The sequence below is a fragment of the Callionymus lyra genome, chromosome 3 (assembly GCF_982586985.1).
Source record: "Callionymus lyra chromosome 3, fCalLyr1.hap1.1, whole genome shotgun sequence".
NCBI classification, from domain to species: Eukaryota; Metazoa; Chordata; class Actinopteri; order Syngnathiformes; family Callionymidae; genus Callionymus; species Callionymus lyra.
Genome location: NC_141820.1, coordinates 18,654,896 through 18,797,259, shown reverse-complemented (window position 1 = coordinate 18,797,259; position 142,364 = coordinate 18,654,896). Strand labels below are relative to the sequence as shown.

The 142,364-nt window shown below is 38.6% G+C and overlaps 11 protein-coding genes across 21 annotated transcripts in view; 5 read left to right on the top strand and 6 right to left on the bottom strand.

Moving 5' to 3' along the window:
• Nucleotides 1-4,273: 4,273 nt before the first annotated feature.
• LOC148083690 (NXPE family member 3-like) lies at nt 4,274-9,445 on the bottom strand. Its single transcript, XM_087786830.1, has 8 exons — nt 9,406-9,445; nt 8,806-8,832; nt 8,484-8,599; nt 7,350-7,808; nt 6,989-7,281; nt 5,441-5,511; nt 5,146-5,340; nt 4,274-5,049 (listed from the first exon to the last, which is right to left on the bottom strand). Exons 3-8 carry the CDS (start codon nt 8,583-8,585, stop codon nt 4,496-4,498), a joined length of 1,674 nt encoding a protein of 557 aa, XP_087642956.1. The 5' UTR covers nt 8,586-8,599; nt 8,806-8,832; nt 9,406-9,445; the 3' UTR covers nt 4,274-4,495.
• Nucleotides 9,446-10,999: 1,554 nt separating this feature from the next.
• LOC148083689 (NXPE family member 3-like) lies at nt 11,000-15,490 on the bottom strand. Its single transcript, XM_087785788.1, has 7 exons — nt 15,477-15,490; nt 15,155-15,270; nt 13,877-14,335; nt 13,518-13,810; nt 11,945-12,015; nt 11,650-11,844; nt 11,000-11,553 (listed from the first exon to the last, which is right to left on the bottom strand). The coding sequence occupies exons 2-7, from the start codon at nt 15,254-15,256 to the stop codon at nt 11,000-11,002; spliced, it is 1,674 nt and encodes a 557-aa protein (XP_087641914.1). The 5' UTR covers nt 15,257-15,270; nt 15,477-15,490.
• Nucleotides 15,491-22,237: 6,747 nt separating this feature from the next.
• On the bottom strand, nt 22,238-36,790 carry tm7sf3 (transmembrane 7 superfamily member 3). Its single transcript, XM_087786801.1, has 12 exons — nt 36,570-36,790; nt 33,216-33,370; nt 28,512-28,662; nt 28,258-28,378; nt 26,402-26,573; nt 26,161-26,338; nt 25,702-25,788; nt 24,514-24,594; nt 23,503-23,655; nt 23,310-23,410; nt 23,072-23,234; nt 22,238-22,997 (listed from the first exon to the last, which is right to left on the bottom strand). The coding sequence occupies exons 1-12, from the start codon at nt 36,652-36,654 to the stop codon at nt 22,744-22,746; spliced, it is 1,701 nt and encodes a 566-aa protein (XP_087642927.1). The 5' UTR covers nt 36,655-36,790; the 3' UTR covers nt 22,238-22,743.
• Nucleotides 36,791-38,868: 2,078 nt separating this feature from the next.
• On the bottom strand, nt 38,869-42,655 carry fgfr1op2 (FGFR1 oncogene partner 2). 2 transcript variants are annotated; one of them, XM_087786798.1, is made up of 6 exons: nt 42,603-42,655; nt 40,182-40,318; nt 39,978-40,095; nt 39,585-39,727; nt 39,384-39,497; nt 38,869-39,276 (listed from the first exon to the last, which is right to left on the bottom strand). In XM_087786798.1, exons 2-6 carry the CDS (start codon nt 40,314-40,316, stop codon nt 39,139-39,141), a joined length of 648 nt encoding a protein of 215 aa, XP_087642924.1. In that variant the 5' UTR covers nt 40,317-40,318; nt 42,603-42,655; the 3' UTR covers nt 38,869-39,138. The 2 variants fall into 2 exon arrangements, with proteins under 2 accessions (XP_087642924.1, XP_087642923.1); XM_087786797.1 differs by lacking the exon at nt 42,603-42,655 and adding an exon at nt 41,131-41,394.
• med21 (mediator complex subunit 21) lies at nt 41,652-43,688 on the top strand. Its single transcript, XM_087786800.1, has 4 exons — nt 41,652-41,704; nt 41,923-42,037; nt 42,293-42,393; nt 43,351-43,688. The coding sequence occupies exons 1-4, from the start codon at nt 41,663-41,665 to the stop codon at nt 43,528-43,530; spliced, it is 438 nt and encodes a 145-aa protein (XP_087642926.1). The 5' UTR covers nt 41,652-41,662; the 3' UTR covers nt 43,531-43,688.
• A 1,728-nt stretch (nt 43,689-45,416) lies between these two features.
• On the top strand, nt 45,417-59,001 carry LOC148083685 (serine/threonine-protein kinase 38-like). Its single transcript, XM_087786796.1, has 14 exons — nt 45,417-45,765; nt 49,725-49,864; nt 50,165-50,216; nt 50,294-50,416; nt 50,484-50,567; nt 51,838-51,961; nt 52,036-52,190; nt 52,640-52,742; nt 52,820-52,881; nt 53,889-54,006; nt 55,344-55,467; nt 55,542-55,637; nt 55,708-55,799; nt 56,752-59,001. Exons 2-14 carry the CDS (start codon nt 49,737-49,739, stop codon nt 56,874-56,876), a joined length of 1,386 nt encoding a protein of 461 aa, XP_087642922.1. The 5' UTR covers nt 45,417-45,765; nt 49,725-49,736; the 3' UTR covers nt 56,877-59,001.
• Nucleotides 59,002-63,274: 4,273 nt separating this feature from the next.
• LOC148083684 (basic helix-loop-helix ARNT-like protein 2) lies at nt 63,275-77,950 on the top strand. Its single transcript, XM_087785787.1, has 17 exons — nt 63,275-63,364; nt 69,603-69,714; nt 69,798-69,839; nt 69,911-69,952; nt 70,547-70,704; nt 70,795-70,880; nt 70,960-71,052; nt 72,230-72,344; nt 72,428-72,577; nt 73,391-73,625; nt 73,730-73,836; nt 75,117-75,267; nt 75,337-75,389; nt 75,462-75,561; nt 75,789-75,879; nt 76,005-76,098; nt 76,958-77,950. Exons 1-17 carry the CDS (start codon nt 63,319-63,321, stop codon nt 77,113-77,115), a joined length of 1,833 nt encoding a protein of 610 aa, XP_087641913.1. The 5' UTR covers nt 63,275-63,318; the 3' UTR covers nt 77,116-77,950.
• A 9,193-nt stretch (nt 77,951-87,143) lies between these two features.
• On the bottom strand, nt 87,144-112,086 carry LOC148083683 (uncharacterized). Its single transcript, XM_087785786.1, has 6 exons — nt 111,997-112,086; nt 102,244-102,550; nt 90,985-91,176; nt 90,736-90,889; nt 90,490-90,672; nt 87,144-88,215 (listed from the first exon to the last, which is right to left on the bottom strand). Exons 2-6 carry the CDS (start codon nt 102,443-102,445, stop codon nt 87,894-87,896), a joined length of 1,053 nt encoding a protein of 350 aa, XP_087641912.1. The 5' UTR covers nt 102,446-102,550; nt 111,997-112,086; the 3' UTR covers nt 87,144-87,893.
• A 2,405-nt stretch (nt 112,087-114,491) lies between these two features.
• On the top strand, nt 114,492-129,547 carry slc13a4 (solute carrier family 13 member 4). The gene is made up of 16 exons (XM_087785785.1): nt 114,492-114,797; nt 119,090-119,218; nt 121,854-121,990; nt 122,059-122,234; nt 122,398-122,452; nt 123,359-123,386; nt 123,463-123,549; nt 123,653-123,837; nt 125,416-125,535; nt 125,615-125,716; nt 125,783-125,884; nt 125,952-126,064; nt 127,403-127,518; nt 127,642-127,803; nt 127,898-128,035; nt 128,361-129,547. Exons 1-16 carry the CDS (start codon nt 114,675-114,677, stop codon nt 128,496-128,498), a joined length of 1,911 nt encoding a protein of 636 aa, XP_087641911.1. The 5' UTR covers nt 114,492-114,674; the 3' UTR covers nt 128,499-129,547.
• A 1,205-nt stretch (nt 129,548-130,752) lies between these two features.
• coa6 (cytochrome c oxidase assembly factor 6) lies at nt 130,753-131,671 on the bottom strand. Of its 2 annotated transcripts, none has more exons than XM_087785783.1 (3): nt 131,528-131,671; nt 131,159-131,307; nt 130,753-131,070 (listed from the first exon to the last, which is right to left on the bottom strand). In XM_087785783.1, exons 2-3 carry the CDS (start codon nt 131,300-131,302, stop codon nt 130,972-130,974), a joined length of 243 nt encoding a protein of 80 aa, XP_087641909.1. In that variant the 5' UTR covers nt 131,303-131,307; nt 131,528-131,671; the 3' UTR covers nt 130,753-130,971. The 2 variants fall into 2 exon arrangements, with proteins under 2 accessions (XP_087641909.1, XP_087641910.1); XM_087785784.1 differs by having other exon boundaries at nt 131,538-131,658.
• A 7,752-nt stretch (nt 131,672-139,423) lies between these two features.
• ptprz1b (protein tyrosine phosphatase receptor type Z1b) overlaps nt 139,424-142,364 on the top strand; it is a 50,847-nt gene continuing 47,906 nt past the window's right edge. For all 9 annotated transcript variants that reach the window (XM_087786785.1, XM_087786793.1, XM_087786789.1 and 6 more), the window contains exon 1: nt 139,424-139,651. In XM_087786785.1, coding sequence (XP_087642911.1) covers nt 139,588-139,651 — 64 coding nt within the window. In that variant the 5' untranslated portion in view covers nt 139,424-139,587. The remainder of the gene's footprint in view (nt 139,652-142,364) is intronic.

The following is a 142,364-nucleotide window of genomic DNA, read 5'->3' as shown; positions in this document are numbered from 1 at the left end:
AATAAAATTTATGAATTCGACTTATGTGATGTGATCCCATGCACAGGCAACAAGGCAGCCTATCGGGGTTATGACGCATACATGTGTATCCAAAGTAACTCAGACGTCTCCACATATTGTCCCTGGAATAGCCTCCTGTGGACTACTCAGCCAGGGGGGTGGACAAACACTAAGAGTAAATGTTCTTCCCCGGCTAACAGTAACATTACCCTTGTCCGAGGATCCCTAACTGGTACATCCCTTAATCCACTCCTATTGCATCTTAACGGTCTATACAGAGATCTGCACTGTAAGACGCCCCCACCCAGCATTGGTTTTGTTGTCTCCAGAGCAGAATTCTGGACATATCCCTCATGTGCATGGTCTGGCGTTCCGTACGAACAAGGTTTTGGTAACGTTACTTATCTGCCCCTGGGATTATCAGTATCAGGCACAGATCCTGTGGGACTGTTAAAAATCATCTTCGTAGATCCCCCTGTAATCAACAACTCACCGCATGTCAAACCTTCCGTAGTTGACACCAAACCCCACAACCCAGGACCAAAACGACCCAACAAAGTCACGGCATTCGAGGCTGATGACGTAACTGTTCCGGACGACACAATCCCAATTTCAATGCCTGGATTCAAACGGCGGTGGCAGCCCGTGAATCAGCCCAAGTCGCCTCATGTTTGGTGTGCATGGGCCCCCACATGATGCTATCGATGACACTTTCCATTTTTGATTCCTACACCAATTATTCCGAATGCCATTTTTATGTTATGACCAACTCCATTCTTCGTCCTAATTGCACCATAGCAGACATGGCTTACCCCATGACCACCAGAATGGACCCTCCTGTGTTCAACTCTAGGCTGTACGTGTCCAACTTCACCTGTCTTGAAAGAAACCGCACTGAGAGACCCATGACCCCTGTAGGATGGATACTTCCCATACACTGCCTAACTATACGTACCATCTCGGTCAGTGAATCAGTTAAGTTCGTGGCCAGATCAGACATTTGGTTGTTCTGTGGAGGAACTATCATACGACAGACACTTCCACTGGGGTGGAGAGGAAGATGTGCCCTGGTGAATCTTATTTTCCCTGCCAATATCGTCAGCATGTCAGAAGACGACATATTACAGTATCGGCCCTCCCACAACCACCTAACTAAACGATCCACTGATGCCCTGTCTGGCACCCCTGTATACATTGACTCCATTGGTATCCCCCGTGGGGTACCAGATGAATTCAAATTGGCTGACCAGATTTCAGCAGGATTTGAAAACATTCCCATTGTAGCAGCTATATTTCCCATCACCCCAAATAAGAATGTGGATCGCATCAACTACCTTTATTACAACCAACAACGTTTAGTTAACTTCACACGTGATGGTTTTGCCGCGGTTCATGACCAGCTAGCCGCCACATCCCTTATAGTGGTACAGAACCGCATGACAGTGGACATGCTTCTGGCTGAAAAAGGTGGTGTATGTGCCATGTTTGGTGAACAATGTTGCACCTTCATCCCAAATAACACTGCACCGGATGGAAAATTGACGCTCACCCTAGCCAAGTTGAATGCCATGTCTAACGAACTCAAGGCTAATGCAGGTGTAGATACCTCCACATATGACATATTTGGTGAAATGTTTGGGAAATATCGCTCACTCGTTCTCTCTGCCCTAACCTCTATAGCTGTCTTCTGTGCCATCCTTGTATTGTGTGGGTGCTGTTGCATCCCCTGTGCCAGATCTCTTTGCAACCGAGTTATTACCTCCGCTATAGAGAAAAGAGACCTTGCCCAACCTCCTGCCTACCAGTTACTTTCTACTGTGGAACCAACTGCCCCCGTTTATCAGGACATCCCATTAAATCTGTTATCAACTGCATCTGTCCCTCTCCAAACCCCTGTTCCTGAATACCTGACAAGTCAATTGTCAGTAGTTTTCCATCCATCACCACCCCAGGAGTCAGACATAACACCAACTGAATGTTACCTTATAAGGACTTGTGTGCAACAGTAGACAACGACCTTGTAAGAATATATGCGCATGTTTTCACACTCGTAACTCAGAGCTCTGTACACCTCTCGTTGTTACGCGTCTTGTGTAACATCTTTAATAAATCTTTTTGCCAGACTATATTGGACCGGACTTTGTCTCTCACTAACTCAAGGATCCAACGAATCTTCAAGACTACTTCAATTTGGATTATCTTTTAGCATTAATTTAAGTATGGCGTATACCAGGGGTGTCAAACTGGTTTTCATCAGGGGCCACATCATCATAATGGCTGCCCTCAAAGGGCCAGATGTAACTTATAAATTTAACTAAATGTAAGCTAATGTAAAATAAATGTAACTACTCCTTAATGTTAAATGACTTTGAATGTATTACTTGAGGTCATAACTACTGTAAAACCGACAATTTTGAGCTGCTAACAACATGTGTGGTGTAGAATTTTACAATAAAATAAAAATGGCTGCACACAGCCTTGCATGTGGTACTAAATACATTGCTACACATAAAAATAAGTCAAAACTTACAGCTCAAGACTAATAAGTTGCAACTGAAATAAGTCTGACAAACAACTTTTCCTGTTGATGCACATGTGTAAGGTAAGGCAAGGTAAGGTAGTAAGTTAAAACTTTATTGTCATCACACTTGTCATCTCAAGCAGAGAAAAAATAAATAAATAGCAGGAAAATCAGATTGGTGAGTCTTGAGATATGTCCCAACAAGAAAGAAAGTCTCACAACCAGTTATTGGTCACGTTTTTAGGTTCCCCAGCTTATATATTGGCTGTGTCAATCCTTTTTGATGAGTAGATGCCTGAACACACCAAGTGGATCCTCTCCACCAGGGCCGGGTCTAGACAGGCATGTATGAGGGGGCAGCCACAAATCTTGAGGGGGCATTGTGCCAGGCCCCCTCTTGCCCCTGCCTAGACCCGGCCCTGCTCTCCACCATCCATTGGTCATGTTATGAAAATAAGTAAATGTGGCATACTTAGCTCCGTGTTTGGTGTCAAAATGCCGGCGTAGATGTTACTCTTTGACAACCGACACTGCCTCATAACACAAAAGACATACAGGTCTTTCTCCTTGAAGCACAAACATGTATTCGCCTTCACACCTTTCTTGAAATATCCTTCCCTCCGCATAAACTCTTCTCTTCTTGGACATTTTGCGAGGATGTATTTGTATTTCTCAATTCCACCTGTTGGCATTGATTTGGAGACGCTGCAGCCTAGTGATGCGTAAATCGTGGGAAACATAATACCGGTAGGCATGCATTGTGGGTAAATGTAGGTTTCTTTACAAGCCAGCAGCCAGCAACTTGTGCGACACTTTTTCCTGCTGAAATCGGTCATGTGACAGGGAGCGATTGACAGGCCAGGGACTGTGTGTGTGCGTGTGTGTGCATGCGTGCCGCGATGAGAGCGGGTGCTGCTCACATCAAAGGCTCGCGGCCGGTTTTCCCAAAGCAGCGGCGCTAATGCTAACACGTAGCGTGGATGACAATCTCGGGTGGGATGATGTTGTTGGTTCGAGACAGACAGACAGACAGACTGTATGGCCCATCGCCCCTCGGCTGGGAAATGAGAACCCGCCGCTGCGCCATGGATTGCGTGCGTGCGTGCCTGCGCTTGTGAAAACCTGATCGAAATCGTGGCCTGGTCGGCCACATAAAATCACATGGCGGGCCACATTTGGCCCGCGGGCCTTGAGTTTGACACATATGACGTATACGTATAGTGTATAATAATTTTTAATCTAAAAGTTTCAAGACAAGCTTGAAACAGAATTAGAGATACGACACCGGTTATTTAAAACATCTGTTTTGTCTGCACTTTCACACCTTGGGTCGTGGATCAAAGAACGAAGTGGGACACATCCGGGAGGGGGGGGTGTAAGACGGAGGCCCCCACCGAGAGCATTTGAATGATAGATTGCAAGAGGGCAAGTTAGGATGTCTTCTCTGCAGGTGATCGGGACACAAGGAACTTGAAAGAACCTATTTGGCCGGAAATTTGCCTTAAATATCGCAATGTTTCTATAGTTCGGGACCTTTACTGCCCGAGGCTATTGACCTGTACAGTCGCCGGGAGAAACTGTCCGATCGATCATAAAAGCTTGTATTTTTTTTGACTTGAAGGGGCGAATAAGCGACCCATGACACACTCTCAATTGACCATCCTTCTCCACGATGCGAAGCATAAGAACCGGTTATGGAACGACGGAACAGACTCCTGTTTTGAACGTTTTACTTGAATTTATTTTACTTGGAAGTGGTAAATAAACGACAGGAACATACTCTGGATTGTTCATCTTTCTCCACAAAGAAGGATAAGTTATATGTTAATTTTCATTACAAAACTGTCAAAAGATAGTGAAAATACACAGTTAAATCACACTCAATATGCACAGTAACATGAATCAAATATTCTCAGTAAGACAGATGTAGTAGATTCCTTTTCATTCCCGTTTTACTGGGAATGAAAAGGAAATTTAGCTGATTCTTTGAGGGCAAATGTAGGACAAGAGGACATCGATCATATTCTTGATGATTGGAGGTTTGGGATGAATATCATGAGGAAGAGAGTGAGCCAGAACCATCTCCCAGGCATCCACCCAGCGCACGTTAACATCTTTGAACACCGCTCTGAGGATCTTGTCTCGCTCATATGAGTAAAAGTCGCTGTTAGTCCATGCAACAGCTTGTGTTAAATGTCTGAGGGTGGCTGTCCGAATAATAACCAGAGTCTCTGGAGATCTATTCTGGAGTCGGATCACAGCGCTACGGATGCTCTGGAGTCTTCGGATGTAGATTTCATTGGGAAATGTGCTGAAGTGAGCCCACACACCAAAAATCACAACAGTGGTTGATCCTCCAATCAGGTTGTCCAGTTCGTTGGCGACATAGCGAAACTCAGCAACAGGGAGTGGGGTGAAGCGCAGAGGAGGGCCATGAACCCGAAACCTCAGTATAATTCTTTTCCTGTAATCAACCTTCATAAAAGGGCCGACTTTTGCCAAACTGTTTAAGTTAGTAGACACAAGGTCTACAAAAAAAAGAGATGATAAAGTCATTGATAATGTTATGTTCGCCAACACAAAGACATACATACATTATTGAGAAATGGTATCGTGATCTTTACCTGGCAAACTTCTTTCCATGAATTCAAACCATTGCCTGATAGTGGAGTCTCCGTAGAAGTACAGCATTTTGTTCTGCAGACATTCACCGATGGATGTGGAAGACTTGAAATGCTGAATTGGGGCGCCGGTCAATGTTTGCCACACACCCTTGAAGTAGTAACCAGGCTTGCTAAACTCTTGACTGCTATTCACTCCTTTTTTGACAAAGAGAGAAAGTAAAATACTCAGACACAATAATATAAAAGTGGTTTCTTCTTAAATAATGTACATTTTCAAGACATGTAAAAGTGTCACCTTTCATTTTTGGTAAGACATCCACACTTGCTATTCCAGAGGGAGGAATAGGAACTTTCATGTTGATTTTCCTGTGAAGGAAAAGGCAGTTAGGAAAGAAAAAAAAAAAACCGGCCAAACTGTGTTGCAAATAAATCAGTGGTAAAAAAAAAAAAGAAATGTGTGTTCTATAACTATAATTGCAGCTGTCAAATATTTAACAAAAAGGTCAAATTATTTAATTGATAATTGTTTTTTCTTTTGGAAGTCACACCTCAATTACAGTAACATGAGAAAATATTTAATTCAAAGTGATAGTTCACCCAAAATTCCAACTTCAAACTTATTTTATACACTTAATGTGGACTAAGGGTTGGATTCATTTCAGTGTAATTTGTTCCTTGTAAGAGTTATAATAAGTGAAAATTCTTCTCCTGTTGATGCTTCAATATAAGATTGACGTTATAGATGAGCAATATGAAGGTTACAGGATGTTTTTTGTCAATAACTCGCCGGATTTCTCTTTGTAACTGTAGTTACTGTAGTTCACCCAACCCTTTAAAATTGTAAACCTGGTTTCCCTTTGCTGAGAGTTTCATTATTATTTTGTGAACAATTGTTTGAGGGGATATAAATGTGTATAATCTTCATTGACAAACTTAATCACGTTTATACTTTTCACATGTCAATACAATTAGAAAGCAACATTCAAGTACATCCGATTAACTTTGCCTTACATTTGATAAAGAAACTGGTCATCAGTAGTCATGGCATGAAATTAAATTCACGAATACTCAAAGCAAAAACATGTATTTAGATTAATTTTCATTTATTTAGCTTCATAAGCAAACACTTATTTGTTATTCCACGTCAATAAACAGCCGAGTCGTGCATGCTACGCTCATTCAATAGGTTCCTGCATAATATTAATTGTAAATATCCCCATTTGTGATGTTATCTTGGGATTGTTGTTTTTTTTGTTATGCCTTTGATCCTGATTTACTTCAGTCATAAATGTATGTTTCTTCTTCTTCCATTTTCTATCCTCTCTCAAGAAAAGCCTTTCTTTTTGCTCTTTTTTAAAACCAATGTGAAGCTTCGTAGGAAAGCCCTGAGCTAAAGTAAGGTCATCATGTATTTAACAACATAACTCTCTCACTGAGTGGATGTTTTCATAGCTGCTGGTGTGGGAAAGGAATGTGAGAGTACTTTTAAGTAAGTAATTAGTATTGATAGAGCGCTTTTCTAGACCAGGGTCACAAAGCGATTAAACAATCAAAAAATACCCAATAAAATAAAATAGATGTGCCACGATCTTTGCAGGATCGAACGCTAACCCAGACCATGAGCGATGATAACTCACTTAGGATCTTGTTTGGTCTAAACCTTTGGAGCAAGATAATTAACGACTTGTAACACTGCAATGATATAACAGCGACCTAACAGCTACTGAAATAATTCGGACAGGCACTCAAGACTCTGTGTTGTGTTCATGTGTCTTTAAACCAGATCTGATTTATTCTTTGTTCTAGTGAAAGCATTAAGTCATATTCCTAACCTGACACTTACCTTTGAAAAAGACTAGAATAAGGCCCAAAGTTCACCCTGAAGTTTGTCCTGGAGTGGGTCACTCTGCTGTCACAGTCCAGCTTCTTCGGCTTGTAGCAGAACCACGGTTCTTTGGTCGTGATATCAGTAAAGTCACATATGGGTTCCTTCGTCGGACGCAGACAAACGTTGCAGACGGTTTTTTCAGTTTCTTTGCCCTTTTTGAACATGCTAACAAACTGTACTCTGTCAGGATGTTCTTTAGATAGTCTTCTCAGGAATGTGATAGCCTCGCTGGAATGAACTAGTGTAACCTGGGAAAGAGAAAATTATTGTTAGAACACATTGAACCTGTTTTACTTTTTTTTTTTTCCAGCCTAACCGCAATGTCTGCTCTCCCAGTCCACAGTAAAGGAAACACAGCAGAGTAAGATCCGTTGAGATGATCCTCAACTTGTCCAGTCACACCAGCATGAAGAAGTGGGTTGTGCAGTCGGGCAACTATGAAATCTCCTCCAGTCTTTTTAGGATTTCCCTGGAAGTCTTTCATTTGAATCCTAACTTTAAGTTGATCACCGACGTGCCACTGCTGCTCCCCCTCTTTTGGTAAAATAATGAAGTAACTTCCCCGGGGATTGCTTGTTTTGATTAAACTAAAACTAGCTGTTACTGGTGGAGTTTCAGGCCAAGTGTTGGATTCCAGAAGGAGGTGCTCTTCCAAAGCGTTTTCAGGTGAAATGGGCTCAAATCTGCAGAAATCCAGATTTTTGGGTGAATTTATTTGAACAGGTTCAACTACTTTGTTCTGGACCCTGATCGGCATTGGGTGCTTCTTCTGAACCTAGAGAAGAAAGATAAAGAAACATTAAGTAAAAGTGAAATAATGTCAAAATTATCTTCTCTACAACAACAATATATCTGGATAAGTGCAACGCTGGATTAAATGTATTAGCATCTATAGAATTAATTCACAACAAACTAATAATTAACCGATACTTTCCTCAATGAATAGTTTGTGCATGTTTTAATTGAGGGACAGGTTCCGGGACATTTGAGGGTTATTAATAGTGTGTAAGAGGCTTGACAAGGTGTGATGTCACATGAAACTGTGAATTTGTACTAAACAAAAGTTGATTCCTCACTGCTTAGCAGGTGATTTTGTTTTTATAAGCAGCAGGGATACTCATACTCGATGGGACAGTTTTTTCAGTGTAGAAAGGAGCCACATTCATATATATATATATATATATATATATATATATATATATATATATATATATATACATAACCTGCACTGCTTTCTCTACAGCAGAGGTGTTCAACTAAATAAAGGGGTTAAAAATGTAAGCCACGTCAACTCATTTAATTAACAAAACATATGTTTTTGTTTCCCTTTAACAGAAAGAAGGAATGCTTCTCTGAAAGATCTCTGCTTGCTAGAATATGACCTCTGGAACAGCAACGTTTGACCATATTAATGAATATGGTCGAATTGATGTCCCGAAAATAATCTCACCTTGAAGTTGAAGTCCAAGTAATATGCCAGGAGAACTATGACTAAAATGACCAAAAAAACAGCAACGATGGAACATCTTTGAAAGCTGGATTTCCTCTCCATGATCAGACAAAAAGCTGAATGAAATTAAAAATATGTTTACTCATTCATCCAAACACATATTCAAACATTTTAAATGTATACATAATCAATGGTAAGTTGTCGCTTCTGAATGTACACATTATAAGGCACTAAAGAAATTGATGTAAATGAATGTAACTGTTTAAAATTAACTCATTTAAAGATGCTTCTTTCTGACAAATCAACCAGTATACATACGTACCAATATACTCTCGGAGTGTTGTGCATTCTGTAATAAAAACAAAGACAATAAAAGTAGAACAATGGATAAACTCACATGTATTAATTCCGCACTGATAGGCAAAACCAGCTTGTTAACTACCTGAGAATAGACACTAAGATAGAACAGAAATCCTATAAAATAATTATAGATACAGATATAAAAGACATGATAAGAAATTCTATAATTCTATAATTGACAATAAGTCAATAAAGTTAATAAGTTTTCCTTTTATTTTAATTGATATAAATCGTAATATACTGACACAAAATATCCCTTCTACATAGAGTTACTCCTTTGCCAAAATGGAGACAACATGTAGTATTAATAGATTGCAAGAAGTGTAATTAATATTTCGAATAAAAAAACATATTTATAAAAAGGCAATACGCGTGAAAGGAGATTTGGTGATTGTAATATTTAACGAGTGAAGATTAGGTGAATGAAATGTTTTTGTTTTTTGCATGGAAATCTGCATGGCTGTTCCTCTTAAACCATTTTATTTTAAATCATTAATGAGTATATAATTATTAAATATTTCAATTTAATGTAACGTGAAAACAGTGTAATTCTCTGACTTACCGTGTTTTCCTTCATGCTGTGGCTGTGAAAGATTGTGGATGTTCTCTGGGTAATTTGTAAAGAATCTTCAATCAAGTTCTGCTTGTTTGCCCAGTCTGTGGGTGTGGACCGTGTCACCACCTTAAGGCGTGGTTTAGAAGTGGTGGATAGTTCTCTGTTGTATGAAGGACGATAAATGACTTATGCATACAGTAAATAAATGTATACATTAATGTTTGGATGAATATAAATATGTCAAAATAAATAAATGACTTATGATTTAATTTTTGTCAAAGAATGGAGCTATTTTACGTATAATTAAGAATTTTGTCATTTATACATTTTGACATTTATACATAAGTCATTTATCGTCCTTCTTACTGGCGGTTCTACTTCTTGGTGGTACACTATGATGGACGATAAATGACTTATGTGTAAATAAATGTATAAATAAATGTTTAAATATGTAACAAAATGTATAAATACATAACAAAATGTAATTCTGTGTCACGATCTCCTGTGGAGAATTCTTCCTACTTTGTTTATCATTCAAATGTTCTTCGGTGGAAGTTCCTGTCCCCCCCCCTTAACAGATGTGTCCCTGCCCGTTCTTTTGATCCACGACCCAAGGTGTGAAAAGGCAAAAAAACACGTTTGAATAACTGTTGTCATGACTCTACGTCTGTTCCAAGCTTGCCTTGAGAACAGTGGGTCAGTCTGGAGTGAAATTTTGATTGTGAATGTGTCAAACGTTTAAGCTCTTAGATGAAGCTAGTAATTTATACTTTATATTTGGATTATCTTTTAGCATTAATTTAAGTATGGCGTATACGTATAGTGTATAATAATTTTTAATCTAACAGTTTCAAGACAAGCTTGAAACAGAATTAGAGATACGACACCGGTTATTTAAAACATCTGTTTTGTCTGCACTTTCACACCTTGGGTCGTGGATCAAAGAACGAAGTGGGACACATCCGGGAGGGGGGGGTGTAAGACGGAGGCCCCCACCCGAGAACATTTGAATGATAGATTGCAAGAGGGCAAGTTAGGATGTCTTCTCTGCAGGTGATCGGGACACAAGGAACTTGAAAGAACCTATTTGGCCGGAAAGGGAAGACCTCCCGGCCCGGAAATTTGCCTTAAATATCGCAATGTTTCTATAGTTCGGGACCTTTACTGCCCGAGGTTATTGACCTGTACAGTCGCCGGGAGAAACTGTCCGATCGATCATAAAAGCTTGTATTTTTTTTGACTTGAAGGGGCGAATAAGCGACCCATGACACACTCTCAATTGACCATCCTTCTCCACGATGCGAAGCATAAGAACCGGTTATGGAACGACGGAACAGACTCCTGTTTTGAACGTTTTACTTGTATTTCTTTTACTTGGAAGTGGTAAATAAACGACAGGAACATACTCTGGATTGTTCATCTTTCTCCACAAAGAAGGATAAGTTATATGTTAATTTTCATTACAAAACTGTCAAAAGATAGTGAAAATACACAGTTAAATCACACTCAATATGCACAGTAACATGAATCAAATATTCTTAGTAAGACAGATGTAGTAGATTCCTTTTCATTCCCAGTAAAACGGGAATGAAAAGGAAATTTAGCTGATTCTTTGAGGGCAAATGTAGGACAAGAGGACATCGATCATATTCTTGATGATTGGAGGTTTGGGATGAATATCATGAGGAAGAGAGTGAGCCAAAACCATCTCCCAGGCATCCACCAAGTGCACGTTAACATCTTTGAACACCGCTCTGAGGATCTTGTCTCGCTCATATGAGTAAAAGTCGCTGTTAGTCCATGCAACAGCTCGTGTTAAATGTCTGAGGGTGGCTGTCCGAATAATAACCAGAGTCTCTGGAGCTCTATTCTGGAGTCGGATCACAGCGCTACGGATGCTCTGGAGTCTTCGGATGTAGATTTCATTGGGAAATGTGCTGAAGTGAGCCCACACACCAAAAATCACAACAGTGGTTGATCCTCCAATCAGGTTGTCCAGTTCGTTGGCGACATAGCGAAACTCAGCAACAGGGAGTGGGGTGAAGCGCAGAGGAGGGCCATGAACCCGAAACCTCAGTATAATTCTTTTCCTGTAATCAACCTTCATAAAAGGGCCGACTTTTGCCAAACTGTTAAAGTTAGCAGACACAAGGTCTACAAAAAAAAGAGATGATAAAGTGATTGATAATGTTATGTTCGCCAACACAAAGACATACATACATTATTGAGAAATGGTATCGTGATCTTTACCTGGCAAACTTCTTTCCATGAATTCAAACCATTGCCTGATAGTGGAGTCTCCGTAGAAGTACAGCATTTTGTTCTTCAGACATTCACCGATGGATGTGGAAGACTTGAAATGCTGAATTGGGGCGCCGGTCAATGTTTGCCACACACCCTTGAAGTAGTAACCAGGCTTGCTAAACTCTTGACTGCTATTCACTCCTTTTTTGACAAAGAGAGAAAGTAAAATACTCAGACACAATAATATAAAAGTGGTTTCTTCTCAAATAATGTACATTTTCAAGACATGTAAAAGTGTCACCTTTCATTTTTGGTAAGACATCCACACTTGCTATTCCAGAGGGAGGAATAGGAACTTTCATGTTGATTTTACTGTGAAGGAAAAGGCAGTTAGGAAATAAAAAAACATAACCGGCCAAACTACGTTGCAAAGAAATCAGTGGTAAAAAAAAAAAAAGAAATGTGCGTTCTATAACTATATATTGCAGCTGTCAAATATTTAACAAAAAGGTCAAATTATTAAATTGATAATTGTTTTTTCTTTTGGTAGTCACACCTCAATTACAGTAACATGAGAAAATATTTAATTCAAAGTGATAGTTCACCCAAAATTCCAACTTCAAACTTATTTTCTACACATAATGTGGACTAAGGGTTGGATTCATTTCAGTGTAATTTGTTCCTTGTAAGAGTTATAATAAGTGAAAATTCTTCTCCTGTTGATGCTTCAATATAAGATTGACGTTATAGATGAGCAATATGAAGGTTACTGGATGTTTTTTGTCAATAACTCGCCGGATTTCTCTTTGTAACTGTAGTTACTGTAGTTCACCCAACCCTTTAAAATTGTAAACCTGGTTTCCCTTTGTTGAGAGTTTCATTATTATTTTGTGAACAATTGTTTGAGGGGATATAAATGTGTATAATCTTCATTGACAAACTTAATCACGTTTATACTTTTCACATGTCAATACAATTAGAAAGCAACATTCAAGTACATCCGATTAACTTTGCCTTACATTTGATAAAGAAACTGGTCATCAGTAGTCATGGCATGAAATTAAATTCACGATTACTCAAAGCAAAAACATGTATTTAGATTCATTTTCATTTATTTAGCTTCGTAAGAAAACACTTATTTGTTATTCCACGTCAATAAACAGCCGAGTCGTGCATGCTACGCTCATTCAATAGGTTCCTGCATAATATTAATTGTAAATATCCCCATTTGTGATGTTATCTTGGGATTGTTGTTTTTTTGTTATGCCTTTGATCCTGATTTACTTCAGTCATAAATGTATGTTTCTTCTTCTTCCATTTTCTATCCTCTCTCAAGAAAAGCCTTTCTTTTTGCTCTTTTTTAAAACCGATGTGAAGCTTCGTAGGAAAGCCCTGAGCTAAAGTAAGGTCATCACATGTATTTAACAACATAACTCTCTCACTGAGTGGATGTTTTCATAGCTGCTGGTGTGGGAAAGGAATGTGAGAGTACTTTTAAGTAAGTAATTAGTATTGATAGAGCGCTTTTCTAGACCAGGGTCACAAAGCGATTAAACAATCAAAAAATACCCAATAAAATAAAATAGATGTGCCACGATCTTTGCAGGATCGAACGCTAACCCAGACCATGAGCGATGATAACTCACTTAGGATCTTGTTTGGTCTAAACCTTTGGAGCAAGATAATTAACGACTTGTAACACTGCAATGATATAACAGCGACCTAACAGCTACTGAAATAATTCAGACAGGCACTCAAGACTCTGTGTTGTTCTTTTTTCACTTGCAAGGAAAACATGTGCCTTTAAACCAGATCTGATTTATATTATTTGTTCTAGTGAAAGCATAAAGTCATATTCCTAACCTGACACTTACCTTTGAAAAAGACTAGAATAAGGCCCAAAGTTCACCCTGAAGTTTGTCCTGGAGTGGGTCACTCTGCTGTCACAGTCCAGCTTCTTCGGCTTGTAGCAGAACCACGGTTCTTTGGTCGTGATATCAGTAAAGTCACATATGGGTTCCTTCGTCGGACGCAGACAAACGTTGCAGACGGTTTTTTCAGTTTCTTTGCCCTTTTTGAACATGCTAACAAACTGTACTCTGTCAGGATGTTCTTTAGATAGTCTTCTCAGGAATGTGATCGCCTCGCTGGAATGAACTAGTGTAACCTGGGAAAGAGAAAATTATTGTTAGAACACATTGAACCTGTTTTACTTATTTTTTTCCAGCCTAACCGCAATGTCTGCTCTCCCAGTCCACAGTAAAGGAAACACAGCAGAGTAAGATCCGTTGAGATGATCCTCAACTTGTCCAGTCACACCAGCATGAAGAAGTGGGTTGTGCAGTCGGGCAACTATGAAATCTCCTCCAGTCTTTTTAGGATTTCCCTGGAAGTCTTTCATTTGAATCCTAACTTTAAGTTGATCACCGACGTGCCACTGCTGCTCCCCCTCTTTTGGTAAAATAATGAAGTAACTTCCCAGGGGATTGCTTGTTTTGATTAAACTAAAACGAGCTGTTACTGGTGGAGTTTCAGGCCAAGTGATGGATTCCAGAAGGAGGTGCTCTTCCAAAGCGTTTTCAGGTGAAATGGGCTCAAATCTGCAGAAATCCAGATTTTTGGGTGAATTTATTTGAACAGGTTCAACTACTTTGTTCTGGACCCTGATCGGCATTGGGTGCTTCTTCTGAACCTAGAGAAGAATGATAAAGAAACATTAAGTAAAAGTGAAATAATGTCAAAATGATCTTCTCTACAACAATAATATATCTGGATAAGTGCAACGCTGGATTAAATGTATTAGCGTCTATAGAATTAATTCACAACAAACTAATAATTAACCGATACTGTCCTCAATTAATAGTTTGTGCATGTTTTAATTGAGGGACAGGTTCCGGGACATTTGAGGGTTATTAATAGTGTGTAAGAGGCTTGACAAGGTGTGATGTCACATGAAACTGTGAATTTGTACTAAACAAAAGTTGATTCCTCACTGCTTAGCAGGTGATTTTGTTTTTATAAGCAGCAGGGATACTCATCAGAATCAGAATCAGAATCAGAAAACCTTTATTAGTCCCGCGAGGGGAAATTCGGTTTAACAACAGCAAGAGAAATAAAAACACCCAGAAATAAAAACGAGAAAGAAAATCTAAATGGAATAAAAGATAAATCTGCGCTATATAATATATACACAATAATATTTACATAATATACTCCATACTCGATGGGACAGTTTTTTCAGTGTAGAAAGGAGCTACATTCATATATATATCTATATATATAACCTGCACTGCTTTCTCTACAGCAGAGGTGTTCAACTAAATAAAGGGGTTAAAAATTTAAGCCACGTCAACTCATTTAATTAACAAAACATATGTTTTTGTTTCCCTTTAACAGAAAGAAGGAATGCTTCTCTGAAAGATCTCTGCTTGCTAGAATATGACCTCTGGAACAGCAACGTTTGACCATATTAATGAATATGGTCGAATTGATGTCCCGAAAATAATCTCACCTTGAAGTTAAAGTCCAAGTAATATGCCAGGAGAACTATGACTAAAATGACCAAAAAAACAGCAACGATGGAACATCTTTGAAAGCTGGATTTCCTCTCCATGATCAGACAAAAAGCTGAATGAAATTAAAAATATGTTTACTCATTCATCCAAACACATATTCAAACATTTTAAATGTATACATAATCAATGGTAAGTTGTCGCTTCTGAATGTACACATTATAAGGCACTAAAGAAATTGATGTAAATGAATGTAACTGTTTAAAATTAACTCATTTAAAGATGCTTCTTTCTGACAAATTAACCAGTATACATACATACCAATATACTCTCGGAGTGTTTTGCATTCTGGAATAAAAACAAAGACAATAAAAGTAGAACAATGGATAAACTCACATGTATTAATTCCGCACTGACAGGCAAAACCAGCTTGTTAACTACCTGAGAATAGACACTAAGATAGAACGGAAATCCTATAAAATAATTATAGATACAGATATAAAAGACATGATAAGAAATTCTTAAGTTAATAAGTCAAAAAGTTAATAAGTTTTCCTTTTATTTTAATTGATATAAATCGTAATATACTGACACAAAATATCCCTTCTACATAGAGTTACTCCTTTGCCAAAATGGAGACAACATGTAGTATTAATAGATTGCAAGAACTGTAATTAATATTTCGAATAAAAAAACATATTTATAAAAAGGCAATACGCGTGAAAGGAGATTTGGTGATTGTAATATTTAACGAGTGAAGATTAGATTAATAGTGAAAAACTGTCAATCGTTCCTCTTAAACCATTTTATTTTAAATCATTAATGAGTATATAATTATTAAATATTTCAATTGAATGTAACGTGAAAACAGTGTAATTCTCTGACTTACCGTGTTTTCCTTCATGCTGTGGCTGTGAAAGATTGTGGATCTTCTCTGGGTAATTTCTAAAGAATCTTCAATCAAGTTCTGCTTGTTTGCCCACTGTGGATGTGGACCCTGTCTCCACCTTAGGGCGTGGTTTAGAAGTGGTGTTGTATGAAGGACGGTAAATGACTTATGTATAAATAAATGTATAAATACGTAACAAAATGTATAAATACGTAACAAAATGTATAAATGTATAAATTAATGTTTGGATAAATATCAATATGTCCAAATGTCAAAATAAATAAATGACTTCTGATTACATTTTTGTCAAAGAATGGAGCTATTTTATGTATAAATAAACATTTTGTCATTTATACATTGTGAAATTTATTTATACATTTATACATTTTGACATTTATTTAATCATTTTGACAATAATTAATACATAAGTCATTTATCGTCCTTCATATTGGCGGTTTTACTTCTTGGTGGTACACTATGAAGGACGATAAATGACTTATGTATAAATAAATGTATAAATACGTTAAAAAAAATGTATAAATATGTAACAAAATGTATAAATGTATAAATTAATGTTTGGATGAATATCAATATGTCAAAATGTCAAAGTAAATAAATGACTTATGATTTAATTTTTGTCAAAGAATGGAGCTATTTTACGTATAAATACGAATTTTGTCATTTATATATTTTGACATTTATTTATACATTTTGACATTTATTTATACATAAGTCATTTATCGTCCTTCATACTGGTGGTTCTACTTCTTGGTGGTACACTATGAAGGATGATAAATGACTTATGTATAAATAAATGTATAACTAAATGTTTAAATACGTAACAAAATGTATAAATAAGTAAAAAAAATTATAAATACTTAACAAAATGTATAAATGTATAAATGAATGTTTGGATGAATATCAATATGTCAAAATGAATAAATAAATAAATGACTTCTGATTTAATTTTTGTCAAGGAATGAAGCTATGTTACGTATTACCTTTTACCTTTTCGCTTCGTGCCTTGTGACACATAAGGCCTTCACAGAGCGCTTCCACTTCTCCCGGTCCTCACTTCAGACCATGAAGTTCATCCTGCTTCCTTTCTTTCTTTCTCGTCAGTACGCCTCCAGCTGGTCTTTGCTCTTCCTTTTCTTCTCTTCCCTTCTGGTGCACATGTCATTTCTATATTGCAATCGTGGTCGTGGTCCTGCCGCAGTATGTATCATTTTCCATCAACGCAGCTTCATCACTTCACTCAGTGGCTTCATCTCGGCTCTTTCTAGCAGGTCTTTAGTTCTGACATGATCTTGCCAATGTATACCCAGTATTTCGGCATAGGCATCTATTATGGAATACATCAACTACTTTGTTGTCTCCTTGTTTATTTTCCATGTTTCACATCCTATAGCAAGACTGGCACAACTAGCGTTTTGTAGAGTCTTAACTTTGTTCTTCTTGTGATGCTGTTGGAGCTCCAGATCTTCTTGAGTCTGATGAAGGCACCTCTTGATTTTGATAGTCTATTATCCACAAACTGTTGCTCCCAGGTAAAGGAACTGCTCTACCTCTTTGATGTCTTGGCCACTGATCTGAATTCTTTCCTGGTTTCTTGCGTTAATCCTCACTGTCTTTGTTTTTTGTGTGTTGATCTGAAGTCCTGCTCGTCTGGCTTCTTCATCCATCCTTGTGGTTTTATTCTCAATTTGTTGTTTTGTAGAGGAGAGTCTATGTCATCTGCGAAGTCCAAGTCGTCCAGTTTTTGTGTTCGCTTCCATTTAGTTCGACTTTCTCCCAGTCTAACTGTTCTTCTCATGATCCAATCCATCACAATCAAGAATAAGAATCCCGACATATTGCAACCTTGTTTCACACCGATTTTAATATCCAACCACTCACATGTTTCTCCCTGATCTTCTACTGCACAGTGGAAGTCTTCATCAAGCGTTCTGACCATTCAGATTATCTTGTCTGGGATAACATACTTTTCCTTGATTATCCACAGGCTTATGTGATGGACATAATCATAATAATAAGAAGACTTCCTGTATCGTTTCAATCCCGAAACAGATCCGAGTGTGCTGAACGATTACAGACCGGTGGCACTGACTTCGCAGCTGATGAAGTAACTTGAGCGGCTGGTCCTCAAACATCTCAGTCCACAAGTCCAGCACGCGCAAGACCCCCTGCAGTTTGCCTACCGGCCAGCAGTTGGTGTAGAAGATGCCATCCTTCACCTCCTGCATCGGACCTACTCCCACCTGGATAAAGGAAGCGGTTCAGTGAGGATCCTGTTCCTGGACTTTTCTAGTGCCTTCAACACCATCCAGCCCACTCTGCTGCAGGACAAATTGACAGTATTTGACAGTAATATCAAGTATTTGTTAAAACTAATTGAATTCATGAATATATTATTAGTGCACTATAGTTTGATTTAAAACACATTATTTATTCATGATTATGGTGCCTGGAAATTACCTTTTTCGTTTGATCCCTTTTGTATCCACACAATGATTAATCACGTACTTGTTTGCTTTATTTAATACAATTAATTGCACTACATTATGTAATGTATGCAGCTATTTGTACTGGACTTTTGAACGCTTTATTGATTGCTTGTATTGAAAATATTTTTGAATGTTTCTATTGAATGTTTAATTGGATGTTTAAATTGAATTTGAGATGGTATTTCATCTTGATTAGTTTAGATGATTCTGGGTATCTTGTATCTTATACATTGAATTTAGGTTAATAGTTAACACTTAAGAGCTATTTTTTACAACTAATCCTGATTTCCTTGAAATTCATTCGTCTTTTTGACCTCCTGATAGGTCCGGTTTTTGTTTTTGATGTCCTTCCTGTTCTGTTCTACTTCACTGAAATCCACATTTCTCCTTGCACTTTATTTTCTTCCAACTGCGCTGTTGTGAAAGTGTGTTTCCCCTCTGGGGATGAATAAAGCCTTTCTATTCTATTCTATTCTATTCTATTGACTCTACAATGTCTACATTTTTCACTGCCGTTGAGAACCTGTGACCCTGGTTGGATCCTGGTTTTTCACTGCCAATGAGAACCGGAGATCCTGGTTGGATCCTGGTTTTTCACTGCCAATGAGAACCGGAGATCCTGGTTGGATCCTGGTTTTTCACTGCCAATGAGAACCGGAGATCCTGGTCGGACAAGTTTTTGTTCAATTCATGATCACACACATGGTGAAAAGACACGTTACACGTCCCTGTTACAATCAACATGTCGGGTTTGTTTCTGCTGTCTAATTAATCCTGTTGTCTTGCATAGAACTCTGTCTATTTCTTGTTCTTCTGCATTCTTGTGGGCGTGTAGATATGCATGATTGTCAGCTTAATGTGTTGGGAGTGGTATCTGGCTTTAAGGATTCTCTCATTGACTGGAGTCCAATCAATCAGGGTTCTAGCTGCTGTTTTTGACATCAGTATGCCTACTGCTATGGTTGTCGTCGTCTTATAATAAAGATGTTTTTTTATTTCGAGATTTTGACATATTGATTTTTATCCACACATTTATTTATCCACTTATATATTTAGTTACATATTTATACATTTATCTATATATTTATTTATACATTTATTTATACCTAAGTAATTTATTGTCCTTCATGACTCCAGCTTACTCGCTTGTTTCCCGAATCTACGACTTTTCTCTCAGCACTTTTTGTTCCTCGGTCTCTTGGTAAGTTTTTCTTTTGTGTTTTAGCGGATCTTGCATCCTGTTTCCCCTCCTTGGCTACTATTTGTTTTTTTCTATGAACAAATATTTCATGATGGACTGAGAAAGTGAACTCCTTGTTATTTAGTGGACCTTTTTTGTTTTACACTTGTATTGTATTCAACCTTGGCTTGTGTGACTTTTGTTACCAATCCGCTTCTGGGTCACCTTGTTCATAAAATCATTCATGACACTGCACTTAGATCTCATTTCAAATTATCATAAATAATTGGACTATATTAACTTGTTTATTTTACATTTTTAGTACTCATATTATCTAAAATAATTGGACTATAGTTACCTGTTTATTTTAGGTTTGTATACAAAAATATTTTTAAAAATAGGAATATAGTAACTTTGTCGAGTGAATATTCGCAGCATTATTTGCTCTAGAACTACACAATAGAAACTACAACAGCAAATGTAAGAAATATCGTAAACCCAATATCTAATGGCAATGATGACCAGCAGCAGTACAGCAGAGGGCGCCAAATGTATCAAATCACATACGTTGCTCAACTTGATAAAATCCAAAAAGGACCGTATTTTGGTCCATTCCTTTAGAAAAAGAAGGTCAAGCATGGTTTGCTTTTACTTACGAAGGAGAAAAACTTAGTTGGACAAGATTACCACAAGAGTACACTGCAAGTCCAACCATTTTCGGTCAAAACATTCAGGCGTGTCTCAGTAACTTTACTCCAAAGGAAAGGAAGTCAAAATTTGGTTTATGTACATGACATCTTTTTGGTAAACGAAAATCAAGACAAATGCAAAAAAGGCATAAAAACAGGTAACAAACAAGTCCGATATTTGGGATATACTTTAACCAAACAAGGTAGAACAGCGAACCAAGAAAGAAAGGAGCCAAACTTGTAAATAAGTATACATAGGCCCTGAAGAAAAAACATGGTTACCAAAATTATTGTTTAAATGTGCTGCAGTATTGAGTCATGGGTTGACCCTTGTCTCAAACAGGAGGGATGGTGGACCAGATAAATAGGATTTATAACACACACAGGTTTAATTCCTTCTCAAATAATTTTTGTAAGCAGTGTTTAATCTGCATCAGCAATAACTTCCAAGGTCAATTGAGACCAAAACGTGGCTAATCCCCTGATCCAATTTATCCATTTGAGACCATTCACCTAGATTTTATTCAGTTATCTAAACAAAAGGGTGTTGAATATTGTCTGGTACTTATAGTCGCCTTCTCTAAGTGGGTTGAGATCTTTCCAAAGGCTAAACCAGATGCACTCACAGCAGCCATAGCATTATGTAAACACATACTGTAGTTCCTAAGTTTGGAATTCCGGAGATCATCAGAAGTGACAACGGATCACATTTTGTCAATGAAGTGATTGACAGCAACAGACAGTGCACATCGGTGACCAGGTCTTCATCAAGGTCATCAAGCGAAAGGCATGGAACAGTGATCGCTGGGAAGGACCGTTCTGGGTTCTCCTCACAATGTTCTGCATCAAGCTTGTCAGTTTCTGTCCCGTAGTTACTTTTTTGGACTTGAAAAGGGCTTCATAGAAGTGTCCTTCAAGATTTATACTGGCAATGCGATTAAACTCAGCAAAAACCTGAAAAATGAAGGGAATGGAGAAAGAGGCAACATAAGCTGACTGTCATTTACTGTAAGCAAGTTGAATACAAATAACATTAGCACACATATAGGTATCAAAAAACCTTTTAATGGTTTGCATATAGCTGAGCTACAGTCGCTACTTTAAAATGAAAAAAACTTTTGTCCATAACTCTAAAATAGAACCATTACTCTGAAAATAATCCCAAATAAAAGGTATCTGGGCTCACTTTGGTTCATTTCCTGATGAGGTTTTCCTGAGAAGACTGCAGTTGATCCGCAAGGCAGTTGTGCAATTGCTAAACAGGTCTCCAGACACACTGGTTATTATCCGGACTGGGAATATCAAAGACCTGTCAGGTTCTACGGCAGTTCATAACAGTGACTGGAGCACTTTGCAGCAAAATAAGATACTGAAAGCTATTCTTCATTTTCTAAACAGTGATGTTTCTGGTGTCTTTATTTGGGGACGATCTACAGCCACACAGGGTATGTAATTATAAAATCACTTCACATTGCTAATAGTGTAATAAATCCCTTCAGGTGGGTCAGATAGTCCAACCTGTCCTTCAGTTTAACAAGATATGCTCTATTCATGATTGATGGAAGTGTTTTTTTGTGTTTACAGACCATAATAATGGAAGTTAAAAGATTTAGATTAGATTAAGAGTTTAACGACTGAAGGAGTGCTGTAGTGGAACATAAATACCACTAGGGTGCGCTGTGCTATTGACGGTGATTGAGATTAAGAAGAAGAATAAAAGTTGTACGAACTCCGAATGGTTGTTTTCACACAGTTCCAAATGGTATAACCTTTCATAAAAATCGTATAACTTTAAGACAGTAATCTGTCAAAGCAACTCTTCAGATGTTGACATTTATTAAATAAGAGCAGACATTAAATTACAATCACACATTTGTCAGTATCTGGAGCGGACACGTCCAGCTCAGTGGTTTTAAAACAAGTTGTGAACAGACTTGGAGATCCTCCATGGTCTTAGTCAGTGCATTGAGTCCCAGAGACTAACCCTGAGAAAAGTAGTTTCCGTTCCTTACCTCATCATCATCACCCGTCAGACTCAATTAAAATGTTTAAATTAAAATCTGTTGAAGTGGAAGGTTTCGTTGCGTTTTCTGACCAGGAAATGTTAAATAAAGTTAAAACTAATTCAACTCTCAAGAATCGTCATATGTTAAAATGTCAGAAGCGATGATGAGTTGTTTCAGGACCATTAATGAACTGTTGCATTGTGGGAAAGGTGCAACGTCTTCTGGACACATGATGATCCTGTGAGCAAATAAAACGCTCTGTATTGTCTCCTTAGATCTTCAAGTGTGGACCTCTGGTGTTCTGTGTTGGGCGGGGGTCACAGGAGCAGAGGAGTGTGTTCTCCAGCGGGTTCCATCCTCCTCGTCAACTGCCTCGCTCGCGCCATCAGTCGGTTGTGAAGCGGAGGGAAGTGGTGACTCGGGTCCAGGACGTTGGTCTTGCGGCGCTCTCGCTCCTGCAGCCACATGAGGTACGGGCTCGGTGGGAAGAACGGCCGCGAGCGCTCGCGGTAGAGCTGCAGCACGATCCCGCTGACGCCGAGCACGACCCACAACGTCAACATGATGTAATCTACGCGGAGACAGACGACATCAGCGGGAAAAAAAACAACAAGAAAAGTCAACTCAATTGGCGAGGAGACTCACCGAAGGTCTGGAGCGGCACGTCGGTGAAGGCGGCGCTGTAGTTGGTGTTGATGAAGCGCTTGAGGATGTTGAGAGTGACGAAGGACAGGCTGGTGTAGTAGTAGGCGTTGACCGCCAGGAGAACCGCGTACGCTCCCACGACGCCGCACGTGGTGATGTTGCCCTGGCGACGACATGCACGTGAACATCTCGCGTCCAAAGTCCGCCAGAGTGACCCCCCCCTCAGGATGTCACTTACCTCTCGGGGCCAGCGAACGAAGAAGAGCGGAACGGCAAACATCACGCAGCAGAATGTGACCCAGAAGACGGTGCTGGACTGTCGGAAAATGTCCAGGTCGCCTGGGCGGAGAGAGAGAGAGAGACGGGACTTCAGGGGGATGTGGGGGGGGCGACAAGGTTTGAGGTGGAAGTCGGCGAGGCTGGTTTCTCACCAAGAGGAGTGAACATGAGGATGGAGGCCAGCATGAAGCCGAGCATGAGGCCCACCACCACGATGCAGGACATGACGGAGCCGAACCTCCACCAGCTCATCACCAGCAAGACTCCGCCCACCACACCGATCACCGCCGACAGGGTCAGAGCAACTGCAGGGAAGGATGAGGATGTCACATAAAAATGACTTCTTTTTTTTAAATACCTGTCCATATGAGATTCTGCCTCTTTGATTATCTAGTTTAATACTAACTTTAGACCCTACAGCATATTATCCTAGTTTTACAAGACACTTGCAAAATGATCGGATGACTTCTCTTGATTTTTTGAATGGCAAGAAATAAAAGGCTGAATCTGATTGGTTGTCCTACTGTATGATAGGAAAACCAGTATAATATGATTTCAGCAAAAAAATGTTTTGCTTAAATAATTCACATTTTTCAAACATCAGTGCAGTGAAAAGTTGCATGCACACATTGTATATACGTCAAGATGCGCTGTTAGATTACTTTCTGTTGCCATGGCAACGATAACACTGATGAAACCGGGGGGGGAATAAAAGTCAGCTTATAAAAGGACAGATGCATGTTTGCATGCCTGAACTTGACAGCAAATGTTCTGCTGAAATTAAAGCATGAAATGACCTACACAGATCATCGTTGTTAGCTCAGGGTCAAGTTGACCCAGAGGTCCAAAAACAAACATGTTCGTGGTATCCTTTGCGTTGCCTCCGGGTCAACGGGAAACAACCTCCACCACTGCATATGTATTTATGTTCTTCTTGACCCAGAGACAACACAAGAAATACCATTCACACGTTTTTTTTTGGGGCCTCCGGGTCACCTTGACCCTGAGATAACCCAAGAGTCAAAGAAGCTACAGCAACTTAAGTGAGTTAACAAAGTTTATTTGTTTTCACTGACTCACTTTTTCACTTCAAAAAGGTTTAATGGTTGGTACAGAGATTCTCAGAAGCAAACACAAGGGTGTTATCAAGGAGTCACACTCACTGTCGTAGTGCAGACTGTTGTACCGGATGATCAGCACGAAGAAGAAGAAGGCCGCGAAGCTGAAGCCCATACAGAACAACTCTGCGAACAAACATGGAGCAGTGCTTACATTTCCGGGCAGTGACTCGTGACAGTGGAGATCCGAGACTTTTTTGTGTGTTCGAACAAGAGAGTTTGCCAGCTGATCACAGTCATGGGTTCAGGTCGGAACAAACACATGACAAAGTAGAGCGCGTGAGATTCGTCGAATTCAACAAAGAGGAATGTTTCTTTTTGTTGAAAACAGCGGGATGTTCCTTTATTTAGAATGCGAGAAGTGAAACCACAGTGTGCGAGGGAAACCCGTCTTTTACTACCTGGCTTAACTTGATTTGAAGAAGAATTTCTTTTTAAAAGGTGCCATGAATGAATGCCTGTGTTTATTTCTCAAAGAAACACAGTCAGTATCTGCAGTTATTCAACATTTCTGTGAGTTGAACAGAAGTTCATAACAATAGATGTTTAAACTTTATAACTTGGTAAGTTCTAACAGGCAAATACATAAATAATCAAACAAGAGATGATTCATTTGTGACAAAAAGTCAAAATTACACTAAATTTCCCTCCTGGACTTATCGAATTTAATTTTCCTGAAAGGCAGTGTTGAGGTGTTTTTAGCTGCCGTGGTAAGACTAAAAACACTTTCTGAGCTCTATAACTGATTCCAAATGTTTGTAAAACATCGCCCTTGCATTCTTCTCACTACCTCTCATTGACCTCATCGCTTCTGCTGCAGATTTACCTTTAATTTAAACATTTTATCTTCTTTCAGAAACCATTTGAATTGTAACAATGACACTGGACATAACTGTTGACTCAGGTGAATCTGCTCTGTGTTTAGGTGGTTCCACAGCATCTTTCTCTTGATATAATAAACCTTCAAGCAGTAATGTTCGTTTGAAATGAGCAAGAGCTCGTTTTAGACAGTGAAAAGGAGAGAGTGATGGTCTAGATTTAGATGGATATAGGGTGCAGAGAGAGAGAGATGGAGACAGATTGTAACATGAATGGTGCTAGATTGAAGGCAGGAAGAGGGTGCAAAAGGGAGATAAAGAGAGCTAGAGAAAGGGAGTGTTGCTGTGGAGAGACTCGAGGACATGCTAACTTGTGTGTCGAGTGCCTGTGATGGCGGACATTAAAAGTACTGACCACATTTGAAGAATCTATGTCCACAGAAGCAGACCAGGAGTCCTGCCAGGCCAGTGATGGTGAAGAACACTTTAGTGGAAGGCTTTCCTGAAACAGAAGACGCTTGATTTTCAATAAATTCATTTGATTTCTTACTTCAAACCACTGTGAAACCTGACTCTCGGACACTTTTTTTGTGTTTGGCTTTCCTGAACACAGGTCACATGACCCACAGTGCTGCGACAGGAAGTCAGTTTGATCATCACTGATTTGAAATAACGACACATGTGGATTGCTCAATTAAACCACAACTAAAACTCACATGATCGACAATTCAGTTTATGATGAGGTTATGGAGTCCAAATAAAACAATATTATCGTATTAACTTCCTTGTTCGTTTACATTGATGTGAAAACTATTCCACACGTGTTTCGCTCTTTACCTTCTTTATCTAATACTATTCATTACTTTGAGCTCACCGACTGTCTGGCAGCTGTCCATCCTGGAGTTGAAGCTGCAGGCGTACGTGTGAACCGGGATGTAGGAGGCGGAGCTGTTGAGAACCGGGTCTCTGACGATCACGGAGTAGATGACCCCCTGCCCGGGGATGGAGTTAAACGTGGCCCTGGTGACCTCCACTGACGACAGCGTCTGGATCTGCAGGGAGTTTGGATGTTTTTGGAAGCGGTTCCTCCTCAACCCTTGAAGTTAGCTTCTCACCAATTTGCCTCTCAGCGTCATGCCGCGAGGGTCCGCGACGGCCTGGATGCCGCGGAACAGGCTCTGCTGCGACAGGTCGTTCTCGGGCAGGAAGTACTGGTAGACGTCGTACTGCAGTCGCCAGCGCGTGTTGGCCCCTGTAGCCGTGTCGCAGGATGGTGGAAAACGGCCCCTGATGACGGAGAAGACGTAGAAGTTGCTTTATCAAATTTTTAAGTCCATATGGCAAAATATAGCAATAGTCTTTCCTACAATACTATGTTATTTTGATATTTCACAGCACTGTATCGAATATATAGGATCATATTTTATGCGTTACCATTATTTTCTTATGGTTTATAGTTAATGTGTTCTTAATAAATCAAATATTCTTTTACATTATACATCCAAATATATACGCCGTTGTTCATTTTTGTGTTGCAATCAAACCTCCGGCCGCTAGATGGCGGCCAACCACCGTTATCCGCAGCAGAGATGACTGTGGATGAGAGGATACAGTAGACTCCAACAGCTTTTAAAGCTCATGTTTGGACATATTTTGTTTCAAAACAAATGAAAGCAGTTTACCTCAGAGTCAAGTACTCTTGTAATACTACGAGTATATCCGTGTTACTACAGTATCACAATATATCTTATCATTGTTCCTGTATTGTGAAACGTATCGTATCGCCAGATACATGCCAATAGACAACCCTAATAATTATTACTTATTCGAAAGCAAGATTCAACGTCATGGCCTCACATCCTGTGTAGACAAATATCACTTTCCGTTCAGGAAGTGTTTCTAGTTGTGCCACAGAAGCTTAAAACAACTGGACACTAGTCAAGTCACACAATTCTTGAAGTGAAAGTTTGTTATTATAAATATTTGAAATAGTTCAAATCCATCATCTCAGTTTGATTACTTGTGTCATTATAGAGTTATTGTCATGTAATTAAGTTAAAAGATACAGTTGTATTTTTCCATTTAAAACTGTCGAACAATCAAAAAAGTAATATTTAACAACTGCATTTAAAAATATACAAAGATTAGAAAAGGGTGAAAAAGCACTCATAGCACATTTTTTTAAATGACTCAACAGCAATCAAAAAATTAAATTTGTAGTTTGCCTAAAATAATGAATTGAGCTTCCTTCCCAGTTTAATGTCTGCAACTCGCCCATAGATTAGCTGATGCCAATACTAACAATAATAAAATAAAACAATTCTGAATTTTGATTTGAATTGATGTTTAATTAGGGAACCAGACAATATTGCACCTTAGGGGGAACAACAGACCTTTATCCTTTATTCATGAAATAAATAAATAAATCCCAGTTTATTCACACATACAATTTAGGACAGGGATTTTCCTAGTATTCTGGAGTGACCCATTTACACGACATAAACATGACTATTGTAAAAGTTAATATTTTTCTTACGTGCCTACACAAGTCACTAAAGTCTGCGTCAAGCAAACCTTGATCCAAATCCAAGGGAATCTTCACCAGTCATTGTGATTCTGTGTTGGAATCACAACATTCTTGCCTTAAACTGGTGAACATGTAAGACTCCAGACCACTTAATTTAACTTTACTAAAAATGCGATGGTTGTGTGTTCGGTATTAATAAGGTCAGTTAGTTCCACATGCAGAAAATATGAAATATGATTTAAAATATAACATTTTATTCACTATTTGTTCAACTGTATTTATTTTTTCTTATAGGAAAGGATTTCCTTTTCATTGTTTATGTTATTATTTATATTCTCAATTGTCCTCTTTGTGAGTTTTTAATTGCCTCACATAATTAATGGAAATAAAATTGAAATGTAAATAACAAGAAAAATCACATTTACACCTGCTGAGTTCTGTTACCTCATGTATCCCAAATTTGCAGGAGCAAAACTGATGGTGGTCTCGTATAGGTTGTAGTGAAGGTGGACATTTGGATCGACTTCCAAGTTAAACTCCAGGTTACAAGCTCCAGGAACTGGGTCTGGAAGACAAACAATGCATCACTTCTTAAGGGAAAACAAAAGGGTTTTTCCAGAAGTGTTTTGCTCATAAACAAACTCCTTTTGTTTGCGAGAGCAGAAGAGCGGGACAAGAATGTTGGAGTGCGGCCCTACCCATGCTGGAGTAAGGCAGAATCACCCCGGTGCTGGCAAAGCTGTCTCCAGATGGAGAAGACAGGAACAGAGTCAGCGACACTTGTCCGGGCAGCAGAGGAGACAGCAGACCCACGTCCGCCGCATTCATGAACAGACCAACACCTGGGAACTAGAAAAAATATATATAATTTGTAGATTTAGCTACAAATGAGATCAAAATATTTCCTTATAGAAATTTAGAGCGAGACTCATAAATGTGACCCGACGTTGCCAAACCGAATCAACTACAGTTGAGTCGCTTTCTACCTCAATAAACACTCTTGGACACATACTCAAACTGTTTAAATGCCTCACTTCCTATTACTGTCAAGTGTGAAGTAATACTGTGTGTAAAACCGTTTCTGCATCAGTTTCAACATTGTGAAGACGGAAACAACTATGCAAATAAAGACTGGAAAATAACAAATTATTATCCTATTACTAAATCAACAAACCACTGCATAGCAATGGCACGATAAATGACCAGCAACTTGCTGACCTGGAGTTTTATGATAGCTGTCCTGTGAGCAACAAATGTGCTGCATTCAAATACATCTTGCAAACAGAAAACACATTTGCGAATCGCGCACACGACACACGACAGGTTGCTAGTCTTTTTCACTTAATGTGATGTATTGTCTACTTCAGCCTAGCCGGTCTTTTTTTTTTTTTTTTCCTTCCACTCTTGAGAACCACTGAAATTTTTGTGTTTTTTTTTAATTTTCGTGAGTATAAAATGTTGAGGATTTCTGGTCATTTGGAACAAACTCGTATAGTTTCAGCGTGACAGGAACATGATGAAAAAGCTAAGATAGATAGATAGATAGATAAACTTTATTGATCCCTGCGGACGTCTTCTTCTTGAAACTTTTTTTCCCACATAAACGGACGATAGATTCATGAAACAAGAACAAGATTAACACAGAATAGAATAAACTTGTGTTACCACTCCTGCCCCCAAACTCAGAATTAAACAATCTAATAGCATGAGGAATGAATGAGTCCCTGAGTCTATTAGTGTTGCATCATGGGAGGAGCATTCGTGCTTCATCTTCTTCTCTACTCACTGATGACAGTGTTCAGAGGATGACTGTCATCATCCATGATGGACAGTAGTAAGTAGATAAAGAAGTATATACTTTATTGAATATTGTTTTGATTGTTTAAGCGCTTTGTGACCTGGAAACACTATACAAATAACAATTACTTACTTACTTACTTACTAATTTTAACAGAAATAGGGTTGCAAAAGTCATTATAAGGGCTTGATTCATGCGTTTGCTGCTGAAAGTATATTGGAAAAGATAAGCAGGACATGTAGAGAGGGTCCGTAACAGAATCTCCTTCCTCCTGAAATCAATGTGTCAAATGATAGTGTCGTGCGACACTTGCCATAGTTATCTAGTCCGACACTTACCTCGTGAGGGACGTGTATAGATGACAGAAAACAACAAGCTCCCACCTCATGACTTAGTGTATTCAAATTTAAACATTTCCGTTGGACCTCTTGAATCCGTCTGTGTCAGCTACAGTCTGGGGAATGAAATCCTTTGATCATATCAGACGACAGATAGGGTGAGTGGTTGAGCCAAACATCTGACTGATCTCCCTTCATCGTCTGCGAGCGTTTGTCTCTGAAGACTGGATCCCGTCTGAACAAATCAATTTGCCTGTTTTCCACTGTCAAATTGAATTTTCCAACTGGAAGCATTTGAGGTCATTTATTCATCTGAAGCTACTGATCAAAAGACGGATCGCAGATTTATAGACTCGGTATCCCAAACCCATCTCTAGGTCATGGCCTGGACAGCCTTTCAAGGTGAACAGTGGATGTTAGAACAGCTCTACACAGAGCGTGGATGAACTTTCCCTTTCCCATATGTTATTATATACATATATGAACCACCTGTTAACTGGTTACACGTAGTTACAACATATAACCACCATGTCTCTATCCTAACATCTCCTAATCCCATTACAGCAAAGCCCTTTCACTAGTCATCAGACAAACAAAAAAAGAAGTTTTCTCCTAAATAGGTAGTAATTTACAGCATAACAGACAAATAATGTAACTTCATGCCATATTTATCAGACTTTAAGGCACACCTTAAATGGCACTATATTTATTTTCTAATTGAGGAACATTTTAAACCATGTATGAGTACAATAAACACGTTTTATAAACAAAATTGCGGCAATTGTATCTTTTAAAAATCGTTCACAAAGGCTTGTGAGTACTCACTGTCAAAGTTAAAAAACTTTATCGACACCACATTCTTCCATCCCGCATCACATGACCAAAAGCAACACGCCTTATTGGTCAACTGCAGGTTTTGAGGGCATGTTTATACTGGTGATAAATGAACGTTGAAGAGGAGGAGAAAAAAATACGTGTTTAGATTTTTCAAAATGTTTTTGATTTGACATCTGTGTAACCGTTTACACATGTAGACGTTTATACCCTTTATTTAAACTAATATATATATAGTTTTCAAGTTATTTAGCAAAATCCTTGTTAATATTGTCAAATTGAAAGTAGATGATTTCTAAAGATCTAAAAATAACGTTTACCGAGTACATGAGGAAAACCAATCAACTGAAGTGTCGAACATTGAAGAAAGACTTGGATAAATAGTCTAATTTTTTTTATAGGTGAATCAATAATCCCCAACATTTCTTTTTGAATTCCGGGTCATTGCGTGAGTAAACTACAACAAACAGTTTAGCTACTTACTTGTTAAAGACAATAAATAGCAAGAAGTATTACACTTTCTCCGATTTATATAGGCTTCTCTCAAGCACTTTGTATCGACTTTAGTTTGTACATGCAATCTTAGTAAATCAGCCACAATCTGTGGACCAGCCCTCAGTACAAACTTTTGGAGGACAAAGAGATCTCAGCAAATAAAGCCCTCTAATACATACATCATAACCCTAACCCTATATATATCAGTTGTCAACAGCATTTATGACCATCTCTAAGCCCCAAATGATGAGTTAGACATGAGTAGGCACGAGGTCACATCCTCACATATTCCCACACAAACATTCCTGTTTGGCATCTATGCAGAACGACTCACATAATGCATCAAGTTAATACCCATAAAAATGAGCATCAAGTGAGTGAGAGTTTAACATTAATATAGTCATGAAAGTGCTCTCACTAATTGTATATCTTGTTGATGAAAAAGTGGAAACAGAACATGTGAAGAGAGTTCACGGTTATAATGTTAAAGTTCATGAGTTGGTGTGTGAACTTCCACTCATGGAGTATCACATTACAAAAGACTCGTTTTGAGATTACATTAAAAAATTAAAGCTAGAAAAACACTCGAGCCTTCTGCTGATTTTCTTTCATAATTAATTGTTTTACCCATTATTTTTCTTACATGTATTTTCACTTTTAACTTTTCATTTAGGATCTGGACCTTCTGTAACTCGCAGACCAGTAAGTTACCAGCACAGGTCTCTATGAACCACATGTATTTACTTTCTGCCATCTTTTTTAAAATCTGAAATCCGTCCTAAGTCCGACCAATGTAAGACCCCCACCCCCACCGAGTCTGCTGCTCATGGCCGCTGGACTGCAGGTCAGCTGACTGCAACTTCTCAGAGCCCAACAGAGCGGCTTGTTCCACAAAGCCTCATTCACAATGTGTGGAAAATGGAAATGTTTGTCCACAACAAAACGCCCGAGCGCTTCGCTGAAACACAGCACGGAGAAAATAAGACGGCATGAGCAGAAGAAAGTCTTAAGATGTTTCTTGAAGGAGTCAGTAGGATGAGTTTCGAACATTGTTTCTTTGAGGAACCTACCAAAGATTTGTTACCCACTGAAACTTGATGTGAGTATTTTTCTGAAGAAAAATGAACAGAGTAACAAAAGGTATTGAACATCACATTCATTTGTCACTTGAAAGCAGGTCTTCATATGCACTGGAATTCTTTATGTATTTTTTTCTGTAAGAAAACAGCTTGAAGCGGAAATTGAGTAATACTGAAAGAATAAAACAAGATTTATATTATTTGTAATGTCCATTTCCTCATTTAAGAATTCCTCCGATTAAAATTGATATAGAAAAAAAGTTTAATTCAGGAACCTGTATTAAAATGAAGGCATCGGTAATACTAAGACTATCCTTATATCTCTATATCATGTCTTCAATGTACAGTTAAACGACATTTGTCACATGAAATTCTGTCCGTCTAAAATTTTGTTATTCCTTTATTTTCATGTATTAGCAAAGTCATGAAAGTTCAACTCAAATACAGTTTTAGTTAAATTATAGATATTCTGGGCAGAGGTAAAAATAATAGTTCATATTTCGTTATCAACTTATTTTGTTTCAATATTTATTTATTTAAAGGAAAAACATATTATCCTGTACGTCTAAACAAATATATATATTTTTTTTCATTTTTTATTTATCAGAATGTTATGTTATTGGAAAATAAAATATAGAAAAATATAAGGTCAAACCCATGGATATACCCCTTTTGATTTAAAGACTTTGTTTTCCAACATTTAACATTTAACATGACCAGTTGAAGTTTATTTGTGATGACCTGGGTCGTCCTCCATCGCTCTAATAGATTTTATTTCTTTATTGAGACGTGTCTGCTGAAGAATCAAAGACAGCACATGACTGGAGAACAAGTGGCCAAGAAGAAAGTGTGTGTTACCCTGGTGTAGGCCAGCGTGGCGTTCTGGTGCTGTGTGTGGAACTGCAGGGTGATAAACGCCACCTCCAGGGGGATCCTGGACACCGTGGCCAGCACCGACTCGTTCAGAGTGACGTTGACGTTTTGGAATATTCCTGGCAGGAAAACAACCTGGTCTGTAACAAGTGAGAAAACAGATATTGTGAATCAACTATAACCTTGTGGTGTGAGAACAATGTCCAAAAAAGTGAGTATAAAACAAAACATTCAACTTAAAATATAAAATAAATTTAAATGTTTTAAACTTTCATTTTTGTGTTGCAATTAAACTTCCAGCCACGAGATGGCAGCAGCCATTACGGAACAGTGAAATCCTGCGAGATCCTGGCGATCAAAGAGTACGAGAGGATACAGGCGACTCCAGTAACTTTTAATACTGATGTTTGGACATATTTTGGTTTTCTAAACGAATGAAAGCAGTTCTGATTTTGTCAAAAGTCATGTGGTCTGTAAATTCTGCAACACCAAAGTCAAGTACTCGGGCAATACATAATGTATAAATACACACCCCAACTTTTCGTTTTCTGCTCAAAACTTTTGGTGCTTAGTTCTAAGTGATTGAAAAACTCTTAAATACAGAATGATGCAGAGACCACAAAATAAACCTAGGAAATTACAGCCATCTCTTCCAATGCTGCTTGTAAAACAACAAAAATAGAATCCAAAACAATCTTAATTTTAGGATCTTTTTGAACGCATACTCCAAGTTAAAGGACAACCTCATAAAACTAGTGAAACAAATTTGTGATATAACTTATATTTGGGTTATCTATGTAGCATATATCTAAACCAAGCAAAAATATTTATTATTTTCTGATTATTAATAACCTCATTAAATTGATTAATTATTGGGATTTTTCATGTTCGTTAAATCATTTTTCATGCCTTATTTTTTTGTGTATTTTTCTGGGTATCGCCATTGAATATAGATATCACAACCCCATTATTGACATCTAGTAACTAACGGTTAATATTTCAAATAAGAATTTGCTTTAATATGTACAGTATTGTCAAAATTTCACCTACTTATGATCCAGTTTGGCACAAAGGTCTGTGTCAAGAGGTCTTATGGCTTCAAAAGTATAAACTGTTAAACATTGAAATGGGTAACTCGGTCACACGGACAGGTTTGTAACAGTTTGGGGCTAAAAATCTTCACTGTACGTCGAGTAAATCTCCAGCCACGATGACTGAACAACAATTATTACTTCAGCGTTAAATAAAAGCTACACACAACACTGTCATTTGAAATAAAGCGTAACTACGTTTCTTGCAACGGTAATGGTAACCTTTGTAGCAGTTTTATTTGATTTTTAAATGCTATTTTCAAGCACACCGAGCCCTGAAATAGCACTGATGTAAAACGTGTCTTCTGATTTTATCTGCTTGTCATCATCAATTAATGATTTGTGAAGTGACAGACATTGGATGGTTATGTAATAACACGACCTGGTCCAATGACAATAACAACACCAGAGATCACACGAGATCAATCGGATCGTGTTCAACGGTTTCTCAAACTGCACCGGCTAGAGCACGAAAACAATCATTAACTTCGCTTTTTCTGGTAGAAATCTCTGATTGAGGCTGGACTTTCCTCACAGATTATCTCCTCAGCTGATCACGTTCCATGATTTCAGCACGAATGACTGTTTGCTATGAGGATGGAGGTGACCCATGGCCTACATTCACTGTTCTATTGCGGTGAATGGCCCCTGGAATTTATTTCTGAAGAGATTACCGACTGCTTCTTAATCCCATGTAAATATTAATTTTATATAATTCTTATATTTTTTTAGTTTGCTTCCAACATACTAGGGCAGACATAGGGGCCAGATGTGGCCCTATGTTTGGGGATTTTGTTAGCATTAATTTTCCATTAAAACACATTTCAACAAGAAAATGTTTTTTAATTATTAAAAAATGCCATTTGCCATCAATTTAAATAAACTCCCTTTAGACATTGTACATGTTTTATCCATAGTTCCTGTATGGACTATATTAAGAATCTTGAAATAACATTTCGTACAATAAAGTTATATACAGTTAAAACTAAATGTTGGTTATTTCTATCCCATATTCATGGTCCTGTTTGCAACATTTACTGAAGCAGTATTTCTTTCTCTTCATATTAAGGCTGGGTGGCCCTTAACAGCCTCCTTATTAGACAAAGATGCCCTTCAGGAAATTTTAATCACCCATCTCTAGTGATCCATCTTGATTTTTAATTTTCATTTAGCGTTTTAAAGTTGTTGTTTTTTTTCCTGAACAACAGTCAATCTTACATTGACACGGACCCGTGGTGGATTCGTTTCACTTAACTCCATGTCCGTTATAAGCTGTTTGTCAAGAAATACACTGTGTTCATTGTTTATCCAGTTTATAACTTTTTAGCTCCGCTGGCAAAAATATTAAGAAGCCCTTAGTTTACTTATAACAATTAAGAATCTATTAAATCTCCCTTTTGGTTTTAGATGAGTAGTGTAAAAATATCTTTAAATTTGTCATTTTGGTGATTAACAGTGTTGTACATCTAAATTGCGACAACCTAATGTATAAACAATAAACAACAATCTTCTAGTTTTCCTGTATATTCAATGTCATACAAGTAAAGGTGTTTATCATTCCTTATGAGGTCTGCTGAGAGAAGGTGAGTCACATGAGTGTGATTATCCTTTTTCATTTCACAAGTCAAACAAGAGGCAATGCAAGTTTCAACAAGACAATCCAAGCAACAATTTTACAACCTTAAAATTGTAAATGTCATTAATAACGTTATTGTCAATCGTAAACTGTACTTGTTCTTCTGATCCACGAGTAGCTAACATGAACTTGTTAACATTGAGACTCCAATAAATATTTATTGAGTCGTTATGTCATTGGTTATCTTTTTTTTTATTATAAATAAATATGAAGCCATGGCGGGAACACGTGACAATATTAAACTTTATATACAATTCTAATAAACCACTTTAAAAACAGATTTATTTACCATTTTGCTTTTTAGTACTTTTTGGTGGGATTACACTTCGCATTTCAAAACAAAGGAGAAAGTTTTCAAAGTAGTTCGCAGTCATTTATGTATGATATTAGTATTGAAATGAATCAGTACGAAATTAAAGTTAAACAAAAACAAGGGTCGCTGTTTTATTTTGATCTGAACGCAGATTCCAAAATAAAAGCCTTTACCAGTCATGAGTGACAGCTCACTGATTTTATCTCAACACTACGCAAACAAACAAAAAAGCTCAAGTAAAGACAAGGTTTTCTCTTCGTATATCGAACCAGTCAGTGAGCAAAAGTGAGTTGACTTACTTTCTTCTTGAGTTCGACTTTGACATATGAAGAGAAACAGCAGCAGCAGCAGCAGCGGCGGCGGGATCCAAGTCCTGCCAGACATCTTCTTTTTTGGGAGAATAGCTTTAAGCAAATGGTAAAACTCGTCTCTTTGTCATCGGGATCTTCCGTAGTCTGCCGTGTTTCGCAGATAAAAGGAATCCTCGTGAGAGCAGCAGCGACATGCTCGTCTGGCTCTATCTTCTCTCCTCCTGACGCCTGTCGGAGGCGCGGACGGTGTCTTAGCGGAAGTCTCGCGAGAGTACAGAGTTCACTGACCTTTGAGGTCTGAAGCGCGCTATCTAACGGTGAAAGCACGTACTTTTTTATTGTTTTATTGTTTGTTTTTTTCTTTAAGTTTAACATGTGTCAATCGATAACATTACCAAAACGATCTTGGCTTTTCTGGTCTTCTGAGCCATGAGGTACTTGTATGTGCTAAATATAAAGAACCTGTTTTGACTGCTGCAACTTTCATGACCGTCTCTACTATTTTTTTTATATATACATTTTGTGTGAATAGGTTAATCACAATCACTAAAGTAAAGCTCTCTGGCTCTATTTGCAGCCGGCATGAGGTCAAATTTATACAGTGAAAGTGACCATTCAAAATGTTTCTCATTCTTCTTATTTCCTTTTTTTAATCCCTTCTTTCTACTTATTTTCTTTCTTTTAATTGGTCTTTGCAACATATTGGGCAATCTGTGTGTACTATTTATTTTGGCCGATAACAGTCACAGTCACTAAGGTAAAGTAATCATGCTGCTTTAGAGTATTTGTTAATAGTAAGTTAATGGGGGTCACCCATACAACTTTGTGTTTTCCATTAAAACTCACACTTTTATTTATCAAAAGAGTTGCGAAAAAATAGAAAATATAGGCAAAACTTTGACAAGATTATTTTAAATAATAATTTTGCCCTTAAAACTTGACAGCATTGCAAACCTTTGGCATTATAGCTAGTTGGATGGACTCTCTGGTGACAGTTGCTGAGAGGAGATCATTGGACAAACTACTGTCCATTATGGATGATGACAGTCATCCTCTAAACACTGTCATCAGTGAGCAGAAAAGCAGATGGAGCAAGAATGCTCCTCCTATGATGCATCACTAATAGACTCAGGGACTCATTCATTCCTCGTGCCTGTTCTTGTTCTGCTGTGTGCTGGCTGGAAAAACAATTTCCTGAAGTAGAATAAAGTTGTATCTATCTATCTATCTATCTATCTATCTATCTATCTATCTATCTATCTATCTATCTATCAAGTGCTGTCCACGGGGTATGGCATGGCATTGCAAGATGGAGTGATAGCCTTCCTTGTTCAACATCCCCTTGACCTAGTACAAATATCTCATCTTCCCAGACCATCACATGACCTCCACCATGCTTGACAGATCATGTCAGGCACCGTTCCAGCATCTTTTCACTTGGTCTGCGTCTTACTAGTGTTCTTCTGTGCGATCCAAACACCTTAAACTTTGATTCATCTGTCCATAACACTTTATTCAATCTTCTTCCGTCCAATTTCCATGTTCTTCTGCCCATATGAATCTTTTCCTTTTATTGGCCAGTCTCAGATATGGCTTTGTCTTCGCCACTGATCCTAGAAGGCCAGCAGTCTCTAACTAGAGACTCTAATGAACTTGTCTTCTTGCTTAGTTGTGCACCGAGTCCTCCCACTTCTTTTTCTACTCTGGATAGAACCTGTTTGTGCCGATATCTGAAGGGAGTAGTGAACATGAGAGTTATTTTTTTCTGGCCACTTGAGAGTACAATCGAACCCACAACAGTGATGTTCCACATACTCAACTAGCTCAAAGGAAGGCTAGTTTTATAGCTTTTTTTTAACCAGCAAATCGTTTTCAGTTGTGCTAAGATAATTGTACGAGGGTCTTCTTATCATGTGTCAGCCTTCTTACGTTATGAGCAAACACAATGTACCATTAGAAAACTGGAGTGACGCTTGCTGGAAATGTGAATCTATACAATTCCAAAAAAAAAAACAGAAAAAAGACATTTGCAGCTATAATAGTTATTTATCACGTTTGATATTATGTTATCTTCATTGAAAAAACTAAAAAATAATGAAATTTCTGATGTCCGTAAACTTTTGAACAGTAGTGTATACTGTATATATATACATATACAGTATATGCCGACATAAACAGTTCAGTAAGAAAATGTTCACCTCCTTTGATGGTCACTGTGGATTCATACACTGAACTAAGACAACAAAACCACTGAACATTGAAATGGAAACAACACCACAACAATAAATTAAAGGACAAGTTGACTGGTTTATTTGGATTCAAGCCTTTCGTCTTCTCATTCATTCTTGACATGACAGCAGGCACCACAGGCAAAATACATGCTGGCGAAGCAGAAGTACCACAAATGAGGAAAAACACTTTTGCAGCACTTGTTCCTGCAGCATCAAACTAAGAGGGAGTATCGGAAAAGTCTCTGACAGTCGGAAGAAGGTGAAGAGGCAACTGTCTGTGCAAACTGTACACTGTGGTAGCAGCCATGGAGGGAGGAGTGGAGGCTCTAACTCTTCCTTAAGCTGACGTCAGTACTAGTGAAAAGGGACGATAGCGATGTGCTTTCTGTTGTGTCGTCTCTCTTCAGAAGCAGGAAAGCTTCACGGCTGATGCCCAGCAGCTCCCGAAGACCCCGGTTCTCAATCTGGAATCAAAGAGGATTTTTGTTCAAGCAATTGCAGACAGACAACGTCCTGTGTATGCGTTCAGCATCTATAAATATTAGAGTTGGACATTTTGTATGATTCATACCTCCAGCTGTTTAATCCTCTCCTCGTCTTCACAGACACGCCCCTCATCGACTTCTATAGCTTTCCTCATAACAGAAGCCATCTCATTGATCTTGTCAATGTGCGCCTGCATTTCCTGTGGCAAAACAGTTGGCTTGTAAAACACACAGTTGAAAAATCAGTTGTTTTAATAACCAATTTTAAAAAAGGACAAAGTAAAGACCGTCGTGTGTTGCTCCTTCAGCTGGGTCACGATGGCCGGGTCATCTCTCTTGCTGGCCATGAGCAGCCTGAACACTTGCTCTCTGTACTTGGTCATAATAAGCTCTAAAGCAGATTGATGCTCCTCCAGTGAAGTCCTAAGTTCTGTTGGCAAAACAAGTGTTGCAATGAGATCACTCGCGTCTATCAGCAATTTAAAGTCAGCATTTTTCTGTTTTTGGTCTGTGGAAGGAAACCAGAGTGCCAGAACGAAACCTGCACAGGCACACGAGCTTCCCACAAAAAAAACCCTGATTCACTCAACTTCATGTCGACATCAAACATACAACCTTCTTGCTGTACGCTCACATCACTTTCATTTTAAATAGCTGAATTAGAATCTGCAACAAGTTACCTTTATTTTCATGCTGGAGATCTCTAATTTGGCGGTTTTCCTGTTGAATTCCTAGAATCAGACTGGAGCGAGGACGGTGTCGAGCAACCTGATTCAAGGCATCAATCTCGTCCTGGTACTGAGGAAATCACAAAAGGGAAATTGATTGTTTTATTTCTGGACTTTTTTTTTCTGTTACTGTGAATTGACCTATTGTCATTATACCTGCTTCATTGCTTCCACTTGCTTATTGAGTGAAGTTGTTTGTTCAATCAGCATTTCTGCAGCATTGTCATGGTTACGTAGTCTTTCCACAAGCGACTTGGCATCCGCCAGGACCTTTTCCAAGTTGCAGTTCATTCCTGAAAACACATACATGGTCTACCTTAGGCAATAGACGTAAACCAATACATTTAATTGAAACCCACACCCTTCACATCAACGACGTTCACCATACAAAATACATTCTTTACCCCATGTAGCAATCGTTTTTAGGTGTCTTTTCGTTCCTTGTATTCCAGAGTATGTTTCACAAAAAAATTGCAAAAACAACAATAGTGCATCGATGAAGAGTTCCTACACTCATATAAATAAGTTATAGGATCATAGCAAAATATATGGTAAGGGATACTTTAGTTTTTGTTTCTTTAGCAAACATACACACGTTTTCTCCCACAACAACAAACGGTCAGAAGGGTAGAATTAACCTCTGTTGAGTCGCCTTTTCATACGTGAATAGTGGTATATTTGATATACATTTTAACAGTTTCCACTCGTTTTACCTACGATAGACTAAAACACAAAAGAAGTATCACAGATTATCGATCAATGTTGTGTTCAAATATTGCTAAATTGTGCTACAAGTGTGCATGTGAAGAGCTGTCAAGGACGGAACAGGAGCAGAAACACCTCCTGTTGCTTTCACACTTTAACTGCTGTGTCAGGGAAACACACAACATAAATACACCAACATGTTAAGCAAACACATCGCAAATCATTTGCATTACGTAGGAGATCCTTCGTTTACCGTCCATGTCGATATTTATTGGCCTAAATGCTCTACTGTCAGAGGTGTCAGGCTGATCCGATTTAAACCAAACACACGTTATTCATCGCAGGTATTATTCTACACTCGAACAGTTTCATTGATAAAGCTGAAAGAAAACGGTTGTACCTGGGGAAGCCAAAGCGCAAGACATTTGGAAAGTTAGCTCGTCTGTTACTTCCTGGTGTTGTTTTCTCGCAGCTAACGTAGCTACATGCTAACGTATGTCCCCCGTTCCTGGTGTATCGATCGATTATCGATCAGCTATGGATGGTAAGGTTTCGGCCGTCGGGAAGTGAAAACTCCAAATTAAAGGTAGCGATTGATTCAAAAAGAACAATGTTGTCACGACGTCTCTAAAAAAATGTATAGCTTGCTCGGTCGCGCTTGAGATATCGCGAGAGTTGCTCTTGAAGCTGCATAAACAAAACACGGTTACATTGCCATCTAGCGACACGAATGCAGGGAAACAGTTCAACTTTAAATACAATACGACTATTAAACTTATTTTCACATTATAACAACACTACGAGGCCGGAATCCGATCCAAACACAGAATTTTGATCGTTTGTCGTTTATTTGTACGGTCTGGCTTGTAGTTCATCCACCGACCTGAAGGGGCGGTATAACATTTACTGAGTCTGGCTCTTCGGAGAGAAACATGGCGGACCGCTTAACGCAACTTCAGGATGCTGTGAATTCGGTAAAATTCGTCTTAATGTGCTTGTGAATGTGCAACATAGAATACTATATCGCTAATTAAACACAAAAAACACTATTAACGTTTTGTTTTTTTTACATTTTCTTATATGTGTACTATTACCTGTGTGTGTGTGTAGAACAGTCTGTCGTTTGAATATAATATTGACTCGTAACCTTTGCTTTCTGTCTCAAGGTAATTTATCTTGTGTTTTTGTCCAGCTTGCAGATCAGTTCTGTAACGCGATCGGGGTTCTGCAACAGTGCGCTCCACCAGCCTCCTTCAGCAGTAACCAGAGTTCGATCAACAATGACCAGCCATCAAACCAAACAGAAGGTGTTTTTTTCCCACATAAAAGACACACTCAGCTGAAGTTCAGATACAGTTGTATATAAAAGTCACACTCAGCTAAAGTTCAGATACAGTTGTATGCAATAGTGTGTTTAGTTTTTTTGGGTGATGAATCTAATCGATGAATCCCCCCCTATCTCTGAAGAGTAACATTCTTTTTTATCTTTGATTCAAATTTAATTTTCATTTTGTTTCTACTTTAAACTATTATTTTTCTTATGTATTCCTTATTTCTTCCAGAATATGCCCAGCTGTTTGCAGCTCTAATCGCCAGAACAGCCAAGGATGTCGATGTACTGATCGACTCTTTACCGAGTGAGGAATCCACTGCAGCGCTTCAGGTCAGTAAGATATTTAAGGCTATATTCACATTTGTAATATCATCTGTATTACAAATGTGTTACAGATGTTCTTTGATTGACACTTGTTTTTTTTAGGGTTTTTTTGTAGCCGTCCTTGTAGTTTAAATGTAATTTGTGTTATGTTTATCATATAAAATAATTTGTTGTTTACATCAAAGCCAGTTTAGTTTATATCAGAGGTCACCTACCTTTTTGAAACGGCAAGCTACTCCAAGGGCACTGTTTGACCCAAATGAGTGACCTTTATTTGGGTACACGCTTCTAAAGTAACTTTATATGTTGCCCTTTAAAGTATATTCTTTATTGAGTATTGTTTTGATTGTTTAAGCGCTTTGTGACCCTGGTATGGAAAAGCGCTATACAAATAAAAATGACTTACTTATAGTGAACGATAAATGATATTCCTCTAATACATATGTGACTTTATTGATTGCCCAATGGGGCAACAAGAAAGAAAACCACCAAAAATGAATAAACCTTATAAGATTGTTGTTGTATAAACAATGTCTTTTTTCTTACTGTTACTCATGGGCTATTCCTTTTGGTGTCTTGCTGGTGCACGCAGGAATCACGTTGGTGACCCCTGTTTTTTTTAATCATCTACATGATTCTGCCTTTTGTGATCGCAAATATTAATTTATTACGGGCCTGAAAAACCCTCATTGGAAAGCCAAACTATATCAATGCCCAACCAAACAATTTGTATTCACCAACTCTGTCCTGGTCATTTATAATACAAGATGACAAAAGATCAATAGTTGTACCGATGTGTTTATATAGCCTTTATCACATTTATAGCACACACTGATGTAACACTAGAACAAGTGCTTTCATTGTATAGCTTGTTAACTTCAGACACAATGGCTTGTTCATTCATTCACCTGTCTTAGTTCTTACTTGTATTGGTACTCAAACATCTTGTGCCCTCCTCACCAGGCGGCTAGTTTGCGGCAGCTGGAGGAAGAAAATCATGACGCTGCTTCCCGTTTAGAGGAGGTGGTGTACCGCGGAGACATCCTGCTGGAGAAGATCCAGAGTGCCCTTGCAGACATTGCTCAGTCCCAACTGCGGACCCGCAACGCAGCCCCCAGCCAGTCTTCACCTGCTGAATCGTGACCGGCAACACGCGAATTGAGCAAGGACACCATTCAAACAACCTCTTACAATGTAATACTGGGTCTTATGTTGAATTTGTTGGTTTTGTACATATTTATGAATTGTTGGATTTTTGTGGTCCTATTTCTTGTTTGTAAATTAAAGTAAAAAACAAGTAACTTGATGTTGTACCTTTATTTTTATACTGCGCTGTATTTAAAATTACAAGCATAAATGTATGCAAAAAGACTCAACAATCAGGAAAATATCTTCTTCTTTTTTTTTAAAAAGGACAAAACTATTGGCTGTATATAATGATCTAGTTGCATGAATAGAAAAATATATATAGCTGAGCTAAGGTGCCAGCTGTAGATTAATTTAAACAGAAGCTAGTAGAATATACTTAAACAAAAATGATTCATAATTTAGCTACACCTTTAGGTTGGTTATATCTTTAGAGCATTGTTTTCTTTGTTTAAAATGACAGTCAGAACTGTATAAACTATCTATAGCAAGAGGTCCAGTCAATATATAGCCAAAATCTAAATATAGGTTATATGCCACAGCTTAGTGGGCCCCATTGATGTGAGAAATATAAAAACAGCCTTGTCTGCTGACACCACACCCAGACGTGTTAACAGGACACACCCACGTCTCCACAGGCTTACATCATTGCAGTCACCGAGTCACTGGAAGCTTCCAAATAAGGTAAATTGGTGCCAAAGTGTGGAGGAAAAAAATAACTCTGGCTCAGATTCCAATGTGTTCATCTAAGGCGGTGTCATGCAGATAGACTGAAGGGAGATTGCTGTAAACGATGGGGAAATTAGGCAATTTCCTGTTGAATTCCTTAAAACATTCTACTGTTCATTTTTTTTTTTACATTTTCTATTTGCAATGTTAATTTTTAATTCTTAACTACACCAACTTAAACAGTGGCCATAAATCTGTGGATCATAAATGACCTTTCACTGCAGGTTTATCTACCTGAAATCTTATTTTATGGTGCTTTGATTTGCTTTAAAAAAAAAAAAAGAACCGCAAGGCAGCTACTTTTTCTTTCATGTTATACCTTTATGTTATTTCCCTCAGTTAGACTAATGGCCTTTTACGGCCTCTGACCCGACTTTATCTGATAAGCACTCCAAATAAACTGGAATGCAGTAGATAATCGACGAGTGTATATTGAACTTATGATAAATCATATAAAAAGTTGTTTCAATTGTTATATAAATAGTAAGTAAGTAAGTAAGTCATTTTTATTTGTATAGCGCTTTTCCAGACCAGGGTCACAAAGCGCTTAAACAATCAAAACAATATTCAATAAAGTATATATTTTAAAGATCAAGATAAAACTGATAACACAACAGGAGTTCCAGAAAATCAAGGAAAAGCCTGAACAAATAGAAACGTCTTAAGATGTATATAAAGTCCATATTTTATACTATATATATATATATATATATATATACAATTCTGGATTTCAGGAGTAAACAATGTGTCAATATTGGAATGTATGGTCCTGAAGAATGTTCACATTAAATAAGTAAGTAATTTATATTTATAGAGTGCTTTTCCAGAACAGGGTCACAAAGCGCTTAACCAATGAAAACAATACTCAATAAAATATATACTTAAAAGGACAAAAGAACTCCAAACTCGTGGAGAGCAAACAAGCTTTTTTAGTCTCAGATGATTCTTATAGCTCTAATTAACCTGCGTGCTGGATTGTAACAGTAAATGGGCGGACTCTACCTTCCTATTGGTCGGCGGGTGTGTCATTTAGATAAAGAGCCGCTCTGTCATTGGCCAATAGAAACCAAATGACCATCTCCTCGTTCACGATTGGTTGATTCTCGCGTCACTTTTATTTAGACGCCGTTGCGTGGCCACAGCGTCCAGAGGAGCCCAGGAAGCGGTTTCTCCTCATTTTTTTTTCACATATTCCAGCGAACAGGACAAATAACACCCTGAGCTCCAGGGGTTCGAGGAGACTCACCCCCCGAGGCGTCGCTTGAATTGTGGCATTTATTTCCGAGCTGCCTGGCTGGAGCAGCGAGCGCTGGTTTGCTCTGGTTTGTGTGGTATTGATGTTGTTTACGGTGCATACGTCACAGGCTCGCAGTAAAGGATAGAGTGTTGCCTTCACTGACTCGACACTCGAGCGGAAAAAAACACGGATAAATACATCTTTTTTCTCACCTGGGTCGAGGGGTGGCGACACGCCAAGAAGTGACTCTGGAGCAGGACACGGAGGTAAGAGAATTAACCTTTACGCTTTATTTTTGATCAATGCTAATGTGGATTAAAAGAAATCGCTGATGGAAATATAGCGGATAACAGCTAGCTGCTAGCTAACACAACAACATATCACAGTGTGAACCGTTGCTACACATGCAGCATGATTCCCAGATAACGATGTTATCTTCATTTATTAACAGCAATTGCAAGGATCACACGTCTTGATATTGCTATAGTACATTACGTAATATCAGACCAATACAATTTTTTTTTTGTAGTTCAATCCAATGTAAATTCATCTAGTTATTCTCACGATATTACAGGTGTCATTGCAGCTCACTGTCTATATAAACATATATATATAGCAATTCATTCAACTCCAAATTGTAGTGTCTTCAGTATTACCACAGCAAACCCACGAAATAAAGATAACCACATCAAATGTTATCATTTATATGACTTTTCATTATATAGTTACACGTTTAATTTAAATAAAATTTGACATAAATTGCCCAAAATAACAGTGAAACCACATAGAAATCTGTAAGACATTAACCAACCAAATACAAATCAAATTTCCCCAAGTTCAGTCATATGAAAAAAACCCAAACCGCCGTGCTTTTCTCTCAACTGGAAAGTTGAGTTGAGAGAAAGGCATTAAATAATAATAATTTTGAGATGTCTTTTATGTGCCATTTGTTTTGTATTATTATTATGATACACAACACGATTGTGTTTTAGCAGTTTCATGGTTCTCGATCTGTAGACTAGTAACTACTTCTCTGTTATTGTTTCCAACTCTGTCATGATTCCTTATTACTCTTTGTAGATTGAATAAATTGCATTGACATGCTACCACAAGCCAGAGCTACAGTGATGTTTTGTACAGTCGTACCAACTTGTATGTCGTAGAACACCTGTTTTCGTTTTGTCTTGAACATTGTGTCATTAAAGAGGATTAAAGATGCATAATAGTGATTGCAGGAAGGAAGTTTCTCAGCATTGCTATTTACCATCCTTTTATAAGGATAATATAAAATACTATTTACTTTCTAAGATATAATGTACAACTTAAGAAATCTTTCTTATCAAAAAAGTCCCAACCGGGGTGAACGTTAAGGGAAGCGGTAACAAAAACAACACTAGAAGCAGTCAGCTTGTTTAACATAAGGTTTCTGGTGCAACACTCGGCATGACTGTGTGTGAGTGACCGTAAATGTTTCCTACCCATCGACGTGGTGTAATGACTGGACCCATTCATTGAGAATGGAAAAAAGTTTCTTGCCCAGTCCGTCACACCCTCGTGAAGGTTTGTGTTTGTGCATGTTTACAAGTGATTTTGTATGAAGTTCTTCATTTATTTTCATCTTCTATTGCTTATCTGATGTAATGGTGCCAAAGTAAAGGGGCTCAGATTTCTCTTTTCCCCAGAAACCACTTATTTTTGCAGACAATTGAGGTGTTCCCAAGCTAAGTTGGAGATGTACTCTCTACAATGTATCCCGGGTCTGCCCTGATGCCCCTTCCCAGTAGGAAGACTACCGTTGGCCCTTTTTTGCTCATTTTAACAAACCTCGGGATCAGGATACTTGAACTCTTTCTTGGATTTAGAGGAGATGATCCTCATCCCCTGCAATCGCATTCAAATGAGAATGTAAAGGTCAAGTTTCAACAGCCAGTGTTAACAAGTTCGTTACCCAAAACATGTTTTTACAAGTCCACAAAATACACGTCAACTGTTTGAGCGAATTAAAGAAAAGTGGACATTTACAGTATGTGTATCTCTCTTCTGGGACACTGCTTTGAAAGTTGCTTGTTGAACATGTCCTATAAGTAAACACAGATTTAAAAATGGGACCCTGTAGCTTGATCTGTTGCTGGCCAAATAATATTTATTATTTATCACCAAACTCAACGATCCCCTTTTTTTCTTTTTTAGCCCAGATCGATTCCAAAACTAATTTCTACCCTCTTTCCTTGGAAAACTCTATCAAATCCTCACAAATACCTGAAGTTGCTTAGCTTATAACATGCAACAAATTAGACTTGGTCCACCAAGTTCATATTGAAAGCAAAAGCAGTCCGTGGTTATCTTTAAAATCACAAAAAAAAAAGTCATACCCTAGATAGTTGTCGCAGATTCACATGCGCATCAGATGTGTGTTGTTGCAAGGCAGACTCTTGTTGACCTTTTTACCCGAAGAAAATTTGAGAAAAGCGTCCACTGCATGCTTGACTGGACAGCAATGGCCTTGATTCACATTCTGTAAAACATGTAAATGTTGGCGTGAAACAGACACTTGGTTATGTCTCTTTCTAAAAGGTCATTTTATTCTTGATATATTGCAATACTTTGAGATGTGCACAATTTATATTTAAGTTCCCTTATCCCCGATTTTAGTACAACTGGAAGCTCATCAGATGCTACATTATTATTATTTGTTTTTAAGAAATTTAAATGCAATTTAAAACTCTTTAAGTCAATCCAACTAGTTTTACACTAGACTAGACTTCTGCAATACGGATGAAAGATTGATCATCAATTTGGATCATTCACATACTGTTTTGGGGATGGCTTAAAACATTTTTTTAACAATATGACTTGTATAGATTAATTATTTACATCCAGTAATGTTCACTGCCGCTCTGAGCAAGCTTACTTAAAATGTTGATGTTCTCAAGTTCCATATTTTAGTGTTTTCGGTCATATATAATGACATTTTCATCTTCTCCTGGTTGTGCACGTGCACCCCTCTTGTTGTAGGCAATACCCTTGTTTGTTCCATCGTTGACAACACATAAATGAGCAAAATTCTCAGAATTCAGGAAGCCCGGGGGCTGGAATCCACTGCGGTGTGTAGACAAAACACAAGTCCTATCTCTGACTGACGGGCCTGTTTTATCTCCGTCAGCTAATCAAGACTCTTCATACCTCCCTAATGGCGCACTGCTGAAAAAGGAGATGATGTTCTCATCTGCTGTGCTTCTCCACCGACGAGGAACTCGCCACTCGGTTCAAGCTGTGCTTCAACAGCTACTGTGGCTGTTCTTATTATTCACAGATGGCTTATGATTGTGCTCTTAACTCACAACAGACGTCTTTCTGGTTCTAAAATTTTCTGAATGTTTGACTTGATCGCCTGTCTTTCTTTTCTATGACTCCACATACCATTGTTGATGACAGGTAGAAGATAAAGTATTTATCTTGACCTCTAACATGATTTTAAATTGATAGAATTTGTATGTGTTTTGTAAGTTGTAAATAACTTTGTCTAAGGAAATTCATGTAAGCATTTTGATAGTACGTTACAAATCGTCATTTTTAAAGGTATTCCTTAAAAGGTTATGTCACATCATTTTGATCATTTTAATCATTTATTTTCCCCAACTGAACTTGCTGTGATCGGCGTTATAAAGCGGGTAAAACTGTCAGATTGCGTGCGTGAGTTGGCATCACAGGGTTCTCTGATTATAGTCTGAAATAAAAGCTGTTCATCACGAGACTAATTCAGGCGATGCATGATCTACACAAAGGTCATGAGGATATTTTCCAGCCGTCCTTGTGACTATATCCGTCTTTATACTGCTGTTGCTTACAGCTCCAAATGACGCAGCCATTAAAAAAAGCCCCTTGTCTATTTCTGAACTACAGTGGAGTGCTTTAAGATAGATTTTAAAAACAAGATTTTTTTCCTGATATCTCTTGTTGAGTTGAGCTTAAATGTCTGCCTGCTCAAGTCAGACAAGCCTAAAGTAAGAAGTATTTGAAGCACAACTGGTTTCCTGCTGAGTTAACAGCTACGATGGTCCTCTCAGTTGGTGTCCTGTCAATTGTTACCTAAGAATAGATGAAGGCTCCAACTTGTATAACACTTTTGTTCAATCCAGAAATCTAGGACTGGTATTTTTTTTATAGGTTCCAGATTTGTCTGACTGACGATCATGGTGTTTTCTCTCCGAATGTTTCCGAACAGGACAGCACGGCCATGACTGGGGGGACGGCGGACACCCTTCCCATGAGCAACCACACCCGGGAGCGGGTGACCGTGGCCAAGCTGACGCTTGAAAACTTCTACAGCACCCTGCTCACCCAACACGAGGAGCGGGAGATGAGGTCAAACTGATCAACTCTTATTCATCATATTCATTCATAAGTCAACAAGATTTGTATTTCTTGTGGTTATTCTTTTTTTCACAGTCATTTCTTGTCTTTTTGTCACTTTTTTTTATTTTTTGCTTATATTTCAGTCTGATTTAGTTATTTTTACTTTTTAATTTGTCTTGCTTTTTTTTCACCACTTAATATTGGGTGATATCTAAAGCACTATCAAACAAAATCAGCAAATTTAGTTTTATTTTAATCACATTGAAATGTAAGTTGTTAATGCATATTGTTTCCCCTGTGATGCTGTAGGCAGAAGAAACTAGAGAAAGTCATGGATGATGAGGGTTTACAAGACGAGGAGGTACAGAATTTTTTTCTTTCTCCACTAGGGGAATATAAATGTGATTTTTAACGGTTTTCCACGACTTATCTTCACAGAAAGTGATGCGGCGTTCCCAGCACGCTCGTAAGGAGACAGAGTTTCTGAGACTGAAGAGGACACGACTGGGCCTGGACGACTTTGAGTCGCTCAAAGTCATCGGACGAGGAGCGTTCGGAGAGGTACGGGAGGGAGAAGTCTTCTGATCCAGATATTTTGATGCCGATTGTCGTGCTGTGTTGTCTTTAGGTCCGTCTAGTTCAGAAGAAAGACACCGGCCACATCTACGCCATGAAGATTCTGCGGAAAGCCGACATGCTGGAGAAGGAGCAGGTGAAGCGTTTGCTCTTGGTTTACAAACTGCATCACACTATAGAGGTGTCGATGTCTACACATGTAAACGGTTGCACAGACTAATCATAACTGGTTTGAGAAATCAATAACCCCGTCTGTGTTTATTACTCACCAGTATCCGGAGCTCTAGACATAACATTGTGTTTATAAAGGCTTTAAAACGTTCTTTAATTACAAAATAAATACAGCGCTGAATAATATTACATAAACTATTCAAGGCGTTATACTGCAGTGCCTCGCGGAGTAATACTGCGGTAGCCCTCGGATTAATACTACATGCACTACTCTGGAAGTAATACTGTGGTGCCACGCAAAGTAATACTGTGGTGCCTCGCGGAGTAATACTGCAGTGCCCCTCGGATTAATCCTACATGCACTACTTGCAAAGTAATACTGCGGTGCCTCGCGGAGTAATACTGCAGTGCCCCTCGGATTAATCCTACATGCACTACCCTGTAAGTAGTACTGCGGTGCCTCGTGGAATAATGCTACATACACTACTCTGTAAGTAATACTGCTTTGCCTCGTGGAATAATGCTACATACACTACTCTGTAAATAGTACTGCATTGCCTCGTGGAATAATGCTACATACACTACTCTGTAAGTAGTACTGCATTGCCTCGTGGAATAATGCTACATACACTACTCTGTAAGTAATACTGCATTGCCTCGTGGAATAATGCTACATACACTACTCTGTAAGTAATACTGCATTGCCTCGTGGAATAATGCTACATACACTACTCTGTAAGTAATACTGCATTGCCTCGTGGAATAATGCTACATACACTACTCTGTAAGTAATACTGCGGTGTCTTGCGGAGTAATACTACATGCACTACTCGCAAAGTAATACTGCGGGGCCTCGCGGAGTAATACTACCGTGAAGTTGATGTCCATAGTCAGTAAGTAAGACCAGAGTTAATGCATAATGCGGGTTATCTATTTATTAAAAAATTAAAGGATTTTAAGTAGACCGTATTTTCCAAAAAGCAAATGACGTTCAGTGACCTATCTGATATGATGGCTATAATTTATACCTATTTGAAGTGGGTCTATATTAATGTTTTTTTTTATTTTTTTACAACTGTTCGAAGGGCTTTATTATGTGATTGGTGACAGAACCCTCTAGTGGTTGTATGGTTAAACTGCAGAGAAATATGATGCATCTCGACGACATGTATAGAAAGAATTGTAAATGTTGACATTTACAATTCTTTTCACTAAAAGTGTTGGTCTTCCCATAGGTGGCGCACATCAGAGCAGAGCGAGACATCCTGGTGGAGGCAGACGGAGCTTGGGTGGTCAAGATGTTCTACAGCTTTCAGGACAAGAGAAACCTTTACCTGATCATGGAGTTCCTGCCTGGAGGTCTGTTCTCGTGCCAGATGAAAAAAAGTGACTCAAGTTTTCTTTGTTTGATTGCATTTCCACTCGTCTCTCAGGCGACATGATGACCCTGCTTATGAAGAAGGACACTCTGTCTGAGGAGGCCACTCAGTTCTACATCGCAGAGACGGTGCTGGCCATCGACTCCATCCACCAACTGGGCTTCATTCACAGGGACATTAAGCCTGATAATCTGCTGCTGGACTCCAGGGTGAGCAGCCACGCACGCCTTTTTTTTTTTTACCTCCTTTGATTGAGTCCTGTTCATGTGACCACAAGTATTCATATATACTATATTTATCATCCTGTATAGTTTGTTGAACCTGTGAATTAAATCATGTGATGCAGGGAAATACAAGTTGACTTTACATCAGGGAAAGAGGAAAGTAACCAAACAGTTAATCAAAATTAGATTAGTTGTAGACTGATTGATCAAATAAATGAATGGATGCTGGTGATCTGTTCACATCCTGGTTAAAATATATATAATATAATTTTTTTTAAATGTGTATTTTGATGAAAAAAAACAATCATTTTAATTAAACATGAAAGTAGAGGTGTCTACAGAAACTTATCACCCACTACTGCAGAGCGAGGGAGTGAAATACATGAACACTTGGTCAGTCCTTGACGACAGCACTCACCCGTTCTCACCTCCAGGGACATGTCAAGTTGTCTGATTTTGGGTTGTGTACCGGACTGAAGAAGGCTCATCGCACAGAGTTCTACAGGAACTTGACCCACAACCCGCCCAGTGACTTCTGTGAGTACTTGTTTTGTTTACATGCAACCATTTCCATCTTCACACCCCCGTATTCAAGTCCTTGTGTTGTTTGACAGCTTTCCAAAACATGAACTCCAAGAGGAAAGCGGAGACCTGGAAGAAGAACCGGAGACAGCTGGTACGCATGCTTGATGATATTCAGAGAACATGAGCTCCTGAGGTTATTTTACATTCATGGCGGTGTTCCAAAAGATGCCAAATAATAAATATTCAACCAGAAGCAGAAGTGTTGGAGAGGGAAAAATGTCCTAACCAACATTCCAGGGACTCTTGTAGTTTTCCACAAATATCAACAATATTAAGCCCCATAGACCATTTTTCAAAATATAATTTACCTTTGCCAAGAATGATCTGTAAAATCCCAGGTTTTTAAAATGAATATTAGAGTTGATTAACTGATTATTGCATTTTGAAGTTTATTTGTTAAAATGTGGTGACATGTTGTGGGTGATTGCACTAAAAATAAGGGTAGGGTTATAAAGAGTTGATTTAATTCCTTAATATCTACGTAAAAATGTATCACACAGTGCAGACTGGTGTAATTTTGATGGTGTTCCATATTACCATCTGGATCCACTAATCTTTCTGTCTCCGTCCAGTGATTTCAAGATGACTGCTGCCACCTACTGTCACTTAGAGCTCATTGCCTTCAATCATATGCTAAAATTATGTAGATGCAGTAAACTCAGGGCAGTAATGTTGTATAAGGTTTTTTTTATTAATCACAATATTGACGTAAATAAGCAGATTGGAGGAGGTCTACAGTATTCGAGTGCCTTTATAGTTCTATTCAGGGATTTCTTGCAAAAATGTGTGTATAAAAATACACAGTAAGTTACAGACCGTGTGAATAAGATACAGGAAGAAGGATTATTTATGTTTGTGGTTATTTGGTTCTCACCACAAGCTTCTGATTCCATTTCCAGAGAAAAAAACCCCCCACCAGATTTACTAATTTCCCCAGAAAATGATAAAAAATGAAACCGGTATTCTACTGAAATTTACTTTACACTTTAATACTTTTATGCAGTCATTCTCCTCAAGAATGTGAAGTCTCTGCTGTGCCCTTTTGTTTCGTATTGCTATATAATCTTCAGGCTTTGTAACATCCTGTGTGACTTCCAGGCCTATTCGACTGTGGGAACGCCAGACTATATCGCCCCGGAGGTCTTCATGCAGACCGGCTACAACAAGCTGTGTGACTGGTGGTCTCTGGGGGTCATCATGTATGAAATGCTGATTGGTAAGAGAACATCTCCCACTGACCGTGCTGGACATGAATCTTGTCCTGCAGCTTTTTTCTCTCTTCAAATCTCCAGATACAAGATGAAAATGGTTGTTGAGCTTCAGTTTAGCTGTTTATGTCCCTCTACACTGCTTGAAGTGATACAAGTGTCCTTGTAAAGGAGATTTTCTGGAACTCCTGATGTGTTATCAGTTTTATCTTGACCTTTAAAGTTTATACTTTATTGAGTATTGTTTTGATTGTTTAAGTGCTTTGTGACCCTGGTCTGGAAAAACACTATACAAATAAAAATGACTAACTTACTTACTTAACTTAGGAAAATGACAACACGATCTGGAACCATGCATTTGTTTCTTCTTGTTTGCTCCTAAGCTTTGGAACGATCTTCCTCTCTCTGTGTTTGATGATCTACTGACTCCTTCAAGAAACATCTTAAGACGTTTTTTTTTGTGCTTTTCCCTGATTTTCTGGGACTCCTGTGTCTTGACATTTTAAAGCATTTATTTTAAGTGTGTATTGTTCTTGATTGTTAAAGGGTGTGATGTTGTTGTGATCATTTGTGACGGCTTGTCACGATTTGTCAACATCACTGAAACAACTTGATCTTGAATGTTTGTGCTGTGTGACATCGGGAGGAAACGCCCTTTTCTGAGCCACAAGGCAACACAAGTTCAAGACATTTATCATCACATTTATTTTATCTCCCTCTTGACTGTGCTGCTGGTTCCGTCTTCAATCTTTTTTTTTGTCTTTTTGTTTTTTACAACTGACTATAAGAGGAAGTTGTTGGTCTCCTCCAGGCCAGGATGGTAATAGAACTCTGCTGGAGGAGTTAGAATCCTCTGTCCATGGACATGTGGAGGACAGAATAATTGAATATTGGTTTGGAGAACCTCACTTGTATATTGATGGGCAAGGAGAGTTGGTTTCAAACTGATTGGAAAGAGGAAGACTTGAACTTGAATTTCTCTCTCTGGAAAGTTTATTTACATTATATATTTGTGTTGGCGTGTGACCATTTGTGTTCATGGTTTGATACTTTTTATTTTTATTCACTTTTCAAGTTCTGTCAGTAATGTGTATTGTTTTAGTGCTTTTATTAGTTTAGTTTTAAATAAGAAAATAACAATACATTTATATATATAAAACCCCACACATTTCTTATATTTGGTCAAATTACTTTTGGCACTTTTAAGCGCAACAATGATATACGTTTTCTTTCTGAAAAAGTACGTAATAAAAGTGCGTCGACCTTTGTAAACCTCAGTGGATTGTGGGCAATGAAAGGCTGCTTGACGCGACGTCAAACAAACCTCTTGTCATTATTCGCTCAGGTTATCCTCCCTTCTGCTCGGAGACGCCACAGGAGACGTACAGGAAGGTGATGAACTGGAAGGAGACGCTCGTGTTCCCGCCTGAAGTCCCGATCTCCGAGCGAGCCAAGGACTTGATATTGAAGTATTTAAGACGGGATTTTATTTTTCATCCTGTGTTTGCGTTGACCGTGGTTGACCCCTGGGGTGTGTGGTCAGGTACTGCACGGATGCTGAGAACAGGATCGGGGCAGGAAGCGTGGAGGAGATCAAAGGACATCAGTTCTTTGAGTCAGTGGACTGGGAGCACATCAGGTACATAAAGCTGGTCTTAATCTTGTTTGGAGCTTTAATCTGTGCTTACATTCCACTCACTCCTCTGCAGAGAGCGCCCTGCAGCCATCTCCATCGAGATCAAGAGCATCGACGACACGTCCAACTTTGACGACTTCCCTGAATCAGACATCCTGCAACCAGGTTTGTCACATGGTTGTGGTGCGACTATATATTTATATATTATATATACATTATATATATAATGTAGGTCGACTGTAACTGCTAACATATCCTCAGAAGTCGGTTCTAGTGCAACAACTGGAGGCATCGATCAAAAAACTAACCAGTAACCTTAAAAAAAAAAAATCACTAGGAACACAAGAAAAATGATTAGGAACCTAAAAACGCATCTCCAGCAACCTACAAAAATAATTGGGAACCTAGAAAAACTCACCAGTACCCTGAAAGAAACTGGGAACCTTAAAAAAAACCTTAAACAACTTAAGCAGGAACCTAAAAAAAACAACATATGGAACCTAAACAAAAACCTCTCCAGGAACCTAAACAAACTGAGCAGGAACCTAAAAAAAACATTTGGAACCTAAAAAAACCTCTCCAGGAACCAAAACAAACTTAGCAGGAACCTAAAAAAAAACATTTGGAACCTAAAAAAAACTCTCCAGGAACCAAAACAAACTTGGCAGGAACCTAAAAAAACATATGGAACCTAAACAAAAACCTCTCCAGGAACCAAAACAAACTTGGCAGGAACCTAAAAAAAACATTTGGAACCTAAAAAAAAACCTCTCCAGGAACCAAAACAAACTTGGCAGGAACCTACAAAAAAGATTTGGAACCTAAAAGAAAAACCTTTCTAGGAACCTTAACAATCTTAGCAGGAACCTAAAAAAACTCACCAGGAACCTGAAAAAAATTGGGAACCATTAAAAAAAACTCACCAGGAACATAAAGAAATAATTGGGAACCTAGAAAAACTCACCAGAAACTTAAACAAACTCACCAGGACCCTAAATAAAATTGGGAACCTTAAAAAAAACTCACAAGGAAACTAAAAAGACTCACCAGGGACCTAAAAAATAAACATTTTCAAGTGTTTCTTTTTCTGACGCTCACAAAGTTGATTGTTTTTCAGCCAACTCCACAGAACCGGACTTCAAATCGAAGGACTGGGTCTTCCTTAACTACACGTACAAGCGATTCGAGGGTCTGACTCAACGAGGAACCATCCCCACCTACATGAAGGCGGGAAAAGCTTGACCGGCGTAAAACAAACTCGGGACATTGCGGACACAGGGTCGGGCCGTGGAGCCCAGCTGGTGCTGGAGGTCTTTCTGCCTCTCGGCGTAATTCTAATGCTTATCACAGTTAGTCCACGACGCTGAGGGCGGAACAGGTGTCGACACATTACCTCAGCTGTGGTTCTCGTACACTGTACACGCGCAGACATTCGCCTCAGCTCTCAGGCTGCTCTCTTTTGTCGGCAGATGAAACGATTTCCTTCATTTAAGAGTCCCTTCAACTTCCTGCGGGATATAAAGAATCAATATCTGCTCCATGGTAGATTTAAAGGAGAATATCAGCATTTTTTTCTAATGATTTGTCGCTATTTATGATTTAGAATATTTATATGGCTTTAATAGGAAGTAAGATAATGAAAGATAATTGACATCCAATCGTTGAGATAAGAAAATAAAAGCTGGAAACAAAGTGCTGATAAAGTATGTTAGATGATCAGTAAATAACTAATCTGTGACGGAAGATCTCGCTGTATTCTTAGGTTAACTCAGTTATTACTGCTTTAAAGTGTTTTCGTTGAAGTCGTATCAGTGCTACTTTCATCTTAACACGCCATAAAAGGGTGAGAAACGAAATCAAAGTCATGCTTCTCTAACTTCAGAGCAAAGCGGGACCTCAACTTTGATTTAAGTTTAATGATAACAAAAATGCTGAATTTTCCTTTAAATATCCTGTTTTGGTGGCAAACTTATCTGAGATATAGACGAAACCCTACAGTTGCTAGGCAACATGTCCTCGACATCTTGACCGTACGAAATTTGTCCAGATTCATGGCCAGCCCCAACTCTCAAACCATGTTCCCGGAAATGTTTATTTCATTCAATCGCTTCCTTCTCAATTGGATAAAAGTGCCTTTAAACTGCTGATCAATATTTAACCAGACGTGTCACAGATGACCTGCTCGTCGACGCAGAGCCGAGGATGAGCGAAGGGAACGATGATCGTGACCTCGGTGTCAACTCATCGAGCTATAAAAGGAGGATAAAACGGCAATAAAGTAGAAGTGTAATAAATAGTTTGAGAAGTTTATGATTCTTTTAGTGGCTCATAAAAGCTGCTGCTGTCAAAGCCAAGCTTTGTCGAAGAGCAAATGTAGGAAATGGGATCGAGCTTCTTTTTTCTTTTTTTTCTCATCTCTATAGAGGTCACACTACTGAAAATATTAACCAAAGATCTCTGATCATATCCTGATGTAGCTGCCGCTCGCTGCACTTGACCTGAAACTACCTTACTCGAAGAAAGGAAAGGAAAACTTGTGTTGGCGTCCAACACGGGTGTAGAGTCCGCCTTGAACAGATAGGAGGCGCCGTCTTCAGTTCAGATGTTCACCAACTTCACATCAATGAGTAGAAAAAAAAAACATTGTTTTCGTCGTATATTTCTGTGTTATTTATTCTGTTGATTTCACGAAGGAGTTTGGGAATAAGTGCAAAGTTTCTGTCTCGTCATCGAAAGCAACGTTTGACGTCATGAAATCAAAATCTCTGTCTTCAGTGCAAGAGTTCAGCCGCGGTTGTATTTCTCATCGAAGTCATATTTAAAAGATGAGCTAAAATCCTAGTTTAACTGGTTTAACTTGTTATGTCTGCGTTCCTAAATTAAAGTGTTCAATAGATTTCGTCTTTAAAATTCCTTGTTTCGTTTTTAATTTTAGATTTATTTTCGCTTAATTTAATTTATATTTGTTAAACTTGTATTCTTGTTTTAGTATTTTATTTTTGACCGATTCTCTATTTGTTTTGTATTTTTTAATTTAATATAAACATTAATTTATTGATATACCAATATGGTTTTTGAGTGATCGGTCACCAGGTTAATAAATCATAACTTGACTGAAAGCGAAATAAATCTAAACCATGCCGCTTGAAAGTCGCATCTAATGCATTGTGGGTAGATAATTTTGAACGGGAAACCAAGAATGGGTTTTCGTGGAAGCTTTTTTTTTTTTGTTGTCTTCAATATCCTATGTTGTTGTAGAAGAATGTTTCTTTGATTTGATGTAAAAACCATCGTTAACAGAGAGAAGTTGAGTTGAATGTTTGTGTTTTAATTTGAAGGAACCGTTAATAAATATGTCGCCTCCTGACTCACTCTTGTGTCTCCTCACATGTACAGAAAGACAATCTCCATTCATTTTATTTTTTCATGTTGCACTCAATGTTATTATTATTTGAAATGTAATTATATTTTTTATGGTATTTTTTTCATCCCATCTCGCCAATTCCTGACGTCACTTCAGCAGCTTCACTTCAATGAAACCTGTGTCTCAGCATCACCGTATTAAAAATTCTAATACGGATTTTAATAAGTCAGCCAACTTTCATGGCTCTTCTCCAGTATTGCCGCTAGAGGGCGCGCTTGTTTTTTTTAACATGGTTCCCTGACTGTTTACGATAGTTATAGGTATTTATTTCAACCACTTTTTTAATTGGTACATTTTGATACGTTGAGTTTGGGATGAAATGTGTTAACAGGTCGTTTTATATGCAGGAATAAAGAGAAAAGCTAAAGTATGTTTGCAAATATACAAGATCTATTTGATTTGAATTGAACTTGAATTTAAAAATATTTTTTTTATCTATTTAATCATTATTGACCCTCCTTTTTCTCAGGTAAGTACCGAACAGTTAGTCCTTTATTGATCCGAAAGCAAATGTGCAATAAAGGTAGAATTCAACTATGGTTATACTTCTTTCCGACAAAGAGTCCAGAAAAGTTATTTAAATGTATTGTATGTGTAACTTGTTTATAGGAAAGCAAAGCATTACATTTACGATGTTATTTCTTTTTTTTTCAAACTTGTCTTCATAACTAGGACAGCTAATTGTTTTTTTAAGAGATTATCAGGTTATTAATTATCAGTTTAAGCCTTCAGTAGATGCTTCAGTCAACATTTGTTGTTTCCTCTTTTTTCTTCCTGGCAACAACAGCTGATATGGTTCGATCTCATTCTTTAAAACCCTTCCTTTGTGATGAACTTGTTATGAACTTTATTCCATCCTATTTGGAAAGTGGGTTAGAGAAAAAGCCGACAGCAGCACGATCACTTTGTTTGCAGAGGCGAAAATGTTGTCCTGAATTTAACATTTCACTGAAGTATGTCACCAACACGTTTCCTCTGGACACCCTGGTTTCCTCCACAGCCCGAAAACACCACTTGTTCTCTTAAACTCTGAGTCAACCATGAGTTTTTTTAGTTTTTTTTTTACATTTTTTAATATTTATTCTTACCTACTAAAAGATATTTTTTTATTGTAGTCATTTCATGAAAGTTTCCTACTGTGCGTGTTGTGTGAGCAGGTTCTGGATCTCTAGTGCCACCTACTGTCCCACGAAGCTCACTGCTATCAATCGTATGATCAATGCTAAAAACTTCAAATTATATCGATGAATATTAGGCAATAATATCAGTTAAAGAACAATACATGACACAGAAGACCCGAAGAAATGCCAATAATATATAATTTATATAAATGCTTAGAACTCCAGTTCGATATCATGATGCTCGCAGTACACATGTAATGACAAAAGTACTTTTGTTGGCGTCTCATTGAATATGTACTGGTCTCTTTAGGGACATTCCATGTGTACACTGAGGGCTGTAAATAATCCACCAGGTTCCAGTGGAATGTTTTGATGCAGATTACGAGAAGGATGCTGATAGTGACCTTTGATAGTGACACCCTGTCCCCCACCAAGACCTGAGATAGCACAGATTGAAGTAAGACGTAGAAAAGGTATCAATTGTTGTTTAAATGATGCTAAAAACTATTCATTGTACTCCTTATTTTTAATCAACATTTGATATTAAATTGTTTTTGAATCTGACCATCGAACTATAAAACTGGGGAAACATCTCTCTAAGAATTTCAACATAATAATAATGGGATCATAAACACGGTTTGAAACATAACCATACACACATTAAAACATATTATTTAGAATCTATGACCCAATTGATCCGTGATCCGTGTGTGTCCCGAACATAAAGAATCCCATGTGTCTTGAAGTGAATCTCGAGCAAAAAAGACAATGTTTCGCTCGCTCTTCCTGTGACACGAACTTTCTCCACACAGACGCTTAAAATGGGTTAACGAATCAACTGTCGCCACGTGACGCTCAAGTTATATAATATATAGGTCAACACGTTTCTGGGCGGCACGTGCACCCGTCGCTCTTACATAAAGTCTCGTGCAAAGGTCTCAAATTACACTATGTAGGTGAGGGACCAAGATCGTCTCCGCACGAGGTGAGCTCTCGCTCTCTCGCTCGGTTAACATGCCCAATGACATCATCGCGTTGGAAACGTGACACAAATGCTACCGATTTTAACCGTCAGATCAATTTAAAAAACACATGTTCTATCAAATATATATTTAATTGGTTTTATTCGCCCCTAGAAAAGATAAATTACCTTAAATCGGGCAATAAAAGGGGAACCCTGATACTGTCTAGTTATTCTGTTGTTGATGAAATTCCTTAGTGTTGTTGCTCGAATTAGAATAAGTTTATTTTGTAAACTATAGTTAAATGGAAGCAGGTATCAAACCATTGGACTAGTACTAGTCACCTATAATCAATGGTAAAAAAAAGAAAGAAAGAAAAAGTAACTTCATTAAACTATCTCAGCTTGAATGAAATGATATTTAACTTTTAAAAGAGACAACATTTTTGTGTGAAGTGTGTATGTTCTCCCCGTGTTGGGTTTACTCCGGGCACTCCGGTTTCCTCCCACAGTCCAAAAAACATACAGAGGTTGATTGAGGACTTTGGGAAATTGTCCATAGGTATGAGAGCGTGTGTGAATGGTTGTCTTGTCTTTGTGTGCCCTGTGAAAGACTGGCGTCCTGTCCAGGGTGTCCCCTGCCTCTCGCCCTGTGATACTGGGATAGGCTCCAGTCTCTCCCTGCGACCCCGACCCCGACCCCGGTAGACAACGAATGAAAGCCACATAAAGTGAGTCGGAAAATTCAACGAGGCGCGACACAAACCAAATTAGGTTCTTAAGCTCATTTAAGCCAAACGACATGAGTCTGCATTCTTTAAGTGGCGTGTGCTGCTCATTGCATGGACTTTTAAAGCTTTAAAGAAACCTTATAATCGCCCTTTTTTTACTGCACTTCGACACGCAACCCTCTGAGCATAGACTTCCAGAATCATCAACTCTCCTCAGAAACCAAAATCGGTTATTTTAGTCATATAATGCTGAAGGGCTTCTTTTTCGGTTAAAAGTCAATCTTCCCTCTAAATTAACATTTTATGGTGAACCTATCGGACCTTATGAGGATGTGACACAAACACTCATTAATATAACACTTTTATCCTACACTTGTGTTACAGAGAAAATACAAATAAAAGAAAGTATTACAATAATGTTCTATATGCTGGTAGAATAAGTCTCACATAATTTTATTTTTTATTTTTCAATGTTTTCGAAACAAACACAAAGTGCATATGGAGGATGTTGAAAGGTTTAAAGCAATGACATCATTGCCCCTTTTATTTCCCTCATATTTCATCTTTAGTTCTAGGAAAAAGGAAAAAAAAGCATTAAAAAAAAAAGAGCAGTTGAATTGGACAAGATCCAGTAAAGAGCTTCATTTTACTCGTAGGCATGGAGTGTTGCCTACAAAGACAGAGTGAGCGCTCCTTCTACGATCTTTGATTTCATAGAGGAAGACGAGTGAGGGACAATTTCCAGGTCACAAAAATACCGTTTTGTATAATCACACTTTAAACGACATCGATAAAGTTGTATTGTTTTTTTTTTTTATTATTTTATTTTTCAAATCGTACAATTCAACACGTGTTTTAAATGGTGTGCTATTGTGATTCATCGTGATATAAATTGATAAACTTAAGTATCATCAGAAACTATTGCGCACATGATAATATAGTGTATTGGTTTAATGTTAATATCGTTCGTTAAATATTAATATAAATGATATAAAATATTAAAATGTAAGCTAAATAATTAAAAATAATATTCCAACTTTTGGGAATACTAGTGTAACTTTGAATAACCTGGAAAAGAATTTCCCTAGAACTCTACTTCCCAGAATGTGATCTCAGGCTCCAGCTGTCCTTGTGACTGAACTCCGGCATGAATGAACCTACAAGGCGACGAGGGAGGAGACAAGCTTCATCTCCTTCTTCTCGTTTCCTAAAGGACGTGACTGGTTCGATCCCTCACGTTTCTGCCCCCCCCTCCCACCACACACACACACACACACACACACTCCCCTCCCGACTAGCCCGCCTCCTTTGTGAAAAAAAAGTATTTGCGGGAGGGGAAGGGTGAAGAAAAATGAAGTCAATTATACAAGTCCCGGCTCTGAGCTCTACTACTCCAGCTGGTGGCTCCACATGAGCCGCGGAGCTCTGCAGCCTCCTCTCCTCAGGCATGTCCGCCTGCGGCTCCGATGGCTCGGCAGCGGCCAGAATGGCAGGTAAGGGCATTTGTCCTCCATCACTTCTCATCCTCTACCCTCGGCTTTCTTTTTAGAAGCGACATAGTTTGGTGGACTTTTTTAAATTTTTAATTTGAATTTTTTTTTTATTTCCAAGAGTTCACTCTCATGCGGGATAAAAAAATAACAACTATTTGATTAAAGTGGATACAAAAAAACAACTGCAGGACATTTTAAAGTAATCGCGGTGGGTCCAGAATCCACGGCGGGGATGCGCGCGCAGCAACTGCACCCGCCGTCGTACCAGGAAAAACGAGCGCTCGCGTGACCGTAACTATGACGACCGCTGCGACTCAACAACAAATATATATATTCTTAAAACTTCCATTTTTTATTTGAAATAAATCATCCGATGATGCGTTTAATGGGATACATTTATTTTTGGTTTTAACCTTGAAGAAATCGCGTCTGAGTCGGTCACGTGATTCGCTGGCATCTTTTATAAGTGGGTCAGTGGATCAGTGGAGCAGCAGTTTCCGTGATCCTCCAGCAGGGGGGGCTGCTCGCTCCTGCTCGGCGGAAAACCTCGGCGGCTCGCTCGCTCCACCGCGGCGTCCGAGTTTTTTTTAAATAATACTCAAGCGCCTTAAACGTATATTTAAATGTTTTTGATCTATCTTTAATAGTAGAAAATACATTAAAAAACATTTTCAATCAATAATTTTTTTTAATGAAACTAATATATTAAAGCAGCTCTAGGTCGTTTTGGTACTTAAAAAAACACACACTCTTCCTTTACATGGTACATAGTTATAGTATAGTTACATTACATTAATTCATGAGTTCAAGTCATGAGTTCAATTACAAGTTTTCAGGAAGTGGTATAAAAATGTACGGAATAACAAAAAAAATGACGCGGGTCCGAGAGGGTTAGACCCGCGACAGGCTGTTCATAAACTTGATAAAAATAAAAGTGTTTATTTGTTACCACAGTGGGTTCACGATACGTTCAACACTATTGCGATCTCTGCAATATAAAGACGCAATTCATGACAAACTATTATATTTTCTACATGTCAAGTGTTTTATTTGAAATTAAAGAAAAGCTCCTAAATAATTGTGTTTACGCGGGATTAAATCCCGTGTATATGCTAAACAGTTGTTATTGTATTAATTGTTATTAATTGTAATCTTAATTTAATGAACAAGTTTATCGTCATCCGAGTGCGTCGCGCGTGCTCGCGGGACAGGCGTGAGGCCTTTGTCATGTTGCCATGAATCCCGTGTGTTTAAAAGTCGTTTGTTCACCTGTTTAATGCTCAAATCGACACGTTTTTTAGTGTAACACAACAAGTGAAACACACAAATCGTTTCAACTTCTGAAATACACGAACACACACACACACACACACACCCCCCCCCCCCCCCCCCCCCACACACACACACCAACACCACGTGCTTCAGGGTTAGTCAATGGAGTTGTTATTACTATTGTACGTACATTGACTGTGTTTTTGTGGCCCTCATGATGTCAGAGTGATCTGCATGTAGAAAAAATGTTACTATCTGTTGTATTGTATTAAATCTTAATACAACTTCCTTGAGTTCTTTGTTTATCAATTATTTTCCTTTTCCTGTGTCCTTTTTCTGAATATTATTTGCCGCTAAAATAATTTGAGTGAATATTTTGACCATATTTAAATTTTTAAAAAAATCTCCTGGTCCATTTTGTCGGGTGTTTGTCCCGTAAAACAAGATTTTAGTACAAGATTATTGGTTCAAAGATGTGATATAAATGTAAACAGCGCAGCTGGAGTCAACATTAACTGTTAAACTCAATGCAAAGGCTTCATAAAGTCTCTGTCATGTGACTTTTTTATGTTAAAACTATGACCCGTGAACTAAAGTAACCTGTAAATAAGAGTGTTTGGATCCGTCGTGTTTACGATCAGGGTTCTTCATGTGTGGTTCTTCATCATCATTGTCTCTGATCAGCCTTATATCCTGAGTTAGGCGGGTCAGAACTGGAGTATGTTTGGCTCCATGTGTTCCTCAGGTGGTCTCTACCTCTAGCTGGAGCTCCAAGCTCCTTGACAATGTTCTTCCCGACCTCCAATTCCAAACTTCATTTGGTACGCCCCACTTTTAGTCGACCCCACATATGCTTTGCAGACCTGATCCTCTGCTTCAACCGCTAGCCCTTCATATCTGAGATTCTTTCTGTCCGACTCCAGATTGATGGCTTCCAAAGTCAGCGGTAAAATTCAGGGGAAAAGGTGACGGACGTTCACCTGCACAGGAGTCCGACTCGTCCGCCGCCTCTCGTCTCAATCGAGACATCGAGGGTCGCCGACATTTTTCACACCACGGTACAGTTTATCGTGGGAACCAGTTTCAGGTGCTCATCTGTAAGGTGAGGCCGATAAATAGGCTCCTTCTCAGGCTCCTCAATGAGGCGCTTGTTTCTGGTTTTTACAGTTGGTTTGCTAGCTTCGGTATTAATGTATAATGTGACCAACACATGATGTTATCAACTTTTTTAGACTGTTATTATCTATCAATACACTATAAAAGATGAATATTGTTAATTATGGAGACCTTAGATCTAGGTAGCTGAGTCCAAGGAAGTCAAATTTATCTTCCGTCTCTCTGTTACTTTCCGTTGAACGTACAGTGAGGGTTGATGATAGGACTTTACTTCAGTCGTGTGAACATCAAACCGGCAACAGCGTTATCAAACAAAATCCCAGCGTCAATCCCAGACGCTCACGTGCATCCTTCAACTCTGCATTGTGACGTTGACGTGCGTAACCGTTGTGAGTCAGCGTTGTGTTGTTTAATATGAACGAGGAGGTTCCTGGTCAAGTGAGTCACACGTCCACTCGGGCGGAACTGAAGGGCAAAAACAAACAATTAACGTAAACAATCACTCAAACCCATAATCACATTGAGAAAATGTAACAATTCAAAGCATTTACGTGATCCAAGCTCATGATACATTAACCCTTGAGACACACCTGTGTCACCAGGAATAACCCAGAACACTCTGTTCTCCGGGGGCTTAAGCTTTACATTCCCAGCGCAGCGAACGAACAGTGTCCGTGACATCATCGACGGAGGCCTCGACCAATAGAACACGGAAACTAACATAAAGAATCCACCGCCGCCGACGCACAAGCGTAATTAAAGGGTGTGTGTGTGTGTCGAGGAATATGCGCACGTGCAGCGACAGCAACACAATAGAGTTTTGCACAATATCACGTTCAATGAAGGCTCAGACTTGCAGGGACTTGAGAGAGATAAGAGATCCAGAGAACACGTTTCACGGCTCGGGGTTAGAGAGTTCATTGCCAAACGTGAAAGCAGACAAAAGGAAAATATTACTTTTCTTTTGGATTCAAGTTCGAATATAATTTTGTAACTTAACGTTGTCGTTACTCGATCTTTTCGGCACAAACATTGAGACGAGAAGAAACGTTTTCAGCTCATTTAGGTCTTGTTGTTCAACTAATAGTACAGTGATTCAAAATATACGTCACAGAACAATTTTAACAGTTTAAAAATAATTAGTGTTATTACTGAACTGCTCACACCAGTATTGTACATACAAATATAATGCCTAATTTTATTCAATACTATTACGTACCACTGCCATTAAGGTAATAGGCTAATGTGGGTAGAAATATACAATTAAAACATCATACTTACAAAACATAATTGTTATAATTACAGTATTATTTATCCATAATTTGTGGAAACTATTGCCAAACTCCATATAAGGGTCAATATCAGAAAACAGGGAAACATAAAAATAAAAACTCAAACTATAAACAATATCTATACTTTTTTCTTTTGTTGTGTGTGAGGTCAATATTATCATAAAAACAAACTATATTTTTCTACTCAAAAAAATAAAGTTGATCAAAAATCTTTCTAAATACAAGATATACATTTAAACTTACTACCTGAATGAAGTAGCACAAAACCATAGATTAAAGAAAAATAAAAGTCTTAGTACAGAATAGTGAGTTAAATTACACACTGCACCTTTAAAACATTTTCGTAAACTCCTCAGAGATGTTTTGTACAATTTTATGGACATAAGTGTTCAACGACAAAATGTATTCAGTCTGTGCTTTCACCAGAAAAATTCTCTGTACAATAAAAAAAATGCTTAAAAAAAAGTGACCAATGGGCAAATGTGTGTGTGTGTGTGTGTGTGTGTGCACCCTTCATTGGTCAGTCTTCATGTTGCTCGGTCACTGCCTCGCTGAGCTCGTCGTTGGACTGATCACGAGTCAGTTCTCTGTGAGTCTCCCAGGACTTCAAAGGCTCTATTCTGGTCACCAAGGAGACGTTTGCTGTCATAGAGGAAACAGGAAAAACAGTGTGAGCGGCCGACGGGGAGGGAGCGGCGGAAAGTGTTTGCTCACGCATTCCACACATACGTCACTGATGACCCACAGCAAACTGAATTTCAAACAGCTCATCAATTTTATGCCGCTTGCAAAGAGTCAAATCTCTTTTGTGAAACTCCTTTCAGTAGTGGACGTGAATGAATGTTAAGAAGGGGAAGACAACTTTGCACAGGTTATGGAAATAACTGTAAATCTGGTGGTTAAAAGTGTAGTTTCTATTCTATTCTAGTTTCTATTCTATTCTAGTTAAACACGTGTTTTTTTTAAGCTTGTGTGACTGTAATACTTAGAAATATATGTATTTCTAAGCTTGTTTATGGTGTAGTTGAATCTGTTTTTTTTGTTAAATATGCTGATTAATAACAGTAAAAAAAAAGAACCATAGTAGTAGTAGTGTAAGTATGGTTTGAATTTTAATGAATAGTATACATACATGTAGGTAAATAAATGTAAGTTAAAAAACAATTCGTTTCGACAAATACATTCAATTTTTTTGGATATGTGTATCACAAATATTTTTCCATTTCTTATTTTTGTGGATTTCTCATTGTTATATGACACCAAACAAAAAAAGAATGCTACACTGGCAATACAAGCTTCTGATTCTGCAATTTAAAAAATGATTAAACAATTCTGAATAAAAACGAAAGAGCAACAATATAACTTATCGGTCCACAAAAAGGAAAAAGATTCATGATCTACAGTTTCTGTGCGGGCAGAATGTTTTCTCCCGCTTCTGGCCTAAAGGATGTCACAATTTAAAGCACGGGAGTCCTCGAGAGAGAACTGGGTCACTGTTGCATCACCGCGTAACAACAGCTCAGTGCTGGACGTCTGGCGCCATCTAGCGGCCGCTCAGTGTTCTTCTCTTCTAGATACATGAAAACACTGTATTCATGGCATAGTTCTGTATTGAAAATGAAATACCGCAGTGACACTTAAGTTATCGCACGGCATGTAAAAGTCACATTTCTTGTAGTCTAATAGTTAAATGATAATTACTAATACCGCAAAGTGTTATGGGACATGAAGTGCACCTGACCTTTTGAAAACATTTTTTGCTGGTTTGAGTTTCGTTACAGTCTACAATTAAATGTCTCAAATTCCACAGAAGATCAAGAAGACAATTACGTACAGATGTCCAAGATTAATTTACATTTTACAGATTTAGAGTGGTTTAAAAATGTGCTATTAGGGAGTGCGTTTGTCCCTTTTGACGAGATTAGTTAATAGATTAAATTAGATTAGATAATCTCTGCGGGTTAGTTAAAAAAAAAAGAGTATATGTGTTAGAATTGAGAACTAAACGAAAATACAACTTGATTTTCCCCCTTTAAACATGGTCAGAACTCTAAAATAACACATATAAAGTTGAATGAAATCATGAATCTAAATAAAAATAAATTCAGTTATATTCATACATTTTATTATCTAATTTAATCAATAACCAGTTTGTGTTTGTAACTGCTTCAGTAGGACTTGAAACAGATTTTCAGATTAAAAAAATAAATAAGAAGCAAGGATTTATTTAACCCTAAAATGAAATTTTCACATTTTCATCAAGTCCTTGATTTTTTATTAATTCAACTAAAGTCTCGCTGTAATATAAAATAAGTATTTGCTGACACTGTTCACATTGTTGTTTGTGTGTTATAATATTCAAAAGTGACACATGATAAAAGTTGTCTCTGTGCTTGGTTCTGTTTTCTATTACTTATTTTAGGTTTTATCTTATTCAATTATTTTATTCTGTTCCGCCACCACAAGCTAGCCCCATGATGTGTTTATAGCACTGGCACTGAAAGTTTCTGATTCTGAAGTAGAAAAGTGAAAAGCCTTCTGTTTCTCTCTGGGATCAGATCAAGACGCAGGGGAGGACAGTCCGGGTCAAGGTTCGAGCCACATGAGTTCGTCGCTGTCTGCCTTCGACCTGCCGAGGAAGAGGAAGGGCGACATGGAGGAGAGGTCCGAGTAAGTAACATAACCTAATGATAATGTTTCACAATTCAACACTTGTTTTGCAGAAATAAAAAGATGTCCTTTTGATCTTTCAGAGGGAGTATGGACTTCCAGATGGAAGACGATGACCTCAGCAGGTATAGACGAGACTTTTCTTCTGTAATTGTCAGTAGATACCACAGTTAAAGGATGTTTATTTCAATTTCAGGTCTGAAAAAGATGACCAGCAAATCAAAATGAAATGTTTCAGGTGAACATTTTTTTTATACATCTTTTCTGTGTGCAACTGATAATTCCTTTTCCCTTTAAATGTTCTAATTATAAACGTTTTTGTTGGCCAAAAAAAAAAAGACAGAAACTATTTTACAAAGACAATGAATATTTGGAAACACCCAACCCACTCCCACCACCACTTTAATAAAATTAAAATACAGCATGATAAATTAAGAAACAACTTATTTAAGGCAGATAAATCAAGGAAGCAGACAAGCGAAATAATTATTTGAGTCAAAAAGAATTGACTGTTTTCCTATAAATATCTTGTAGGGCTTCAGAATTGATCAAGATCGTCTGTGACTAATATATTTAAGATGATATATAAACAATGTAAACACACGCTAGTTCACTCAACCTACCACTAGGGGGCCACCACATCCCCCATACTTAATTAAACTTGTTAGTAGCAGGTCTGACTCACAAGCTTTGAATGTATAAAGAAAAACATATTTTTTTCACGTAAAAGCTGCTTTCATGTTGTCTTGTTGTAATTCAATAAAAGTACCTAAGTTTTCCCTGAGATCACGAGTGATCGTGTCTATAATAACAATGAAAATACATTTCACAGGGAACCTCACCGCCAGATTGAGAAGCGGCGGCGAGACAAAATGAACAACCTCATCGACGAGCTGTCAGCCATGATCCCGGCGTGTCAGCCGATGGCTCGTAAACTCGACAAACTCACTGTGCTCCGGAAAGCTGTGCATCACCTCAAAGCCCTCAAATGTAAACACTCTTTCCATTTAACTCGAAACCCCCAAAAATAATAATCGTCAGAATTCAGCCAATGTGACTGTGGTCTCCTCTCATGAACAGCGGGGACAGGAGCCTCGGTCTTCACCGACACCACCTACAAGCCTTCAATCCTGCCTCATGACGACCTGCAGCACCTCCTGCTCAGGGTCAGTGTCCGACCTTCACCTTTATTTTGTTGCCTCAATGAACTCGAGCGTTTAATATCTTTGTTCATCTTCTTTGCAGGCAGCAGACGGTTTCTTGTTAGTAGTCAGTTGTGATCGAGCCAAAATCATCTTCATCTCAGAGTCTGTGTCCAAAATCCTTAACATCAGTAGGGTGAGTGATATTCTTCTTCTTCTTCTACTCTTTTTTCTCTTTCTTCTTCTCCTTCATCTGCTCCTTCATCAGCTCATTCTTCTTTTTCACCTTCATCTTCCTCTTCTTCCTCTCTTTCACCTTCTTCTTCTCCTAAATCTTCTTCTCGTTCATCTTCATCTTCTTCTCCTTCTTCATCTTCCTCTCTTTCACCTTCTTCTTCTCCTAAATCTTCTCCTCGTTCATCTTCATCTTCTTCTCCTTCTTCATCTTCCTCTCTTTCACCTTCTTCTTCTCCTAAATCTTCTTCTCCTCCATCTTCATCTTCATCTCCTTCTTCATCTATCTCTCTTTCACCTTCTTCTGCTCATAAATCTTATTTTCCTTCATTTTCATCTTCATCTCCTTCTTCATCTTCCTCTCTTTCACCTTCTTCTTCTCCTAAATCTTCTTCTCGTTCATCTTCTTCTCCTTCTTCATCTTCCTCTCTTTCACGTTCTTCTTCTCCTAAATCTTCTTCTCATTCATCTTCATCTTCTTCTCCTTCTTCATCTTCCTCTCTTTCACCTTCTTCTTCTCCTAAATCTTCTTCTCCTCCATCTTCATCTTCATCTCCTTCTTCATCCATCTCTCTTTCACCTTCTTCTGCTCATAAATCTTCTTTTCCTTCATCTTCATCTTCATCTCCTTCTTCATCTTCCTCTCTTTCACCTTCTTGTTCTCCTAAATCGTCTTCATCTTGTTCTCCTTCTTATTCTCCTAAATCTTCTTTTCCTTCATCTTCATCTCCTTCTTCATCTTCCTCTCTTTCACCTTCTTCTTCTCCGAAATCTCCTTTTCCTTCATCTTCATCTTCATCTTTCTCTCCTTCTTCATCTTCCTCTCTTTCACCTTCTTGTTCTCCTAAATCTTCTTCATCTTCTTCTCCTTCTTCAACTTCCTCTCTTTCACCTTCTTCTTCTCCTAAATGTCCTTCTCCTTCATCTTCATCCTTATCTTCTTCTCCTTCTTCATCTTCATCTCTTTTACCTTCTTCTTCTCCTAAATGTACTTCTCCTTCATCTTCATCTTCTTCTCCTTCTTCATCTCCCTCTTGTTCACCTTCTTCTTCTCCTAAATCTTCTTCTTCTTCTTTCTCTTCTTCTTCGTCATTGAAACAATACTTCAATATTTCATTACACAAACCTCTCCATCACAGGCAGAGCTGACTGGCCAGAGTTTATTTGACTACATCCACCACAAAGACATCCACAAAGTCAAAGAGCAACTGTCGTCAGAGTTGTACCCAAGACAGCGGCTCATCGACGCTGCAAGTAAGACGTTATGCTTCAAGTCGTTCTCTTGCCGTTGTTACCGACAAATATTGTTATCTTTTTTTTTATTTATCTTTCCACAGCAGGAGTCCAGGTTCCAACAGACACACAGATCACACAAACACATCTCTCCGCTGGAGCTCGGAGGTCCTTCTTCTGCCGCATGAAGCACTGTCGACACCCTGTGAAGCACAACGATAAAGGCTTGATTCCAAGTGTCTCCAAAAAGAAAGGTATCTAATCCATACGAAGTTTCAAAAATTTAAAATATATATTTAAAGAACAATCATATGTTGGTCGTTTTTCGATTTGATTAAAAATGTCAAGTTCTTAAAGTAAGTTATTTATACATCCTCCCATAAATTCTGACCATACCTACCAAGTTTATTTCTCTCTTATTTGACGTCTTTAAATTGACACATTCACCCACATATATCACTGATCATATATTTCATAAATCACTTATTCTTTTCACATTAGATCCTTTACTCTTAAATAGTTTTAGCCACAATTTTGATCAAAATCGCAATTTAGCTAATTGAAAATAAGAAACAGACTTTTCCTGTTTAGCTAGCATTCCTAGCATTCCTACATGCTAGCTAAACATCACTAGCACTCCAGGTATCTTTTTCCTTTTTTTATCGTCACATACTTTTAAAACCTTGTTCACATAAACGTAAGCTGAATTATTGTGAAGAACATTTCCATTTATTTGTTAAACATTACAGTTAAAATGACAGATACTTAAACCACATTAGCATCGTCTTAGCGGTTACTTGTTAATTTAGCTCAACAGAAACATTCATATAAACTATGCAGGAGTTATGCCTTTATATTGAAGGTTCTATGGTTGACAATATTATCAACATGTTCTATAGCATCTTCCTGACTAAATCAAAGTTAGCTTCATGTTATTTGTCACATGAAAACACTCTTTACTTCCTGGTTGTAAAGGTTGCGTCTAAGGCAGCGTAAATGTGCTAATAACTTTATGTAAAAGACATTTATTGACAAGGGTTCTTCTCGGCTGGGATGTCTGCCCTCAGACAGCTACAACTACTGTACACTCCACTGCACCGGTTACATGCGAAGTTGGCCCAGCGGCCAGTTGGACTCGGAGTTGGAGGGCGACAAGGACTCGCCCAACCTGACCTGCCTGGTCACTCTGTGTCGAATCCAACCGCACGCGTCCCACCAGCCGCCCAAAGAAGTCAACACCAAAACATCCGAGTTTGTTGTGCGTTGTGCGATCGACGGCAAGTTTACGTTTGTAGACCAACAGTGAGTTTCTCTGTTTAATCATTTCAAGACAGAACATTGAGAGACAGCAGGGAGGAAAAGCAGATTGCCAATCCGTGTAACCAACCCACATGTTTTCCTCCCAGGGCCACGACCATCACTGGGTACTTGCCACAGGAAATCCTCGGCACGTCTTGCTACGAGTACTTCCACCAAGATGACCTGCACCATATGGCAGAAACACACAGGCAAGGTGAGGCGACAGGAGAGTCAATGATACACATTTTGTTACATCCTAGAGAATTATTGACCAGAATTAATATGAAAGAAAACGGAAGAGATCAGTACTGCCAAGAGAAAGCGTCAAAAGAAGGATAAGTTAGTTAGAAGGGGCTATACTATGCAATACTTTGGTTGGTTATTTTTGTGCAGCTTTAATTGGGATATATTTACTTTGTCTGGCTTTCTATGTAAAAGGAACATCAACTGAAGATAATTATATTTAGATGTATATTTGGTTGACTAGTTTCAACCAATAGTCTAGGGATTCATTCATTGAGAAAATATCTCATTGACTGGACAAAAAAAAAATTATAAAATGAATGTGTGTTATTATGCCATTATAAAAATACTTAATTCCAAATTATTTCGTCATATGTTACCATTCTCAAAATAAATGGAGAAATACTCCCCTTCATTTTCATTTACATATTTTGAGGGAAATGACAAACATTTGACTACTTTAAAGGAAAAATATCTTGTAATTGTTTTCTTCTTTCTGTCAGTAATCTAACCCAGTTAAGTTTCAACCTTCATTATGTAAAGAGCCATTTAGAAAAAAAATCCCCAGTAAACCTGAATCAGAGCTGACTGAATTCATTAATTAAAATAAATAGTTAATATAGTGTTGTTTCCTAGTGTTTCACAAAATCGATAATTAACAATATTTAACTATACACGTTGACGAATGACGACATAAAAACAACATATTTGATTGAACTCTGAAAAAACTATACTAAATGGTTATTATTTATTATTTTTTATCAAGGCTAATAATGTATATTTAACTAAAACAAAAATGTATATATATACTCCACTTAATATCTTACATTTTATTTGGAGATTACGACTTGCACATGTTTTGTGAAAATGTAATTGAGATTCATATTTATTTCTGTAATTGTATACATATATATCAAATATTGAGTTCTCACATTAACTTGCTGGGGGAGGGGCTTTGCTGGCTGGCATGCACTGACTGAACTTGAAAGAAGATTAAGAGCCTACTGGCCAATAGAAATGGGGGTCACAGACTCCACTGGAAGGTGCAGTCTGAACCCTGTGACCCATTTGAATATGTGACGGGCAGTGAAAAGGGAATTCAACGGAATAAAGGGAGCAGTACCAAGAGCAGAGGTTACTGGATATCGTTGGTTGGTTTCAGAACCAGATAGGAAAATGTAAAAATAATTGTTATTCCTTTTTTATCCTGACATTTGCTGGACTTCTTTTTTTTTTTTTTTTTCTCTTTAGTCCTGCGCAGTAAACAGAAGATCGAGACTCGGAACTACAGGTTCAAATCGAAGTACGGCTCCTACGTTTCCCTCCAAAGTCAGTGGTTTAGTTTTACAAACCCTTGGACCAAAGAAATAGAATTCATCGTGTCATTGAACAGAGTTGTCCAGTGAGTATCGTCACGTTGGTTGTTTCGCTGATGACTGCGAGACGTTCATTTCCTCTTGTGTGGCTACAGACCGGGACACAAGAAGGAGGAGGACGCGGCGGGCAGCTCCAAATCTCTTCAGGGTGAGGATATCTGCCGAAGGAAAAATGTGTTTCAATTTTTTCAAAAAAGTTGACAATTGTTTCCCGTCATAGGAGCACCCATAATCCCCGGCCTCAACAGCAGCATGGGCACCATGATTTACGCCGCTAGCATCGGCAACCAAATAGCCAACGAGTTTATCGACTGCTACAGGTGTGAACTGTAATTCAACATCCTTAGAGTTGACATGAAAGGACAAAAAGGCTTTTTTTTACTCCCAAACTTCTCTGCTGAAATCCGTAACCGCCAGAGAAGACTCTCGACAAAAACTTGAAAATAGTTTGTCTGACGTCAACATCACCTCAGAAGTTAGAGACACGAAGACACTGCTACGCGACGACAATGAAACATCTCTGAGAATGTTGCTTGTGTTGTTCTAGGATGAGCTCGTCCCCATCAGGTGGTGCTTCAAGTCCCTTTGCCGTGGCCCAGGATAGGCCTCTGCCAGTCTCCCAGACCTCTAGCACCAGCGTAAGTTGGCAACCGAGCCAGAACATGTTTATTTCAGCTTGATAAACTGCAAAATTGAAATTAGTATTCCAACTGTATTTCATCAACCCTGGTCTTTGAATGTTCATTAAATCTGATGTTCGCAGACTTCGAGCAGAGAGGAGGCCTCGGGGAGTTCATCGCAGTCCCACTCTGAGTCGAGGACCGTCGACCCCAGCAGTGCCACTTCTGAAAGTGCAGGTACTGCCACATGTAAACCCACTTTTTTTGTGTGTAGACTTTTCCTCAAATGTCCTTTGAGTTTTGAGATTTCATCTTAATTTGTGGCTCTACATTTTCTAAAAGAAAAAAGGGGTAAATATAATTTGCCAAAGTAAAAAGTAGAAAATTGGATATCAAAAAACAAATGTTGAAAGTACAAATGATTAAAAAATGCAAAGGCTAGTGGAGACACATTTCAGGATATGCACTTTTCTCTGTATTGGTTTTAAAGCTAAGACTGTCATACAACTCAACAAAACCTTCCCACATGCCAAACTTACATCTTATATTACTTTTTTTAATTATCCATGTAGCTTCAGGGGCACTTCTTAAAGTCTATTTTACAGACTTTTCTATTCTTTTTTTCTATTCAGCTTCTCTTTTCTCCTGTGACATCCCTTTCTTTTATTCACATTGACCTCTGTTGACACTGGATTTTATCTCCAGTGACTAAATACAGACACAGACTGATTGAGAGTCTTTAAAATATCACGTTTTTTCTTTTCTAAGAGTCAGGAAATGTAACTATGGTATATTGTTAGCCTATAAGCTATGGCTTCCGTCTCTTTTCAACCTGTCTCCTTTATGTATATTGGTTTCTGTGGTATTTTAATGTGGTAAAAATGAAGCTTTATCTCACTACTAGCTTTGGTTTATTTAAAATATGAGTGACATTTGTGTTGATTTTAATGATTACATGTCAAATTAAGGCACGTAGATGAACTCGGGTTCAGCCCAGATGACTCAGAAATCAATGTCTAGCTACTTATGTTCAATTTTTTATGTTTGATTGACCTGGAAAAGACTGCGATTGACAGAACTTGTATTTGCGGTGCAGACGAGCCATCCCACCTGGACTTGGAAAACATGGTGGTTCCGGGCCTGAGCAGCTTCAGCAGCGATGAGGCGGCCATGGCGGTGATTATGAGCTTGCTGGAGACGGATGCTAGCATGGGTCAGTCTGGCGAGTTTGAGGACTTACATTGGCCTTTTTAGAAAAGGAACAAAAAAAAAAAAAGGGGGCGGCAGAAACATTTCAAACCCTCCCTCAGTGCCATTTCACGGACAAGTAACACCTAAGGTAGCTTCAAGACAAGTAGGGAATGTTGGACCTTTACCGGAAGGAAAGACAGGGGAACACGTTCAAGGAGTCTCATTCCGTGTCTTCCTCGGTGACACATCCTTATGACGGGCTTGAAGCAAGATTTTAACAAAGATTCACTTGGACTGTGTTCCTCAAGTGATGGTAGGCCCCCACGGGAGGGGGGCGCTACTGCTGCAATGTTCAGTGCTGCTAAAGAAACTACTTTAAACGTCAGTGAAAAGCAGTGATAAAATTCATGCTCTTGTATGTACGTTTCTAATTTATCATATGTTGAATTTGACTTTTTATATTGTGATTTTTCAAAGGCTGTTGTAGACAAGTCATAGGAAATGTTTTTTTTTTTGCCTGACCACATGCTACGAGTCTTGTTCTCGATAGGAATTTGTGAATCTACAGAAACGACCCCCAATTTCCACCAGGTGCCTCTGATTCGCCTTCTGGCCCTAGCAGCTGATACACAACCATTGTAGCACATGTGGCAATCCTCACTGCCCACGTCTCTGCATGGGGATGTGTACCCATACTTGGTTCTGTACCTGGACCGAAAACCATAATGCACATTTTGGTGAAACATTTTAATTTCTTTTTTTTTCCTAGTGGAAATCTTTAACGTTTGGAAAAGTGCTTGTACTTAACTAAACACTTACCATCTCAGTATCCATGTCAAAAAACTGCAGGGCTGATAAAACTATTACATTATATACTGCAGAATAATTTAATAGACAAATAAGATACAAAACCGCGAATAATACGAAAAATGACGCAGATGCTTCTAAATGATAAAAGAGGGCCAAAAATATTGGACCTTCAATTTTTCAAGGCTGTGACTTGCTTAATATTTGAGCTACATAGCTTCTTTAGTTTAAAACATTCCTTGGAATGAGACAAAGAAGACGAGCCTATTTACGCTATTGCAGTAATAATAAGTGAGTAGTTAGTACACACCAGTTCTCGACTCTAAATCTTGATTAGTCCAGACACAGAGCTGTTCATGGCGGCCATTTTGTACCCAACAATAGCTCCCTAGGTCTCCTGTAGCACTGTGAGAGCAAGTTAATTTATAGACATAAATGGTCTGTAGACTGTGAAACTCTAGAGATCTTGATGTCATCTACTTGAATTCAAAACTCTCTCACTGGAGCAGAACGTACCTGGCAAAGCCCCTCCACATCACACACATTTTAGCCCCCAAATAATACTGACAGAAAACAACAAAAAGTCAGTAGCAACGAAAACATGTTTAATGCACGCATATGCAATATTAGCATCATTTTAGTATCGTTTTAGATGTTTGAACAAAGTGTGCATTTTCATTCTTTAAGCACTGTTTAAGTACCGTATCGGATACAGCCGACAAGCGATGGATTCTATTAATGGATAGACTTAGTATCTTTCTTACATTAACACTGCAGAGACGCATCCGGTGGGGATTGACAGGAGTGGTCATGAGAGGCAATCGGGGTCCGGTGGAAACCCAGGGTCACTTTCATATCCAGGCTTGAAGTGATAGCTATGTGTAATAGGAAGCCGGCCCGTCCACCTGCACAACTTATACAGCAGCGTTTGCACACGTAGCCACTTTCACGACAACACTCAGAGAGTCACTTTTGCATAACCATGGAAATATGCGTGTGTTTGTCATGTTTGTCGATCAGTTCTGATGTCTTATGAGCCCCAACAAGGTTTTTTTTTTTAGGAAATAAAGTCAGAAGCAGAGATGCAAACTCACTTTTGGTGAAAGTTTCCATTTTATAAAAAAAACATTAGGACACGCCCTGCATAAAACTTTAGTTTTAAGCAACAGCGAAAACAATGATGTTAGCTTGTTAGCTGGTCGTGGACAACTTACACCAAACATTCCATTCTCAGAAATGTTTATTTATTTTAGAAAGCTTCTGGTGAGTAAATATATTTATTGTATGATTTTCTCAAATATCAATTGTCTAAAGATGTCTACATTTTGTCGAGAAACTTTGTATCGACACTTTTACTAACAGCTTTTCCCTACTTATCTTTGCGTCTGGGTTTGTCTTTTATGGAAATAACACCTATTGTGACGATTCATGGCTGAATTTATTTATTGCTCATTTTTCAAGTATATTTATTCTCAAAAACAGCCGCGGTACAGTATATTCAGCTGTGCCTATGAACTATTATTTATTTATGCTTTTGATTAAAAAGTCAAGAAAATATATTTTGTACAAATCAATTAATAGATTGTATATATGTATATTTTTTGTAAACGTCAAATTTTCATCACCCTACTTGCGTTCAAGTCACTAAAAGCGCAAAACTCTTATATTTTTATAAAATGGAGACTGCACCTATGATGAGTTGCACCTCTGCTGATGAGAATGGAAAATATAGGAAATGTGAATTTCAAAGAAAAAGGAGAAAACTTTAGCTTATAGGACTATATAGTACAATCCCTTAGATTAATTGGCACTTGGTATTGAGTGGGCTTCATTGGGGTCTTCAGATGGGGCCCCCCCTGTCATTGGTGTTTAGTTGATAAGCCCAAGACACCTTTGGAGAGCTCGAAGGCGACATCTGGCGTCCCAGGTGTGCCCGCCTTTGCTTTTAACCCTGGATGGTTACCTTGCTGTCCAGTTTGGATCCTTCCTCTTGGTCTATAGCCATCTGCAGCTTCGTTCAGCAGCCCCCGGACAATGACTCGAAGGCTCATCGGAAGGCCTGTCCTCGCACTCCCATTCCCTTAACAAGCTTAGACATGGAGGTGGCAATGAAGCCTCAACACCCAAACTCAACCGGAAGCCCCCCTGGCACGCTAGCCTCATTGCTCTGTTATGTGTCCCCAACTGCTGCCTCCCATGGTACAGTGAGTTCAACAATGAACCTCTAGGAGGTTGACCACAAGACCAGGTCCAACCTGAGAATAGCTGTAATGATCTTACACACTTCAGACGTTCTCCGCCAACAACCCATTTCGAAGCTTGAATGATCACAAGGTTAGTGGGGAGATGGTACATTCAGCCATTATTCCTACTTCCAAATATTGCCGTGATGTTGTGTATTCTGCTGTTTTGACACAGAATTGCAGATCTTGAAAGTAGTTTCTTACTAGGTTTGTGATAATATGCCGGATATGAAAAAAGTTGAAGGCTGTCCACATGAGAGAATGAGGGACGGAACCAAAGGCGTTGGCTAGATCTAGGAATAGAACGTGGGTCTCTTCCTTCCCTTCTGGCTGATTGGATTTGGTGCCATATCATGCTTGCTCTAAGCATCCTGAACCACCTGGTATTCCAGCTTTCTGCACAGACGTGTCAATCAAGTTGTTTTGCTTCAGGTACATTGTCATTCTTTTAGCAACGATGCTAAAGAAGATCTTCCCTTCAACCTTCAACAGGTTGATCTGTCGGAATTGATCAATGTTTGAGGCATCCTTCAGCTTAGGGATTACCACTCCACCAGCTCTTCGCCACACCTTTGGGGTGGTTTGCTCGGTCCATATGTCTTTCATTTGCCTCCACAGAAAGCGTACGATGCTTGGGGAGTTTTTATACAGCCGATATGGAACTCCATTTGGTCCTGGCCCTTGCCTTCCTCACAGCGTCCTCAATCTCGCCCCACCTTGGAGGACTGTCATCGAGCTGGTGTTCTGGTTGAGTCTTTTCAGGCGTCCCTTCAGGTCTGTTTGCAGGAGGTCAATTCCCAATCATCTCGTGTGGCACTCTTCCATTTTTTCCTCAAGTCCCTTTTCTTTTTGACAAGGTGCTCAACTTCCTTCTGCCATCTGGACTTGGGAGGGGTTGTTGGTGGCCTGTCCTATCCGGTCTCTTTTGTTCCAAATCTTTTTGCTCCATAGAAGTAGATCAGATCCCCCATTTTCTCCAGTTTCTTTCCCACTGTTTCCCTCTCATTCCAACTAGAATCTCAAACAGGTCTCGATTGCTGCCCACTCTTTCTTGCTGCTGGACTTTGACCACCTTACACAAGGTCAGTGGTCTTGCATGCTCTTCTCAAAAGGAGGTTGTAAGTTGCTCGGTTCCAAATTTTCTGATGTTGTGCTTGAATTACTTTCCGCCTCTGGGGTATCGATGCTCAGTGGATTGTGGGTTGAATCCTGCCGCTGTGCTTCACTCGCCTAACTTGACCTTTCTCTCAGAAGATAGTGATCAATGCGAGGAATAGTACTTGAGAAAAAAAGAAATACGTTTTAAGTTATGTTTATATTCATTCTGAATGTGTGCTTAAAGGACTGAGCCCTGCCTATAATGTGTGCGCATATCACATGCTTTACTGTACACTTCTGTGAAGGTGACACTAAGACCACTGGGAAAAATCGGGCCGGACCCTGGACACTGGTGAATGTATTGAACAACACACCAGCTAAACCTTCTCCAGGGGAACTTTACAATGTTCAGCTGACTCTGTTGCTTTCAGGGAATCCATGTTTCACGTCTAAGTCTAACACAAAAAGTTCAAAAAGATAAAAAGAATCCAGGTGTATTTTGCTGATGTTCCCAGTTTCCCGCCTTTACGCTCAAGAAAACTGGTCCGAGGAATGGTTCCTCTGATTTTTGAAGCAGAATGTGATTGTGTTGCCTTGAAAACATGCTTGAATGTGGTGTAACTGTAAAATGCAACAGTTAATGCTCTCTGTGCTGGTGTGAGGCTTCCAGTTCTGCTCTCATCAAAGTGATGCTGATGTCTGTAGAACGCTCTCTTTTGTGTAATTGTCAATGTGTCTGCTGTAACAAGGATGGAGATTGTAACATTTGCAAGTAAAGAAAAAAAATATTTTTGAGGAAATGTTTACAGACCATGTAGTAGTTATTCATGTTGCATGTTGGGTCGGTGGGTTTCTGACATTCGTTGCTTTTTGCCAAAGAGGTCATGTAATCGTTACCAGTGTCCCACAAGAGAATAAAATGTTGAGCCATTTGGTGATACATACATTTTAAAATCCCCTGCTTTGGCTACTTTTTATCAGATCTTTTGTATTTATATGCGTTTGTATTAAACCGTAAGGGACTAAATAATGAGTTTGTGTGTGGTTAGCCAAAACTTTTATAACAACAAATAAAGAAATACAGAAATTTACTCACAAAAAGAACAAAAAATGTTTGGGACTTGTGATTGTAACTTAGAAAGAGAAAGTCACAATCAGTTCCATGAAGAACAATAAATTACATCATTATATATAAACATATATATTAATACATAAGTATATGTGTAAATGAGTAAATAAATGTGTGAATAAATGTCAAAATTACTTCTGTTTTTATTTTCGTCAAATAACATTGCCAATTCTTTGTATATATCGTCTACATTTATTAAGTTATACATTTTATTTGTACATTTAATTATTTATGTATTTTATCATTTATTTATTTCGACATTCCATTCCATTTATTTCTACAGTTCGTTGGCAGTATGTAAGTTTAGTAGTTCGTCCGGACATCAGTCTACAGCAGGGACTTGTTACAGCGATGTCATCGGATCAACTACTACTGCCCTGGTGAGCATCACACGTTCATCATGCTATGGGCTAGTTGCCGCAGACGCGATAGTTTCCAGATCAACAATGATACCAATTTAATTAGTAAATTAATTTATAATTTTGTCACTTATCGTCCTTAATACAGCTCAGCTACAAAGGTGCATTGATAAATGATGCTTTGCTCCACCTAGTATTTTTAGTTTAGAGAAACAAAATGTTGTCTGTGACATAGTGATATTTTAAAAGAAAAAAAAAATCGAAATTTTGAAGCATTTCTATTTAAAGTTACGTAAAATATTACATTTTAACCAGCCGGATCAAAAGTCTGGATCTGTAGTCGGTTGTTGCTTTGACCAAATTTAATCAAAAGTATCTCTTTCATCACATGCTTTATTAATGGCTCCCAATGACACAAATAATTCCCCAAAATCAAGAAATAAAAGGCTAAGAAAATCTACTATTGATGAAAATTCAACTACGTTGTGGTAAGAGAGCGTATACAACAGCTCCTTCCTAGCTCAAGCCATATCTAAAAAGTAGGGTTTTCTATCTGAAATAAGTGGATATGATATAAGTTAATATAAGTTAATATGCCCGATCAGAGTTGTGGCAGTTTAGTCAGTAAAGTATAAAGAATTACGCCTCTAGACAATCCTCATTACTACTGTCCCCGAGGCTTTAAGATTATTAATGGTCTGATATTAGAAAAAAAGAAAATTACACTTTCCGATTCCTTTTGATGCAAAACACCTGTCTGGCCTTGGACAGGTAGAACGTTGGCCCTACAACTACCCCGAACCTGGGTAAAAGTGTACATAAATGCAAAATATGGCAAAGAAGGACACTGAACGTGTCACACGTGAACATGTACAACAGCAAGGGAATGACAGCGAGAGCCGGCATGTAAAAGGCCACCGTAGGCACCGCGACAAACATCAAATTTGCCACCGCCCGCCTCTTTACGGAGGATCTTGTTTGAGCCGTCTGGGCGGGACTTTGCTGCCGTAGAGACCTGACCACAACACCCAGGCAGGACAGCATGACCAAAAACAGGGCGGAGATGGTGATGGATGCGGCGCTCACCATGACAGTCGCATCTGTCAAACCTTCGACGTGCAAAGACAAGAACATAATGAGGAAATTAGAATTCCGCTTCACAATCCACCACTGTTCCTTTTTTGTTAAATTAATTAACTTTTCTGGTTTCTAATCTAAAGCTTCAACTCCAGGAATCAGAGTCCTCCCTTCAGGTGTGCCCTAAAAATACATAAAGGCTTTTATTGTCCCCTGAGAAACCTCGCCAATCTAGAGTAGGCTGGATCATTCTTCCTTTAATCCTACATTTCTTATTTTAAAGCAGAAGGTGAGTAGATTTCAAGTTGTCATTGTCATTTGTTAACTGGACTGGACTGGACATGCCTGTAGTTGCAGATAACATGCCACTGTTTTTTACACGCATGATAAAGTATGCTTTTTTAAACCCCATTTTATTGGATAAAGGTGGTCTTCTGGAATATTAAGGGACGGAATTGAAGGAAAAATCAGGAATCGTGAACATAAGTCTTAGAACTGGGGGTGCAATAACTTCAACATGCTAGCAACAAGCAAATTGATAAGGGGCGCAAACTGCCAGGTTGAAAGGTAGAAAGATAAAGGCAGTTTGCCTGTTTTCAGTGCAAATGGTTCAAACATTTTATATTACTATATTCAATTCTGCTCTCCCAACCCCTTCACTTTTGAGAGCTGGAGTAGATAATAGTGATTTGTAAAATAAATTGATTTCCCTGTGAAAGTTTGCTAATAAAGTCAGAATCATTGATTTAAATAAAAAAAATCTGTCCCCAGAGACCGGCAGATCGGTGTCTGTTGGTCACTATTTTCAGCTGCACTAACTTCACAAGATTTCCAAAGAATTGCAGTCATAATCAATAAATTAAATCACTGCGAGGGAAATAAAGTTGAGACTATAAAAACGTATAAATTAGCATGTTGCTAACGTTGGTATGCTAATGCTACTGTACCATCGTACTGTTGCAATTCACCAGATCAGAAGAAAGGCGCCTATTCTTGGGAGCAGTTAAACATTACATACTTCAAACATTATTTAAAAAGTAAAGTTTAAAAATAAATAAGACAAACACAGGAGTCCCAGGAAAATCAGGGAAAAACCTACACAAATAAAAATGTCTTAAGATGTTTCTTGAAGGAGTCAGTAGATCATCAAACACAGAGAGAGGAAGATCGTTCCAAAGCTTAGGAGCAACAGTCTGGAAGGATTTCTCTCCTCTGGTCCTGAACCGTGTTCAGGAACCATCAGTAGATTCTGGTCCTCAGACCTCAGAGCCTTAAATAAACTGGCCAGGGAAGCGTTTTAAGGAACGGAGAAATGTGAGTTATTCTACTAGAGCAGGTCAGAATTCTCGCTGCAGAGTTTTGTATTAACTGCAGGCGAGACAGATCCTTCTTGTTAAGACATGAAAAAAACATGTAAGACAACGGTCATCCAGAATCTGATCTGGAAGTTGCTTGCAAAATGGTCAGTATCCCACAATGTTTTGCACGGTCTTTGAAGGTACATAATCATTCCAGAGCATACTGGAAACTTAAGTCAGCTTTGAAAGGCACATAATGTAAGGATACAAATCAAAACATCTGACAATGGAATGGTGTTTGTTACACAGACCCTCGATAATAACACAAACCTGCTCCACAGCAGAAGGATAAGGTGATGGTCCACACCGCGGCCGACACTCTGTTGAGATTTTCCCACTTCCTCAGTCTCAGGTACAGAATCGGCTGCATCACCGCAAAGTAGCGTTCGATACACATGCAGGTCAACAGCAGCGGGCAGCCGATCAGGTTGAACATGTTGAAGATGTCCTTGGTCGTCGATAAGGGGTCATAATAAACTGAAATGGATGTTGTCAAGAGAACACGTGTAAACACATGTAAACAGATTAATTTCAAACATTGAAGTTCTGTTGCAAGAGAGGAGGAGGATCCACTTAAAAACCTGATGTGTCATTGGCATTCAACTCCATTAGGGTTTCAAAAATCAGGGTGAAGGGTAGAATGGAGAGGTAGAGCAGAGCCATCACAGCCAGATTCAGCCCAAGGACCTGAGAAAAAACTTTGTCAATACTAGTTAAAAAAAAAACAGCAACATAGACCTACTTTTGAGGCTGTGAGGGATTTGACCTCCCTCAAAAAGAGCCACAGCAGGATCACATTTTCCAGGACGCCCCAAAAAAGGATGATGTACTCGGTGATGTAAAAAACGTAGCCCTCACTCCTACAGCTTTTTTGCACATCCTGGATTTGCGTTTGTGCATTCTGGTTAACGGTTTTCGAGCGACTTCCCATGATCCTCTGCATCAGTAAGAGCACTGTTGCTTCAGAAATACATTCACACTAATGTCACGAGGTCCAGGTCCCTCTTACCTGTTTCCAGATTGCTGCTGTCAGCTCAAATACATGGATCCACTCAGTGGAAAACTTTCTGACAAAAAGCAAATGAGCAGCTGCTTTGTTGTTTATTTTTGGCTTTCAAATGCAAAGATAGATGTTCAGCCTGAGAGCCGCAGTCATTTCCATGACCATGGAACATGATTTCAAGTGCTGGTTTTTGGTTGCTCCCCCCAGTTCTGTCATTTGTTCCTTTTATTGTTTAACTACATGATAAAAATAAGGCATTCTACAAAAGTAGTAGTTTCAAACCCAAAAGTCAAAATAAATCTTGTTACATTTTATTTGGTACCTTGGAACCTGCAAAGTTTTGAGTGGTGGAATTTCTTATCGTATCTTATCTTTCTTTATCTATAATGTCCACAAAGGAAACAAACTATTAGACAAGAATTGTTTTTATTTTGATTAATCTTTTTTTTTTATGTAACAAACTTATTTTCTTTACTTGATGAATCAATTAATTCATTGGATGATTGAGTTTAGTTCAACCCATGTTATTGGTTGTGTGAGTCTGATGACTTTTTATTCAAAATATTTCCAGAATGACTAATACTAAAAATCATCTGGACAAAATACTGTTAAAAAATAGTTGTTTTTTTTGCAGATCTGTTACTCGACTGTGATGAATTCTTTAAAGTATACTTGGCTCCGGATGGTAATCGAGTTCACCACCAAAATGTTATCAGCTGTCCTTTGTTCGGCCTTCAATATCAAGCTGTTGATCAATTTTTCAAACACAAATAACTGATCACTAGATGTCTGTTTTAGTCAAGGGGAAAGATTTTTGTCAGTTTTTGTTCTGTCGAAATCCCATGTATGGATAGGATGCCTGTCCAGTGTGTCCGTCCTCTAACACCTAGCTAGCTACACTTATTTCTGGGCGTCAAGTCACATGGTGGACTGGAGTCCCAGCTACCATGGGTGAGAAGCATGGAACACTCCAATAAAAAACAATAAGTTGTAAGTTGTAAAAACAGGAAATACAAATTGAAAATAATTCCACCTTTATTGCAGTTAAAAAGAGAGTATATACAGAGTTCATGTCATATTACTAAGCCAAGGAGTTTAAAGTGCGTCTTCAGTAGTGCGGCTATGGGAGTCCGACAATACAAATACAAATACTTCTCCAGTTGAACAGACGTTACACACACACGTCACACTTTAGTGATGATTTAGTAGAAAAAAGTCAAAGGAAACTTGCATCAAACACCAAGTTTGTTAATCAAAATCTGTGAATTTAAAACTTTAAATGAGGTTAAACGATGTAAAATACCTTGATTATTTGACGTGACGTAGATCCCATGATTATTTCTATGATAGTAAAAAAAGTAAATGATGATCGTCGATCACATCATAGATACATGGATTATTGATAGAAACAATGGTGAGCACTGTCCAGTCGCACAAGCGTGTCGTTCCTACACCGAGGACCTTTTGTTATCTCCATGCAACTGACTCCATCAAAACACACAAAACAGTTAATAATTTACATCAGTTACACAACCTATTTAGACAATTTGCTACACAAATCCTAAAAAGACTCGTCCGCTGTGTTCAGAACAGAACACAGAACTCTCCGATATATCGACGCTCTGGCGCAAAAGCAGACAAGATGGCCGCCATCTTGGAGCTAACCTTCCGAGGGTTTTCGGAAACCCTGCGGAGCAGCTCAGGAAGTCTCCAGTGAGAGGAAGTCGCTGCTTCTCTCATACTTCTCGACGTCAGGACTCGGCAGAGCTACTGCCACGGCTGCTGCGGTTGCGGGTTCGGGTTCGGGTAGATCGGCGCCGGGACCGTGTGGTGGTGGATGGCGGTGTTGGGGTTGGGCGGGTACGTCGGCGTGGGGTACTGCGGCATCATGTGGGGTCCCGGGAGGCCGGCGGCGTGAGCCGGCGTGGAGGCGGAGGAGGACGCGGGGAGGTGGTGATACTGCGGCGCCAACGGCGCCGATGGAGCCGAGGGGCCCATGGGGACCCTCTGCAGGACCACGTGCGGGTAGAGCTGGGAGTCCGAGCGGTAGATCCCGGGCATGGGGGCCTTCAACAAACTCTCCTGGCTCCTGGAGGAGAGAGTTCCAGGTTTTTACAATGCATTGGTAACTTTCTTCAAAATATTTGTATCTAGTCAAAAACTGATTTAAGGGAACAATTTTAACGTAAGTAATGACCCAAGAAGTGATTCTTGTAGGAAGTGCTGTGAAGTTTCATCTGCTTTTCAAGAAGATTTCTAGGTTCCGTCACTTGTTTCTGCTTCACTCAGAACAAGCCAAAAAAACCCTGACAAAAGTTGCAATTGAATTACAAAAATAAATCAACTTTTATGTGAAAAATGAAGCAGTTCATTTTCGTTGTCTGTAATTCATGGGGCCCCATTGCTTCCTAGTGATTTTTAAGGTTGTTTTCTCACCTTATTGCACAAGATTTGTATGATTTCATATGATTTTCCATGTTGAGTTCATCATAAAGTGCAAACACCAGCAACAACCATTGAACTAATGAGAAAGTAGTTTTCACCGGACTAGAATAGGCATTCATAGTAATTACCTCCACCAAGGAGGTAATTTTTTTTGGTTGATTTTCAAGTCTGTCTATTTGGAAATAATACAAGACAAGAAACAGATTTATTGCATCTTGATCGCGGAATATTTAACTATAAAAACCCAGCATCTAATCACCGTAATGAATGTACTCCCATTCCCTGTGGCTGTGGTGAATATTATTTAACCATTTGCGCTAAAAAAAATTGGATTCTAAAGTTTACGATTATAATGTAAGGAAATGACAACTTTACTGTAATCAATCATCTAGATTCAACACACATTTCAAATAGTCACTTGATTAACTGATAATCTTACATATTTAATTCATATGAAATAATCCTATTCTTGCATTGCATTCACTTAAACTAAACTCAGGTTCACAACTCAAAGGTCACAAACCCTCACACACACAGAAAGATTAAACAATCCCAGATTCCAAGAAGTCTGTGTGAACCTGTTTGAGAACTCACACTGAAGGACACAAGTCGCTGGGAAGAGACAGATTCTAGAAAATAACAACCTTCAGTAAGTTTCCACTACGATCACGTGCGACCGGCCATTTTAGAATCAAGTGTTTACAGTTACTGACCAATCCTACATTTACATTTGACTAGAGGCGTTAACCTGAATATTCTACTATAAAGATCCACTATTTTGTCTGATCTTTGCGTTCTGGTATTCAAAAACGTCTGCGATAGATCTCTCTGCTTGCTATCGCCCGTGTTCACGTAAGTTTGTTTCTGACTTTTGCATAATTCACTAAACGAGCATTTTTCTTAAACTCATCCATGTGTCTGTCCTTCATTCCACCACCACGTACGAGGCTGGGGAGGGGTCGGTTCATCGGAACACAAAAACCCATAACAATACCTAAACACACCAGCTGATGATGTAGCAAGTAGCTTGTAGCTAGCCAGTTAGCAGGGAATGGACCAACATCTGAAGAAGATTCTGCTGCTAAAACAAATCTAAAACAAATCTCTCAGGGCCATTTAAATTCGAAAAGAATAAAAGGTAGCAGACATTAAGTGTGTCTTTACAGCCAAAACAAGACAATGCAGAGATTGCCTAAAATAATTAGCAGATAATAAATATTTATAAGTGAATAAAAGCAAGAAAATAAACTCTCGAAGTTGATGTTTCTTTGTATATTTAAGCATTTTGAGGGTTTTACTAAGGGGGTCCCCTATGGAGGTAATTCGTTTCTATATTTTTCAAAGTTACTTCAATTAAACATATGTGTTGTCAATAAAAAAGTTACATAATTTACAAAAAAATGTTTCTTCAATCCGAAAATATGTTGTCAGTAAAAAAGTTACTTAAAAAAAATACTTCAATAAAAAAATAAGTTTTCTATAAAAACTTTTTTTTAAATAACTTTTTTTAAATTGAATTATTAATAAACAAATCGACCTCTATATTACCCGACCATCTGCTAATGGTTTTTGGCATTATTTCTATCTGCATTACTTTCTATTCACCACTGGGTGGCAGCAGAAACAGTCACTAAGATCAAACTCTCCTGCACAGTGTAAGTAAGTAAGTAAGTCATTTTTATTTATATAGCGCTTTTCCGTCCCAGGGTCACAAAGCGCTTAACCTTGACGTTGTTTTAGGGTTGCTACATAAGTCTGAAAGCATTATAAAGCCGGGCTAATGTCAAGTCGCAGTCCTTGGATTGATTCCACATCAGGAGTTGTTTTTCCCAAGTCATGTTAAATGATCTCCTCGGTGGAGGTATTCACTTTCTCAGTGCTTTTCAAGATCTAGTATGAGTTTGAAAGACCTGCTCACCTCTCGTACCCTCGGTTCTCGTAACCACCGAGACCCCCGGTCAGGTACAGCGGACTGTCCGGCGCCAGACGAGGGTTCATCCTCTGCGACAGGTGGAAGATCTTCGGAGGGGGGAAGGCCTCCCACTCCCCGTCCTCCCTCTCCAGCCACTCGGCGCGGCGGGCCGATCGTTTTTCCCTCCGTCTGAACCAAACGAGAGCGCGTGAGCTGAGTTCTAGGAGAGAGTGGGACTCTCCGTGGACGAACCTGCTGCGAGCTTCTTTCTTGGCTTTTCTGCGGCTGGATCTCTCCTGCAGGCAGCAGATGAGGAAGGAGAGCGACATGGCGAGGATGACGATTCCGCTCACGACCGAGGCCAGAACGGCCACTCTTAGCCCGCGGTCCTCTGGTCTGGGGATGGCTGTGGAACCAGAAGGAGTTTAACCCCCGAAACCAACCTCTCAGGTTCAACTCAAAGTTCACACTGGGCTCAACAACATCTGCTTTAATGCTCACCCTCACATACGGGACGGTTTTTGTTCCACTGCGCTTTTCCATTCCGGATGTTGCAGTAGATCTTCTCGCTGCCCACCAGTTGATATCCGTCTCGACACCAGAAGACCAGGACGCTGCCCACCGATGACCCGGTTCCACTCTCCACATAGAAGGAGCCGCGTCGAGGGGGCAGGACGGGGGTGCAGGACACACCTGTGGACCAGAAAGTATTTGGATTTTGTGGCTTCACAATTAATATATATATTTTTAAAGCCCATGAACACTGATGAACTATTTTGTAAATGAAAAACATTCCAGTTTCAGTGGTTTTCAAACTGTGGGGTCGCTAGGGGGCGCCAGAGGGCTCCAGAAAATTGAAGGTAAGGAAAGAATAATTCTCCAGAATAAAATATTATTTAACCATTTGCGCTAAAAAAATAAAGTTTCCGTTTGTACCTAAACACACCAGCTGATGATGTAACATTGTGTGGCTGTGAGCAAGTAGCTTGTGGCTAGCTAGTTAGCAGGGAATGGACCAACAGCTGAAGAATATTCTGCTGCTAAAACAAATCTAAAACAAATCTCTCAGGGCCACTTAAGTTCGAAAAGAATATAAGGTAGCAAAAATGAAGTGTGTCTTTATAGACAAAACAAGACAATGCAGAGATTGCCTAAAATAATTAGCAAAAAAAAAAATTAAAAGTGAATAAAAGCAAGAAAATACACTCTCGAAGTTGTTCTTTGTATATTTAAGCATTTTGAGGGTTTTACTAAGGGGGTCCCCTATGGAGGTCATTCGTTTCTTTATTATACAAAAAATGTGTTGTCAATAAAGAAGTTACATAATTTACAAAAAAATGTTTCTTCAATCCGAAAATATTTTGTCAATAAAAATGTTACTTGAAAAAAAAATATATATATATACTTATTATACTTATAATATATTTTCTATGAAAAACTTGAAAAAAAAATTAAAATCCCTTTTTTTATTTAATTATTTTAAACAAATCGACCTCTATATTACCCGACCATCTGCTAATGGTTTTTGGCATTATTTCTATCAGCATTACTTCCTATTCACCACTGGGTGGCAGCAGAAACAGTCCCACTAAGATCAAACTCTCCTGCACAGTGTAAGTAAGTAAGTAATATTTATAGAGCACTATTCTAGACCAGGGTCACAAAGCGCTTAAACAATCAAAAAATACTATATATAATAAGAAATACTAAAAAGATCAAGATAAAAGCGAGAAAAAACTGAATTTAAAAATGTATCCTGAAAGAAACTGGCAGCCAGTGAAGAGTTTTAAGGATCGGAGAAATATGTTTCTACTTTTGAGAAAGACACAAGCAAAAAAAAAAAATCAAATGTTTTTTAAAACACCATCATGCATTTTAAAACATAGATCATGCATTCTGAAGTGAAGTGAGAGAACATAAAGAAAACAATTATAAAATAAAGCAGGTATTTAGAATCGTTTAATTACTGTTCCCTCTTTGTTTGAGCTGCACTTCAGATAAAGATGATCGAGGCAGAATTTTATGGCCAGTCATTTGTGAACCCAAACGGCCTCAGGGGCTTGTGCTGATGCATTTCGCTGTGTCAGGATGAGTGTGAGTCTTGTGCATGTGTGCATGCATGTGTGCGTGCATGCGTGTGCATGTGTGTATGCATGTGTGTATGCATGTGTGTATGCATGATGACATGCTGGTGAAAGACCCTCTGAACATACAAGCTGCTCTCTGCTGATTAGGAGCGACAGATGGGAGGATTTCTGCAGCACTGAACCCAGAGAGACAAGATCCTGTGTGAGTCTGACATCCCCCCCCCCCGCTCTACACACACAACACACACAAACACAAACACACACAACACACACAAACATACACAAACATACACACTGGGCACGTGCAGCGATGATACAGTACATGAAATCAAGGGCAAGTTGACTCAGTTTCAAGGGAGATACTGACTGTCATTCTCTCTCCCAAGAGTGTGTTTTGTTTGTGTGTTGTGGTGTGTGTGTATATTGTTTATGTGTTGGGGTTGTATGTTTTGTTTATGTGTCGGGTTGGTGTGTGTTTTTTGTTTGTATTGGTATTTGTGTTTTGTTTATGTGTTGGGGTGGTGTGTGTGTTTTGTTTGTGTTGGGTTGTGTGTGTGTATTGTTTATGTCTTGGGGTTGTGTGTTTTGTTTATGTTTTGGGTTGGTGTGTGTTTTTTGTTTGTGTTGGTATGTGTGTTTTGTTTATGTGTTTGGTTGGTGTGTATGTTTTGTTTATGTGTTGGTGTGTGTGTTTTGTTTATGTGTTGGGGTGGTGTGTGTGTTTTGTTTGTGTTGGGTTGTGTGTGTGTATTGTTTATGTGTTGGGGTTGTGTGTTTTGTTTATGTTTTGGGTTGGTGTGTGTTTTTTGTTTGTGTTGGTATGTGTGTTTTGTTTATGTGTTGGATGGTGTTTGTGTTTTGTTTATGTGTTTGGTTGGTGTGTGTGTTTTGTTTATGTATTGTGGTGGTATGTGTGTTTTGTTTGTGTTGGTGTGTGTTTTTTTATGTGTTGGGTTAGTGTGTGTGTTTTGTTTATGTGTTGGGGTGGTCTGTGTGTTTTCTTTATGTGTTGGGTTGGTGTGTGTGTATTGTTTATTTGTTGGGTTGGTGTGTGTGTTTTGTTTATGTGTTTTGGTGGTATGTGTGTTGTACACACAGACACACTTACAGACACACTTACACACAAAGACACAAAGACGTGCACATATACACAAACACACACAATCACAAAGACATGCTTGTATATGCAAAGAGACACAAGCAAACACACACAAGTACACAAGGCATGCACACAAATACAAAGACATGCACACTCCACAATGACACACACACAAAAAGTCACACACACAATAAGACACAGACATACAAAAAGTCACACACACAGACAGACAAAAAGAAACGACATGCACATGTGAAAAGACATGCACAAAAAAAGACACATACACACATTAAGACATGCACACAAAAAGACACATACACATTAAGACATGCACACAAAAAGACACATACACATTAAGACACACACACAAAAAGACACACTTCCACAAAGACACGTACATGAAAAGCCATTACTGTGATAAAAGCAGATGAAATATTGAACAGGTGTGAGTTTTTAGATCCACTGCTGTTGCTATGCTGAGGAGGAAGAGACCCAGGAACAACACAATGTGCGTGCGTGTGTGTGTGTGTGTGCGTGCGTGCGTGTGTGTGTGTGTGTGTGTGGGGGTGTGTGTGTGTGTGTGTGCGTGTGTGTGTGTGTGTGTGCGTGTGTGTGGGGGGTGTGTGTGTGTGTGTGTGCGTGTGTGTGTGTGTGTGTGTGTGTGTGTGTGTGTGTATGTGTGTGTGTGTGTACGTGTGTGTGTGTGTGCGTGTGTGCGTGTGTGTGCGTGTGTGTGTGTGTGTGCGTGTGTGTGTGTGGGTGTGTGTGTGTGTGTGTGTGTGTGTCAGCCTCTGAGAACATTCCTCCTGCTTAAAGAAGAGCAAACACTCAGACCCTAACCTGGCAACCGCTCGTCTCCCTCCAAACATGCAGAGGCTTGTGTTTCTCAACTCACACTAAATTGTCTTTGTCAGGAAAATGGTCGAAATCAAATAAAAGATTAAACTTTTGGCATAAGATTCATACATTAAACACACACACAAGTTTCAGTGCTGTGTTCCTTCCTTCCTTCCTTCCTTCCTTCCTTCCTTCCTTCCTTCCTTCCTTCCTTCCTTCCTTCCTTCCTTCCTTCCTTCCTTCCTTCCTTCCTTCCTTCCTTCCTTCCTTCCTTCCTTCCTTCCTTCCTTCCTTCCTTCCTTCCTTCCTTCCTTCCTTCCTTCCTTCCTTCCTTCCTTCCTTCCTTCCTTCCTTCCTTCCTTCCCTCCTTCCCTCCTTCCTTCCTTCCTCCCTCCCTCCCTCCTTTCCTCCTTCCTTCCTTCCTTCCTTCCTTCCTTCCTTCCTTCCTTCCTTCCTTCCTTCCTTCCTTCCTTCCTTCCTTCCTTCCTTCCTTCCTTCCTTCCTTCCTTCCTTCCCTCCTTCCCTCCTTCTATCCTTCCTCCCTCCCTCCCTCCTTTCCTCCTTCCTTCCTTCCTTCCTTCCTTCCTTCCTTCCTTCCTTCCTTCCTTCCTTCCTTCCATCCTTCCTTCCTTCCTTCCTTCCTCCCTTCCTCCCTTCCTCCCTTCCTTCCTTCCTTCCTTCCTTCCTTCCTTCCTTCCTTCCTTCAATTCTTCCTTCCTTCCTTCCTTCTATCATTCCTTCCTTCCTTCCTTCCTTCCTTCCTTCCTTCCTTCCTTCCTTCCTTCCTTCCTTCCTTCCTTCCTTCCTTCCTTCCTTCCTTCCTTCCTTCCTTCCTTCCTTCCTCCCTCCCTCCCTCCCTCCCTCCCTCCCTCCCTTCCTTCCTTCCATTCTTCCTTCCTTCCTTCCTTCCTTCCTTCCTTCCTTCCTTCCTTCCTTCCTTCCTTCCTTCCTTCCTTCCTTCCTTCCTTCCTTCCTTCCTTCCTCCCTCCCTCCCTCCCTTCCTTCCTTCCTTCCTTCCTTCCATTCTTCCTTCCTTCCTTCCTTTGCAAACTAGTTTAGTGACTCCACCGCTCGATGACACTCACTGTAAGTTTGCACATAAAAAATTCACATTAAAACAAGAATCTACTCCAGACGTCATTGTTGAAGTAGAGTGGTGCTGGCAGCCCTGGCTAGCTGACAGCTATCTTCAGCTCCACGTGAGCCTCCTCAGAGCTGGTCTGGTTTCTTCTGGTCCCTCTGCTGCTACTGCTCTTAATGTGATCCGACCTCAACCAACATCTCATCTGTCTTCTGTGTTTCTGTGGCAACACCACTGATGACCTGATCCTGGACTCCTGCATGAACGCTCGCGTGCAGAAGTGTTGCTCTGCCGTGTGCTGGAACAGATACACACACCACCCCGAAAACATATAGCCACACCACCCAAACACAGGTACACACACCACCCCCACACTGATACACACACCACCCCGAAACAGATAAACACACCACCCCAACACAGATACCCACACCAACACAGATACAGATACACACAACACACCAAAACAGATACCAACAACACAGCAACACAGGTACCCACACCACCCCGAAACAGATACACACACCACCCCGAAACAGATACACAGACCACCCCGAAACAGATACGAACACCACCCCAACACAGGTACCCACACCACCCCAACACAGATAAACACACCAACCAGAAACAGATACCCACACCACACCAACACAGATACCAACACCACCCTGAAACAGATACACACACAACCCCGAAACAGATACCAACACCACCCCAACACAGGTACCCACACCACACCAACACAGATAAACATACCACCCCGAAACAGATACCCACACCACACCAACAAAGATACCAACACCACCCCAAAACAGATACCCACTATACAGCAACACAGATACCCACACCACCCCAAAACAGATACACACACCACCCCCCGAAACAGATACCAACACCACCCCAACAGCGGTACCCACACTAACACAGATAAACACACCACCCCGAAACAGATACACACACCACCCCACACAGATACCCACACCACCCCAACACAGATACCCACACCACAATGACAGAGATACACACACCACCCCAACACAGATACCCACACCCCACCAACAAAGATACCAACACCACCCTGAAACAGATACACACACCACCCCAACACAGATACCCACACTACACCAACAAAGATACCAACACCACACTGAAACAGATACACACACCACCCCAACAGAGATACCCACACCACCCCAACGCAGATACCAACACCACCCCAACACAGATACCCACACCAACAAAGATACCCACACCACCCCAACATAGATACCCACTACACAGCAACACAGATACCCACACCACCCCAAAACAGATACACACACCAACAAAGATACCCACACCACCCCAACACAGATACACACACCAACAAAGATACCCACACCACCCCAACACAGATACCCACTACACAGCAACACAGATACCCACACCACCCCTAAACAGATACACACACCACCCCGACACAGAGAAACAGGCTCCAATTTTTGTATCATAAAAATAAAATATATATACATATATGTTTGTGGTTAATTAATCTTTTTTTTTGTGTTATGTAAGAGCAACAACAAGCCATTAACACCACAAAAGGTCTGTAGTGAAGTTCTGGACATTTCATTTCAAGTAGCAGTAGTGAAGTCACCAACATTCCATTTGTTTACTTGTTCTTGTCCTGCTGACTTCCCACACTGTGATGCCACTTCAAGGCCATGGGAAGGTAATAATGAACCTGATTCGCTGCCAAAAGCCACGTTGGATTGACATACAGGAAACAAAACGGTGGTCTGTAGCTTGCCAGCTTGGCAGAGATTGTCTGTTCCTCTGACAGGAATAAGTACATGAGAAGAACATTTAATTTTGAAGTTTGAGCTTTGCTAAAACCTCCGTGACCCACCGGGACAATAGTTTATCTTTAGGTTTGACGCTACTCAGACAAAAAGGCTGAATGGATACGAGTAATTGGCTTTCAATGACTCAGTAGCTGTTCTTGCTCCTCTGTATCCTTGTGTGTTTTCGCGTCGTTAACGGGATATGTTGCGCTGGAAATAGCCTGGAATAGACAAAGGTAATTGGCTTTTCTTGTCAGCTAATCAGATCAGAGCAATTTGAACGTTACGCTCTTACGTTCCGACAGCGATCTTGTGTTTCCCTGGATTCCTCCTGAGAATGCTACCTGAGAATGCTACGAGAAGGAGTTGTTGGGAAGAACCAACTTGATACCGTTAGATTCACCTCAGTATTATTGATCTACTTGAAAAGGTCTGGGCATCATGGGTCAGATTCTAACTTTGCGTCAGAGTACCCAATCTTCCTTCTACAGGTTGGAGTCCTGGAGGACGCTCCTCCTGGTTCTTGCTTGGAGACTGTAACCCTCAAGTGGGCCGGGACAGTGTGGTTTATAAAGGTGTGATTGGGCAGGAAAGGCCTCTGTGATCCTGGCAATGTTCTTCTGTAGTCAACACAGTTTGTCCATAACAAAACCCAAGTTTGAGCATAAGGTTGTACATATGTACACATAGACTGCGACAAGCTTGGTCGCAGTGGTTGCAGTGGTTTCTGTGTTGGTGCCATTCATTTGGCGACCCTGGAACTCCTGAATAACCGGACAGGTACCAACAAGCCAAGCGGTGTACAGCTGTGGAATAGTTCAGGGACATTATAGAATAGCATTTGAAGCCTGTCCCGAAGAGATTCTGGACAGCCATGAAAAAGGTCAACAAGGGGGAAGCAAGGCCGGATCAAAAGCTACAGAGCTCTGTTGTCCTTGACGAGTTAAGGTAGAGGAGATACTGTGAGGACCTCCTTAATCCCAGTGACACGTCCTCTACCAAAGAAGCCTAGTCAAGGTCTTTAAGGTTAGTACTGACATGCCCCTTGTGTGGATAAGATCCTCCTGGAGTATGTGTGTTGTGGGGTAGTCCTGAATGATGTGCTTGCGTAAAATCCCTTGGACATTTGGAGAAGTCTCCCAGTCTCGCCTGGGTTAGTAGTGCCCCTTATAAAAAAAAAAAAGGTCTCCAAACCAGTGTCCAATACACCTCGTATAGACAGACTGGATGGACTTCCAGAGATCTGTCTCAAAAACTGCATTCTTAAAAACACAAAGAACAGATTAAGCGTCTGATTGCTGATGAATCTACATAATCTTGTTAAGGGATTTACACTAACATTAACTCTCACACACTGTGATGCTAATAGGTCTCGTAGCAGGCGTGTGGCTGTTAAGGCCAAGAGCTTTACTACTGCTGAAATAGCCAGCGTGGCGCTTTTGAAACTTTCAGAACGGATATTCCAGTCTCGGCAGACATGGGTAAAGTTCGGCCCTGAGGGCCAAATCCAGTCCCTGTTTTGATATTGTGCAGCCATATTGTTATCAGAGTGATTTCTTCCCTGTTATCATGTTTTTATTTTACTTTTTAATCATCATATTAAGGCTCTCTTACTTTGTTTGGCTTAATGGACCCTTCAAACAGTTTCACCATATATTGTGGCCCCTTAGATTTTTCTTTCCGCCCCTGAGCCAGAGAGACGTTCCTTTTATATATACAACTTTGTAGTACAAGTACAATGTGGTAAAAGTACTGTCGTTTGAGTTTGCATTAAAATGTAAGAAAGTTATCGACAAGTCATTGGTACTGTTGATCCAGAAGACCCTGGAAGAGGATTCCGGTAGACATATTGAAGTCTTTGATACAGAAGCTTTTAATGTCCAAACTTCAAAACTTGCCTGATTGATTCTACCTTGGAGGATAATTCTGAGCCAAAATATCTGAGTAAAAATTTTAAAGTCTGACAAAACTGGTTTTCACACCCGGCAACATATGACATACTTGACATACTCAACCAAATGCATGATTTGTTTTCCTGGACCCCCCTCGAGATTTCAATGTATTTAGTTGGGTAAGAAGAAACCTGACTGTTTGGAGCAAGAGAATACCCACAATTCATCTAGAAACGTCCTAAAACTGTATATTTGTGCAGGTGGAATGCAACAGGAGATAGGAAAGCAGAAGGATTTGATTGTTGTTTTGCTAAAATAACAAAAAAAACACAGATTTCCTTCATGCTAACAATGCTAACAATAGCGTTCACCGATCAGAGCAGAGGACTATCTCATAGTCTCTTGTTATCAAATTATAGGGCGGTCAGTGACTAACTATAATATTTCTAACATGATATTAGAGTTGCAAAAGTCAGAGTCAAGTATTCTGATGTTGTGATTTGAAGTAATCAGAAAGTAAAGGACCAGAAAGTCAGACTAAAAACTATATTACGCTGTAAAGACTGACGGTCAACGGGTTGAATGTATTTGTTGAATAGATATGACAGACCTCTTTGGAATATGACTTTAATTGAAACATTTGTTTCTGTCTAATTCAATTATATTGACACACACACAAAGAAATCAAATTAATTATACTGAGACCAATATAGAAAGAAAAGAAGGCTGTGGGGACTCAAGAGAATGAGATAAGAGGAATAAAGTAAGATAAAGAAGAAGCTGACAACGTTGAGACAGGAAGGAATCATCGCTTAGTGTTGTAGCTGCTTAAAAAAAGAATGATAATGTTCGTGGTAAAATGTTTTTGGTGAAGAAATATATTTATTGATTGAACAAGGTTTTCATGCAAAAGTAAAAATGATGCAGATTAGATTTGATCGTCTTTAACCAAAAAAATAATCCACGGTTATGCTGTGATTAATCTGATTAAAAAGATGGAATCGTTACTCTAGCATGTGCTGTGTCGAGCATGTGATCTGGACCGGGTTTTTAAGAGGATCGCCCCCCTTTCATGATGGAGTTCTCATTCTTGGACTGTCAAACTCCGGAGGAAGAGATCGGACTCACATAACAGGCGAATCATCCGCTACAGAGTGAGACCTCCAGCCGCGAGTCAGAGTTATGGATTTTCAAAGTGCACAAATCGCAACAAGCCTCCGTGGCCGAACCGGCCTGATACTAGAAGCAGGTCCGAGCAAAGAAACTTCAGGTTAATCTGCTCACTTGAAATCTTGACCAAAAAACAATGTCCTCACATCATGTGATAATCCGTCTGATTATTCATGCAAGTGCTTATTTATTCCAGCTCTGCCAAACACGGAGCTGAAGTGGTCAACTGTGTTTATTCTCTAAACCTTTAAGAAGATTGCTGCAGTTCAGTCATGCAATCCACTGCAGTTGTGCATCTGTGGGTTGTGTGTTGTGTGTGTGTGTGTGTGTGTGTTAGGCACGTGAGTTTTTGAGTTTTTGTCATCTGCTCAAGGCCATTTATGCATGCACGTGGGGATACGGGTTCTTGTGAGTGTGAAGGACTTGGGCGAGTGGCACTGGCGAATAAAATGCTTTTTAAAAAAAAAGAAAGAAAGAAGGAGTGAGACAGTGGAAGGAAAACGAGGAGGAAACGAGAAGTGACAGGCGAGACCGGAGACTTAAAGACAAACAAGGAGACCAGAGAGTGTAAAAGCTCTGAGTATGAGCGAGGATGAGGGAGTAAAGGGAGAGAGGGAGGGAGCCGGTGATGAACGGAGGAGAGGAAATAAATGGGCGCTCATGCTTCGGTGGAGGAGAAGTCATGCAGCAGCAGCTTTATCTTCAGGCCCAAGTGTCTTTAACGGCATCATCTGGCCGCTCATAGAGTCAAACATATGATGAGTCAAACATCAAGACACACACACACACAACCCTACGACGTCTTCAACACAAAACCAGAAACACTTCGAAATATAGTGCGTTTAAAACACGCCGGTCTGAAACAAACAAACAAAAATATCAATAAGTATATTTAATATGTACTGTATACACACTTGGACACAAACACACAAAGCTGGAAACACACAAACACTACTTTTTCAATAAATACAGTATATGTAATATCAAATAAATGTAATTGATTTAAATTGTCCCATAAAGAGAAAAGACGTTTTAGTTGGTTTCAAAAACAAGTTTTATATTTTAAGTAATAATGTATTTTTTAAACAGGTTTAACTAAGACATTGTCATTAATTTCATTTTAATCAGAAGCTGCAATATTTAAATTAATTATTTAATATAACTACATATTTATTTAATTTGATTCGACTTCTTCGAATAATATTTTATTTGGATCAAGAGGTATCTGATCTAGTGGTAGCAAAAATAGTTGTACTTCTAAAAGTACTTGTTCAACTAAATATTGCTGTTTTAGCATTTATTGGATATTAAAACAAATTTGGCACAAATTTATTTAATGATTTATGTTCATAACTTTAAATAAAATACAGTTAAATGACAAGTTAATCTTGATAATATCCTTTTGGATATATATTTTAACTAAACTATAAGTAAAGTAAAGTATATGTTTCTTACTCAACATCCAAATGCATTCATTGCTTCAAAAATATTTAGTCAAACCAAAAAACTAGGGGATTCATCAAGGCTTTATGATTTGACCATAACAAACACAAAAACATGACTGGGACAAAAATACACTTTCATATGGTGCCGTGCTAAAAATAGAGCCCTCAGAAGGATGCTCAGATAGATGCTGCGCTCGGAGCAAACACGTGTTCGACCAGTGACCACAACATCACATGGTCACGACGGCATCACTCGCGGTTCCACAGAAGCACAACTTTTGGTCCGAGCATCTCAGACCCAGATCAGAGGGTGTCCCGTGACTCACCGGTGTAGTTCCTGGTGGGTCTGTGGGTCTCAGTGGAGGTCTCGGTCGGGGTCTGGGATTCAGTTTGCAGGTCCGGCTGCAGCTGGACGGTGGTGCTGTTCCAGTCCTCCGACGGGGACGTGATGTTGCCGGGACCCGAGCCCCCCAGGACGCCGCCCCACAGCAGGAGGCTCAGGAGCAGCCGGAGATGTTCAGGACACATGATGCTGGAGACGAGAGACGAACGAAGTTCAGGGCGACATGCTCCTCCGTTGGTGGACTTCTTCAACGCCTGAGCCCAGAGGAGGAAATCCCTTTAGTGGTCCAGCTGCAGAGACGGCATGACAGTAGAGGAGGAGATAAAGTTAGTGGGTTCATGTTGTTTCTGCTCCTCTCCCTCCCTTCGCTCCTGCTCCCGCTGCCTCCCCTGGATCACTGATCTCTCTCCTGCTCTGTGATCTCCAGCTGGGTTTGACTGAGCTCTTGCGTAACAGCAACTCATTCGCTGAGCTGTGCTGAGCTGCAACTCATGCAGCCCTAAGTCCTGATATATTCCCAGTCGCCGCTCGTTCCAATTCTCTCTCTTGAAACAGACCCACTTTGTTGTGATTGAAGCTCAGAGAAGCGGTTATTAATACAGAAGCTGAACTCAATTATAAGAGGCGGATCTTAAAAAATATATTCATGGGGTGGTTGGCTGGGCGGCAAAGCCTTACGGGAGCTTTTCAGGTCACCGTTACCGAGAGGGTGGTTGAGATAGGAAAAATCCAACGTGTTTGTGGAATCTAACACTCCACCACAGGTGTATTTACAGAAGCCAGTGAGGTCGTTCACCTTGACCCAGAGGCAACACAGGGGATACTACAAACACATTTGTTTTCGGGCCTTCAGGTCACCTTGACCCTGAGATAACACAAAGTTTAAACAAGTGGCAAGGCTTTCTTTTAGGGTCATGACCCTATGGCACCCCAGTAGATCCTCTCACGTTTATTATATTTCTTACTCCAGAGCTGTCATGGGTAGCATCAGCTCTTACACTGATACGGCAGGGATGAGGATCAGCTCCGACAGAGTTCATGAGTATCACACTTTTTTATTATTATTATAATATGTAAAAACAAAAACTACCAGACTAATAACTAGCCACGAATACAGCCTGTAAACAAAAACAATTACAGTATATTTTCTTTATTATTTTTTCAAACTCTCGTTCATGTAAAATACTTAAATAAATGTAATTGATTTAAATTGTCCCATAAAGAGAAAATACGTTTTAGTTGGTTTCAAAAACAAGTTTTACATTTAAAATAATAATGTGTATTTTAAATACGATTAACTGAGACATTTTAATTGATTTCATTTTAATCAGAAGCTGCAATATTTAAATGAATTATTTAATATTACTACATATTTATTAAATTTGATTCGACTTCTTTTAATATATAATATTTAAAAAATAAATTAAGCTTACTCTATAAGAACCAAAAAGTACATACATTCATTAATACGTAAACAGAAATATAATACATTTAGTTGTCAAAAGGACTATAATCTGAGCCACATTCGTATTTTTTTTTTTCATCTCAAAAAAACTTCTTCTATATTGTTTACAATAGGTTTAAAAAACTTCTTAACTTCTTACTTGAATATATCAACAAAGTAAATGGTGATTAAAATGTGAATCTACATTTGAATATTCTATAATCAAACTATCCTCAAAAAAAGTGGAAAGAATGTCCCATAAAAGTTATTTTGAATCCATGAGAGTGAATATTGCAGCTTGTGTAACCCTGGACAGGTGTACTCTCAGGTGTTCATCGAACAGTCCTGCTGCCATGAGCAGATGAATAATTGATCGATCAGGCAACGAAAATAGAAAAAAAGAACATTGAGAGTAAAAAAAGAGACGGAGGGTGGATAAAGATAGAGGGAGTGGTATCAACAGAGTGAGAGGAGAGCGAGAGACATCAAACTCAGATGGATGAGCAGCGATCTGATGGAAAGCGGTGTCTATTAAATGTTTTGCCAGTAAACGTGGGCTCATGAGCTGCACTGACATGAAACTGCATTATTTAAAGCTGCAGCTTCGCCAAGGAAGACCCTCAGAGCGATCTTGGAATTGACTGGAGGGACATTAGTGCTGTTACGGTAAAATACACCATCAATTAAAGGATTTTGGCAGAAACAAATGGTTTATTTGATGTATTCGCAACATAACTTGTTTATTAAAGATATAAATAATTTAACATTTTAAAGGAAGACTTTGCAAACTGAAGCTTCCTTTTCCATTAGATTTCTACTAAATAAATAAAAAATAATGTACCCGTCATGTTTAACTGAACATGAAGATAACTTACCTAATCAATACAATGATAAGTCAAAACGATTTGAACTCATTATGCAACTAATAGTAATAATACAATGATTCAGTTGTTTTTGTATGTTTACTTGTTTATTTCGATTTCCATAATTATTTTTTAACTATATGGAACTTAACTTAACATGATTATTTTTAGTGTAAAATCATTTTCTTGCTTTTTAATACACAATGAATAAAACAATAAAAACATTGTTCGAATTGTTCACTCTTGAAGAAATGTTTTTCAAATTAAAAGCACAGAAAGTTGAGCGTTGAACATGAGAGTACAGATAGTTTTCATCATAAATTGTGGAGTAAAAGTGTTCACGTAATAATTTATTGAACTAAAGTACAGTTACTCAGAAACTGCATCACTGTAACTTTAAGCTGAAATATTTAAACTAAGGAGACTTTAGAGGTCACTTAGATCTACTTGATATCATCTTAAGATGTTGAGGTGAAGAGTTTCATCCACTTTGACCAGCTATTTCTAAACCACCTTCATTCCAGATTAAAATTTTACAAGGAAGGACAAGTAGAACCACAAGCTTTCCAAGCTTTTTAGGACGTTCTCATGAATAATAAGAATATGGTCTTTATTCCTTCCTCCTGTCAAAAGCTTCTCTGGAGTAAATTTTAAAGGAAATTGTTATGAATATTTAAAGATGATATAATCAGAGGGCAGTAAGTTAATATTTTGCTGTTCGTCCCAAATAATCTTAAATGAAGATGCATTCATTGGGACTCAACAGTGAGAGTTAAATATAAATAATGTTGGTAACATTGCACTTACAGGAGTTTCAACATTCATAAATGATGAGCTCATGAATGCTCGAGTGACTTTAACTGTTGCAAACGAGAGCAGAATCATTAAGTTGGACTTGACGTGTTGGTGAAATTGCTCCAGAGAGCGAGTGATGAGAGAAATAAACACGTGCTAGTGATGTGTAGTGAGGCGGCGAGGAGTCTGTTCCAGCAACCGTCGGATGGTTCCGCCAGGAGGATTATGGGGGATTAAGGAAGCCGCCGGACAAATACAGAAAAGATGATGGCCGTGACACCGAGGTCTCAATCACAATCAATCCATAATATATATATATATATATATACATATATACATGTATATATATATTTTAATCTGGGTATGAGAAAGGGTATGAAACCCTTCAAAGCTACACAAAAACCTTAATTAATCTAAATGATCAATCGAAGAGAAATCCTCAAAGAACAAGTCAAGCTTTAAAGTGACAGAAACCTATGGTAGAAAACTTTTTTGAACTGTTGAAAGTGTTTAAAGACCAGTGTTGTGTCTCAAATCGTGCACTTCTCGTGCAGTGAACACATTTCAACAGGGTAGTACTGCCTCAAATCAAACACTGTTGCTACACACTTACCAGAAATAACTCGACAGATTCTTCTTCTACTACTTTTAAACACATATTGCAACCAACGTTTGGAACACTATCGCCGACACTTTACAGAACTCTTTTCACCAATTGAAATAAGTTTTTAAGTTGTGTTTCATTTTGTAGTACTATTGTTGTGTTGTTTTGTGGTAAAATGAGTGTTTTCTCGAGACATTTACGCCGGTATCTGCTCCGAAGACACGTCCTCAGTAGCTTCTGTTTATCACAATTTACGTCACTAAGATGGCGGCCGTTTACGGTGGAAAGTGTCCATTGATCCACACTTTTCTCGCGAATTGAGTGCGCATAGGGCACTACATTTTCACACACTGCTCAGTGTGGACGCACTTGTGTACTCAAAGTTTCAGTCAGTGCAGTAGTGCACGATTTTTCTTCCTTTAAATCTTTATTTTAAAATTAAGACAAATGAGCAGAAAGATGACCCCAACAATTATTGACAAATTTAAGACAAAACGTGAAGAAAATTAGAATTTTTTAGTACGTTTTTTTTTGTTGGGAAAATCCCAACCTCTGAATGATTTAACTCTTGTGTTATCTCAGGGTCAAGGTGACCCAGAAGCCCGAAAACAAATGTGTTAGGGATACCTCAAACACATTTGTTTTTCCGGGCCATTGTGTCCCCAGCCCTTATAATTAAAGATGTTTTTTTTAAATAAACCAAAATAATTTATTTTTAAATAATTTAAGTTAAGTTGACTCCACTTAACTTTAGTAAGACAGTATTATTGTATTCATGTCATTATTGTTTTTGTTATTTTTAATCCGTGTATAATGTATATGTCTTAATAAAGATATTATTAGTTCATTTGTATTCATTATTTTATTCATGTCATTATAATGTCATTATTATAGGAATATGAAAGTGTAAGAATTATTTTTTAAAAGGTGTGTGTACGTTGAATTTGTTTTTGTGGTTAACGAAAGGAAACAAACATCTTCCGATGATCAAAGTTGATTCTGCGCTGAACGCCAGCAGCTAGAAAATAAAGCATCTGAAGATGGTGTTGTCGTCAAGGCAACATGTGGGGCCACATTAAACTCTCTTATATAACAGTAAACACTGCTGACACACAATCAGAGATAATGTATTTATCAGATGGATGAACCAGGAAGTAAACGTTTCTATTTCCAGCGTCTATATCATGCCATGACTCTCATTTCTTATTCATAGTCGTGCTGAGGGGCAAACGTGGGAACACATGTATGTTAGCGTGTGTTTTTAATATGACCCGCGTACGTTCAATTATAAATATCACGGCGAGGCTGATGAGAGGATGATGAACGACAAGAGACCCAGGAGGAGGAGAGACTCATCTCATCAGAGCCGCAAACCTGATTTTCCCGGCGAGCGACTGGACCAGCGACGGGCAATTCGATTTTCTCCAGAAGCACATTATGAAACTGTGAAAAGAAAGGGCTGCGGATCCAAAGAAACAAGGGATGAAACAGAGAGCTTTAAATGACGAGAACGATTAGTTAAATTATCAGGAGGCACAAGAAAACAAAAATTAAATCTGTTTCATTAAGATATGTACCTATATTATAATTATAAATGATAAAATAATGACGTACGTACAAAATAAAACTATTAGCTGCAGTATTTTACAAAGGCCGTATAAATACAAGTAACTGGTTGCATTTGGCCCGCGAACCGCACTTTGCCTCTGATCTTAGATTTGAGGAATTATAAATAACACACCAAAATAGTTTTTGTTTCAAAATCAAACTTTGTTCCAGTACAAACACACAAAAGGAACACACAAGAAATTCCCATTGAACACATGTTTTTTAAACTAAACCTGTACAATCTTGATTTCTGCTGACTCTGCAAACAATATTCTTAAAAATATTTACTTCAAAAATAAATACTAGCAAATACTTTTCTATCCTGGACTAGCACGACAAATGTGCCTTGATTAAGCAAGAAATACATGTTTTAAATATATAATGAAACTGGCCTAAAACTCATGTTTTCCTGTTGTTTATCATCAAGTTGGTTGACCTGCGTCTCACCTCTCCCAGTTAATCACTCGCCGCTAATCGTGGTCCTGCTCATAGTGGCCGCTGACCCTGACCAGTTCAACCCGTCCTGCTGATCCGCTCTCAGAATATTTCCGAGTTCATCGGTCGGACTTCTTCTTCCTAATCTGCTGCCGCTCGCCTCCAAAATGAACAACAAGGCTGCAGGGAGTCACTCGGAGCTGAGATCCTCGCTGACATGAATGTCACGTCTGTCGTCTCTGGTGCTTCAAATGTCTGTTTGAGTTCTTTAAATCTAAGTTTATAAAAAGTAAAGGGTATAAAAGCACTGCAGCTTGTGTATGTATGAACCGAGGAGAGGATTTTACTAAATAAATAGTGACATTTAAATAAATATTTAAATGTATACTATATTTGCAATTGTATTTACATTTGAGCATCTCTGCTACAATGTTAGCATACTCATGGCAACAACTTAGCAACAACAATCGATAATAAAGTAAATTATGTTTGTTTGTTGTGCGATATTTACATGACAATATCACTTACAAGACAAAACAAAGTTCCTGACGTACAGTATATCCCATTTATTACATTAGGTAGATTTATTTTTTTAAATGCTTTGTAAGCAGCTCCGCTTGAATGTTAGCATCTCAGCTAATATTAGCATCAATAGCACTATTTTTGGTTTTTATTTAATCCAGCAATATAGAAAATATCAAGCAATACTTAATAATACTTTATACGCTATGCATTGAGGAGAGGATTTTACTTGAAAAATTGTGACAAAATTAGCTTCATTAAATATTAAAATATATATTTTTACAATAATCTGTGTTTCAGCATCTCTGCTACAATGTTAGCATATTCAAGGCAACACTTTAGCAACAACAAAAGCATCAAATATATGTTTATTTTTTCACTTTTTTTATCAATATGGTGAACAGTTAGCGATATCAAACCATAGTTTGTGGCTATAATTTCCTTATCTGCAGAATTTTGCTGTTAGTTACGACACATTAGCAAAAGCTTGATATTAGAATAAAGTATTTGATGTAACTTTTAATAGTTCATCATCTGATCACTTTTCTTTTCAAGCTGTCCCGCAAGTACAGCAGCATTATTAGCAACAACCTGCGCTTATACTATTTATCTAATCAACATTGAATTTAGTCTTTATTCAATTTACTGTAAATGTAAAATTCTTATGTGTGCGAGTTTCGACTCAAGAGCTTCAAGGTGTCTAAAGCTATATTTGAATGTCGCTGCTAGCGTTTCAACTTTCTGCTTCAGGCAAGGAATGTCATGTATTAAAAATAAATAGGTTAAATCATCTCCAGGGGATTTTAAACTTTCAATAGTGAATAAATAAACAACGCTTAAAAAAATGATACTCATTTTCTTAACCCACAAGTGCATCATCTTTATTTTAGCGTCGCTGCTAAAGTGTTAGCACCCTTGTAGCGACCTAATGTTAAAACGTTTGTTCATTTATTTGTTTCTAAGGCAAAACACTAAACATGAAGTTTATTTTTACTTCCTATTTCTTTTGTTGCCAATATTGCTGTTACCTGTATAATTACCGCCGTCTACATTAAAGTGTTCTAATAAAAGATCAATAACAAACAAAAACTAGCCGTACAAGCCATAAATGATTGACACTGTTCAAGGTCAATGTTAAAACATCTCTGCTAATCTGGTTAGCAACCATATAAATAACATAACAAATGGTTTGTCAGCATTTATCTCCTAAACGTCATCTTTTCTTCGGAACAAAACCTGTTGCGACATCATCAGGCTCGAGGACATTTGAAGGACGGCTGTGACGGATCACTGGCCCGTTCTGATCCCACCTGCTTGTCCTTCAACTACATCCTCTAGCTTAACTCTTCTTCAGGATACAATGTCGTGGGGTCAAATGATAAGAAAGAAAAGTGTTGAAAATTTGTTTATAAACTTTTTTTTTATTATTAAGAATAATTGGTCGAGTAAATTATGTTAGATTTGCTATATTTATGTTACAATATCACTTACTAGACAAAACAAAGTTGCATATATATTCCATATCTTACAGTTTGTAAATGTATCTTTTGCATCACTTTGTAAGCCACACTGTTAGCATCTCAGCTAATATTAGCATCAACAGTACTATTATTTGTTCTTATTTCAGCAATATAGAAAATAACAAGTAATACTTATTAATACTATAATGTTCTACTTATTGTATCCATTTTTTCCCGTTGGAAGTGTTGGTAACACATTTGCAATATCAGTGTATCTTAACTTCAAATTCTTGATGTGACTTACAGTTACAGTTAAAGATTATCAGGAAAAAGATTTTGTGTTATTTAAATTCACTTTTATATCGTATCAATCTTACAATTTGAATGTTTATTTGGAAAGTCAGTTAAAAACAACAATATAGTTAGATTTTAATGTTATATAGATGTAAATACAAGGGAACCTGCCAATTAAATTCTGTCGTATGTTTGTTTTACTGCGATGTTTGTTTAAAAACTGCAGACAGAATAATGTTATTTAAAATATAACTTGTTTTCTTGAGTGTCCAGGCAGACGTGCATGTCCTCAGTTACAGATTCTGTCATTAGCTGTTTTGACCATCTGCCAGTCCACTTTTAACTTTTTGTTCTTTTTCACCACAACAGCCTGCAGGAGAACATCTGGCTTCGGTGCTGACAAGTGCTGCAGCAAAACCTTTATCAGAAGGATGTTGTTTGGAGAAACTAAACTAAAAAATAAAACATTATTATTACTTATTATGGTTGTTTTTGTTTTTCCTTTCTTGCTGTCCCGTCGGTAAGTATTGAAGAAAAAATAACTTGATTCGTTTATTAAAGTAATGTCATTTTTCTTCCATAAAAATCTATGTAGAATGTAACAAACTGATGGTAGTTCAAGAAGGTTGACGCCTGTAGACACTCGTGACACCATCTAGTGTTCAATAGCTTGTATTACAACGTATTGCCTCTTTCCGCTTTTAATAAAATTATGTTATTTATATGTAATTGTATCAGCATTCAAATTGTAAATGCTCAGTTAAATAAAAACACCAGTGAAAATGGTTTAATAAGAGTAGCTTCTTTTAAATAAAAAAGTTGTTTCTGATGGCCAGGCTTTATTGACATGGATGTAGGTTAGGTTAGGTTAGGTTAGGTTAGGTTAGGTTAGGTTAGGTTAGGTTAGGTTAGGTTAGGTAGAACTTTATTGAAATTGTTTTTTTTTTCAATTAGACACAGCAATACAGCAATTATTCATAAAAATAAAAATAAGAACAAGAACAAAGAGAAATAAAGAGAAAGAACAAGATGATACAATCTAAGTCTAAAGATAAAGAACATAGATTAAAGATAAATAACGAAGACAAAGGATACAAAGACTAACATAGAACAGAACATCATGATACTTTTACTCCACTCCTGCCCCCAAACTCAGAATTAAACAGTCTAATAGCACGAGGAATGAATGAGTGCTTGAGTCTATTAGTGTTGCATCTGAGAAGGAGCATTCATGCTCCATCTGCTTCTCTGCTCACTGATGACAGTTGATGTAGTTGATGACATTTATTTTTATTCTAAATAGTAAAAAATATGATTAAAAAACTCATCATTATAAAAGCAAGACTACTATTTATCACAACAGTTGGTCCAACTGTTAAAAAATATATATATTATAGTAGGAAACTGAGACAATATGATTTACTTTTAACTATAATTACCTTGTATTTTTTCTAACTCCAAAATATAAACAATTAAAAGGAGGGAAAAGCAACTTTTTTTTAATTTGTAAAAATAAGAATACATTTGCAATAAGAAGAACACATTTCAATAATTAAATATAATTGTACAATTACTTTGTCAATATTGCTCGTATATAATAATAGGTTTTTGTTCTTACGCTCAAATCAACAAACCAACTGACAAACATCAAGTGATCAATTCAAGGGTGAAGATTATTCAAACATATTAGTAAATAAGTTGAATTAAATACCCATTTCGTCGGTCCTCATCCAGTGGGTTCAAGCTCGCCGGCTGCTGGCGGGGCTTGACGTGAGTGTTTGTTTGTGACAGTGAAGCAGAAAGAATCAAAGGACGTTCTGTATGTGACGAGAGCCTCTGATCATCAGTCGCACAAAGACAGTTCAGAAGAGACGAGCTCTTACAACACCAGTGTGTGACAACACGCAAGAGTGTGTGGATTTACCTACTTTCTATTGTTTCTGTCAAGCCTCTCATTGTGTTCCAGGCCTTCTGAACAAATTAAAAAAACATTGTTCATTTTAATGGATGTTAACATAAAAAAGTTTTGTAAAAATGTACTTTTATTAACAGTAGAATTCAATTGGTCGTCAAACTCTAAATCCTGCCTCTTTGGTCTCTTTTTGGCCCAATACCAAAACCAGATCAACTACAATGCATATTTGATTTCCGTGGATTTGTGAAATAAAATATACTTTATGTCCAAAATTTTCCCATGGTTTTCACTTCATTCATTTGCCAGTATTTCCTTTTGTGAGTCGTTTACAAATATTATAATATATTGTGTTACTGATCCTTCTTTTGGTTGGTTCAGGATCTCTTAAAGGCTTTTATTTTGAAATCAGCTCTATTATGACCTCAAGGAAACCTCTTCCTGGGGGGACCCTAAAACCATGCTCAAAGAAAAAGACAAGAACCTGGGAAATAACTTTAATTTACTGTGTTCTTCATTTTTTTTTTAAAAGTAACGTTTTATTTTATTGTTATTATTTTTCAATCTCACAAAACAAGGGAAAAAACGCTGGGCTATTGGAGACATGTTGTCTAGCTGGGTCTTTAACTATGTTTGATAGGAACATTTTTAACAATAAGATAATGACACTTTTGAAGTTGTCTGTAAATAATATTTTCTGATTTTACAAATGGCTGCAATTTTAGTTATCATTCTTTTTTTTATGCTATAGTTAGCATTAGTTTTACGATGTGTGAACATCTACTAGAAGTACAAATTATTCGTGGATATACGTGAATTATTATTATTATTATTAAGGAGGGCTTTGTGTGGGTTCAGACTAAGACAACAGAAATCTTATAGAGGAATTAACACTTATAATAATGGTCATAATGGTTTCAAGAATGTATCTTCTCGAGTGAAAATGGAGCAGTAGCGCCGTCTAGTGTTGATATATCGCAGCAACAAGTCTGGACATGATAAAGAAACTCCAGTCGATGATCGAAGAGGTCAAGTTTGTCATTTCAATAACAAGGCTGAAATGTTAGTGTTTCTTTAAAGTTGATGCTGAAGAACGATATTTAATGTACTTGTGTTTTCTTTATTAGATTTTAAAAAGTGAATTAACTTATCTCAGTATTTCTAACTGGCATCTCATTTTGTAAAGATATTCAAATGTTAACCATCATTTTTATATGCAAACTGGGAGAAAAGGTGAGAACTCAGAAACTTATTTACGAACTATTATGGCTTGAAAGAGTTTCAGGTACATGTCCGAAGTCACTTATTTTCTTTTAGTTTAATCATAATTGCGTTCGCTTCTGTTAGGCTGAAGTTACATGCTCCAGCCACTAGAGGGCAGCGTAAAGGACATTTTCCTATATCTATATTTTTAGTTCTTCTCTTCCACTAAACGAAACAGTTTTGATCACCTTTGTGGCTTGTCTGCTATACAATCAGTCAGAAAAGATACACTAACATTTGATCACGTTTAAAATCGTATTTTAATAATAATAATACTTTTATTTCTTAATTTTCGTGAGTATGCATCAAATATTTGTTTATTATTAGATTACCCTGCCGGTTACATAAACATCTTTTTATCTTTTAAGAGAGTTTTGACGACTGCTGACTGGAAATACAACATGTGCAATAGAAGTTGAACCTGTGGAATTATAGACTGGTGGTTTGTGCTTATACTAGATTCTACGTCTACTATATGTCATGTATTTGGTTGTACTAGATAAAATAAAAAAAACATTCCAAATAAACATGGTTACTAACTGTTGAAAAAAAGCAATTATATTTTATTGTAAAATATAATTGGCACAACTTGACACAACAAAAACTCATAAAACCTGTTTAAAAGAATGAATTAAAAATAAAATAACTTGAGCAATACTTTTTCAACCTCTGTAAAATCATTGTTTTTAATGATATAGATAGATAGAACTTTATTGTTTTTCCAATGACAGATGATAACTCTTCTATAAAAAGAAATAACAAGATAAAACCATCTAAGTCTAAAGATAAAGATTAAAGACAATTAACAAGGACAAAGGACACAAAGATTAACATGGAATAGAACATTAACATGGAACTTCATGGTTAAATTCAGGATCATTTGTTGACCACCCACACTGACCTCTGACCTCCTCTGTGATTGGGTGGAGCTTTCCTCTGGTCATTAGCATACATCAAACACCTTAAATCAGCCGCCCGCCTGGTCTCGCCCTCTCTCTCCTTCTGCAGCTCTCTGGGCAGGAAGGCTTCAGAGGAGGGAAGCCCAGCAAAAGAAACTCACAAGATTAAACACAGAACTGGGCTCCCAGTTCCTGACAACAGTCTGCCCCCAAAACTTTACTGCAGAAGTTCTCCCTTCTATCTGGGCGTCCGCTGGTCCAGTTGGAGACGTCAGCTGCTTCTGTGAAGTTCTGGCCCGGACCCACAGGTGACCCATGAGGCTGGAAGCTGCAGCAAGAATGGATCTGTTCAGGAAGCTGTGGAGGGCGAGGAAGCTGATCCTGGTGGTCTTCATCCCTCTGTCGCTGCTGCCCCTGCCGCTCATACACCCCACCAGTGTGAGTACCAGAGATTGACTGTAGTTTCAAACCGGTTCTGATGTTCAGGTGTTTGCATTTCTGTGTATAACATTCCTTCTTATAACTTAATATATATTCTAAAATGTCTAAACTTATGTCATCTTTTATTTAGCTCCATAAAAATATGCTTTCTTGACAAACATTTATTTTTATTACACATGATTTCTGTTTGATTTCCACATTAAATGTAATTCAAACTAGTCATTATTGAATTCATGTTCTGCTAGTTTTTCAACTTAAAACAAAGAAGTAAATAAGACATACAGTCAGTCATTAAAATAAATATTAAGTTTAAATTAAGACCATTTTCTGATGATCCATTCACGTCACGTTGTTCTCGCCTGCTGCTGGGAGGATGATGGGATTTTGACGCGTGTCTTTGTTTGTGACAGTGATTGACAATTGATCAAACGGTTCTTTGTATTCTGTATTTGATGAATGATGGCTCTAAGAGGCTCGAGCATCGACAACATGGAGCCTTAAGTTTTTAGCTTGAGATATCTTGTTCCAGTGTCGCACAAAGTTCCAGATTATTGGTTCTAGAAATACAATCAATGATTCGTCAAACACTGTCATGTGACCCGTGCGCCTCAAATGATAAATCTAGCTCGAATTGACTGACTCTTTTTTTCAGGGAGGTCATCGTCCAGAAATTCCTTACCTCGAAGTGATCTGTATCAATGTTATAGATTTATCTAAACCTTTGGTTTGAGATAATACAGTGTTTCGCAGTATCTTTTGACATAAAATGGCAAATTGCATTTAATTAAAGTAAATATTAAGTATAAGAAAAGTGCGTGTTAATGAATTATTGCAGATTTTGACAGGGAAGCAACAGTAGCAGGATAAAATGATCTCAGATCTGTAACAGAGACGCTCATATCACTCAACGTTTAATTTTCTTATGGCGCCTTATGAGTCGAAAATGAACACGGTGTCCACTGGACATCATAACAAACGCACAAAGTATTAAAAGTTGGAATTTAAAAGTGGAGATTCCACCGGTTTCATGTTTTTGAATAATGTTTAGACTAGTTTAAAAAAAAAAAACACTCGTACAATTGTTTAATTTCCAAGGTTTCCAAGGCAACTGTTCCCCACTTCCTCCTGTGGCTGAGCTGAATTTATTAATTTGTGCCAGTAATAGAAGTTGTAGATATCCAGGGAAGAGGGATATATATGGGAAAAGCACAGCGGAGGAGAATCATTCAGCTGGTGGACGTTCTCACATTGAATATAATGGCAGCTTATCTTTGGTGTTACAAGGCACACGCGGCACAAAACTCTTTTAGTGGATTAGGTTTAAGATTTGTTGTGAGAAATGGAATTAATGCACAAAGCCCCAAGTCTCTCTGACAACAATGGTCTGAGACTTAGTTTCAGTCGAAAATTTACAAGTGATAAATGTTCTTTTTCACCTCCTTTCTATGTCTTCAATGACTTGTTTTGAATCGATCTTAACTAGAAGTGGATCCGATATGGACGGTGGTGAGATGACGACACTGTGTCCCTTCCTGGGTGTTGTTTTTTTTTCCACCATTAATCCTGGTTAATAACACCAAACCAAGGACATTTTAAAATGGCTGATGTGGTAACAGTGGCGTAACAGGTGTGTGTGTGTTCACGTGTTCACTAACTAGTTCCAGGAAATCACCGACATCATGCAGAACATTCACAATAAAACAGACTTGTGTGGTGTTGCGGCCAGTGCTCCCACTGTTGTGTCAGTCGTGGTCCATGTTTGGCAGCAGGCGCCGGCACAGGATGAGGCCGAGGCAGAACAAAAGTACAAAAACCTCACCACGGAGAGAGGAAAAAAAGAAAAGAAACAAGTGATTAAGTTATATAATCAATCCAGCGCCACGCAGGATTTTGGCCCCCACGTGGCGCCACTCACGACATCAGGGACCCCAGACTGTTGCAGGAATGTGACAGCGGTTTTGTTTGGAAGCGGCGCTGAGTCCAGCTGCAGCCGAGGAGCACGTGTGTCGCACATCCTTATTGATATCATGCGGAATTACAGCTTGTTATTGAGGAAAATATAGGTAATTATTAGGTACGTTTCAAATTCACTTGGACACGTTGTTGGCTGACGTACGTGTGAGGTGAGTTCCATCTGGATCCAGGAAGGTTTTAGAGGTTTCTTCAAGTCACGAAAGTCATTAAATCGCTATATAAGTCAACTTCTATGCTACTGTGGTGACACAATGTGTTCTTTTTGTTTATTAAGCATTAGTTTAAGACACATTTAATCTAGTTTCACTTGGTGGTCAAAACCCTGAGCATGTTTTAAAAGTTGATTTTACCAAAAGCCAATACAAATTTTGAAGCAAAGAAGCTACTTCATCGATTACATTTTGTTTTTATTAGTTTTGAAATTAGCTTCTTGGAGAAGTTATGGACTGTCTCTGGCGCTTCCATATATTTTCTAATTTTAATAGGAATTGGTATTTACATTTTTTTTACTTATAAAAGCAGAAAAATATACATGCTGTTGAGCTGTATCTGTCAGTTGAAAAGTCAAAAGCTGAGTGGTTCAGCTCTCAGAATCTGTCCATCACGGCTGTTCAAACTCTGTGTTTGTAGCTCCTGATAGTCGCTAATCATGGTTTCCTTCGCTGATAACACGCCTGACGAGACAATCAATGAACGCTTGTTCAGGCTTCACACAGAATGTCTGGTCAGCAAGAAATGTTTGGGGCAACAAACAAACATTTACTTTAGTTATTATACAGAATAATTCCTGTTAATCCTCCACATAAAGTATGGTTAATGGGGTTTTTGTTATCGTTTCTTACCGTTTTCTTGCCTTTCTACCTGTTTTCAATGGTGGCTTCCTCTAGTTTATCCCGTTTATTTTAATCTTGAACAACAGCAGAACATTTTGTTTGTGTCCAATAGTGTGGCAACTGTCCTCTGATAGAGAGAATCAATAATCAATAAACATCGACTGCTGACCTCATGATGTGCTGAGGATGTGTGTTTAAGTCCATGTTTGTTGTTCCTTCAACACCTCTTCTTTTCCTCAAAGTCACACTTAGTAACAGCTGGAGTTTTGCTATAAAGTAATGAATGAAACTTTAATTACGTTTATTAGTTAAAGCAGAGACAACTCAGTTAGTTCCACAGATAAAGGCCAAAATAGCTAAAAGAAGCTTGTCCATATATTCTTGAGTTTACTCTGGCAACGTTTAAGATACTAGTACATCAAAAATGAAGTATATATCGGTACCTTTGTTATATTTTTAATCTAAAAAATCAAATAATATAAAATAAGGTGCATTGATTTACCAGTTTTTGTATGAAAGTCATTCTATCAAATAAGTACAGTATTTTAGGTCAATGTTGTTTAATAATTTTTTTTGCGAGCTAACTGTGTTAGCCGCTAGTATGAAGCATGTAAACAATTTCCCAAAAGCTGCTGCCGTAACAAAATGTTGGTTTAAGTTAGTCGTCTTTGCTCATGTTATGTTGTTTCACATGTGGCTGTTCATGTGGCTCAGCAGGGCTTCACAAATGTTGTCGGCCAGTCGGAAGAAAACTACCATTCCTGGTTTGTACCATGTAGCCTTGTCTTAAGTAAAGTTACGATACTGATGTGACGAGTGCTTGAGAAAAACTGACAAAAACCAAAGCCATTTTTTTATTGTATTTTTCTTTTTTTTATCCTCACTTTATTTCCTATTAACCGAAAGATACTTTTAGGTTAAACAAGCAAGTTTATTTGCAGATTAAACACAACAATTGTTTCTCTGGTGCAGTTTTTCTTGGATAGGATTGTGTTTCTAGAAATACTTTGAGTTCACGAAGCAGGTTCAGCTCTAATATTGACACACACTTTTAGGGTGTTTGTTAATGTCCAAAACACATTTTTATTTGATATAAATAATGTAAATTAAATGCTCTTTTTAATTTAATTATAGAAAGCCATCAAAAGCATTCATCCAATTGTCACATCAACCATTTTGTGACCACACAACAAACACTATTCAACATAATTCAAGACTCAAAATATATAACTTGTTTTCAACAGTGCTCACTCCCTCTCAGTGAATGCATGTTCGTGCTATCTCGTTCTTGAAGTTCTCGCTCGGTGCTTTCATAAACTATTGACACAGCTGTGGGCGAAGCACGAAGTGAAGTCACGGTTGCTTCCGAGTTCACGTTTCGTGACATGTTGACGATGTTTTTTCAAAGTGTGTATTCTTAATTCATTTTGCTCCTCCTCTTTCTCCGTCACGATGACAATGTTGTTTATTTTCTGCCTGCAGGAAGCATGTTGTGCGTACGTGCTGATGGTGACGGCGGTCTACTGGGTGTCAGAGGCGGTTCCTCTGGGGGCCGCGGCTCTGGTGCCGGCCTTCCTCTACCCCCTTTTTGGGGTCCTGAAGTCGAGTGAGGTGAGTTTGTCCCGCTCTTTCAGTTACTCCGACAAGCATTACTTGTTGATTATTCGTCTTTGTTGAAGGTTTTATAAAAAAAACATGTATCTCCTCATCGCCCTCGTATCTCACCCTAAACATGACTGTTGTCATATTGATGTGGACTTCTTACCAGCAGACCCCAATCACTTTGAAAAAAACAACTGTGGGTCATTTGTATGTGGATCAGTGGCACATAATGGCTGTTTTCAATAGACACCCACTCTGCTGTGATTGGTCAAACATCAAGGTTTGTCACCGCCTGTCATCAATCTCTGAAGTCTCTACCTTCAAGGGACTCCTGTTGTATAAACAAAGCGGGATTCTGAGGAGGAGTGAAGCCATTATTAAGTCATAATGGACTCTGCTCTCGTAACCTCTCGTTCGCTGAGATTTCAGACGGGAGAGAACTTTATAAAGTAACAAGTCCAAAACTTGGTCATGATTTCAACATTTGAATGTATAATCTAATTGATTTAGGAGAGTTTTCACATTAGTTTTCTTTATAAAGATTTGTTTTTATTTGAGCTAATCTTTTGATCGCTACAAAAGGTGATTTGGTCCCAGGTCCTGGTGATTGGCCCCTGAGAGATAGACATTGTGCCAAAATAGTAAATATGATTTTTCAAGCACATACACAACTATTTTGATAGCTTCAATAAATCTATTTTGATCACCATTTTGATGTTTTTCTGAAACTAATCAAAACTGGCACAAATGCAAAAAATGCTATTTCCTTAGGAAATACTTTAGGTTGTATTATTGAGACACTGTCAATACATTTACATAAAAACAAAACGTTGGATGAACGAGCAGCCCCTTATCGTTCATATCAGCGTTACATAAAAAGAAAGCTCTACGCCTCATGTGACCAAATCGCAGCGACACTGACAAAAGCCGCCTGTTAACGCCGCTGAAAGCCTCTTGTGACAGTGTTCGGCAAATACGCCAATAGTGTTTATGCAACCTTTTTTTTTTCGATTACTGAACTTTAGATCTGCAGCGACACCAGCGCTTGGTGAAGAGTGGACATAGGCGGACATTCTTCCACTCATTAAAGGATTAACAACACTTGCTTTGTGAGTTTACAGTAGAAATACCACAACAATCGAGTGTTGACAAACAACACTGAGGCACTGTTGATAAATAAACCAGGTCGAACATTTACAGATTAAAGATACGGGTTATGTTTTTATCCTGTTCTTTTGGTACTGACACAAAGTTCTTTATGTGACTGTACACATCCATCTGTATGTTACCATGATAAGTACAAGGCTTCTTTTAGGGGAGGTTGATATTGATATATGATATATTGATATATTGATGAAATTATAATTACATATTGTAGATTTCCTTTTAAAATGACAACCTCAACAGGTCTTTCAAACTCTGTATGTGTTTTGCGAGCAAGTTCTGCTGCCACCTGCCTTCATATTTAGCTCATTTGAATTTTACTTTGAATGATATCAATGGGATATCAAATATAGACCCGTGACCCAGAGCTGCTTTACTTAATAACTACGTTACCTTTGGCCAATTACTGGTTACTACAAGTGAATAAAAACAGTTTCCGTGGTAGTCTTGACACGGACGTCACACTCTCGTCAATTATCCTTTTCATCCATCCTCTGTGAGATATACCCTTCTATCATCATCATTTTAATCTATTATTATCATTTATTATCATTGTTTATTTAGATCGATCATCTAGATCAGACCTGGGCAAAGTGCGGCCTCGTCTATGCAGCCCGCTTAAGGTCAAATATATAAATATAATAATATAAATAATACTATAAAATTGACCGTTTTTAAATGTTTCCAATGACTAAATATTTTATTACTAGTACAGCTCTACATATAACTTGTTAAAGTGATATATATGTATTTTTTCTCTCTGTTATTTTTATTCGTAATGTTTTTAATTTTCAGAAAATAAAGAACTTTTTCTATCACATTTTAACATGGAATTTAAATTAAATTTTTTTTTTTTTTTAAGAATTTCCTTTTATTCATTTTTTGTTTTTGTTTGTTCTTTCTTTCTGCTTGACGGCCCCTTATAACAGTCACAGTATATAACGTGGCCCCTGATCTAGATTATACGGCTTTAATTGTACATTACGCTTCACTGGCCTGTACACTTTGTCTTAAAACCTGTAATAAAATTTAAAAAATCTAATATTTTTAATTATTACACTCTTATTGATTGTAATCTGTAATACTATATACTTCTTTTCATATTTATTTTATTTGTTTATATCATTGTTCTTACCTTTTTTAGACTTTAACCCACAACCTTACACTGACCGCACATTTTCTTCATCTCTTCCTCTAGTCACTAGTTAACGAGTGAACTCGACAGAAGTAACTAGTAACTTCCCTTTAACAAAGCAACTTGCCCAACACTGTGGAAGAACAATGCATATTAGCTTCTGGGTGAAAGGTGAGACGGAAGATTTGCACGCCGGTGCTGTGAACTTGTGTTAGGAAGTGGAGCAGACTCACTGCAGCGACTGTAGGAGGTCAAGGAGGACATGGAGTGGAGGTCGTGGACAAACAGATATCTTGTCTCTCCTCTCTGTTATCAACGATTCAATCACTTCCTGTTGTGTCGTAGGTGGCTGCCGAGTACTGTAAAGACACCACCCTGCTGCTGATGGGGGTCATCTGCCTCGCAGCTTCCATAGAGAAGTGGAACCTGCACAAGCGCATCGCTCTGCGGATGGTGATGATCGCCGGAGCCAAACCTGGCATGTAAGAAGTCGCCCATCGTGGAAAACGGTCGATCCTGGGTCAACACTTTTGTACGTGTTTCTTTCAAGGCTGGTGCTGGGCTTCATGTGCTGCACCGTGTTCCTGTCCATGTGGCTCAGCAACACGTCCACCACAGCCATGGTGATGCCCATCGCCGAGGCCGTCCTGCAGCAGCTCATCTGCACCGGCCTGGCCGACGGCCACGATGACCTGGATACCGCTGAGGCCACGGAGGATGAAAGCGGTGAGCCTGGTGGGGGTCACTGAACACTCACAGCAGCCCTCCAAATACTCTCAAACAAACACTCACTCAGAACACACACGTATACATGTAAATATTATTAGTCTTGTCTAATAAAATACAGTCAAATTCATGGTTTTCTTATTCTCTCGTGTATGTGATTCAGAAAAGGAGGACAACCAGGAGAAGAACCAGCTGGAGCTGCTGTATTGTAACGACAGGTGAGGGTCCGAGTGCATCTGTTCGTCAGGGCTGTTAGAAAACATCTATATGCTGATGCAGCACAATTTATTATCACGATACTGTATCAATATTCAACTGTATCGATTTTATTATACTATATATTTTATCATAGTTATTAGATAACTATAATAATTCGATTTTTCTTTTTAATTGACAATTAAAAATAATCATGTCATTTAATTATGTTTGTGCAATTAAACTTCCAGCCAATAGATGGCAGCATTTATTACGCCCTGCAGAGCTTATGGAACGATGAAATCTTGTGAGATTCTGTTGATGACTGAGGACGAGAGGATACAGTCGATTACAGCAGTTTTTAAAGCTGATAGTTGGTCATATTTTGGTTTTAAAACAAATGAAAGCAGTTATGACTTCGTCAAGAGTCATGTGGTCTGTAAATTCTGCAACACAGGAGTCAAGTACTCGACAATACTACTAATTTGTTCCTACAGACTCGCAATATATAAAAAGCAGGGTAAGGGACAAAAACAATAACAAATCACTAAAACTGTACGACTACAGAATGTTGTTGTGTTCTCTATTACAGATGAGATTAAAAATATGTAAACTGATATTAATATGATAAAATCAACTTTTAAAAGTTATTATAGACTTGATTTGTGTAATTAAAAATAAGAAACTTAAACATACATACACAGTGTGTGTATATCTATTTTTATGCTTTGATTTAACTAACTTTCTTGTATATATTTCTGATAATAATATTTCAATATTACAATAATATATATTATATCGAACCAACAAAGTAGAGATAAGTGAAACTATGAAATCATTGTGGCGTATTTTAAACTACTTTGTCTGTTTGCCAAAATGAAATCATGTGACAAAGTTTACATTAATAAATTCTTTTGTCTTCCCTGCAGCGACTGCACCAGGCAGGAAATAAACGAGGTGAGAGGTCACTGGCAAAGATGAAAAGAAAGGATTATACATATTTATTCTATAAAAAAAATTGCCATGTGTGTAGGTGCAGACGGTGGAAATAAACGGTTCTGGATTGAATCCAAGGCCAACCCAGGACTTCATCGCTCACTCCAACGGTCACTTGCCACAGGTACAGAGAAGTTCTAAAGCAGCTTTTTTAGGAAATATTTTAAACCTTTGCTTTAATAATTTAGGCTTATTTTGTATTTTAATCAGCATATTTTGTATCGCAGATTTCCATCGAGATCCCGAATGTGAAGCGGGTGAAGGCCCGGAGGGACTCCCAGTACCCCACCAAGAGAGACCACATGATCTGTAAATGTCTGTCACTCAGCATCACGTACGCGGCGACCATCGGGGGTCTCATCACCATCACCGGCACGTCCACCAACCTCATCTTCGCCGAACAGTTCAACACGTAAGTTCAGAAGCGACAACTTTTCCAGACAGTTGGTTGAGCTGAAGTTATACAGTTCACGTTAACTCTGTGTCTGGGGGTCAGAGTGAGGTCTGGGATCAGAATGTGGAGCCGATCCCCTCCAGCCACTGTACTAATCCCACTAATATGCCTCCGTCGTGGTACTGCTCGCTGGACAAAGGTCAGGTTTTGATTTGATGTTGCAGAGAATTCAGAGTCCAGAAGAGAAAACCTGAGAGGAAATTGTTCCTTTGACACTAGACATTAGACTCTTATTCTTATCTTAGATTTGATTATAGATCTTATCCTAGCGTTTAATCTATAAATATAAAAGTCATTGACAAAATAAAGTGGAAAATCACTCCTCAGACCTTCTTCTGAAAATAACTAATCAGCTTTTGACTTATTTTACAAACAGATTAAAAGCAGACGGTCTCATAACCTCCTTGGCGGAGGTAATAAATTAATAGAAATCGATAACTCACCTTAAAAAGGTGTCCGTTTGTTTGAGGCAACATCTTGAAGACCTAAATTATTGCCGACTAGGTCAGTTTTAAAAAACAATAATACATTAGTAACATTGATATAAATTAAGACATTTCATTGAAACCATTGAATCTATTTGTATAAGAATGTTAAAAGCAGTTGAATTAAATAACTATAAAAACAGTCAAATTACTTTTGTAATTCAGAATACCAATAAAATACAGTCACCTTGTTCCGTAATCAATACTTGCTGAAAATGTAATTAGAATCATTTTTTAAGTTATATTTTCATACTTAACATAGGATGTATTGTCAAATGATGCATTAGTAAAGAAGAAAAAGTGATAGTATATGGGCAAATCTAAAGCTTTTCCGCACTTGTTTTTCACACTTGTTATCTGAAACAAATGGCTCAAAATTATGTCTTAGAAACTAAAGAGGGCAAACGACCCCCATGAAAATCCCAATATACGTCCAATTTTTCGAATTCAAACCATATTTAATACATATTTAATGTGAGTAAGTAAGTTAAGCTGGCAGCCAGTGAAGAGTTTTAAGGATCGGGGAAATGTGAGTTCTTCTACTAGAGTGGATCAGAATTCTCGCTGCAGAGTTTTATATTAACTGCAGGCGAGACAGATCCTTCTTGTTTAGACATGAAAATAAACTGTTACAATAGTCCAGGCGAGAAGACACAAACGCATAGATTATAAACTCCAGATCATGTTGTGACAACATTTACCTAAATTTAGAGATTTTTCTCAGTCTTGAATCTCAGCTCCTGTCGCCAACTTTTAAGGGACTTATAATCCAACTGACCTTCTAAGGCTATAAATTATATCAAAATATGTCTGATGAGATGTGGATGTAAATGTTGAATGTTAAACTTGACCAAAGTACCGTCACTCGACGCGGGGAGTTTCCTTATCAGTGCTTCTGCCTCTCAGATAAGATTTTCAGAAAGACGACAGCTGCCCAAACAAATACTTGACCGATGTGTGTCCGTTTGTCACAAGTTCAAATCCATATCAGGCTCTTGTTGTTGCGGACCTGTTCTGAAGTCCATGTGGGCTAAAAAAATGTAATTCGCAGACGTTATCCAGATGCGAAGACGATCAACTTTGGAACGTGGTTCATCTTCAGCTTCCCCATCGCCATCATTATGCTGGTGCTGACCTGGCTGTGGCTGCACTGCCTCTTCCTGGGCTGCAAGTGAGTGTCCTTGGAGACTGGTCCTGGTACCTCTGGACGCCACTTTGGGTTCTGGTGTCGATGACTGTATTATGTTCAGCTTCAGAGAAACATGCTCGCTGAGCAAAAAACGAAAGACCAAGAAGGAGCTGATGTCAGAGAAGAGGATCAAGGAGGAATACGCCAAACTGGGGAAGATAAGGTTTGTTGCTCTGCTTGGACAAACCTTCTTGACAATTGTTGATACTATCTTGTGTTTGTTTCATAGCTACCCAGAGGTGGTCACTGGCATCTTCTTCATCTTGATGACTCTGCTGTGGTTCACCAGAGAACCAGGTTTCGTACCGGGCTGGACCTCTCTTTTCGAGAAGTAAGAGAAGACAATTGTTTCCTGAAATCCCTCCAAGAACAATTTCAACGGACTCTTCTGCTTCCAGGAAAGGCTATCGGACCGACGCCACCGTCTCCGTCCTTCTTGGCTTCCTGCTCTTTCTCATCCCAGCCAGACGACCGTTCTCCTCGTCCTCTTCCAGCAGCAGTAAAAATCCAGGTCATTTGTCAGACTTTTGATTCACTTGAAACTATATGATGAATATTTCTTGAGGGACCATACACTGATCCTGGTCTGGAGTAAGAACTATAAAGTTTGTAAGAACTATAGGAGTTAGATGCTTGTTGTTGATGCAGCTCTCAGATAATATAATACGATTTAGTGAATCAAAGCGTTTATAGAAGCTAAACTAGTCTTTGCACTGCAAAATAAACAATTTACTTTATCTTAAATTACAGTAGCATTAATAAACCATAACTGATAGCTTAAGATAGAGAAGCATTAATCTTAAATTCATTAATAGCTTGAGCAACTTAAGATTTAACATTATCATCATTAATAGCTTTAGCAAAAGTAGCATTTACTTTAGCATTATTGATAGCTTTACTTACAGTAGCATTTTTACTCTTAGCATTATTGATAGCTTTAGGAACAGTAGCATTAAAATTCCTAAGCTGTGTTTACAACATTGGCAATAAAGGTTTCTGATTCTGGACTTAAGCATAATTGGTAGCTTTAGCAAAAGTAGCATTAACATTAGCATCAATAACAACCCTAGCAACAGTAGCATTAGCAACATTAATAACGCCAACTAAAGCGGTGTTTACCTTAACATTGACATTAACCAACATCTTTAGTAGCAGCAGCATGGATCTTAGGATAATTGATAGCTTTAGCAAGAAGAGTAGCATTGACCATATAACCACTAATAGTTGTTGGCATCATTATCATTAGCTTTAGCAACAGTGACAGTAGCATTAACCACATCAACATCAATTGCTCCAGCAATGGTACGTCTAATTTTAGCATCATGAATAGCTTAAGCAACATTAGAATTAGCCTTAGCATCGATAAATCTTTAACAACATTAGCACTAAACTAGCTATCAATGTGAAACAAGTAACATTAACTCTAGAAGAGCTATGTCAATAAATATGGATTTATGTCAATTTATATGGATTTAACTAGCACAGCTAATAAAAACAAGAAACATGGAATGTGTTTTGAGGGTTTGAGTGTCTTTTAGCAATTACGTTTTGTTATACCAAGCTTGATTTCTGAGTTTCACATTTTGTATGGTATGAAAGCATGTAGTTAAAATACATTTTAGGTTAAATAAAAAATAAATCCCAGTATGTGAGTAAACAAGCTGCTTGGCAGAGGTCTGCACTCTAATTAAAAAAGTCTTTGCGGTTCAGACTGCTCAGTCCAGGGAGTCAAAGAAAGAGCTCGTAAGGGAAAGAAGGCGGTGGATATATTTTATCTCTGAATAGACGCCGGTGTCCTCGCAGAATGTTAAACACTTGCGCTGACGTGGTTTGTGTGTTTGAACCTCAGAGTCCGAGTCAGATGCTCTGGCACCTATGATCACCTGGAAGGACTTCCAGAGGCTGATGCCATGGGAGATCGTCATCCTGGTGGGAGGCGGCTACGCTCTGGCCGCCGGCTGCAAGGTAACCCCCCCCCCCCCCCCGAAACCCTTAAAGATCCGTCAAAATCTGTCAATCTCGGTCGACTCTTCCGGCTGATGATGAGATTAAAGCCCATCATTTGAGTGTGTGTGTGTGTGTGTGCAGGTGTCCGGCTTGTCCGTGTGGATCGGCCGACAGCTGGAGCCCATGAGTGGACTTCCTCCCTGGGCGGTCACCCTGCTGGCCTGCCTGCTGGTCTCCGCGGTCACAGAGTTCGCCTCCAACCCGGCGACTCTCACCGTCTTCCTGCCCATCCTGTCCGCACTGGTGCGAACGCACATCTTTTCTTAAAAAAATCCGCCGTTCGTTTCCAATTAAACCTGTGCCGACGATGACCTTTGACCTTCCCCTCTCTTTCTAGTCCGAGACGCTGCGCATCAACCCGCTCCACACTCTGATCCCCTCCACCATGTGCGTGTCGTTCGGGGTCATGCTTCCAGTGGGGAACCCGCCAAACGCCATCGTCTTTAGTTATGGCCACGTGCAGATCAGCGACATGGTAGGACACGTAGCGCCCTCTAGTGGCCGTAACGAGAAACCTTTTATTTTTTTTGCTTTTTGGGGAAATAAATCTAGAGGCTTTTCAGGAAGTGCTGTTCAAATGTTTTTAAATAATTAATACATTCATTATAAAGCACTTTATGTGGGGATTAGAATCCCAGCATGCATTGCAACACAGTCTAATGGGTCTAACATTAGCTAAAATAATGAACTAAATGCCATTAAGAACGGGCTGTCATGTTTGTTCTCAATGGAAGCGCCCCCTGCTGTTGGTGACCCCTGACATGCACCTTTCCTCATTCATTTACTAATTTTTCTCTCAGGTGAAAGCGGGCTTCGGCGTGAACCTCATCGGCGTGGCCGTGGTCATGCTGGCCATCACGACGTGGGGCGTCCCTCTCTTCAACCTGACGGAATTCCCGGACTGGGCCGTGTCCCCGAACGTCACCGGTATTTTATAACCGCTGGACGTGAAACCCTGAAGAAAAGATCGGAACATTTCACTGAAAGACTTTAGTTTTGATAAAAGTAGTGGAAGAGAGGATTTGTTAAATGGAAAAAAAAACAAGGTTTCTTTTTACTCATGTCAAGACATATTTGTTACATGATTTCATTATTTGCAGGTCAGCCTACGATAAAATGTTCTTTTGATCTGCGTGAAACACTATATCACTATAATAAGTGCAATTGAACTGCGTCAAACTATTTTTCAAAGTGGAATCAAATAATATAAATACAGTTATTATACTATAAATCTCACTTTGACAAGGTAGCTGGTGGGTTAAGCAAGTCCTAGCTGTTACAATTTCCATTTAAGTTTTTTAATATTTGCTTCCTTTTATATTATTGAAAAAACAAGGAACACAATTCTCATTCTCATAGACAATCATAATAATAAATGAAGTAAGAATTTCCTGAGTATCTATTTGATTATCTGGAGCATTTATATGACATAATACATCAACTCTTTTTATACTTTTGAGAGGCAATAATCTCAAGACAACAATTCCAACAGTCGAACTTCGTCTTAAAACCTGCTGGCAGGTTCAGGGGCCAAAACAAATGTTGAGTTCAAGTGTCATTAAAAAAACCCAAGTCAGAGAGAATCATATGTTTTTTTAAACCCATAAAATCTTAATATTTTTCCTGGAAATGTTCTGGTGTGGTCCTTCATTAGGTCGTCCAGGAATGACAAGCTTGAGTAAAAAGAGATTTTAAAGAGTCTGAATGGAGTGAGTAGAGTCACATAAATCATCTGTAAAATCACAAAGTTCTGTTTATTTTTACAGCTTTTTCTTTTTTTTAAATAACATTGTGGTTCATGTCTAGGCCTTAGCTGTGACGCAAATCAAAGTTATATTTTGTAATTATTTGCGCGTTGATCTCGTGTTGCTGCAGCAGCGACAGCGACACGTGTGTGTACATATTTAAAGATTTGTAAAATAAAATGTGCCTTCAACTTTAATCTGCTGTACTGTGACACAATTCTATTGTTTGTATAAACATAATAGTGGAGAGATTAAAAGAACAAACTGTTGAAATGTGTGTGTTTTTTAATTTTATGTAAGAATTGGCAAATATTGCTTTCCTCAGGGTACTCCTCTCATACACAGGTTTATCGGAGTACTCGTCTCGTGCACAGGTTTATCCGAGTACTCCTCATGCACAGGTGTATCTGGGTACTCCTCTCATGCACAGGTGTATCCGAGTACTCGTCTCGTGCACAGGTTTATCCGAGTACTCCTCATGCACAGGTGTATCTGGGTACTCCTCTCATGCACAGGTGTATCCGAGTACTCCTCTCATGCACAGGTTTATCCGAGTACTCCTCTCATGCACAGGTTTATCCGAGTACTCCTCTCATGCACAGGTGTATCCGGGTACTCCTCTCATGCACAGGTTTATCCGAGTACTCCTCTCATGCACAGGTGTATCCGAGTACTCCTCTCATGCACAGGTGTATCCGAGTACTCCTCTCATGCACAGGTGTATCCGAGTACTCCTCTCATGCACAGGTTTATCCGAGTACTCCTCTCATGCACAGGTGTATCCGGGTACTCCTCTCATGCACAGGTTTATCCGAGTACTCCTCTCATGCACAGGTTTATCCGAGTACTCCTCTCATGCACAGGTTTATCCGAGTACTCCTCTCATGCACAGGTGTATCCGGGTACTCCTCTCATGCACAGGTTTATCCGAGTACTCCTCTCATGCACAGGTTTATCCGAGTACTCCTCTCATGCACAAGTGTATCCGGGTACTCCTCTCATGCACAGGTGTATCCGAGTACTCCTCTCATGCACAGGTGTATCCGGGTACTCCTCTCATGCACAGGTGTATCCGAGTACTCCTCTCATGCACAGGTTTATCCGAGTACTCCTCTCATGCACAGGTGTATCCGGGTACTCCTCTCATGCACAGGTGTATCCGGGTACTCCTCTCATGCACAGGTGTATCCGGGTACTCCTCTCATGCACAGGTGTATCCGAGTACTCCTCTCATGCACAGGTGTATCCGGGTACTCCTCTCATGCACAGGTGTATCCGAGTACTCCTCTCATGCACAGGGTTATCCGAGTACTCCTCTCATGCACAGGTGTATCCGGTTTCTCCTCTCATGCACAGGTTTATCCGAGTACTCCTCTCATGCACAGGTTTATCCGAGTACTCCTCTCATGCACAGGTTTTCATTGAAAAAGACAACTGGCTCTTTAAATGTTTTTTTTCCTTTCAATTCAATTTATTATAAAAAAATATTCCTGGATAACATATACAGAGAATTCCAAAGACAACTATTTCCAAGTTCAGCAGAAGAATACGACGTGACGACTGCACAGTTCCGTCAGAGTGCGAGTGATATTATACTCAATTGTCACGATACCTCCTACATGTCGGTTCTCATCATGTGTGGGGGAAATATAGATACTTTCAGAAGCTACGACGACGGTTTTGGACCTTCAGCTGGCGTGAAACCCTCCGTTTCCAACTTTTTCTTGTACTTCAAATAATCCCGCCGCCTGTCGAAGTGCTTCACCTGCCGAGAGGATAAAAACAACTCAGTTCTTCTCTTCTTCTCTTCAGTCTTGGAGGACAAGAACCAAAAGAGGGCAGCTTTTATTTACCCATTGACCGGTACAATTTGCCTCGTACTCCTTTCGGAACTTCTGACAGGCCGACTTGTCGTCGTTGCTTTCGTCCATACATTTCCAGAGAAGGTCCCTGGCGTCCCAGCAGGATTTTCTCTCTGAAGCATTTGGAGCTGGCATGACCACTGTAGACATAAATGACTTTTAAATTCAAATCTGCACATTTTAATTGTAAAACACACACAAAATGTACAGAAATGTTAATCAAATGTCTTATTTAGTTACCCGTGGATACCAAACAGACACAAACATATTATTTTAAAAAAGCGTGGTTTAATAATTGTAGTTATGAGGTGTTACCCAACCAAACAAATGTAGCTGCGCTCTTATAACAAGTAATACTACCTGGCACGACCTTTGACAGGTGATCTCGAACTTGCTGCTGCTGAACCCACGCGTCTCTCTACATGTGTGTTTTGAAGCGTCACTTATGTCTTCAAATACATCCACAGATGTGTGAAGTGGAGCAAAGTGAAGGACAGGGAGGTCGCCGAGAAGTGACGTCATTTACGTGGGACGACGGATCTTCTTCGTGTTTCCTGGCAAACATAATTTCTGCCACCTACTGGTCTGGAGTGTTGCTCTGGATTCAAACTACTAAACAAACGTGTTGTTTTTATTCATCGTTATTTAGTTATTAGTCATCAGATATTGCAGTTTTAAGTCATAACTGTGTTTTTTTTTTTATCTTCTTCCTGTTCTGGACATTTAAGTGATATTTCCTCTACTATTTTTTGTTTTTCCACAATTGTCAACGTTTCCTGATCTTTGTTTCTTTATTTTAAAAACTGCACTGTTCAATTCATGTATTTTTTAATCCTTGATTTAACTATTTCTTCTATTCTTGAGCTCATTACAACTTTAAATCCTCTAGAGGGCGCAGCTTTATCACTGGTTAAAAGTTTGCGCCGAATTTCGAACGTTTTACATTTAAATAATAAGTATAGTGTCACAGTAAAACAGAAAATAAATAAATAAAGTTCAGGGGTCATTTTGAGATTACTCTCAATTGCCAATATAATTCTGCATCAGAATCAGAAAATCTTATTGCCAGTTTGTAAACACAAATAGTAAAAAAAAAATGATTCATGTCTGTACTGTATCTTATATTGTCATATTCCAATGTCCCAAGCAATATTGTGCTAACTCCCTGTAGTTCTGGATATGTTAAGGACACAGCAGATGACGTCAATAAAATAATTACAGAAGAACAAATATTGGGGCCAAATGGAGACATTTTCACGACAGGAAAACATGTAATGCTGTGTAATAAGCGTGTCCAAAATTGGGTTAATCTTGTGTGTTAATGTCTTAGGGGGAAAATATATGTTTCTTACATCCAGTTAATCTCTTTAAAAAACCTTGGATGATTTCTCAGAAAAAGCAAATGGCAGAAAGACTGACAAAAAAAACGGTCCTGGGGCTGTATTGAAATCCACATTGTCAAGTTCCCCACAGTCCAGCGAGCGATGTGGAGGCACAATAAAGTTTTGTCGAGCTTGGCAGTCGGCGGAGACGAACCAAAGTGTGTTTTGTTGATGAACTTTCTCCTCCTCCTTCCCTCGGTGAAGAAAACCCTCAGCGGTTGCCATGGCGTCGAGCAGCCATCCATCTCAGTTCATGTGCTTCTGAAGTGGATTTAAAAAAGAAGAACTCGGAGGCCCGGGTGTGTTCCTCGTGGCCTGCTCTTTGAAAAGTGGGGGTTTGCATCACTAAAAGTGTGCGAGTCATAGGAGTTCACTCTCAATGTGCGACGCACACGTTTGCTGAACCCACTCCACGAGTTTGTTTCCTCTCCTCAACAAAAGGGCACAGCGGAGATGTAAAGACTGAAATTCCTCTCTTTTGAAAAATCGAACGACACACTGAGACTCCATTTGAATGTGTTTCAGAAAGAGAGGGAATATGATGATTCCACTGAAGACTGAGAAGTAAAGATGGTATTTTTTGGTGCTAATTGTGCAGAATTCAACTGAATTTGTTTACGTCTGTTCGTCCAAAGAAGGTTTAATGAATTGGAAGAAATAAAGTTGTACATTTTATGGCATCAAGACAAAAAACATCAACTAGAATAGGCTCTACTTGCATCTTGAGCCAATGACTAACAGTTAGTAATGCTTGGTGACCTTTTGTGACTCTATAGATGAATAAAAAAAATAGCCAGATAAGTAACAATTTCAAAGAACACAATGATGAATTAAAACTTGCACAAACGTGTACCAGTGAAACCCTGAAGAGGAAATCGTTGTCTCTTGTATATCCAGGGATAGTTAAGTACTGGTAAGTTGTTCTAGACTGTTTCTCTACGGGTACTATTCTCTCATAGATCAACTTTAGATTAACTTTATTGATTCCTTTGGAGGTCTACTTCGGGAAATTGTTTTTCCAGCTCACAGCAACACAGACGATAGATCCATGAAACAAGAACAGGAACAAAGTGCAATAAAAAGAAAGTGCAAGATGACACAAACTTAATCTAAAGATAAAGAACCTAGATCAAAGAAAACAACAAAGAAAATGATACAAAGATTAACATGGAATGGAATCATCTTTTCACTCCACTTCTGCACCCAAACTCAGAATTAAACAATCTAATAGCACGAGGAATGAATGAGTCCCTGAGTCTATTAGTGTTGCATCATGGGAGGAACATTCATGCTCCATCTGCTTCTCTGTTCACTGATGACCGTGTTCAGAGATGAAAATGTCATGAAAGTGTATACATGTTTTATTTGGAAATATACTTCCTTTTTTAATTAAGTTTTTGTTTTCTTTATTGTCCAGGTTGGGCGTTATTGTGCATATCAGAACGAACCTAATCAACACCCATCCATTAACGAGATAATGTGCCGCCTGTGTTAAAAAAAAACGGAACAAAAAAACTGTCAGTAAATAATCATTCTTTTGATAAGAGTTCTTACTCTTGACTCTCTACTCTCACTTTATCCTCCCTCCCCGTTTTCTCCATACATCTGTCTCAGCCGGTCACTGCTGGAGGCCGTCAACATCAAGTCTGGTTCTGCTCGAGGTTTCCGCCTTCTTTTCCTCGCCACTGTCACTGTGATTCATTCATTGTCGATTTGGTGGAGTCTGTTTTTGTTTTCTCCCATTTAGTCTTACTTGAACTGTGAAGCGTCTTCAGATAACTTTGTTATGATTTGACTTGAATTAAAGTATAGAGAACTTGAGGAAATTCTCCAGTTTGATTCTAAAATTCTAATTTTAGAATAAAGCCTTGAATTTACAACAAAAAAAGGCTTTTTACCTCTAAACTATCTCCTCTTTCATTAGTCTTTAAAGATTAGGATAATCTTGTCATTATCTAAAGGTATCAAGACTCAGATCGAACATTTCTGATGGAATCAAAATAACCGTTTTATTCATTTCTTACCCAACAATATCTATTTAAATATTTTTAAGGCCATATCAAATGAGTTGGCGGCCAAGATTTGGCCCCTGGTCCTTGAGTTTTTACAGATGTGGTCTAGATCAAGAAACTATTGGCAAAAAACCAACCTCGGAACAAAAGCATTCTTGAACATCTGAAGAAAGTGTATGATCTTTAGTCTGATTTAGAGTAGCTGATCCTCATCCTTACTACTACAATGACATGATCTGAGGTCACCATGTTGTAAGGTTGTTTTTTTTTGAGCATAAGAATTCATGATTAAAATGTAACTCTAGAATGACGTGGTTTATTGAATGATCGATCTTCTATTAAACTTGCTGGTTTTCTGTTAAAGAGAATCTTCAACCGTCGTGACATAAACTCCATCATCCTCTCAACAAACAGCTGGAATTTATCCTGAAGCTTCTGAAATCATTCCTGCTTCCTGTTGCAAAAATGAATGCCAGCGAGTGAAAACCAAGGCTACATCTAAGAGAAGAGTTACGACGACAACCTTCAGTTACTCATTAAAAAGGTTTTGATCTGATCGCTCCAAGTCCAACAATCACTCATCAAAGAGGATTTCCATCATCAATTAAGTGTGTTTCTGGACAGTGGGAGGAAACCAGAGTTCCCGTACAAAACCCACAAAAGCACAAGTATATGTTCTATACATATCCTACACAGAGAGACCCCTAGTTGGCTCCCAAACTTGCCTTTGACTCGCATGTATCTCAGATATATAGACACATTCAGCCAAATAATTATGACCACCTGCCTATTTCGACGTATGTTTCATATTCCTAAACAAGGATCCAGAATCCAGATGACATCACAGTCTACTCTGAGTCCCCTTTAAAATGAAGTTGTCAGTGTTGAAACTTTTAACTCATGAGGTCATTATCGTTTATCATCAATGCATTCATGATGAATTACACAAAGAAATAGGAAGAAACATATTTTTTAATGTAGCCATTAGCACAATGAATGGGTTCATTAAATCAGTTTAATTATTGTTTCATGTTCCTGTTTGGTTTTCTTGTCCGTAATCTGAAACCCACAATGGCAGTCCTGGAATACTTGTTAGACTAATTACAATAATCCAATCAAATGTTGCTTTTGGAGACAAAAAAAACTACCTTAAATGGTTTAAAAGATTGTGGATTTAAATGAGTGTATTGAGAAATCTGGATCACCCGGATTAAAACCTTTTTGTCCCTGTTGGAACAATTACTAATGAAGCTGTTGGGAACTTGTTCATGAGACGTGAGGTTTGAATCTCGATTGATGTTGTAATAATCCAGACTGATGTTTGAATAATATAGATTAATGTTGGAATAATCCTTAATATTGTTTTAATATTCCAGAAGTGACATTTCAATAATCTAAAAGTGATTTTTGACATACAATTGAATAATAAAGACTTTTGTTTTAATGATCCAGACTGATGTTTAAATAATCCATATTGGTTTCTAAAATAATACAGAAGTGTAATTTCAATAATCTAGAAATCATATTTGAATAATCCAGACCAAGATTTGAACATAAAATAAAGTAAAGACTAGTAAAATAAAGACTTTTGTTTTAATAATCCAGACTGATGTTTGAATAATCCAGACTATTTTAATCTAGATTAATGGTGGAATAATCCGGGATATTGTTTGATTAAACCAGACTCATGTTTGAATATTCCAGATTGATTTTGGAATATACAGAATATTGTTTTAATAATCCAGACTGATGTTTTAATAATATATATTATTGTTGGAATAATCCATAATATTGTTTCAATACTCCAGAAGTGACATTTCAATAATCTAGAACTAATATTCGAATAATCCAGACAAAAGTTTTGATAATAAAGACTTTTGTTTGAATAATCCAGATTGTTGGAATCTAGATTAATGTTGAAATAATCCCGACTGATGTTTGAATAATCCAGATTGTTGGAATCTAGATTAATGTTGGAATAATCCAAAATATTGTTTGATTAATCCAGATTTGTGTTTGAATATTCTAGATTGATCTTGGAATAATCCCGACTGATGTTTGAATAATCCAGATTGTTGGAATCTAGATTAATGTTGGAATAATCCAAAATATTGTTTGATTAATCCAGACTTGTGTTTGAATATTCTAGATTGATCTTGGAATAATCCAGGATGTTGTTTGAATAATCTAGATTGATTTTGGAATAATCTATATTTATGTTTCAATAATCCATAAATTGAGTTTAAATATCCCAGACTGATGTTTAAATAATACAGCACATTGTTTTAATAATCCAGACTTTTTGAATGATCCAGACAAAGGTTTGAATAATCTTAGCAAAGGTTTGGATAGTCCAGACTATTATTTGAAAAATCCCGACTGATGTTTAAATAATCCAGACTATTGTTTACATAATCCATCAGACATTAAAGATATACATTTTAGTGACATTGGCCAAAGTCTTGTAAAATCTCTTTAAGATATTTTATCTCTAAACACCCAGGATGTTGAAGCGATGAGGGCCAAACTCACCAGAGGGTCCAGGACTTCCATCTGTGAGCAGGACTGACTACAGAAGATTCAATCTTTTCATCGTGTTTGCGACATGAATCCTATCGTTTCCTTACCGATGAAATCATGAAACGACTAACGAAGCGTCTCCTTCCATCAATTATCGAGACGCTGACAAAGCGCTCTCGGCGTCCCTCGCGATAATTTATGCAGCAGTTGAAGTGTCAGATGAAAGGCGGAATCTAAACTGTGTAATTGGAACACATTGTTTATCCGGTCCTGCGATATTGGCAGCGGCGGAGGTATTCATTAAAAAATGAGACATCAGAGCCGACATCGACCGGTGTTCATCAAGCCACGCCGGGCAGCCTGCTGACCTTCACTTGCTGCAACTGCTGGTCAATAACACCCGTCGATTGTCCCGAGCGCGGCCATGGCAACCCCGGGGTGAGACCAACACCTGCATGGACGAATGCAATAATTGATTAAGAGGCAACGATTTAACCTCTTTTGGACTGTAGGAGGAAATCAGAGTGTCTAGACACACACCCATACGAACAACTCTGACCTCGTATCATCGTGGGCGACACAAACAAGTGAATTTGTGCGACGACTATTGACAGGAAGTCACATCGCTGTTCAAATATTCATGTCTCATGGTCCCCCTTGATTATGACCACAAAAAGTTCTTGTGTTAAAGTGCCTCCAAAAGAAAAATAAATCGCGTTTCTGGCGCCCTCTAGTGTCGGAATAGTAAACCTGCAATTGTAAAAAAAAATTTTCGCCATAGACATTTTACTGTCTTAACATTTGTTCACAAAAAAAAGTATTTTTTTTCTTTAACAAGTCATGACCCACTTCTGTAAAGAAGTTCATGCGACTCTCACAGCTTTTCCAGGTGAGTCGTCCAGACGAACATACGTAGTGAAGATCATAGTTAGAATAACTAGCTAGAGAGTTCTACTGCATGAGTCACAATTGTTGAAATGAAACTACGATACAGAAAATTGAAGAAAAAACCCCACAAAATGTTACGTATTCTTGCTTTAAAGACTCTTGGATTTGAGCGAGTAGACTTCTTTCCCACAACTCCAGCACTCACAGGAGCACCACTCCTGGTAGCTCTGAGCATATTGTAGCAAACATCCGAAAAAAAAATGTTGGTCCAACAAGTGAGACGAGGCTCCCTCCCGATCTAAAGAGGATTAGCGTCTTAATTTATGCTAATTGATGCGTGTTATTGTGGGTCTGCAGTTGGTCTCACGCACACACAAGTTCCTGCTGCCGTGGGGTTCTGCTGCCTGTTGCTCGTGAACTCTGGGTACTCCGCTGCTGTGGGTGGTGGATCTGGTGAGAATTAGGGAATTTGACTGTTGCCAGGAATTTACCAGAGAAGCTTCTTTAAACCAAAGACCCTTTATTTCAGGGGGGGGGGATTTTTTTGTTTTTTTTTACAGGCGCCATTTGTTGAGATACTTAAGATAATCTGGCGAAGATATTGAAGAGACTAATGTTATTCAGGGAATGTTTCATAATAATTAGAACATTGAATAAATACAGAATTTAAAAACACAATTTGGTAAATTTGAAATAATATAATTAATATAAAAATAACTATTATAGCAAGTTAAAGTTATAGAGCAAACAAACAAATGCACCAAAAAAATAGAAAGAAAAAATAAATCTGAACAAATTTGATTAAAAAGTATTTATTAGGGAATCATAAGAAAATGAATAAATTAGTTGAAATAAACGTGAAAATTTGAAAAACATTTAGATATGATTCTGTTATTTCTATATATGTTTTTATTTCCGGATAGTGGCACTTCTAAAAATAACATCAAATTACATTTTTATCTTAAAATTTATTTTCGATAATTTTCCAATTAAATCTTTTTTTTTTTATGTTTTCTTTAATAATAATTTAAAAAAATAATAATAACCTCCCCCCCCCCCAGTACACATCTGTTGATAAAATGTAGTATAAGAGATGACAGCAGTAATTACGTTTTAAATGCAGGCAAAATACCCAACTAAACCAATTCAATTTAATAAATAAGATTAAATATCGTTTAAATATAATTTTAAAAAAAGCCCGAAACTCAAGTAAAATGTTGACTCAAATTAGTGTATGGTTATCAATAAAAAATATTTTTTTGGATAAAAAAGCAAAACAAAAACACATTTTTGTCACGTTATGTATGTCCGTTTATTCCCTAAAATACAGGCAATAATAAGGTAATATTAAGATTTAAAAATTGATTCAAAGTGTTCTTGAGTGGTTCATCTCCACTGAGGGCAGTGGGCGGCGCGCCTCCAGTGCGCGTCCACGTCCTCAGACGAGCCCACCACGTCGCTCCTCGACCCAAACCCAGCAGAACCAAGTGGAAGCTCGCAGATGATAGATCGTCGTCAGCGCTCACCAGAGGAACCAAAGGAACCATGAGCAGTTAGTTCGTCGCTTCACTCAGAGACGATTCTTTCTTCTTTCTGTTCCGTCCACACGAGGACCAGCATGAAGCCCAGACTTCTGAGGAGAGACCTGATCTTCTCGCAGCTGCTGCTCCTCAGCCTGATGGGTAAGGAACCGAACCGCATGTCTCTCGGTCCACGGCTCGTGTTTGAACTGATTTCAGGTCCACTGATTCCAAACACTCGGAATGAATGGAATATCAACGTAATCTCCGTCAATCCGACAGAGATTAGGGTTTATTCCCAGCAGTGTTGCAGGTGGTTGCTGCAGTGCTTCATCTGCGCGCATTTTTGGGAAGTTCCTGTGTTGAGATTAGTCTGGAGCCGACTGGGTTTAACTGAGCTGAAACCACAACATTATGACCAGCTGGCTGCGAGTCTTCTTTTTTTTTTTTTTTAAACCAAATTGTAGCGCTCAGCAGTGGTCAGTACCTATGAAGTTTGACAGCATGAGTTCTGTCTCATCTTGAGTATCCAGGTCACTCTTGATACACTTCTGAGGAATGATGTTTTTAATGCCTTCTGTTGAACATCACACCTGCACCAATGATTGAACTCATATTCTGGTTCATGATGTCTCTCAGGGTGAGGGTCACCTCATGTCACTAATGTTAATGTTACAATTTAAAGTAATGAAGTTACTTTGCTCAGTGAATGCTCTTGATACACATCTAAATAATGATGTTGCTGAAGAGTGACTTCTTTAATCAATAATGTTGCTGCTTTAAGGCGTAACAGTTGTCAGATCTCTAAGATATGTTCCACCGCTGTGTGATGAGGTTGGTCATGTGACACTTCTAATTTATTTTTTATTGCGTTTCTGGAGCAAATCATGTCGTGCTTTAAATTATGATTTTGACTCTTAACCAATAATGTTACTCATGTTACACATTTTGGCCTTGATTACACCTCTTGGTAACATTGTTTCTTGTGTTTTGCCTGTAAATATTGACATTTTTAAGGTTGCGTCTAGCAATAACACTGCTAATGCCATTTCTTCTTAGATGATGTTGCTCATGTTACGCCTCTTAGCAATGAAGTTGCTCATTTTACGCCTCCTAGCAATTAAGTTGCTCATGTTACGCCTCCTAGCAATGAAATTGCTCATGTTACGCCTCTTAGCAATGAAGTTGCTCATGTTACGCCTCTTAGCAATTAAGTTGCTCATGTTACGCCTCCTAGCAATGAAATTGCTCATGTTACGCCTCTTAGCAATGAAGTTGCTCATGTTACGCCTCTTAGCAATGAAGTTGCTCATGTTACGCCTTTTTGCAATGAAATTGCTCATGTTACGCCTCTTAGCAATGAAATTGCTCATGTTACGCCTCTTAGCAATGAAGTTGCTCATGTTACGCCTCTTAGCAATGAAGTTGCTCATGTTACGCCTCTTAGCAATGAAGTTGCTCATGTTACGCCTCTTAGCAATGAAGTTGCTCATGTTACGCCTTTTTGCAATGAAGTTGCTCATGTTACGCCTCTTAGCAATGAAGTTGCTCATGTTACGCCTCTTAGCAATGAAGTTGCTCATGTTACGCCTCTTAGCAATGAAGTTGCTCATGTTACGCCTTTTTGCAATGAAGTTGCTCATGTTACGCCTTTTTGCAATGAAGTTGCTCATGTTACGCCTCTTAGCAATGAAGTTGCTCATGTTACGCCTCTTAGCAATGAAGTTGCTCATGTTACGCCTTTTTGCAATGAAGTTGCTCATGTTACGCCTTTTTGCAATGAAGTTGCTCATGTTACGCCTCTTAGCAATGAAGTTGCTCATGTTACGCCTCTTAGCAATGAAGTTGCTCATGTTACGCCTTTTTGCAATGAAGTTGCTCATGTTACGCCTCTTAGCAATGAAGTTGCTCATGTTACGCCTCTTAGCAATGAAGTTGCTCATGTTACGCCTCTTAGCAATGAAGTTGCTCATGTTACGCCTTTTTGCAATGAAGTTGCTCATGTTACGCCTTTTTGCAATGAAGTTGCTCATGTTACGCCTCTTAGCAATGAAGTTGCTTATGTTACGCCTCTTAGCAATGAAGTTGCTCATGTTACGCCTTTTTGCAATGAAGTTGCTCATGTTACGCCTTTTTGCAATGAAGTTGCTCATGTTACGCCTTTTTGCAATGAAGTTGCTCATGTTATGCCTTTTTGCAATGAAGTTGCTCATGTTACACCTCCTAGCAATGAAATTGCTCATGTTACGCCTCTTAGCAATGAAGTTGCTCATGTTACGCCTTTTTGCAATGAAGTTGCTCATGTTATTCTTCTTTGCAATGAAGTTGCTCATGTTACGCCTCCTAGCAATTAAGTTGCTTATGTTACACCTCCTAGCAATGAAATTGCTCATGTTACGCCTCTTAGCAATGAAGTTGCTCATGTTACGCCTCTTAGCAATGAAGTTGCTCATGTTACGCCTCTTAGCAATGAAATTGCTCATGTTACGCCTCTTAGCAATGAAGTTGCTCATGTTACGCCTCTTAGCAATGAAGTTGCTCATGTTACGCCACTGGGAAATGATGTTACTCATGTTTCGTTAGATGCAATAAGGTTGCTCAATAAAGGAGTCTAAGCATCAGCATCGCTAAAAAATTACGTTGCTGAAGCTGCAACGACTCACTAATGTTTCAAAATGGCTTGTGTGGCTCGGACACAGCCTGAGACGGTCTGTGTCCGAGGTGTCTGGAAAACGCTCGTGTCCTCTCTCACCCCTTGAAGGGAAGATGATGGAAGACTTGAGTCACAGTAGCCGAGCTCTCTGGAAAGTGTTTTTCCAAGGGTTGCTATGGTAACGGCAGATGCAGGCATCAGGGCATAAATGTAAAACATCAC

Bases quoted from the DNA above. Each gene is read 5' to 3' on its own strand.
- LOC148083690 (XM_087786830.1), bottom strand. From the start codon at position 8,585: ATGGAGAGGAAATCCAGCTTTCAAAGATGTTCCATCGTTGCTGTTTTT. The intron at 7,809-8,483 runs GTGAGATTATTT...TTTCTTCTCTAG, and splicing joins ACTTGGACTTCAACTTCAAG to GTTCAGAAGAAGCACCCAAT. The intron at 5,050-5,145 runs GTAAAGATCACG...TTTTTTTTGTAG, and splicing joins CATGGAAAGAAGTTTGCCAG to ACCTTGTGTCTACTAACTTA.
- LOC148083689 (XM_087785788.1), bottom strand. From the start codon at position 15,256: ATGGAGAGGAAATCCAGCTTTCAAAGATGTTCCATCGTTGCTGTTTTT. The intron at 11,845-11,944 runs GTGACACTTTTA...TTGTCAAAAAAG, and splicing joins TGTCTTACCAAAAATGAAAG to GAGTGAATAGCAGTCAAGAG. The intron at 11,554-11,649 runs GTAAAGATCACG...TTTTTTTTGTAG, and splicing joins CATGGAAAGAAGTTTGCCAG to ACCTTGTGTCTGCTAACTTT.
- tm7sf3 (XM_087786801.1), bottom strand. From the start codon at position 36,654: ATGTCTGGCAGGACTTGGATCCCGCCGCCGCTGCTGCTGCTGCTGCTG. The intron at 28,663-33,215 runs GTAACACACACT...TATTTTTTCTAG, and splicing joins CCACGCTGGCCTACACCAGG to TTCCCAGGTGTTGGTCTGTT. The intron at 24,595-25,701 runs GTCAGTACTTTT...GTTTGTTCGCAG, and splicing joins ACATAGATTCTTCAAATGTG to AGTTGTTCTGTATGGGCTTC.
- fgfr1op2 (XM_087786797.1), bottom strand. From the start codon at position 41,155: ATGTCTTGCGCTTTGGCTTCCCCAG. The intron at 39,498-39,584 runs GTCTTTACTTTG...GTTTTGCCACAG, and splicing joins TGAAGGAGCAACACACGACG to GAAATGCAGGCGCACATTGA. The intron at 39,277-39,383 runs GTATGAATCATA...CTTTGATTCCAG, and splicing joins AGAGGATTAAACAGCTGGAG to ATTGAGAACCGGGGTCTTCG.
- med21 (XM_087786800.1), top strand. From the start codon at position 41,663: ATGGCGGACCGCTTAACGCAACTTCAGGATGCTGTGAATTCG. The intron at 42,038-42,292 runs GTGTTTTTTTCC...TATTTCTTCCAG, and splicing joins GCCATCAAACCAAACAGAAG to AATATGCCCAGCTGTTTGCA. The intron at 42,394-43,350 runs GTCAGTAAGATA...CCTCCTCACCAG, and splicing joins AATCCACTGCAGCGCTTCAG to GCGGCTAGTTTGCGGCAGCT.
- LOC148083685 (XM_087786796.1), top strand. From the start codon at position 49,737: ATGACTGGGGGGACGGCGGACACCCTTCCCATGAGCAACCACACCCGG. The intron at 55,468-55,541 runs GTATTTAAGACG...GTGTGTGGTCAG, and splicing joins GCCAAGGACTTGATATTGAA to GTACTGCACGGATGCTGAGA. The intron at 55,800-56,751 runs GTTTGTCACATG...ATTGTTTTTCAG, and splicing joins ATCAGACATCCTGCAACCAG to CCAACTCCACAGAACCGGAC.
- LOC148083684 (XM_087785787.1), top strand. From the start codon at position 63,319: ATGTCCGCCTGCGGCTCCGATGGCTCGGCAGCGGCCAGAATGGCAG. The intron at 72,578-73,390 runs GTATCTAATCCA...GTCTGCCCTCAG, and splicing joins AAGTGTCTCCAAAAAGAAAG to ACAGCTACAACTACTGTACA. The intron at 73,837-75,116 runs GTGAGGCGACAG...TTTTCTCTTTAG, and splicing joins GGCAGAAACACACAGGCAAG to TCCTGCGCAGTAAACAGAAG.
- LOC148083683 (XM_087785786.1), bottom strand. From the start codon at position 102,445: ATGTGTCCTGAACATCTCCGGCTGCTCCTGAGCCTCCTGCTGTGGGGC. The intron at 90,890-90,984 runs GTGAGCATTAAA...CTGGTTCCACAG, and splicing joins AAACCGTCCCGTATGTGAGG to CCATCCCCAGACCAGAGGAC. The intron at 88,216-90,489 runs GTGAGCAGGTCT...TCTCTCCTCCAG, and splicing joins GAGAACCGAGGGTACGAGAG to GAGCCAGGAGAGTTTGTTGA.
- slc13a4 (XM_087785785.1), top strand. From the start codon at position 114,675: ATGAGGCTGGAAGCTGCAGCAAGAATGGATCTGTTCAGGAAGCTGTGG. The intron at 122,453-123,358 runs GTGAGGGTCCGA...TCTTCCCTGCAG, and splicing joins CTGCTGTATTGTAACGACAG to CGACTGCACCAGGCAGGAAA. The intron at 128,036-128,360 runs GTAGGACACGTA...TTTTTCTCTCAG, and splicing joins ACGTGCAGATCAGCGACATG to GTGAAAGCGGGCTTCGGCGT.
- coa6 (XM_087785783.1), bottom strand. From the start codon at position 131,302: ATGCCAGCTCCAAATGCTTCAGAGAGAAAATCCTGCTGGGACGCCAGG. The intron at 131,071-131,158 runs GTAAATAAAAGC...TCCTCTCGGCAG, and splicing joins CAAATTGTACCGGTCAATGG to GTGAAGCACTTCGACAGGCG.